The sequence below is a fragment of the Trachurus trachurus genome (genome assembly GCF_905171665.1).
Source record: "Trachurus trachurus genome assembly, chromosome: 13".
NCBI lineage: Eukaryota > Metazoa > Chordata > Actinopteri > Carangiformes > Carangidae > Trachurus > Trachurus trachurus.
The window spans coordinates 24,675,891-24,820,069 of NC_139892.1; the positions used below are offsets into that span (position 1 = coordinate 24,675,891).

A 144,179-nucleotide genomic window follows, 5' to 3' on the forward strand; every position below is an offset into this window, starting at 1 on the left:
TTCACTACAGGGACATGTGGATGAACAGATTGTATTTGGCCTTGAATGCAATCTGACGTGTCGCCATGGTCAGCTTTGTTAGTTTGAGGTATCTGTTGTTGACCGTCGTGTTTCCCGACAAGGACAGTGCAAACTTGCTGTGAACTCTCTGGAACATGAATGGAGACTGTTTTTTCAGTTGTTTGCTGGGAACGCTCACTGCCACCTCCTGGTTGAGCCTTTAATTTCTTTGCTAGCTTCTGCCTCAGTCTCATTTTGGCAGCTTTAGCTCGGCCTCTTTCTGATTTATCTTTGACCTTGTATTTGTTGGTTACTGGTTCATTTGGGACACTGTCTTGTTTTAGGCAATGCTTTTGTGAAGCGTTCACCATACTGTTGACTTGAGTGTTTGGCTCACTTGATATTTGCCCTGAATGTACAAGTGGCTCTGCGGGCTTGGTGAAGGCGGCATGACTCGATGTGGCAGTTGTAATTTGCTCTACCATGTTGTGAGACTGGTCAGTCACATGGCAAGCCCCCTCAGTGTTTGCTTCATTCGTAACAGGGGGAACACATGTGTAGTTTTGACTTGATTTGGTGATTTTCGCTTCTGTCTGTGCCTGGACTTTTTCACAATGTAGGTTCACTGCAGGTACACCTCTTACTACCTGTGTGCTGCCATGAGGCAGAGCTGCTGGCACACCAAATGCAAAACGTTGTCTGTCCTGTTCCTCTTTACTCTGTGAGCTGGTGTGGTTGGCAGAAAGAAGTTCAACAAGTGGACACTTAATTACCAACATTTCTGTGTGTAATTCCTTAAAAAAAAATTATTTCTCAAATCAACAAACTCAACTTACCCGGTTTCTGTGGGTTCCATGTGGTGATTAACAAGTTGATTAGGTCCTAGTCCTTGACTGGTTGCTGCTTCTTTTGTGGTCGCATTTTTTATATCTGTATTGAAGGGATGATTTTCATTTTGTTCTACCTTTTTTGACTGTCGAGCACCCATCCTTCTTATTCAGTTTTCCTGTGAAGTATGTTTTCTTATTAGCACATTTAAAGAACAAGTCTTACCATTAAAGGAACAACTCCACCAATTAACTAAATGATCCCACCAACTTTGGCCTATGGATCCAAAGCTTGATTATTCCTCTGTCTCAGATAGCTCGATGAACTGTAAAGACAGATACAATATATGAAAGGAGCCATTTTTATAATTTGCATAAGAATATGAAAGCACATAGACCAGTATGGTAGCAATAGCCTCAAACTCACATGAAAAAGCACAAGGGATTTCCTCTAAGCTGTCAACAAGGAGAATTAGCCTACATTCTGCACTAACTTCAAACACTCAGATCTGTTCTTATTAGGGCTGTCAAACGATTAATTTTTCTAATCGCGATTAATCGCATTTTTTCCATAGTTAACTCGCGATTAATCTCTATTAAAAATATTATATATGGCGCTTTGGACTTTCAACACTCCAAAGTGTTATAATCTCTAGACAAACAACTTTTAGACCAGACCTAGCAGGCCTACCTAATCATAACACATGATGCATGAAACTCACACAGAATTGAAACGAATTGCATCCAGTGGAAATTGCCGTTACTTTGCTACGCCTCTGCCTGGCCATGTGCATTTGTTGACAACAGAAGCCGTCAAAAAATCAATACATCGCCACGTGCATTTGTTGACAACAAAGCCGTCAAAAAATCAATGGATGGAGCTGTGGATATATGTTAGAATGTGTATATTTGTGTAGCAACCAACTTGAAGGTGGCTTACCGCCACCTACTGGACTGGAGGTCCCACACTCCAGTCCTCCAGTCCAGCAGACAGAGGACAAAATGGGCCGCGATTAACCGCGATTAAAAAATTTAATCGAGTTAATTTTTTTAATTAATCTAATCGCGATTAACGCGTTAACTCTGACAGCCCTAGTTCTTATCAATACAAATGTAATATTTTCTTGATTAGATTGTTGTGAATAGGCTAACTTTTTTTTCTTTTCATTTCAAAACGCGCACACTTACACAAGACTACAGGCTATGTGCAAGTCTGTTAGCGAGCAGTTAGTTCTAACCGTTTGCTGATAAATAGGCTAGGTATCGATTAGGCTTCATAATTAAGCCTCTAGATTGGGACGGAGTAGGCAAACAGGACATCTACCAACCTATATGGTGGACCAGGCAGTCTGCAGGGACGATGATGAACTCACTGGTCGTTGACATGAATTCAGATGATGTGTGAAGGTCGTTAAAACCGTTAACCGTTACCATGGCCGCCCCACGATATCAAAGTCGTCGATATTAGCTAAAGTGGTAACGTTAGCCTACTGTAGGCTAGTGACATCGTTTTTGTGGCTCTATGTCAAACTCTGATCTAAATAGCCTACTATTAATTGTTTTGTTTTGTTTCTGGTGCTTTACCAAAGCTAAGTTTTGTTCTGACAAGAAACATTGAATGAGGTGGCACAGAAATACTGTTAGAAAAATAATGAAGCCGCCATGTTTATTCTGTTTTTTTCATGGTAAAAAGACTGGCTCAACACCCCTGGCCTTACCTGTCAATTTGGACAACTTTTTAAATGTAATTTTATTTAGCCTATGTTGTCTTTTTTCTCTCTCTTTTTTTTTTTTTTTTTTTTACAATAATTTTGTAAAACAGGCGCACAAGAGCCATTCTAGCCTACTTGTGACTTCACTTGTACCTCAGGGCGCTGTCCAGTTGATCTTCTGATGTAGGCTACGTGCCGTTGAGTCGGAGGCTCGGAGCCATGAATGATGCTGACCTAGTCCGGGAAAACTTCATTTGAATTTGTCGCCTCCCCACTGTCGTGAGTGCAGGAAACCACGGAGCAGGGTCTGGACCTGGGTCTGGAGTTTCCCCGCCGGTGTCCGGTATGTAACCAACGTAACGTTACTGTGTTAGGGACTAAATAGGATACAGAGCGGCGTGACAATCACAAGAACAGCCTGATGACAGCATGTAACTTAGCCTAACTGCTGGAAGTAACGTTAACCCTACAAGACAGGTCTGTGTGCAGTGACACGTTGGAGACTAACATATAAACTTTTGCGCAGTTCGAATTTGATTGCCTATTTATCCTTGTCATTAATTAATCACTTAAATTTGATATGTTACTTTATACGACATTTAACCCTCTGCGCGCCTCGAAAACATCAGTAGCCGCACAGTTTGCTAACATGTGCACTGTATGCTAATTAGCCTAGTAGGCTGCACTCACTGTGGCTGCACTACAGTTCTGCAGTGACACTGGCTCTGATTTTGTTCACATAGGGCGGTGGCACTGGTTGTATATTTATAATAATTGATTTAGAATATTTAGAATATTCCCACTTCATTAAGTCATCCAGAAATAATGAAACACTGTCTATATCCAGCATATTCTCACTGTAGAACAAAACTATCGTGCGAAAGCAGTGCAACATCAGATCGGCTATTTTAGGATTTCAAACACTTAAAAAAGTAACATAAAACAACTCTTTAAAAACTCAGTTTACTAGTCGGAGACGGCGCAGTGTCTTTAAACGAAGAGGTGCTGCTGTCCATGGTGCTGAAACCTTTGTCACTGAAAGAAGGGAACACGCTGTTAGTACGTTATTGTACTAGTTTGGAAACATAAATACCAGCAAAGATGCAATGAGGGAACATACACGAGTTTTAATTTGCCTGTGTTTTAAAGTTTGCTCTGTAGATTTTTTTTTTTGGCGCCCGTGATAATCAAAGGATCAGCTGGAGGTCATTGAAGGTTTATCCAGCTTTTCATTTAGCCTACCACCCACTCATAATGATTTCACATCACCCAGTTTCACTGACAAACCCATATAGCCCACCTAGAGCCACGATGCTGTCAATGATTAGTGCGGATGTGTTGGCACAGGGCAGGTAGAGTGAGAAAGGGAATAAGCGAGGGAGTGATTTGGAGAGAGAGAGAGAGAGAGAGAGAGAGAGAGAGAGAGAGAGAGAGAGGGAGGGAGGGAGGGAGAGGGAGGATGCTGCCAGCGGAAAATGGCTGCTGCAACCTCAAGCCTATCCTGATACACCGAAACGACATCAAGGTGGAGAGAGAGAGCGAGAGCAAGAGAGAGAGGAAGAGAGAGAAAGATTAGGAAAATGAGAGCAGATGGAGAGAGAATGTGAGTGAGTCTGTGAGTGTTTCCTGAAAGGAGGATAAAAAGAGAGAGAGAGAGGAGACCCTGGGGTGGGCTGCTGCAAGCGGCGGGCAACACCGAGCCATGGAGGGCGAGTAAGTCCTTACATTTTCATTTTTAACATTGCAGATATATATTCAGCCATCCGCCAAAAAAAACGGATAGAAAGAACGCCACCGCCATCAATGTTACACCAATCCAGCATCATGCACTATTATCACAATCGCTGCTCTACAATTTAGCAGGCTGCCGAGAATAAAAACACCATTACGTAGTCTTGAATCAACAGCATACACCCCATTTCCGATATATCCATGCCAATATGTGATAAATGTTAAGCCACCTACATGTGGACCTGTGCTTTTTTAGACGACCGGCACACAAACACGCTCTTATATCAGAAATAACCGGGATAATTCAGTCAGAAGCTATGCAACAATTTCAGAACTAAATGCGTGGACAGCAATTGGTAAAAAAAAAACAGTCATGAAATCAGTCAATGTGTAAAATGTATGGGGGAAAAAGGCGAAATATGGCGAGTTTGGGACCAGCATCGCGTCATTCAAGATATGGCTACAGTAAAACGAGGGAGGGATGGAGGCGTTGTGATTTTTATCAACGTGTCTCGGGGTTTCATTATGATTTTTTAAAGCCAAACTTTATGAATGAAATGTGATTTTTTTCTCTCTCTCGCTCTCCCTCATCCTCACCCCTCCTCTCCTCCTTCCCTTTTCTAATCGGCCCCCTCCCCCCATCGCTCGTTTCCTCTCTATCCTCTCACCCACTCGTTCCTTTTTTCCTTCCTCATTTTTTTTTCACACGCGATTGCATTGTATTTAGGCCTGATACATTTTTTCCGGCGAAACATATAGATACGGTGCGGTGTCGAGTCCCGTCTTCCTTCATCCCATTCATAAAAAATATAACATAATATCGGGGTGTGTGTTAATGAGTGCGTGCAGCAGGGGCGGAATGGAGAAAAGGAGCGTCTGGGAAAAATAATTGCAACAATTAAAATTCGGTGTGATGTGAAAATAGCAGAAAGACGCGGCTGTGCATGTATTACATGCACATGTCGAACTGCGGTGCTGAATTATTCAGCCGATCGGCGAGGGCAGAGCTTATTTTTGCAAGAATGCCGGGGCCTTTGATGGCGAATGGGTGCGTTCATTGATACATCTATCTGGGAAACACTCATTCTTCCTCCCTCCTCCCATTTGGCCAGCCCCCCCCGGACCCCCCCCCCCTTTCCAGCGCACTGTCTTTCTGTCTTTCTTTCTTTCTTTCTTTCTTTCTTTCCATTTGCTCCATAGTCCCTTCATTATCACCGCATATAGCTGACAGCGAATCATCCCTGTTTTCATTCTGATATTCACCTACAGCAGCAGAAATGTTAGAATAAGAGAAACTCGGTTTATCCAATTATGTCATGTGTTTCTCGTCATCACGTGCCAATTATAATCACATTCAATAGCCACACACTGTTTGAAAAACTGCTCTTTTTTTGTTTGTTTTATTACTCTGTGATATGCATTCGAGCTGTTATGTTGCAATGCCAGTGGGACTCTGCAGGCCAAGCTGTCACTTTGTGTCCGCTTTGTGTGAATTTCATCATGTTATCTTAGTTCAACAAAGCTGAAATCAGTTGCCTTAGCACGCAGTCATCCCACTTACATTTGCTCTGCATTTTTTTGTATGGGGGCTGTGGAAGTTGATCCAGGCTTCTCCTTTCTCAGCTGGATGAACATGTGTGTATGTGTGTGTGTACGTGTGTGTGCCTATTTTTTTTGCGTGTATTTGAATGTGTGTCCGTGTATGTTTGTCATTGCCTTGTTTAATCAGCCTGGGCCTCTGCTCGCTCTCTCGACTTCCCTGACAGCGTGCGTGTTCGTGCAGTGGTGATGACACGTGATGACTCCAGTGGCGGTTGGGTGCCCCTTGGAGGTGGCGGCCTCAGTCATGTGGTCATATGTAAGGGGCGGACCCATGACGGCAGGGGGCGGAGAGAGTACATCATACGTGGAGAACGGCTGCGAGATCGAGCAGTGAGTGTGTGCGTGTGTGTTATGGTTGTCTTTTGGTGCCACGTTGTTCCTCAACACCACCTAAAGACTGTTAGATGCATGTTATGTCAGGGCTTTAAGCTTTAAGGAAGGGCCGTGTCTCGGCCGGTGGTGGACTAACCTGCTGCTTGCTTTGTTTGTGTCTTCAGCCGGTGCTGGAGTGTGCAGTGCAGAGGGGGCTGGTGTACAACAAGGTGAACCCCATCTTCCATCACTGGCGAGTAGAGGATCGAAAGTTTGGCCTTACGTTCCAGAGTCCTGCCGACGCCATCTCCTTTGAGAAAGGGCTGCAGGCTGTCATAGACAAGCTAGACAGAGGTAAAGACAACACCAGCCACAATCGCATTGAAGAATGGTTTTGTTAGTCACGTTGGTGTTAGGAAATGCCCAGAGAAGCCTAAATCCTCTTTTTTTTTACCGTGTCATCAAGGCTCTGACTCGCCCTCATCCTCCACACCAGAAGAGGCCGACACCGAGGACGATGGACAAGCTGTGAGTACCTGAGCTGAGTTTGTCATGTAGCATTTAATGTCTACAAGAGCTTGTTTATGCTCCAGCAGGCACCTCGGGGGAGTTATCGGTGGGTTTTCTTTTTGACTTTGTTGAATGACATGTGGCCTCTGCCAGTCCCATACAGGAAGTGAGTCGTCATCCAACAGCAGAAAGGAGATGCTTCCCAAACCCATCACCATAGTGACGAGTGAGTCGTCGTCTTCCTGCTTCGTGCGACCAGACGAGTTTAGTTTTGGATCCGGCCATGCTGTCACCACTCAAACACCTGCTCAGGTAGAACAACACCTTCTGGTTCTTCACTGTGATAACATGACACACTGTTGATTTAATATTCATTTGATTCTTTTCTGTACGTGTTCTTGTCATACTTCTGAGCTCCAATGATGAATACTAGAGTTCTTGGAATTTTTTCTGAGAACCACCACCATTGTGTGTGTTATTTCTACATCTCATGCACATTGTAAATTAATTATTAAGACATTTTTACTCAGAAAAACACAGATTTGGTAGATTTTCTTTGCTTCTGTCTCCACCTTGAACTCTCCAACTACAGCAGAGACGTATCTTTTAGTCAAATCTTAAAGACATCTCATCGATGAAACATTATAAAATGTGGGCTTCTTGATCACTTGTGCATCTAGGCTTTTTTTTAAGTATATTTTTTGGCATTTTTGCCTTTATTTGACAGCACATAATGAGATAGACAGGAAAGGGGGAGAGAGAGGGGGAATGACATGCAGGAAAGGTCTGCCTGACGCGGGATTCGAACCGCGGACGCCTGCGTTGAGGACTGTAGCCTCTACATGGGGTGGCCGCCTTAACCACTGCGCCACGCACCGCCCCTTGTGCATCTAGACTTATCCCAGAGATGAAAACCTTGTGTAAGAGCTGCCACAGTACACACTGTTCCTGACTCACCCTGTAATCCTATACCCTCTCCACAGATCCACACTAGGCCGGGACAGCACCAGCTCTCACAAATGACGGCTGTGTTGAATCCCCCAGCGCCCCCGCCCCCACCCCCTGCTCCACCTACTCCTCCTGTGGGTCCCCCGGCGTCGTCCCCTCTGTCCCCCCTCTCACCCACCATTTCTCTGCTGGAAGAGGGAGACCTTCGCAGCGTGGACCCTTGCAAAGACCTGTGGGGCTCTAGAGGTTATGAGGATTACCGAAGGGCGGGGGCCACCAGGACTATGGTCGGTGGGCTGACCGGGGGTGTGGTCGTCGGTGGCGGAGGGAGTCTGCAGGACAAGTCGGAGGTGTGCGTGGTTCGCTTTGAGAAGGAGCTGGCGGGAGTGGGGACGGCGGGCTGCGACGTGACAGTGAGCTTGGACAGCAAAGCTGCCCAGCGCCTGTCCTCGTCCTCGCCTACCTGCATGTCAATGCCCAACGCTGTGTCAGGCGTGTCCTCAGGTGCCGGCTCGCCCCAGGAGACGGGAAAAGGCTCGCCCTCTCCATGCTGCATCCACGCCTCACTGGCCACGCCTCGGTCGCGGACTCGTAAGAGAGGAGGAGGGGCCAGCAGCAGCGGCGACCCGGGGGCCATCTCCCCCGACGATGACAGCCCGTGTCCTCAGGCTTCGTCGTCGTGCTCATCTCGCTGCGTGTACTGCCGCTCTGTTTTCAGCGCTTCGGAGAACGGGCGGGGCCGCTGCAGAGATGCCCCAGACCCTGCCCTGCACTGCCTGCGCCAGTGGACCTGTGTGTGGTGCGCAGAGAGTCTGCTCTACCACTGCATGTCGGACTCTGAGGGAGAGTTTTGGGAGCCTTGCTCATGTGATGACTCAATGGGGGGCCACCCGCACCCCCTCTGCTGTGCCCGCTGGTTGGCCCTCCTGGCCCTCTCGCTCTTCGTGCCCTGCATGTGCTGCTACCTGCCTTTGCGCGCCTGCCTGCGGTGTGGGGAGAGGTGTGGCTGCTGTGGGGGAAAGCACAAGGCGGTCCGATGAGGCCAGGCCGGGGGGGGTGGGAGGGGTTCCCTGGACCAAGAGGGTTTGGGTGTAGAGAAGAGAGAGCATCTTTAAGAGACGCAGGAGCTGAAGCTTAGCAGGTGGAACAGTGCTCTCGGTCGACCCAGACCCCTGACGCGGCCCTCCGAAGCCCCACGGCCTTCCACTGCATTCCGCTCTTTGTCTTTTTAACCCGGGGCCTTCCTCACTGGTCCATGCCTGCTGAGGGTGCGCTGCACTCAGACCAGGCTCTGTGGGAGTCATCTGGAGCCTTCATAGTGGATTTACTGTGGGTTGGCTGATCTAGAGTTAACAGTCAGAAACTTTATCACGTGAAGAGTGGCAGAGGCAAACGATGATGTGTACACTGTTTCAAATGTCCGTTTTTTTGTTTTTTTTTGTTTTTTTATTTAGAAAGAAAAACACAAAAAACAAAAGATGTTTATATATATGATTGTAATAATTTTAATTGGTATATTTTATTAAATGTAAAACATATTGACAGAATCCCCCAGTGGCACACACTATCACGTATTCACAAACATGAGATCTTGGGGAGGTCATTTGTTTCATGTTGGCCTGTTTATCAGTCAGATGAACAGATGTCACCCTTTACCTCTAATTTTACCTCAGATGTTACACAAACCCTGGTCAAGAGGACAGGAGAGAGTTTGGAGAGCTGAGAAAAAGTGAATGCAGTCTTCAAAAAAAAAAAAAAAGTATTAGCATCTGAGACCACTGGAGTTGTCTTTTGGTTAAAGTAGTCGACCACAGTGAAGGAGAGGTTATCAAATGCAAAGGGACAATTATTGTTAAGGGAAGTTGCAATGACAACCACAAAGACTTAAAAGTCATAATGTGATTCATTATGGTCCTTCGTAACCAAACGCAAGATTATTTTTGTTTTCTGAAAGAAAAAAAAAACCAAGAATGTGTGTTGAACATTTAACACCCTCATTTTACACATTTCTTTCATATTTCCACATATTTCCAATATCAGTCATAGAAAACATCACATCCAACCACTGTACTTGTTGAATCAGTCAAAGGTGCTTACAAATGAGGCCTCTGAGCGAGTCTATTCTACCTAATGTACACAATGACCGGGCAGTCCCAACCCCAAAGAGAAACTAAACAGGACCGCATGCTAACTAATCCGTGGACAAGTCTAGGCCTTTGAAAGAGATGCCACCAAAAAATGAAGTGCAATGAACAATGTATTGAGAGAGTATTTTTGTACCAGTTGCTCACATTAGGGAAAATAAGGCAGAAACTGAGAAGTGTTGGAAGTAAATACTGTAGTGTGTTATTGTGTTCACTATTGAGCAGCAAAAAGAGGAACAGGAACACTAACTTGATTTCGAGTAGCAGCATGTAGCTCACATGTGTGACATAAAAACATGCGTGCTGAAGACTGTTGACCCTGTGATATGAAAAGAGACACATAATAGTTGAAAAAGATGAATAAGGAAGGTCTGTGTTTGGGAACAGCGGTGGGTGTGTTTGCTGAATGTTGCTTTAGGTATGAAGTTAAAAAGAAAAAGCTGCTATTTTATGTCCTGCCCTAAACCTTTTCAAACTTTCCTGCTGCCTTTTAGCGATCTATGACGTCGTGTGGCAGTGTCAGAAAACAATCCTTCAAATTCTTATCCCACCCAAGGTGTTGAGGATGCTAAACAGCATACATATAAGTTATAAGTTGGACTTAAAGATTAATTCACCCCAAGACATTTTTAAAAAATGCTTCTGGTGATGTACTTTGCATTTCTGTCTATTTTGCTGATAAGTGGTATATTTTTCTACTTCCAGAGAATTACTGGCCCACGGTTGACAAGAATAGATTAATCACAGCTTCAACTGATTTTCAATAGAATATTGTTGTTTTTTTCAACCTGATATATCAATACAAACACCAGTTTGCACTTTGCACTAGTGTTTAACAATCATGCTCGGTGGAAGACGTTATAGAACAAGTAGGAAATCGGTTTGCCTCTTGACCAAAATACAACAGCAGTCACAAGATCCCGAAGATTTTTGTTGTTGTTGTTGGCTGGAAAACCAAGGCTTTAATACTGCTGTGACCATTGTTACACATTGAACCGACCACTGAATGCAAGAAGATGCTGCCTGGTTTTCTCGAAAGCCCTTGAAAGAATTGTAAGTGATCATAAAGCAGGCTAAATGTTGATTTTGCAGGTCGAGTAAAAAGGGAAACTCTGCAAAATAAATGACAAAAAAAACTTTCACAAAATAACAAATGAAATGCACTGAGCATCACAGAATGATGATGATATCTTCAAAAGAGAATCTGTGGGGGAATTTCTCTTTTAAATCCAGAGGCATTCTCCTTTAAAATGAATGATAATACTTAGAGTCTGCTCTGTACAGGGAAACCAGTGTTGACGAGTTCTACTGTAATCTCATGTCTCAAATGAAGGATCATTGGTTGATTTTCTATTACGGCAGAATGAACCTTTCAGAAGCTTCGCCAGATTATTTACATTTTAGGTTTAGCCAAGAACTTTTATCCAAAGTGACTTAAAGCGAGTGAACAGGCAGTGGGGTTCAGCGTCAGGACACACGACTACTGGTGAACACAACCCTTGACCTCTCGGTTATGGGATGGACATCTTCACTACTTGGCCAGCCTGCCAACATTGTTGGCCCATGTATAAAAAAAAACAACAAGAAAAAACAAACAAAAATAAAAGACTTCCTGTCACAAAGACGGGAAACACAAACTCAGTCAGTCACTAGACTGCCATTCCTTGGTCCCACGTTAACCCTTTGTCCCACACAAACACACAAAATCTCCACAATCTGCAATGCATAGACCTGCACACACAGACACATGTTCACTCAATGGTGCAGACATACAGAACTAGTAAAGCCATTGCACACAGTTTGCTACTTCTGGTCCAGAAATGGTGTTAGAGTACAGTACTGACAGTCATGCGATCACAACTGCAGGCCCCATTCTTACATCTTAATAAATGTGCCTTTTGATTTGAGTAATCAATAACTTATGATTTCTAAGTAACTCTGTATTAAGTACTATTTTCTTTTTTGGTTATTGATTTCTGCCGATGTGCATATTTTCAAATGTACGTATTTATTAGTTTCAAAGTAATTAATGAGATATTACCTGTTTGTTTATTTATTTATTGAGATATTTATTCTGATTCTTTATTTTTTTGAGACAGGTTTTTATCTTCCGTGCTGTCTTACTTCTGACTTTGTGCCAATGTGCTGCTTTGAGGTGTTACATATCGTGGGTTTGTATCATTATTAAACCCTCACTCTATATTTTAAAATCAGTGTCCTCTTCTGTCTCAACTGTGCATGTCATTAACTCACTGTGCCTTTTCCCAAATCTGGTATAAAAGCATATCATTCCACAATGATGCCGGAGGAAAAACCTTTAAGTGTGCTGTTTGTACAACAAAGGTTTACGTCATTTTCAACATTTGGATAACACCATAATGTTTGGAGCAATTGTTGTGGGACAGTATGGATATCTCCTATTGGAGGAGAGCTATACAAAAGACTAGCAACCATAATGAATTAAAAGCACTTTAATTTAAAGTTATTCACGTACAAAAAGAGGGCACAGCGTCAAAACTGCTATGTAAAGACAATCAGTCCATCTCTGACAGAACAGACACAGACTGTGATGAGATGTTGTCCTTTAGGTGCTGCAGCTGGTTCATGGTCTGTCACCGGCCAGAGTGCATATGCTGTCTTTTATGTTTGAGAATCTCAGTGGAGGTGAGGTTCAAGTCTTCATTACAGACATCACAGTGATAAACTCTGGTAAGACTGGATGCTGACGATGAGCTTGCTTTCCCCTCTGCTGGCTCTGAAAACCACAACATATACCCACAATTAGTCTTACATTATTAATATCTTCAAGATTTATAGGCACCGAGTGTCCGTCAGTTCCTGAATATGTTAGTTTGTGCTTTTGTCTAACAAATTTAATACTAAAACCGACAAGATAATCAAAATAGAAAATAAGAATGATTTAAAATTCCTGACCTTCGTCCTCCTGCTGCTGTTCTCCTGCTGGCCTGCAGGAGGCCTCGTGCTGCATGCGCTCAAGTGGAGTCAGAGGCATGTAGAGGTCACAATTAGGACAGCTCCAGAAAGTGCGTAAACACTCGCTGTAGAGATCCCTCGAGTCCTGGAAATCACACAGGGAAACACAAAGATCAATGATGCTTATATTTTTAAGCACTTACACGAACACTCATCTGTTTTCACTTATGAATCCAAAAGAACACCTAGAACTACCTAACAACTGCTTTGTTAAAATATTTGGTGATGTTTATGATCATATGTTGTGTGTATGATGAGGTGACAAATTAACAATCCACAGTACAATTATCCTCAAGGACAACTTCCAGATCTCTGGAAACACATAAATCCCACCTATGGGCCATCTAATACCATCTAATAGCCAACATGTCTATTCTCCACCTGCTTGTATCTCTAATGCCTCTGTGGCACCTTTTCAGACACTCACAGCTAAGCAGTTGTAGGTGAAGGAGCTGGTGACACGGAGGCCTCCTTTAATGGGGTGCGGCTTGGCCTCAGCTCCTGGAAACAGTGGGTTCAGATCTGGAGCTTTGCTGTGAGACAGCTCAGACTCAGACTGAGGGCCGACGTACAGGTTCTGGGTCTGGAAAGCTGTGAGTCGCCGCAGGCTGTAACTGACCTGAGAGGGAAGATGAGAAGAAAACAGAGAGCACAGAAAGCGTATCGTTTATGATGAAACTGTAAAAAGGATGAATAAGAAACGAACACCACCACACACACGAGTAATACATATTCAACATTGTGTGTGTGAGTTACATCATATTGTAAGCTCCAGGTCAGCACTGCAGCAGTACCTCGGTGTAGAGCAGGAAGCGGACCAGACCGTCACTCAGCTTCTCCAAGGTTCTGCGCGACACCCCCTGGACAGCTGCTCCTCCTATTGTGCTCTTTCCCAGCTGGGCCAGCAGGAGGCGCTCCCACTCAGTCCTGAGACTAAGAGCTGTGGACAGCACCTTCAGGGCGCCCTCTGGCTCCCTCAGCTCCAGCTCCAGCCACCCGTCCACCACAAGACGCGTACAGTCAGCATTACTGTCCACAGAGTTCGCTACCAGCAGCAGAGCCTGGTGAGGAAAGGGAGACACACAGAGTTAATGCTTATACGTCATTGTGTGAGTTCTGAGGTAGGCCATGATAATATAAAGATGTGTCCCTCAATAATGATGGAACATTATGAGTAGTTTTGTGACATAATATTGAAGAATGAAGAAAATGGGTGAAGATTATACTTGAAAAAACATCAACAAAAAAATAAGACAAAGAAACAAATATCTATCAAAAATCTGATTATTTAAAAAAGAAAAGGTAAGCCATAGTTATCTATATCCATATTTTATACAGTTGACATTAAAATAGTTAAATAATTGATGAGAATATCTGGCTAAAATATACATATGATGTCAAAGCCATATGTGAAAAAAGAATTATTTTTTCTAACAAAACCCCAATAATACACTTCTACTACCACTACTAATAATAATGATATTAAGAAGATGAAATTATATGTTAGGTGGTAGAAATTACAATTAAAATAGAGTTAACTTGGTCCCAGTTTGCTGTACAGGAACCAGTGTATTGATGACTGAACAGCAGAACCTGTCCTGGAACATGTGGGTTTAACATAACTCTGTGTATATCAGGTGACTTCACAGAATGTTATCAGGATTAATCTAGGACTAATTAAGAAAAAAATGTGCAGTTTGTGGTGGGAACAGGAAGATCCCACATCTCGTACTAACTTGCAGTGCTGGAACCCGCACGCAGTTAGACAAGTATGGCTTGTTGGTCTCCAACAGAGTGACGAAGGCTAGCAGCTGGTGTCTGCTGCTGTCCTTTCGCTCAGACCCTGCAGGCAGGAAACAGAGAAAAAGAGGGAGAGACAGATGCGATATGATGAGAGACACACACAGTAGGAAGAGTGAGAGGAGGAAACACGTCAAGAAAACCAACAACAAAAAAAGACTCAACGTCAATGGATCATGAGGCAGAGCAACAGATGTTATTTAGTTATGTGGAGAATGTGGACTCCAAAACATGAAACCACTGCTGAGAGAAACGGTGGAGGCTGTCGTTCAAGTGCAGAGCGAACAGGTAGTACTTTAATGTTTACCACATAAAAATGAAATATTAAGAGAAATCTGAATGTTAAGATTATCTTAAACAAAAGTTGTTGATGTTGTTCAAACGTATCTTGATGGTTAATTTACAAAAACACTCTCTGGGTTTCTCTCCTAATGTGACTTAAAGGTGTGTTTTGTTCTCATGTACACTAAGTGACTCTGTGTCTTTGTACACAGCATGTACCTGTCTTGTCATGCTCAGCCTGCTGATGCTGTTCTCAACAAATTTTCCCAAGGGAAAAACTTGTTTTGTTTTTTTTGGTGTGTGTGCGTCATCCTAACTGTTTTACTTCTTTCCAGATGGGGCTTTCATTGTAGACTTTTGACTTTCACATCAAATCAACCACACCAGTGAAGAGAAACCGATAACACAGTAACAGTAGGTATATATATGTGTATAGATTTTACATGTGTTACTTTTAAAGGTTACGTTTGAGATGTTTACCCATTTCTCCGTTGTCATCCTCAGGCACATGTAAGACCTCTGGGTCACTGGCAAACACACTGGTTGGGTGGATGACCACTCCCTGCTTATTCTTTGTGTGAAACACCTGCAAAATGTGACATCACGAAGTGGAGGAAAATGTAAAAAAAAATTCTCATCAATATTTCAGTCACCACTTAAACAACGGTCAAACTGACACAAGCCCCCCTCCCCCCTTCTTTAACTTCTAGATGGAGTCAGGGGAGCTGACCTGCTCTGAGTCCTTGCGGGTGGCGTTGTGGTCATCGGGCAGTGCCAGCTGAGGGTAGAGGCCTCGGCAGAGCAGCAGCTTAAGCAAAGCCTGCTGGCGGGAGGGCAGGTCCTGACTGATGGTGACTGCCTCCTGCAGCGCTGACATGTTGTGACGCAACTTGAACTTGACCTCCTGTTGAAGACCAAACAGCACCACAGACAGTGTAACTACCTTAAACACGCACAAAGACACAGACATACCCGACTCTGTGAAAATAAACAGACTTGATTGATACCACCACATGTGTTGCACTTTCTATACGAGGATTAATACTGTGTGATATAATGTTGTCAGAAACCACACACCTCCCCTCTTGGTCAGTGGGAAGTGAGAGAGTATTTCTACTATTTTTAAAAAAAATGTATACTCTATAATGAAGATCGCCCTGTGATGAGCCAATGAGTAAAACTTCCATGTATTTGCTGGCTCTACCTCAGTCAGATCACATCCACAGCAAACAGTGAAGCAGCCAAATGGGCTAACTGGTTGGCAACAGAAAGAATACTCCGTGAACAATATGTCTGATTGGTTTAGAGCAAGGTGGCATGGTGGTACAGTGGTTACCACTGTTGTCGAGATGTCAAGATCATGGGTTTGATTCAGGGCCGGCTCTACGCAGGGGCAAGAGGGGGCAGTGCCCCCTCAAATAAATGTCTTGCCCCCTCAAATCCAAATTTCAGAAGTTGAGAAAGCACATTTTAATATACTCAAAAAATGTGTATATTACAAGTTGACAAAATTATCTGCAGTAGCAGTAGCTCTAAAATGTTCTGTTCTTTTTTTTTTTTTAGTATTCATAAGACTACCTTTCAGTTTTGTAAATCTTGACCATAGTAGACCCCCCCCCCACCCCCCCCTTCTCAGAGTACACCAGAATGCTTCACTCACATTTTAAAATCACAAAAAAATTTTCACCTTTTTCACCCCCTCTGGGTTTGCAATGCATCTTCAGGTATATGCACCCCTAACCCCCTATATAATGTGGCTCTTTGCATTACGACAGTAACAAATTTGGACTCTAAGACCCTGGTTGGCCACCCCGGCCCCTAGTTGGACAGGTCTGAAGGTAGAGGCCTGACAAAGTGCAATCCGGTTCTCCAGGTTGGGGTTGGACACATAGTCAACAACCCATTTCAATGAAGTTACTATAAGCACGGAGAAAAAAAGTGCTGGAGCATGGTGTGTTCACATGATGCCCCCTTCACATTTCTGACTGCCCCCTCATATATGCTGCCTAGAACCGGCCCTGGTTTGATTCCCATTTCCCAGGGCCTTTCTGTGTGGAGTTTGCTCCCTGTGCCTGAGTGGGTTCCTCTCCAGCTTCTTCCGACAGTCCAAATACGTGCACACTGGGCTGACTGGAGACTCTAAGTTGCCTGTAGGTGTGAATGTGTGTGTGTGTGTGTGTGTGTGTGTGTGTGTGTGTGTGTGTGTGTGTGTGTGTGTGTGTGTGTGTGTGTGTGTGTGTGTGTGTGTGTGTGTGTGTGTGTGTGTTGCTCGTCTCTATGTGTCAGCCCAGTGATAGACTGGTGACCTGTCCAGGGTGTACCTCACACTTTCCCTATGTCAGCTGGCTACACAGCAGTCATTGAAGTTGTAACCCTTCATATAGAATATATTAAAGCAGATATCAGTGGAATGTTTTTGTTAATATAAGTCCTAAATAGTCCTATTTTCCGTCAGCAATCACTTACATGAAGTATTTCAGCCTAAACACGAGTCTCTCCGTCACTCTGCTCTGCTGTAACCTGAGGAGAAAATTTTCCTTGTGGGATACAAGTGTTATCCAATGAGGAGAGAGAACGGCATGAAGGGCTGTGTGTGCAGCCAAGGGATGCGCGTGAATGTGGTGACGTAGCACGAGGACCAATTGATGCCTGACAAGGGCGGGGGCTGCTAACTCATGGTGCGTTCAAAGAAACTCGTACTTTGTGTTTTTCCTTCCTGTGAAGTCATACCAGTTCGATCTGGTACGAGTTCACGGGTCGGAAGTTACGAGTGGCCGTTATAGGGAACTTTCACAGACAACAGGATGGTAAAAACACGAGCTACGGGTTACCTGGAACGCTACCAAGTCGTAGTTGTGACTTGAAGCTGTAACTTACGGTTTCAAAAGCCTGCCTTGAACGCAGCATTAGCCGAAACGGCCGTGAAGCTGATATCTGCTTTAATAATTAATTTATGAGCGTTAATGTTGGAGTAATTAAAATTATTAAGTAGGTACGTAAGTTAACCTTTTTTTCCATGTTACACTGTGTGACTGAGTTCACCTGTAAATCCATGTTCTGTCCTGATCCCTCCTTGTCCTTCTTCTTTCTGCCCGTCTCCTCCGTGTCTGACCCTGAGGACAACTCTCCATCCTGGCCCTCCTCCAGCCTCAGGACTTTACGTCTGCTGCCCTCCTGCTGCTCGTGATCTCTCTTCAGCTGGTGCAGCTTCCTCCTCTCTGTCAGCCTCTCCCTGCGCTTCCCGCGGTCGCCATCGGAGGGAGCGCTGTGCTCTGATTCCAGCAGGCCGTGGCTTCTCAGCAGCTCCTGTCAACCACAGGGGAAGCTTGTTTTGGTAAATAACATTCACACATACAAAACTAGTCACAACTTTATTTTAAATGATGACCTGATGATGACGTGGCCTACCTTGAACTGTCTGCGTAGGTTGACCATCTCATATAGTCGCTGCTCCTCCAGGCCTCTCCTCCGGCACCACTTCCTTGAGCCCCCACCTCTCTCTCCCTTCACCTGTTAGTGAGACGTTATAAGTAAAGCTAGACGCATCGTTTGCTAGAGTGAGAAATAACAACGCAGTCACGTAATGATTCTGTCACTGACCTCCACCCAGGCGTTGAAGGTATTGAGCAGGGTAAAGGGGTCTCCGTGGTTGCTGTGCAGGGGCTGCCGGGCAGTGGCACAGTCTGGATTGTGCTGTGAGCTGCGGAGGAAAGGTGACTGAACGCTGAGGGCCGCGGCTACTGTCAACACGGGCTCCACAAGGTTAAATACAGAACCCAGTACCAGCATCTTCCCTATAGGAAACAAACAAACGGACCCTGAGTTCAACAGGAAGAGACTACGCCCTAAATTATACTATGATGCATTTTTTCATTAAATTCACTTCGTTTAATTGTTGTACGGTTGCGTAAAGAAAAAAAACTGTAAAGGAAACAAAAAAAAAAAATTGTTATGTGGTTTTGGTGAAAGGAATCTTACCTATGACCACGTCCACAGGCAGCTGTGACAGCAACTTCCCTATAGAGGTCAGTTCACCTACACTGTCTAGCGCCCCCTGCTCTTTTAGATAAGTAACAGCAGTCTGGATGCTAGCAGCTGGAGGTGGATCGATGAAGACAAAACACATTGGATCTCCAAGACACATGCTCTTCATCTGCAGGAATGAAAACAGCAGAAGTGAAACTAGTGTGTCACTCTGGAAGAATTGAAAACATTATGAAAATGAAGCGCTGTGCTGAAGACCTGGAGAATGAGGGAGTCCAGAGCCACTCTGTGGATTTCAGGCACAGGGTAAGGTGCGAAGGCGTCGTAGTCGGATTCGGCGTACAGGCGGTAACACACGCCTGGACCTGTGCGACCAGCTCGACCTTTCCTCTGCTCAGAACTGGCTCGGCTGATCCAGAACTCCTGCAGTCGTTGCATCTTGGCCTTCGGATCAAAACTCATTTCTTTGACCTTTCCTATAAAAGAGCACATCACAGAAAACAAGCCGGTTATACTGTTTCTTTGCTATTTACATTTTTTAAGACAAAGTTCACCTTGACAAATGTCATGTTTGAAACCTTTTGATGTAAAAGCTTTGTCAGATGCTGCTTTAAAGGATGAACCTTGGCGATGAACATACAACCAGTTCCATACCTGAGTCGACAACAAAGCGCACCCCATCAATTGTAACCGAGGTCTCGGCAATATTAGTGGAGATGATGCACTTTCTCACCCCAGGAGGAGCAATGTCAAATACCTGAGGAACAACATGGAAGCAGAGAGTGACAACAACGAACTAACGTATCAGGTTCAACCGTTACATCCAAACAAAAGCTGACTGTGCCTTATCCTGCTGGGCCAGTGAGAGCGTGCTGTGCAGCGGCAGGACTATCCAGCGACGTGTGTGCGTGGCGTAAATCTGACAGGCCTCCTGGATGGTGGAGATCTCCGCCACCCCGCTGAGGAAGAGGAGCAGGTCGCCGCGCTCCTCCGGGGGGTAGCGCTGATCGATGCCCTGCAGGATACGCAGGTACGGCCGGGGATCCAGTTTTTCGGAGCGTGACGGCTGCTCTTCGGGTGGAATGGGCTGATATATCACCTTCATACAGGAAACAGTTGGACAAACATGTTGGATTCTTAAACCTCTGCTCTGACATATATTTATGTTTGGAATATAATTTCCTAATTAGTGTGAATGCTGAAAGCATACTGCTTTTAGACCTTTAACACATTTTTTACATTTATCTTAAACAATTCAGGTATTTTTCCACTGTGTCATGTCATTCAGCCTCCTGCTTACACGTTCCACTTTTATCCTTCAGATATTGCTTCATGTATATTAGTAATGGTACAATAATATTCTTAAGCTCTCAGTTTTAAATATATTTGAGTAGACATCAACTTTTCAATTTCTTCATACTAATTTTCAACAATCCAAGTAATTTCCAATAATTTCATACAAAATCTGCCTCCTTCTTACATGTTCTACTTTTTGATCTATTTTCAGTCATTGCTTAAGGCTTAAGCTATGTTAGTACTGGTTCATCCATTTTCTTTACTGTCAAGTTTGCTGCAGATTTTAACTCTTCAAACTGTTCAACTGTTACACTTAAACATGCAGGATTTCAGCATTTTCTTCTACCTTTTTCAACATTATTACTGCTTTTAGTCCTTCCTATAAAACCATTCATCTCTCAGCTTACAAGTTATATGTTTCAGCTTTGGCATCAGCCTTTTCAACATTGATTTAGCAATTTCTTCAGCAATGGTGTTGGGCTTTCAGCATTCTCACGCATTTCTTCAGGAAATGCTCTTTCTAATTTGATGCTTAAGATTTGCATTGCAGGTGGCAAGTAATTGTAGTCAACCACTAAACTACAAAAACTACGTATATCCAACTGACAAATGATGAGTATTTTTTATGTCAGTATGTGATTTATTTAGCAGCAAGAATATTTTCATTTGAAAGAAAGACAAATGTTTTTGAATGTTTTTTTCCTTTGTGGATGCACGGATTGTGTATTTTAACGTGTCCTCTCCTCACCTGTATAGGAAACAGTCTGCCTGGAACCTGCAGCACAGGAGCGCTGCTGAAATAGTCAGAGAACAGTTTGATGTTGATGGTGGCGGACATGAGGATCAGACGCAGGTCCGGGCGTTCAGCCACCAGAGAGCGCAGGACCCCGAGAAGGAAGTCACAGTGGAGATGTCGCTCGTGGACCTCATCAACTATCACCACCTGGTACTGATCCAGCGTCCCGTCCTGCTGGATCTGTCGCAGCAGCAGCCCCTCCGTCAGGAACAGCAGCTTGGTGACTGCGGTCCGGGTGGTCTCAAAGCGGATTTGGTAACCCACCTGAAAATTAGGATTTTATCTTGTGAGCTCTGACAGTTTCTTTTTTTCAATGACTAAATCAGCAAATAGATCTTCATTTTCTATTACCTCAGGTTTAATTAATTTCTCTGATTAATTATTCAATGTAGAGTTAAGGAAACATCTTTAAATTTCTTACTTGGTTACTTAGTTAACATTCATTTACAAACACAAGAAACCCTTCGATATATAATGAAATTACCCAAACAATACTAAGCATTTCTTTACTGCATTTGTTTGTTGGACAATTGTTGGACCTGGAGTCTGTGAAATAAAGTTATGTTGGGACGAATAAAGGTTATATCTTATTTACAGCTGTAATAGCACGATGCCATCAAATATGTTCATTGTGACTGGAAACAATCAGTTGGCAAATGTGCATAATTTTTGTTCACTCAGTTAATCGACTCAACCAGTCAAATGCAGCTGGACTGGTGTTGGGCCTAGTATGTTTCTCTACTGACTAACTATTAAAGCACATGGGCCTCTGCCATGTTTTATCCCCCCCAAAATAAATGAAAAACAGGATGGATGACTTCTGTGTAGGGAGGTTATTTTAGGATGTGGTTGATGGTCCCACTCCCAGCACATTCAGACCCTGATCTGATCACACACCTTGGAGCCGTACTGATTGAGACTCTCGAAGCTGACCCTCTTTGCCAGGGATATACAGGCAATACGTCGAGGCTGAGTGCAGGCGATGTTGTTAAAGCCAGATGCCAGAAGATACTGAGGTACTTGAGTGGATTTCCCACAGCCCGTGTCCCCTGCCACCACGACCACGGAGTGCCTTCGCACCAGATCCACTATCCGGTCCCGGTACTGGAAGATGGGCAGGTTCTTCTGCTCCCGGCGAAGCTTGGCCAGTTTTCCAAAGCTCTGCCTCTGGCTGAAGTCCAGGAAGTGCAGCAGAGCAAGGCGGCAGTCGGAGACCTCCTCCCTCCCCGGTCCTGAGGGTCTCTGCCTGCTCCTGTGCTCCGATTTCCCCAGACGCTCCTCCACGTCCCTGGTGCACACGGACACGTTGATCCGGTAGCGCGCATCATACTCTTTGGGGAGGCCAAGGTCCACCTTTTTAGTCTTTGATCCGTGTTTCCCTTGGGTTTTGTCCTCTTCTCTCTGTCCGTCTCCCCCTGACCCAGACATGTCCCTCTTCGTCTTGAACCTCTGGAAGCGGTCAAAGAAAGCCCAGAACTCCCGGTGCTCCGCGCCGCCGGCCTGGATGTAGTCATGCTGCCGGAAAAAGATCTCGTCCAGCTGCGCTCGGCACTGCGGGCTGTCCCAGTCCCAGCTCCGGCTGGCTCTCCTCCCGTCGGCCTCCATGTTTATCTCTGTAAAACTCAACAGTATTCACATGTAAGTTAGCTACTCTCTGACAGAAACGTAAAGCGCCTGTCCTCTGTCTCTGACTGAGACCGGCCACACCAAAACCTCAATGTTGTATTTATGTGTGTGGGACAAACTGAACCCGAATCGTCGTCCTGAACACCAACTCAGACCACAGCTGGGACAATAACATGTTAGAACAAATCAACACAGCTGCAACCGCTGCGGAGACTGGCGGAACAATAATACAGTGGGACCGCTTCCGGTCCGTTCTTTAAATTATTCCGAGTAGAAACAGGTTCCCGTTCAAAAAAAACTTAACATGACCGCAGTGAAATAACCATAACCATGAACTGACAAATCACACTGAACGAGGTAACGTACAAAAATGGTGTCAGCAACGATACTCAACATCACTGTTAATCCAAAGGAAGAAAGTTTAACACAGCGGAGCGACCATGTGAAAATACAGTATCACAAACTAACACAATTGTCTGTTTTATGTATTGTATTACAATGTATTTTCTCTATCTCTGTCAGAAACAGGATTTATTTTTCTATGCACATGACTTTGGAAACAGAATAATTTTGCGTACAATGTTTGGCCTGGGAGTCATTGTCATGTAGTCCACCCTGTTGTATCCCTATGGAGACAGATATGTAAATACAAAATAAAAACAGCAAAATATAAATGTTGAACTAAAATATGAAAAGATCTGACATCCCATCATGGCTCTGTGTTGTAATTTCCATCATAGGCATGGTTCATCCCCCTCCAGTCTCTCAACAGTTTGGTCTATAATACTAAAAAGATAAGGGAATACTGTATATTGTAAACATTTCACTATCAGTGAAGAAACAGTTACCAATACAGCCTTACTTACATGTGGCAAAACACAGTAAAGCCATCCAAAATATGTAGCTGAAAAGCATGTCGAAATAGAAACACCAAGAACTGGAGGTTATATTAGAAATATTTTATTTAAAAACATCTGATATACACATTTACACAGCTTAGAGACAGTGGATGAAATAGTCATTGGGAATGATTCAATTCACACCTGATATTTTCCAGTTTTATGTTAAAAAGTAGTCAATATGTTAAAAAATGTCATCCATTATGAGTGTGGTAATGCTTTAAAAAGTGAACAATCACATCAGTAACTTTACAGAGATTCTTTCCAGGGCTAAAAAAAAAAAAAAAAAAAACTACAATAAAATGCATAAAATACCAAACCATGGGAGGTAGGATGGAATGAGCTTGCTGTCATTTTGTTTTGATTTTTTTTTTATTCAGAACATGGACAGCAAGAAAAAAATCGAGGGAAATTCAATATGATGGCTTCTGATAAACCAAAAGACGACAGAGTAGAGGGGTGCCTATTTCATATGTGCACATGACAATCACACCTAAACTCTCTTTGTGCAGCATAACAATGCCCTCTGTCAAAACATGCTAAACTAACGTCATTAAAAAAAACAAAAAAACACTCACACACACAGAAAAATACCACACTTATTTACATTTAAAAACATTTCATCAATCCTGCAGTGGACATAAAATGTGGAGAGATTGCTCTTCAAGCAGACAGTGCATTTTCCACCGACTCGGAGTCGAGGCCACTGCATCGACTGGAAAGTCAGATGCTGTTTTCCTGAACCAATAGTCCAGACCATGCTACTTCTCATCACCACACGCTCATGTCCATACCTTTGGTCGCGTTTGACCATTTCACAGTGATCTAAACTCCTGTCTTCTCTTTGATCCAGCCACGGTATTTGGTGACTGTTGTGTAGATGCCAGGTCTGTTTCTGCGGGCGCAGCCATCACCCCAACTGACCACTCCTGCCAGAAACATACGAGTGCCAGTTGGAAAGGACAGAGGCCCACCTGAGTCACCCTACAACACAAACACACAAAGATTTAACCACAGATGTTGGCATCTTGGTACTACAAAACTCAACATTTCCCACTTAGTCTTGTTTTTTTTTTTTTTTTTTTCATGGCAGAGCCACATAGTAAACTGGAATCATTGATAACAGCTGAATTTTTCTTTTTGTATCCTGTTATTTCATAGGAAAAAAAAAACAAAAAACAAAAGGTCTTTTATTACCTGACAAGCATCGACTCCTCCGCTCAGCACCCCCGCACACATCATCCGAGATGTGATCTGCCCCGACATCAGATCATTGCACACAGAGCGGTTTATGATTCGAACCTGGGCCTTTTGGAGCGCAGTTGAACCGAATCCTGAATCACACATACACACCGTCATGTTTATGTTTCTGTCAAAATCTCATGTTATTGACATGAGGCTTTAACAGTCATTAAGCTTCCAATACTGACATGACAATTGATTACAGAAAAGGTTTTGGTGCATTTTTATCAGACACATCATATTAGCAATCTATCAAAACATCATCATCAAAGAAAACACAAAATCGGCTTGATTTCACAATAAATAATAATGTTTAGAACGGTTTCACAAAGCAGTGTCTACAATATTTTAGGTAATTTTCCAATGTTCTTTGTTTAGATATTAAACTTTAAATGATTGTAATTGACCTCCAGAAAGTAAATGTAGTATGTCTGGTCTGGCCTATCAGCAGTCACTACTGCTACTAGAATTATTATGACATACTGATAAAAAAACAACAACCCACAAATGTATTTGATTTTTTCAGAATTAGTTGCTACAGGTTTTTCAAAAAATGAGAAGTAAAATGTTTAAGATTTATCAGGACTCACCTCCTTCTCGGGTGGCACCCCATCCTGTAATCCACACAGTGTTACCAGTTGGAAAGTCATGCTGCGGCGATGGCAGGCAGATGGGCCTGATGAAGTCGGTGTAGGTGACAGGACTGTCCAGCTCCATCAGGGCAATGTCATTATCAAAGGTGTATGAATTATAGTTAGGGTGAGATATGATCTGTTTCAGGTTCCTCTTCACCGAATTTCCAGTCGCCCCCTGAATGTGAAGGCCAAGGTAAGCTTCCCAAACGCTGGGCTGGGAGTACCTGAGGATGCACACAACAACATCAGATCAAAGTTCATTCTTAAACTTGGGTAACCATTAACCGACATATGAGGTGTAAACATCACACTTGTGAATACAGTTTGAGACCTGGTGGTTCAGACTGCAGCCAATGTTCAAAACCATCTTTATAAGGCAAATTTAAACAGAATATGATATAAAAGTCTTGCTGTGAAACAATTGCAGAGAAGATTCAAGAATATTAGCACACAGAAAAAAAACACCCTAATCCACCAGGATGTGATTTCCAAGGGTTCGGCCATATGACCAAACATAAATTGTGTTTAAAGTGACAGAAGACATACTACAAACTGTAAGTGTTTCATGTGTCGTTCAATTACACACACAGACACACACAGTGTTGTCATTAAAAACAGGTTTCACTTTGCATGTGACAAAATGTTTCCGGAAGCTTTAAAGGCCAACAGCTAATCTGCTGACGGTATTGTTTCGTCCTAATGATTCAAATAAGTCACAAAATATTTTTTGCCACTCAGCATTTTTGATAGATTTTAGTTCAGCTTCACTGTTTGTTTTTACACCAAAATAACTGGGCAGCATTAAATTAACATTTTATGTTGTGTTCATATAAACTCCATATCTAACTATATTTATGGATTTTCAAGGCCTTGATCGGAGAGACAGTAGTTGAGTTAACCTTTATTTGTCTGAAGACAGCTCTAAAATAACATGGGCAGGAAGAAAATACATAGGCAGAGGACTTTAACGTCACTTTGCTGTTGCACTCATTTTTTAACACCTCTGCATTAGAGCATCTGTTAAATATCTTGAATCCCCTGAATGGTCTTGAAATATTAACTACTAGGCATCGAAAAATTAGGTGAACAACAAATAGTACATCTGTGGAACAGGAAAGAAAACATGAAGCATGAAAAATAAGATGCTACCTCGTCTTGGCGTCATCTTGCACACAGTGGGCAGCAGTGACCAGCCAGCGTTGACTGATGATGGATGCTCCGCACACATGACTGTGGCCTTTGATATGGAGGCTGACCTGCCAGGGGAACTCCCCTTCTTCTGCATCCTGGCCGCCCACAATACGTGATGTCTTGAACATACTCCTCCCACAGTCTGAAAAAATACACAATCAATCAATCAATCACACACAGGGCTGCAGCTTGTCGCGGCTTGTTGCAGATTCTGAGGTGGGTGAAGGTTCACAAACATTGTTCTGTGTTGCAAGCTGAACAATGCAGATGAAGGTTATGATTAACTCCTCATATCTGACTTCCTGCACCCGCTGAGATTTTTGTTTTTTACACATACCGCAGTTCTCCTCATCAGAGCCGTCGTCACAGTCCTCTGTGCCGTCACATTCTGGGTTCACTTTACTGATGCACTTGTTGTTTTTACATCTGTACGTCAGGTCAGTGCAGGTCACACCAGCGGCTGTAGGGACTGAGGGAGACAACAATCAAACACCCTGTGTGAGAACTCGTTTTAACATTGTTTGTCATAATGTGTTTGGTGAAGAGATTCATGTGGAGTTGTGGTTGTCTCAACCTCAATCTAATAAACTCTGCTTTTAGCCTGTTGTTGTTGTTTTTTTTGTTTTTTTTTTACATCTTTACCTGTTGAATACCATTAGTAGCTTGCATTAGCTTTTTTTCCCCAACCCAAACTATTTTTTAACTGATGCAAAAAAACCTATTATGTCTGTGAGTTTGGCCACTTTTAAAAAATTGTGACATTACTTTACATAAAATTGAGTTGAATTGTTCATCTCTCACAGCAAAGTCTTCTACTTGCTTAAAAAAATATGGTTTTCCTTAAAAATGAAGAGCAGAGTCTGTGGCGTTTTTACCTCTTGCACAGTTGAGCTCATCGGAGCCATCCCCACAGTCGTCCTTGCCATCGCAGCGTTTCTTCTCCGAAACACATTTGTCGTTCTTACATTTGAATTCTCCTGCTTTGCAGCCACCTTTAAGAGAAAAGAAACATGTGTGAGAAATGACTGAGAGCTTTTTAGTGCTTTAGTGACACTGACATACATCGTCCATCAGTGTCTCACCGCAGTTCTGCTCATCTGTGCCGTCTCCACAATCGTCTATGCCATCGCATCTCCAGAAATTGGGCTTACACAGTCCGTTTTTACAGGCGACATGATCTTTTTTGCACTCTGCAGGAAAACACAGTAAAAATGATCGCATATATACACTCATATTGTGTCCTGATGAGATAGATAGATCGATATACAGTATATAGAGAGATAGATAGACTTAGCATATACAAGGGATTTAGATTTAGAATTATGCCCCAGCCAACCAGTAAAGTGACAGGAGATATGGTCCCAGTCTAGGTCCCTGGATTGCAGTATTTTGATGCTGTAACCCAGGGTAATCTGAATATTTACAAAATGATAACGTGAGAGTGAAGAGTGAAGTTGAACTTTAACTGATCACTTCATCTTTGTATCCTTACAGACACTTGTGTTATGCTACAGGATGTTTAGTGTATGAATTTGTGGGTAATTGCCAAAAAAAGTGTTTTGAGGGTTCACTGTGACCTTAAACTTTGACTAACATATGACTTACTGCCGACATGGTCGCATAAAAAAGCAGTAAAAAGCAGTAGTCTGAGTATAATCTGAAATTATAGTACTTACTGCACTTTAACTCATCACTCATGTCTCCACAGTCGTTCCAGCCATCACACCGGAGCTCTGACTTAATGCAGCGCTGATTGTTGCACATGAACTGGTTTGGACAAGCTGTGGATGACAGGGTCAATGTGAGCTACATACTGCTGGTGTTAAGAAACAATAATAATGACATTGTCTGGTAGAGACCGGGTCACTTACGGTTTTTGGAATCAATGGTCTCAAACTCTGCCTCAAAGCCTCGGTCCACATAGGAGGCATCGGAGAAAAACACCACATTCATTTCGTTGTTGTTGCTGGTTACGGTCAGTGTTCCGTCGGGATGGTCTCCACACAGTCTGAGGATGAAACACACCAGCAGTGACTTGTCTACTCTATAATGAAATCCAGACATTTGAATGTGTGGAAGAGTGACTCACTTCTTTCCATTGACCTCAACGTAGTCTTTACGGCAGCTGCTACTGCTCCCCTGCCCGGGCTCGGACACAAGGAACTTCTTGAACGTCAACTTCACAGCCTTACCAGAAGCGACCTTTATGATCCATAGAGACGAGTGAAAATGAAACATGTTGACATCTGACCTTCTGAGGAGCAACACAGAACAGACACCTGTACGAAGCGAGTGAAAACAGCCGACATCTCACCTCAATCGACCACTGACACGACATGCTAGGAGGATAGAAATTTGGGAAGTTGGGTGATGAGAAAGTGCCTTTTGCCCCTTTCAGCTGGCCTCCACATGTTGTACCTGACAGGTGAAAGCATTTGGAAAAATATTAGACATTTATGCAGAAGGTTTGTAAAAAAACAAAACAAAAAACACAAGGCTCAGTCACAGATACTAGTTCTTACCTTTACTTCCACGTTTGACTTGTGATACTTTTGCTCTAAAACCTGGGTAGTTCTTCTTCTCATTTGTGGCCATTGTCACCAGCATGACATTGCCAGAGGACAGAAAGGTCAGATGTTCACTGGGTGAATAGTAGCCACACATCCTGTAAAAAGAAAAAACACAGCCAACATGAATCTTCTATATGCTAGTCTGTTCCCTGATGGATACATGATGTTAATATGGACCTGTGTGTGATGGTTATGATTCACATTTAGATTGTTTAGGTTTTTTGTCTAAATACTAGTTCCTTTGACATAGACTGACTTTAATCAAAGACTAAAGGACAAACAAAAAAGATAATACTGCCCTGCATCAATTTGTTTTGTCTGACCAGCAGAGGGCCTTACACACAAGCTAAAGTCTTCTCCAGGCAAACCTAAGAGTAAGCAGCACTCTATGAAAAGGAGAGCAAAGCGGGCAGAGTGGGTTAAAACTGTAACCAGCCAAGGCAAAGGGCAAACTCACTCTTCCATGACACGGCTCTCGATCGCCACAAGGGAGTCGTAGATCTTGACAAAATCATTCTTGCAGTCCTGCTCCAGATTCATGGTATCAAAGTCAAGCTTGATGACATAGCTTGGGTCTGCCCTCAGCTGCCACTGGATGAAGGTGTTGGAAGGATAAGGGCTGTTAGGGAAGCCGGGTGACTGGATCTGCTGTACGTTGTCCGTCTTTGTATGTTCGGAAAACTTCAAAAATCCTGACAAACAAAGAGTGACATCCAGTTTTAGTTCACACATCTGCAGTAAGCCACTTATCTGAAGACAATTAAAATCATGAGGTTTTTACATACTGATTCTGATGTCAACACACAACTGAATAGTGAAACCCTGAACCCTTAATATGCTTAAACCATATTAATGATAAGCACAGTGATGCTTTGACAAAATACAAAAAAAGAGAAATATTTACATGCATTTCATTCTACAAAAAAACACTTTGCATGCCCAAATATGAGCAGATATCATGTTTATACAGAAAAATATCCAATTACATCCAACCAAGATCATTTCATTTTCAGGTAACTATGTTTTTGGTACGTGTCCCGAGTTGACCAGTGACACACAATTATCATTCTCAAGAAAATGTTCCAAACCTCATGTTCAATGTGTTCAAGGTGACATTATCTTCACTGTTGTCTATGCATCTAAATGAAAAAGTAACTCTGGTAAAACAAAAGATACAGACTTACTGCTGAATGATGGTGAAACCAGACGGGCATCCAGTGCTGTGGGGTGATTAACAACAACAAGAACAAAGACATCATTAAGATGACAAAAAAAACAAGAGAGTCCACAGTTGAACAAACTTTGACAACTGAGTCAACCGTATGATGGATATAGCCTAAATCTCTAATGACAGTCTTGGCTCTACCTGAAGACACCACATCTGAGAGGACCAGAGAGCTGCTGGGTCTGTGAAGGTTGCGCTGCTCTTTGTCCACTAGCCTGTCCATTGAGGACATGGCGTTGTCTACAGCCGCCTCTTGGCCTGCAGGGACTTTGAACTCAGACAGGTAGTAGGCGATGACACTGCCTTCACTGGGAGCAATGAGACAAAAAACAGTATTTAAACAAACTGTGATAACATGTCAATATATCAAAAGGATCAGACAGACATATGTGTAACAAGTTAAATACGGTATATTGATTATTGGTAAGTAATAGACGAATCAGCCACAACATTAAAACGGGTTAGGTGCTGTCAACATTTTGGTTGGTTGTGTGTATGAACAGTAGCGTCCAAAAGTCTGAGACCAGTTTCTCCTGTGGGAAATCACTGTTGCACAAATTAACACATTGTGAGGTGTGTACACATACATATGGTCTTATTATTTCAAGATTTTCTGTATTTAGTAGCTATTAATACAGCTACAATAATTCAGTCTTTCTTGTTTGTCTGGTTTGTCTGGTCAGCCTTTTATTTCAGGTACACATGACTGTCTGTTTCAGTTACACATCTTTCCAAAGCATTGCTCTATATACTTTAACTTGCCCTTTGGCCTTACGTTACAGACTGTTCACAAATGAACTGAAACACTGCAGGTTATAAGCATAGTCCATCTGGGCTTGGACACACAGACTGGCAATCCTAGTAACAGAAATTATTTTAAAAAAGTGGGTGGGTTTTAAATTGCATTAGTTATTGGATCTGCATATAGCCGCACCTAGAGCAGTCACTTGTTCCTTAACCCGTGGCTTCGTTTTCCTCCAAATGTAGTTATAATTAGATGTATGTGTTGGTGAGATCTGCTGCACGCACACCGGCAGACATACAAACAGGACTGGCAGCATGAAACATGACACTCTTGGTGGAGGTAATAATAAAGGAGTACATTAAGCCAATTATACATGACTTTTAGACTTACCTGAAAGCTTGAACTGTAGAACCAACATAGTATTTTGCCAGCTGTGGACTCTTGGAATAGATGGCTTTAAGCTGAAAGAGACAGTACCACAACCACAACACAGCATGAATGAAAAACAAACTGTCTGTCTTAACAAATAAAACAAAATGAGTCAAATTTTCTGAGGACGTGGTGGAGGAGTGGATGCCTGTCTTACCTGTGAGGTCACCTGCTTGGCCAGCGCCTTGAATTCAGAGCTGTTGGATTTCTCATAGGCCTCTTCAAACACCTGGTTGGTGATCCGCATGGAGCCGCTGTACATCCTCTTGACGCGCACATCTTTACGAACTGTAGGATGTAGGATCACACAGATAATTTAGTTCCTTCTGTTTTCACAACTGTGAGTGCAGTAGTCTTCAACAGCTCTGGCTTTCAATTATAGTTTCCCTTTGTCACTAAAATGTGTTTTAAGCTGTGATGTTTTAAGTCCCTGTGTTTGAGATGGACCTTCAGTCTCTTTCACATATTTGAATGTGCAAATAAATGAAGAGCAGAGAGGTGCACTAAAAAAAAAAAAAAAAAAATCTAACTTGCCCACAAACATTACTTGGCTGCGTGATTAAATGTTTTGGTTGTTTTATGAGAGGGAACTTAAAAAAGACATGAATGACATGACATGAATTCTTTCTTTTGATTTACATATTGTACCTCCACTTCAGAGGTCAGGTTTGTTTAACTGTTTTTTGTTAACAAGATATTTTGATTTCAATGAAAATATGATGACAAACCCACTCAGGAGTTTTATTTTGATATGTCTGACACCAGAAGCTGATTTGAAAAACAAAACAAAAAACGTATTTTAAGAAACAAATTCAGAAGATATGATTGTATTGTATTAGGATTTTGTAAATAATTTCTTATACATGAAAGTAATTAATTGAATGAACAACAATAAACAAAGAACATAGGAAATGAATTCACAGTTAGCCCATGACAACACTCTGGTGTATATATCTTATATTTGCATTTTTTGATCTCTGTTGGTTCAAGTTCCCTTTGCTCAGTTTCATGTCATGTTATATTGGTTCCTTCTGGGCATAACAACCACAAAAATGGTTTTGGTGTTTGCCACTGTTTTTCTATTTTGAGCTTGTAATGTATGTCAAGATTTTCAAACACTGGTTCCTTCATTGGCATTAGCCACCTTTGTAGTCGCGTTTATCAGATAATGGCTTCAAAGTATATGTTTTTTTTTCTTTAAGCATTGGTTATTTAGTCTGTATTATGTTTGTGCATACATTTACATTAGTGAACTAAAGGCAGGGCTACTTACAGTGGAAATGCCAGACCAGCAGTCCGGTCATCAGTGCAACAACAGCAGCAAAGATCACCACCCCGATCACAGCCCCAACTTTTCTTGTAGTCTTGCTCTTCTCAAGCTTTTTGTTATCCGACGCTGGCAGGAACTGGACCGAGGTGTCCCAGTCTTTGTCCTGGAAGACCAACAAGGAAGGATCAGAACATAAAACTACATCGGCACAGATATCATTTCACAGGGAGGGGAATCATCTGTTTCACTTTGTGGACATAAAACTGCAAATGGTTTGGGCCAAGGACGGCCCTTCACTGTCACTTGACAGGATGGAAACACTGAAGTTTCTAGACCTGAGCAGATACTCCACTATAGATAGGTGACAGCAGCAGGTAGCAAGTAGATACTTGTGTATGTAGGAATGTCCCAGCCCATGGTCACCTATAGAGTCAGTCAGCCTGTGCAGTTTCCTATCACTGGTTCAAAAGTAACTTTTTAAGGCAAAAAAATCAAAATAAATGTGGTCATAAAAAGAGTGGAGTGGAGTTTCAGCTTCTGTTAATGTTAATGAAATAACAAGGGAACATCAAACATGAGTCACAGCTCTGTGGTTACCTTTAAGAAGTGAGACAGAGGGGGGGAGGGTGTAAAAGGTTTCACCACGTAAAATCCTGCCAAACCTGCTGGGAGCAAACTACTCACATATCTGAAGTGGAGTACCGGTTTCTGATAGCTCACTGCACTATTGAGGAAAACTATAAAGGCTGGAAAATTGAACCACTTCATCAGCCATCAAAAGATATAACCATGAAAGTTCTGGGCTGGTTCAAAACATTTCAAAAATACTCCAATAGCCTTGATTTTGTGCCTGTTTTTAACTTAAATTACAAATAATAAAAGTGCTTAATTGAAGATTATCTGCTGTGCAACACTATGGCTCCATTAAGTGCTTTATAAACCGGGCAACGTCTTCCTTTCAACCTGTTTAAATGTGATTATTCACAATGAATTACAAGAATGACTCACACAGCACCTGTTAGGGCACGGCAACAACCGCAGCATGGAAATGTACATACAACACAACAACTTGTTATTTAACAGTGTGTTTCACAATGAGTTCACATTTAAATTCTTGTTTTGAAGCTAATTGCAGACAGAGGCTGCGGAAATAACAAATGCCCTTCCAACTGTCCCATGTTCAGCTCTGACTTCTTTATGTCTGATGACGTCACTGCATGAGGTACTTTGTAATTCAGTAGGTATAAATTCAGTAGACTTGGATTCTAAATTTAGAAACAAAGAAAATATGTCATAATACAACATTTACATATAAATCATTTAAATCAACCCTTCAAATGAATAAATATAAATAATAACATGAAATTTCTTAAGTCTCCATGTTACAATTACTGTAGGGCATCATAACAGAAACAACTTCTGTCGTCCACACAAAAAAACCTTTAATAATCAAATGACATTCCCCAAAACACCCACTTATGTCCATCACGCTTATTATATAACAGGAAAGAAAATCTTGATCTACATCCTGAAATGTTGATTTGTTTGAGATGGTCATGTTGTGACCCAGCCTCACTGTCCTGCTTAGCACAGCACAGTTGCAATTATTTTTCACCTTGTAGATCTCATTATTATGATCATAATTATATGTACTGTGAATATATAGAGTACTAAATGGATGTTAGTCAACATGACAGAAGGACCCAGGTGAACAAGTCACAACGGGGCGGAGGGACCTGGAGGAATTCAAACCAGAGCTCAGTGACAGTTGCTTGCTTTCTGACCTTCACCGTCTTCTAGAAACACACTTCAAACCTCAGTTTTGAAAATCGTTTCATGCACTTTGGCGGTTGGCAGGTTTTTCTAGCCTGCCTCATACTGAAGCTAGGAAGATTCCACCGCACATGCTTTGACTGGCTTGTCATAGTTAGGCCTCTTTGTTTGTAGGATATCTGGAAGGAGACTGCAAAGTTACACCACAGGCCAAAGAACATGAGAACCCATGATTTTATCAAAAGAGTTCCTTTGATTTACTTGTGCATTACTGCTCTTACATGAAAGAGACACAGTCTGACATATCGTACAAGTGCCTACTGCCATGTGCACCACGGCCCCCCAGTAATGAGAGATCATTCCTCCTCTGATGAGGTTTCTACTCTCAAAAACTCAAGAGGCAACACCTTTGGCGACTTCATGACGTGTATGACATGTTAAAAAGCTCACCCAAAGACAATCACATTAAAATGCTGACACAACCTCTAATCTGCACAGAACCAGATGCTTGGCAAAGACTATGAAGAAGTTTTTTGTGACCTGAACTTATCAACTCTGACTCTGGGGCAGCAGTTTTGGTTCACCACTCACACCTGACTCACAGATAGGCAGTGTTATTTAGGTCAACACACACACACACGCACACATGCACGCATGCTCTCACACACACAACCATTTGCATGCAAACACAATTATAAAGGCTTATTCAACATTTAGCAGGTTGGTGTCTTACCGAGTTAGGGGTGTATCTCAGTCCACTGTCCATGTAGTCCATCAGGGCTCTCCACCAGGACCAAACTACTGAAGTTAAAACCTAAAACTACCACAAACTCCTGCTCTCCCTCCTCTCTCACCCTGCTCCTCTCTCTCTCTCTCTCTCTCTCTCTCTCTCTCTCTGACCTCTTGTAGGTTAGGTCCCTCCACGGGCTGTTTACCGAGGTGAACCTGCAGGCCTGGTCGCCAGGAGCCGATACCTGAGCTGGTCGACGAGTTCAACCTGCTGCTGCCAGGAAAATCTATAGGTCCTCAAGACACTGGTTCAAACTTTAGATTATATGTCCTTTAGAGTTGTTGTGAAGTTTGAAATAAGCCTCCTCCCTGGCAGAGGTGATCACAAATGAAGACGTCCTCTGTCCGTGTGACCACAGCCGGTGGACAATGAAGACTAAACAGCAGGGTAAAAAATTACCCTTTTCCGGGAGCTGCAGGTATCTGAGGGCGTGTCTCCGCCCCGTTGATACCTGGAGGACTTCCTGTTTATCCGCCAAGGAGCACAGCAGCAGTTTTTTCTTAATGTCTACCAATGGAAAACGATTCGGGGAAAGTCCTAGAGTGCATTAAAAGTTTCATAAATTCGTGTTTTACATCGACAGTGTGAGAAGGCTACAGTTAGGCTACATCTTGAAGCAGATGAAGACAACATTTCAGCGCTGACGGACCATAAATTTGTTGTGACATTGTTTGAAAGTGTTATTGTTGAATTAGAAAAATAAAAATAAAAAGATGTTTTTTTTCTCTCTTGGTCAGGTTGATGAACTATTGATGAAGTAAGTGTTTTGCACAGCCTATTTTTAGTATCAGTCATGCGGCCCGGGTTCAGTTGTGCTTTGTAATAACGATGACTCATTTCTTCTGAATCACTTCCATATCTCTTTACATCACGGTGAGCCATAGGTTTCTGTTTGAGAAGATGGCATCTCATCTCACAAGGAGAGGAAATCCCAGTCTGTGTGAATGGCATGAATCAATATTTCCGATCAGGAAGTAAAATCAGAAACTTTTAATTATCAACCCGCTCAACATCGGCGGATAGGATTAAATTTATCCTAGCCTGAATACAGAAAAACACGCACATCTTTAAAATTGATTAAATTAGATAGGCCTAATTAAATTATAGACAACATTAGATAAATGAATTATTTTGAAAAGTGGTCAATGATTTTTAAATAAGATAAAATTCACTCATATATCATACCTAGGATATACTGTATATTAGCATATTCATTTGCCTTCTTTTCATGCTTTTTTTTAATATTTAAATTTTATTGCATTTTTTTTTACTAATCTCTGCTCATAATAGAAAGAAATGCCCCTTAAAGCAAATTTTTTGTTTTGTTTTTTATCTTACTTTTTTGTTTACCAGGATCATTTCAAAGTTAAGTTGTTTTTATGTTTTTTTTATGTTATGTGTGTTTGTTTGTTTTTTAATTTAGGAAACACAGAGCTGACATTGAGATATTTCAATCCCAAGTATCTCAGACCCTCCTCATGAGAGCGGATTGACTGACCATATCTCCAGAATGAACTTCCACCAGCAACTTTGAACAGTTTGCAGCCTTTTTTAATGACATGGTTCAAACTTGCTTTTCAAATCAGAGCAATTGCTTATATCACTTTCTGTCAGGTTTTGGTCCCATAACAGCACTGAGACAATGTAGTTATAAAGGTGATCAATGACATTCACCTGAACATCGACAAGGATAGAAGACTATACGGACTCTTTACATCCACCCTTTAATGGTTCAAGTCATATCATAAGCTTCCAAAGCTGTCTGTCTGTGTCTCTTCATCCATCCATCCATCCATCAAAAAAGACCAAAGATCCATATGGAAGTTGTGAGTTTATTGATGTGTATCCCCCCTGTAACCATGAATCTGTTTCAATTGGTGTCAAACATTTTTTTAAAAATCACTAATATGCATATATTATATTAGTTCCCAGTCCCCTCCCACAATCAAGCAGGCAGTTACAAGATTGAAGCCGTTTGGGTGCATAGTGAGACAGTCACATACAGAGATACTGTCACAGGAAGAGAAAAAATAGAAAACAAGAAAACAAACTTAAAAATATATATCATATCATTTTATATAAGAACAATGCACACCACAGGTAATCCTCCGGAAAAAAGCCATGATTGCAACATCAACTATACAGGCATACAAAGACAATACTAAGAGAGAGAGAGAAGAGGACTCTAGGATTCAGTTTACTTGTTTGTGTCAATCTCTACCTATAAATATACACAAGTTAGCTTTTTCTCAGAAAACCAGCTCTCCAAGCCTTGTCTTTCTATGTGTCTCTGTCTGCCTGCACAGCCCTCCAGCTCCTGGTTGTCCTCTGGTGGCTCTGATCCAGGGCCAGCCCAAGCTTGCTGGGTACCCAAATCCCCAAATTAGCTTTACCGCCAACCAAAATTCAGTTCAGAAAATTTTTATCACCTACAGAACCCCTAAGTCAGCACATTTTGACGTCATTTTGGGGCCTCTGGGCGGCCCTGTTTTGATCAATCACACTGTTCTACGCTTTATGACCAGCAAAGCTAACAGCTGTTCCAATAATGTGAGTACATTATCCCCAAATTTATTTTCAGAAACAGTTCTGGCATGTGGTTTTTGCTTCAGATAACGTATACAAAAGAATAAACAACACACCCCCCTTTAAAAAAAAAAGTTTGCGGCATGTCACCGCCCACTGTCACAATGTATGTGACACTGCATGCAAACCAAAGCCACATGGGAGCCTGTCAGATACATAGTATGGAAAAAAAGCTTCCAAAATACATTCAACTATGTAACACACGTCAATAGGCATTACTCTATTGATTTATGGTTTCCCTAATAATGAAAGGTTGTGTTTGTATGTGTGTAGGAGGGGATATGTTATCACATTCACTAAGTAAGGGTTCAGAGTAGGTTCTGTGTGATGTGTTTGAGCTGGGGGCCTGTGCACACCTTCACCTTCCCCGTCTCTTTCTGACAGTGTGCCTGCAAACACAACTCATGACCACCAAGCTAAGAACCCTAAACAAACTCATAACCTCTTCCCTGGGAAAAAAAGGTGGAATAAAAACATCTACTCTTATATATATTTAAACTGTATATGTATATTCTCTCTGTCATCATAACAAAGAACAGAAAGTAAATAATTCATGATTTCATTTTTTTCTCATTTGTTGTTTCACTATACATTTTTAATTGGTACAAAGAACCTTCATATACAAGCAATCTATTGAGAGGAAAAATAACAAAATAAAACACCAATTCTTTTTGAGAAAAACCATCAGAAACTGCTTGGATGACACTTTGTATGATGGGAAAACTCAAGTGTAGTGTCTGGTATATGCCGGTTTGACGATGGCTACTCAAAAACGTTTTAAGTTTGCTTGATTTGCCTTTCACTTTCAAAAAAATAAAGAAAATGTCTGAAGAAATGTTATACATCTTGATCTGAGATAGCTGTATTGATAATTACAGAGAAATCTGCAGAATAACATTTTCTGAAATGCAAAAAATGGCAGATACATCACCATTTCAAAAGAAACATGATCAAAAAGAGCTCTATAATACAATAGTAGCAGTAGTAGAAGTAGTAGCATTATTTAAGGATTGTTTTGAACAAACCAGTAAATGGAGTTTGGATGTATGCAAATAATTGTAACAATAGCGTCATGTGTTATTGGTCAGTAGTATGTTCCCCCTAGGTTGCCGTCCTCCACTGCTCCCCCTTCAGGCTCTGGTTAGATCTGCATCTGCTCCAGGTATTTGTAGGTGGGGTTTTCATAGCCGTGGTTCTGCATCTTGCTGAGGTGACGTTCCTCTGGTGTCAACATGGGGTCGACCTGTGGGACAGACACATGGCAGTCATGATGGCTGACCTTGACAAGGGCAGAATACACTGCTGTGTGTGTCACATAAAAATGCTACAGACAATAATCTAATTTCCCCTGCATTTATTCATGCTTTATTAACTTAAAGCATGATAATTTTATGTAAATATGACCCTTGGGGTAAGATAGATAATATTTCTTTGAGAGTAGCTATACAGACTCTGTCCAGATCTCCACACTGTGCTGCATAACAACAGGTGGCTTACCTCAACGATGCCATGACTGATGGTGCCGTATTGCCTCTTCCTCAAAAGCACCAGGCTGATCACAATCACAGTTGCTATGGCTACCGCGATCACCAGCAGACCAATCAGTGCACTGCTGCCGAAGCTGAAATCCTCTCCCAGGGGGCGGTAGGACTCCTAACAGGTAGGATGGGAGAGAGGAAGACAGAGAAAGCAACAGTGAGGAGACCATATATGCAAATAGAGCTCACCCTTTAAACAGTAAGTGGCACAATAACTCTGATTTAACATAGGCTACTAATGAAAAAACTGTCTACTATACTTGTCACATCAGTCAAGTAGTTTCCTTATTCTGAATAGACACTGAGATTGTGGCTAATAGCTGTAGTATGACCATTTCAAATAAATCTTCTGTGCCTCTACTTTCAAAGGGAAATTCCAGCATTTGTCAACCTGGATCTTTATTTCCCATTATGTTCAATGTGCTGATAATATTTACCTTTTAAGATGAGGAAACTTCTTGTGTTTTCTGATACAATGCATACAATGTGCACACGAGCTAAAGAGAGATCCTGATATTGGTGTAAATAACGCCTGTCAGCATTCGGCAGAGAAAGACAAACTCTGAACTTCATTTCAGCGGCTACAAGGAGTTTCCAAGGTACAACTATCTGTGTTTACTTCACAATAATTTCTGTTAATGTGAAAGCTTTTGGAAAGTTGTAGCACTTCTCCTGATCATTATTGGTCTTGCTGGAATTAGTGTTTTTTGAAACATCAGCAGAGGTGCTGAGGAAATTGTTATGTTATTTTGATCAGTAACAGCACAAATAATAATTTCCCTTTGAAATAATGAAACACACATTCATTAACCTGCAAAAATAAGAGTAGCCACTCATTCATGGCACCTGACACTGGATCGTTCTGTTCTACAGATAAACTGCATTTTGATTTTAATTCTACCAAGCAGGGATAACTGAAGAAGATTTCACCCCTTATTTTAATGTTGTAAAACTACAGTGAAGCAGGGACACCTTCCCTTTTGGCAAAGGATCTGTAAGAAACGGTTGACTGGTGAATCGTGTGTAAACATGCATGAAATGTGTCTTTGTGAAAGAATGTGTTATATCCCGTGCCAGTTCTGTATCTATAAACACAAACACTGTCACCTACGCTCATCTGCAGAATGTATTCTGGCACATATGACACAAACCGATCATACTGTATGTAAGACATGTAGCCACCGGGGGCTCTTTTTTTTTACTGCTCATTCTCACACAAAACTGAGCATCACTCAGTTTGTGTGGATTTACATTCATCATATGAACTGAGATTTTCACTGTGTACATTCAGATACATTCACATAACAAACATGCGCCCATGCAGAAATAACCAAACCATATTAGCCTGAACAAAAAACTTTACAAAAAAAGAGAGGGGGTTAGGGGTGTGTTCCAATGCTGTCTTTTTTTTTAAAATTTACTTTAACTTATTTATATATTTTTTGCATTTATCAGCTACAGATCCGGTTCTTTGCACTCCCACACTCCCTCCTTCTTTCATCTTCTCCCCACTGCTGATAACTACAGTTCCCCAGAGAGCCCTGTGGAGGGTGCCGCTATACTCACCAGCTCATCATCATGCATAACGCTGACTCTCTCTGCACTGTAAACCACTTCTTTAACATCCAGAGACTCATCAATCACCTGTCAACACAGACAGGGGAGCCCAGGTTACACTCACCACAGTGTGTGTTTGAGATAGATTGATAGATAGAGAATAAGAGTGATAGGCAGGTGGAGAGCGAGAGGGTGTGAATGTGCAGCGAAGTAAACTGTAAGGATTATCTGTGTTTGGGTGATAATACACTCTGACTGGAAGGAGAGAGGGAGGGGATTGCAGGCATCAACAACAGACTCTCTTATAGGCACACAGTTAGCATGTCTTCCTAAACAGACTGTCAGCCACTCATTACTGAGCGCTCTAATCTGAAGAAGAAGAAGAAGAAGAAGAGGAAGAAGAAGAAGCGCTGTGAGTGGAAGTGGGTGTGTTCAAGAGGCAGAAACAAAATCTGCTGTTTATGGAGACAGAGCAGTCCAGAGTCTGTTTCTCATTTGAAAAAAAAAGAAAGAAATCAGACAGACAATTTAAGGCGTTGGCACAGTTTGTTATTTTTAACCTCTGATTGCTCCGTCTTAGAAAAAAATAGCATTTCCAAAAAGAAAAAGAAGAACATGCATTCAAAAACTTGCATAACTCATATACACATACACAAATGTGCAGCTTTGCTTTGCTGGTGTTGGATTAGCATGCGAAACACGGCACACACTCAGCAGCCAAGCATCGTTTGGAAAATCCGTGAGGAAGAATGGGTGCATCTAGCAAAGAAAAGTAGCATGCGATGACTGCAGAACAAAGTGCGGGGTTGATCTGAATGAAGGTTGGTTGGCAGAGGCCAAAGAGAGACACGCAAATAGCCAAGTGTGAATTAGCAGTAACTATGACAACACAATTACTGGAATAATATGAGTCGTTAAAAGCTGAACTCAAGAGAGCTATGTGAAAGCACTGCCGTTTGCATTCACTAATTTCAATCATCGGCACAACCACCTCGGCCTGAGGTTGTGGTAATGAAATTGGGAGTGTCAGGACAGTCGTCTGCAGCAGAATACAGGAATACAATTTCACATCTTGGAGTCCTCATTTTCTCTGGTGGTTTTGCTTTAACAATGCTGCTCTCAGTTCACATGTTGAGCAAGTTAGAAAGTTTCCAAATGCGTCCAGGCACAAACAGGAAAAAAAAAGAAAAAAACTCATGACAAAGCTCTTACCACATTGTTGCTGATCTTGGGTTTGCTGTTGATGATTCTCTCCTCGGCACCTATCAGACCGTCCAAACCAGACATGGCGGAGCCTGCAGGAGGCGAAGGAGCACGGTAAATATCAGCCGAGCAGCACAAACCAACCGATAAAACCAACAAACTAACACACAAACACACAAACAAACAAACAGGAGTGGTGGTATTGATGGTGGACAGCTGCACATAGAAATCCAGCTCTTCCCCTGACAACTGTCACCTCAGTCTCCTTAGTGCCCTGGTGACAACAAAGCCCTTTCTTCCATTCAGCACAGTGTGAGCAGTGTGAAGCCAACATGACAGTGACCTTACATCTTCCACAAAGGCCCTCTCAAAGTGCTGTTTTGCATAGCTGATAGATTTCTCTGTAAACAATCAGTCACGTGCACTGACTTATTAAACGAATCCTCCTTTTAAACAAGCGTGAGTCATCCTGACATTTTATATCACTCACTTATCCCTCATTTCATGGTCAACAGTGTGCATTGCGGCGGCTCCTCATCTACAAAATCCTTGACAGTCCCTCGAGATTTTAAACAGATGATCATTTTTTTTCATAAAACCCCGTGGGTTTCAGTAAGTGGCTGCGCCCGAATCTGGGCCAGAGTGTCAAATATGCATGTTAGACTGATGGTTTTGAAATAGGCATAGGATCTATTAATACACACACACCAGATATGCCATGAATAAATCAGGAGCTGAGAGGAGAAAGAGCGAGTGAGGCAGTGAGGGCACGGTCCTGAACAATGTACAGCAGAGTCTGGTGTCGGCTTATTGTCTGCTGCCGCTGCTGCTAGTCGGCCTGGGCCAAACGCTTGAGATTAGTACAACTGCTTTAGGATTAACCGAGGAACAATGATGTGTTTACAAGCCTCACTTAGCAGAAGTGACGTTAGAAACTCTGGCAGGTTATGAGATGGTACTGCACGGTACACATAATGTTGTAGTCAGCCACTATGGGAGTGACCTCGATACGAACAATGCGACCTCTCATCCGCATGGACTCGAAGAAAGTGCTGAGACAAGTAATGTAATAATCGACGAGTCAACCACCAGAAAATAAATTTGAATATTCGAGTCATTTATCAAGCTAATATGTGCATGGTCAGTGCCGGAAATGTCAGAGGTTCATGCTCATTTTCTCTCTGTTTTTCAAAACTATACATTATTATTATTTTATTTTTTGGGGGGTAGTATGGAAAGAAATTGTTTTACTCTTTCATTGCAGATTACTGTAATAATACAATGATCAATCTGTCATCAAATATTCTTTGGCTGCAGGTCAAACTGGAAAAACACACAAATCAACAACAGACACAAACAAAGCTCTGTGGCAAAAAGAGCAGAGAGAGGTGACACATTCATATTCAAAAAAAGTCAGTATACATATAATCTAGATTCAACACACGGTGTCTCTCTTGATTCACTGAATTAATATCACAAGGTTAGGCCCGGATCAGACAAAAAAAGGTGACGTAACCACGTCCCTGTCTCAGGTCTTGTCGGACAAATTGAGCCAATTTAAACTGGGCTGTGGGTCAGCAGCCGCAGCACTGAGCCTCAGACAGGGCCGGTAAATCACACAGGTCCTATCAGGAAGGGGGCGACTGATGAGTGGAATGAGTGAGTGTGTGTGTGTGTGTGTGTGTGTGTGTGTGGGGGGGGGGGGGGGGGGGGATAATTAAGCAGGGTGCTTTGTCAAATGCACTGAGGACAGGATGGCAGCGAGCACACGACTGAAGAGTCTCTGAGAAGGGAGCTGGCTGTGACCTATCTCTACAAGGTTTGGAAGCTACTGACTCTGCTATCCAGCATGAGGTGATAATCCTAGTAAGATGAAAAGCACAAGAGCAACTGAGACCCCACCACACTGATCATGTGAGTCATCCAAAAAAAAAAGTAGAAAAATGAACCACCAGATGGCTTCTGATAAAACAGAAAGGGAGGGAGAGAGAGAGAGAGACGATCCCAATCTGCACCAAAGGGAAAGGAAAAAGGAGAACAGTGGAACAAAACAGGAGATGGGAATGGCTTGGGAAATGAGGGGAGGGGGAGGGACAGGAAAACAAGATGCAACAGAGGCACCAACCTTTCTTGAAGGCACGTGGGGAGTCTGATAGATCGCCTTGGCATTAGAAATGAGCAACAGAAAAAAAAGAAAAACAGAAAAGGGGAAGGAAAGAAGAGAGAAAACTGAAGTGAGAAGAGAAAGGCAGGATTATCAAGCTGTGTTAATTGATTAGGAAAAGAGTCCAGCAGGGAAGAGTCCGAAAATAAATTTGAGAGATAACCAAACTGAAAAAAATAAAATAAATAAATAACGGAGCCATTTCAAAACTGGCTAGCTCTATCTGAGCCCTCTGGGGTGTTGGCGTGTGTATTAAATGTTCCTTGGGGATTTACTCATAATTTCTTCCATCTCACTGGAGACGCTCCATCCATCACTTTTTTTTCTCTCCTTGAGAATTCAGTCTTTTGTTTGGCATAAATGTGACAAAGACGAAAACCGTAACTGCTCATTTTCCCCCATAAGCTTCTGGCTCCAACTCAGCAACAAAGCCTGAGGCTTTGTGCATTTATCTGAACTTCTCTAGCTCTGCGTTGAAGGGGAGGCCACGGGGAACTGTGCAGGCACAGATAAGTCCAGAGCAATGGCTCCACAGCACATTTTCATTGGCACAAAACACATTGTAAACCTATTCTTCCTTGCTGTGCAACAGTTCTGGTGCGCGTTGTCACCAATGTCCTTCACAGAGACTTATGTGTATGGCTTTTTGCTCTCGACACAACCACAGCGCTGCTCATGATGCTGCTTGTGACTGTGTCCGAGGCTGGAGCTGCTCACCCTCTGGCTCTGAACGGGACCCGAGGGATGTGACCTGGATGGGCCGGTAGGGTTTTCCCTCAGACACTGGGACCTCCACACTCTCCTCCGACGACACGGTGACGTCTGGCTGTGACTCAGAGATGGACGACAGGAACTGGTCCATGTCGGCTTTCTGCTCCTGCAGCAGCTCGTCTGTGCAAAAGGCAAACGAAAGAATATGAGACACATGCTAACACCAGTCAACTTGGGACATGGCAGCAATCTGCAAAATGAGAGTTTCACCAATTATTGTTAACATTTTTTTCCCCCAACAGTCAGAAAGCTGCTGCTGCTGTGAGAGAGAACGAGACGCCCGTTCCCATTTCTGCTAACTACCAATTAGTATTTTTCTGAGAGCTATTTTCCATGTAAATCTGCACATCTCCCAACAGGATGCTGCATGGTGAGAGCTGTGACCCAGTTCTGTCACTGAAGCCACTCCACTTTAATCTGTGCTGCAACACCAAACTATGGTTCATTTAACGAAGCAAAGGAAACAAAAGAAAATATAAAAATAATGAAAAAGTGCTGGACATTGCCCGTGTTCAATTGTGCCACTGGAAATGAATACATCCCTGTCATCTTCAGATCTAACTGTGAAAATAAGAGCTGGTGAGACCCTTAAAAAGACAGTAATAGCTGTATTAAATTCCCCTCCACAAATTCATACTGAGAAAAAAGACAAACGTTTCTCTCTTTCTCTGATAATTGCTACACTGGTCTCCTCATATATTTGTGCTTCCCTTCGCACAAATAGAAGATATAAGAGAAAATATCACTCAGGGCCACAGGAAATGTGATGTATTTGCTTTATCTGTCTGGCACATGTGCAAATTCCATCACTGTTTTCGTTTCACTTCACTCACACCAGTGAGGTCACACTGTCCTCCCTCCTCCCGAACTGCCCGCAGGGTTTGAGACTGAACACGACTCACCAATTTCATCCTGAATCTCGTCGGCCACATAAGGTACTTTGTAGAGCAGAGATAAACTCTGGTTCATCCTCTCCTCGATCACACGCAGGTGGGTCATCACCTGTTGTGGGGAAAAAAACAAAATGGGGAGTCATGTTTCCAAAGTCCAAAGTGAAACCAGTCCTCTGTATGGAGGTGATGTGTTTTATTCCCAAGATCCTGGATAATTTGTAACAGATGATAAAATATTAAACATTATCATTTGCACCCAATGTAGAACTGTAGCTAATGATTATTGCTAGTTTTGATCAAACTTTGAATTTCATTTAAAATGCTTGTCATAAAATCCCAATGTGTTCTCCTCCAATTGTGTCTGATGTAAGATGACATTTAAAAAAAAAAAAAATACTTAAAATGATAATTCATTTATTCATTCAAATTGTTGTCAAATCATTTTATGGCATATGACAAATCCATTGCTAATCCACAAACAACAAAGTGAATTGCAAACTTAGAATCAAATGCTCATCCCAATATAATGGATGTAAATGCACCAGAAAATATTTGCTTATTATCCCAGGTAATCCCCGTGTAACTTGCTCTTGAGTTCATTGTCACTGGTGAGGTTACAAGTTCTGTCACCTAATAGCATCACAGATTACAGTCTGTTTGCAGGATGGCACACTGAGGTTGTGTTATGCTGGGAAAACATGGCGGTGCAAGGTGATAATACATATGAGAAGATTATGATTTATTGTCAGAAATGAGTGTTAGCAGGAGGAGAGGCATCAGTCCCAGCTGGAAGAAAACAAACAAAGGCAAGAAAAAGGGAAAAACATCAAGAGGACAACAACAACCCAACAGGCAAAGAGGCAGAACATGATGAAGAGCAGATGTTTTAGCTTGGTGACCATTCACTCTACAATGCTACAGCGCAAAATAGTCACAACCACAAATCTGATTATTCATTACGACCCAGAAATAAACATTAAATTTAATGATCAAATATATACTTGACAAATTAACTAGCCCAGTATGTAAGTGTACTGAACTAAAACAGTTGTTCATCTCCCCAAATTTTGAACACCACTGTCACAAAAATAGCAAGTTTTCATCAGATGAATTCACTCAGACTCACTCACAGTCAGACAACTTGCGGGCATAAAACAAGTTGTTGCACGTTATGTTCAAATCAGCGTTGAAGCTCTGAGCAGACTTGACAGGATCTGCTGCCTGTCAGTCCCACTGATCGCCAAAACAACAACTTCCATTAATTGAATAGATAGAAATTATTCTCAACCTCCCCCCCAAAAACTCACTTCCATGTTTTTTGTTTTTTTTTATATTTAGAGAGGAGAAATATTTCCACATTTCTGCTGCCAAAGTGGTTGGCAGAGTATGAATACCTACCAGCCACTGACAGGGCTGACCTTGGCAGGTAACTGGTGTTTATTTCCCTCTATGATGATTGACTGTTTCAATCTAACAACACATGGCTGCAGTGCAGCAGAGTCAGCAACAGATGGCAATAATGCACCTTTCCCCATTAAAGGCACACTGCAGCCTGTGTGGCACCTTCCTGTGCACGCCTGACAAACAATGCTTATAATCAAGATTACATGTCACGGTGTTGATATTGTACGTTTGATGCACCTCACAGCCTACAGCTAAGCTACACGGGTGAGGCATTTGTAATAAAGAGAATAACCTTTATCCTAGACAGTCACATAACACAGTTATATAAAGCACAGCAATGCTGCTATTTACAAAGGATTGTTTTGTAATGCACTTCTAAGTCCCACATTAAATCCACAAACAACTAAAAAAAAATGCAGATTTGAAACTGCTGCAGCGTTGGCCGAGTGAAGAGATAAACAAGGACTGAACCTGACAAATGAACACAGTGAGAACACAACAATACAGATTTACTCCTCATGACTAAGACACAGCACCCCCCCCCCCCCCCCACCACCACACACACACACACACACACACACACACACACACACACACACACACACACACACACACACACACACACACACACACACACACACACACACACACACACACACACACACACACACACACACACACACACACACACACTCCTCACTGTGTTGTTTGATCCAACTGCTGTGTTTTCTGTAATGGTGGAGAACAGCTATAAATGGTGTCGAAGGGCACTGACACACACAAGCGAGTACATCTAACAGGGGAGCTTCCAACCAAATCCCCGCGCGGTGGCTCAGAGTCCAGCATTACACAAGACCTGCGTAATGTTAATCTTCGGCTGAGGCTTAAGTGAATGAAACACCCGCCCTCCCTCCCTCCCTCCCTCCCTCCCTCCCTCCCTCAGTCAGACGAGCCTACTCACTCCTCTTGGGCTTCAACTCAGAGAGACACAAACTCTTTCTACCTCCTACATACTTAGAATCAGGACAGAGAGGCCGAGACATCATTATCCCTCCCCTGTCGGAGCAGGAATAGGAGAAGTGTGAGATTTTGGAGTGGCTCGGCATGAGGTTTCAGATTCACTGACACAGCCTCCAATACTGTACGTCTTTATTGTGAAAACTAGCCCAGGAGGGAGGGACCAACTAATAGACCAACTAACGACCGATGCAGACCTGAAGGTCCACATGGCTGATAAATTATCAAAATCTGAGATGAGTCATTCTTCACAGAAATGTTGTTACATTGGCAGGTTGCAGATTTCTCCTTCATTTAGATCCCTGTACAATAACACTTTTGGAGTTCATGACAGTTCATTGGACCATTCATTTGGGTAGGTGTTGGTGAAATCATCTTGACCGGAAGGAAAAAAAAAACACAAACCTGTGACTTCATCTGAGCGGCCTTTTCAGGATCCACAGCCAGGACGTGCTGGTAGTGTCGGATGGTGTGCTGGCGGTCCTTGTTCTCGGCACGGACGTAGCGCCTCAGGGCTTGCAGGATGCGGTGGGGCTGAGGGGCGACACAGAACAGTAACAAGAACGATGATAAGTAGTGTTGGTGTGATAAAACACAGCCTCATGAGCATTTCTGTGCAATTCTGACTCTCAGGTGGACCCTGCTTGGCTACATGTGACACGACAGCTATTTTTATCCTCTGAAGTCTGAATCTCAACCAGGTTTTGTTTATAGTTATCAATCCAAAGATTTTTTGGAAGCGATCGTTCTCGTTCTCATCCCCTTTAAATGTTTTCATTCAAAAGATTCACGTTTCATCAGATTCTCGTTAATTTGAAAATGACGAAACACAAGCAGATCCACTTAGTTTAGAGCCTGTCATTGACATGAGCCTGTTTTGTGCTGCTGAAGATGAAAGGCAACATGGAAACAACTCTTTCACTCTTCATATTGATGAGTGAGCAGGGGGGCGCTGCTGTCAAATATGGCTACAAAACCCTCACTGCATATGACACGATATGAAGTCTTCTGTCTGCAGCACTTATTTGAAACAGCAAAGATAACGATGATGATCCAATAACTAATTCTGGAGGTAGAAAAGAAGCACAAATTACAGCAAACAACTCAGGCAACATTATTAGTTATTACAGTCGACATGAGTTCAAAATAAAAACATTTGATTTACTCCTTTTTGGGGAGCAGGTCCAACACTAGTGGTGTGAGAGAAGCCCAGCACCTTGCAGCAGACTACCAAACTGTGCTGGCTAAAGGATCAAAAGACTATTAGATAAAAGGAAAAAAAAGAAAAGAAAACACCACACAGGGATTATAGCTCAAGGTTCAAATGTGATTGACTTTGTGCTCACGGATTTTTGTGTACGTGTGTGTGTGTGTGTGTGTGTGTGTGTGTGTGTGTGTGTGTGTGTGTGTGTGTGTGTTTTTCTGGCTGCAGTAATCCATTCTCCTCATGATGAATTGCAAGTTGGCAGAGGGTCTTTTGACAGGATATGAGATTAGCCACAGGCCATAAGTAGTGTGAGGCAGAGCGTGGTCTGGTCTGACCAATGTGCATGTGTGTGTGTGAATGTGTTAGCGCATCGACTGAGGGGGCAAAAAGCAATAGACAGATGGAGAGGTAAAGAGAGGATAAAAGATGCTCTCAGAGCCGGTGTGTGGTGTTCACCCTGGGGGGGTCGGCCTGCAGGGCGGCCAGGTAGTTCTCCAGGGCCAGACGGCGTCGGTCATTCAGCATGGCCTCCACCCGGGCAAGGTGAGTCTCCACCAGCTGCTGCTTCTCACTGGCTGCCTCCTCCTCCAGGGACTCCACCATGGCTTGGAAGTGCTACAAACAAAATCATACATACACATGAATGCCGTATGTACATCCACCTGTAAGAGTGTGACTTAACGGGGCTCTTTCAGCTCCCGCTCTCAGCCCTGTGTCTCTCTCAGTCCTGTCAGGGGAGTAAGGGACTCATTTAGAAGTCTCCCCATTCAGAATGTGCCCTAATTTAGCCTCAGAGCGATAAAGATAGAGCAGCCAGGGAAAAGAGATCTTTAATGGCACAGGGAGAGAGAGGGGCCCCGTGCCGGTAAGCCGTCACATCTCACCCAAACAAAGGGGACAAAGGGGGTGGGCTCCCAGGGGGCCGGATCAGTGTCTTACCTGGATCAGTGTCTGCCTCTCAGCCTTGGGCAGGTTCTTCGCCTGGCGATCAGCCTCTTCCCATTCCTTTCTTACCTGGAATGAGTGAGACGCAGACAGGGAAGAAAATGAAAGGTTGTTAATAAAACAAGACGTTTACAGGTTTGACCCGTTTGTAAATGCTAATGAAGGGGTGGGGGTGGCAGCAAATCCTGTTTTTGCACAAAGCCAATAAACTCTTAAAATATGACCTTTATCCTTGACATATAATATTCCTGCATTCAAATTTGAAAGTACTTTTGACTAAATTTAGTGAGGTAGCCAACTTGCACATTTTACACTTATAAAAATGTGACTTTGAGTTGTTAAAAATAAAATAACATTCTCCCATTTTATTGCAAAATGTGATGCAACTATCTATCTATCTGGATTTTGGAAGATCATCTTTGTTCCAGGAATGAAGCCTTTCGTTTTTTTCACCACTTCAGGTAACCGTAAAGGTCGAATTTCAGGAGGAGCAGTGAAAGTCCCACTTATTTCCTCCTTCATTAGGTGGACAACATGGCGTCTGGATTCCACCTGGTAACTCACCCTCTCCATGCGATTGCGGTGCCTGATCTCCAGCTGCTCCTTGGCCCTCTGGAAGCGACTGTGCTCCTTGTCGTCGGCGGGGGTCTCGAAGTAGATGTCCACATCATCGGTGGGCTGAGGGGTCGGGGGCACGGCTGCAAATGGAGAGAGGCAGGTGGTGAGCTGACAGGACTGCAAACTGACAAGCAGGAAGACAGACAGGCACGGAGACGCAGACAGACTGACAGACAGACAGGCTGATCCAGGCGAACACAGGTAGGCAGAAAGACAAAGATAAGACGGTCGACTGGGCACAGAGAGAGAGAGAGGAAGAGCTGAAAGTGGAATGCAGATTGAAGTTGGACAAAAATCCTCACAGAAGCACTTCTTTCATTGTCGTTCTTCCACCCTCAGTAACTCTGATAAATTTAAGGGAATCTGACAGTCTTTCCTTTTGAATTCCTTTAATCTTCCCGTCGGCTTTCTGCTGACAGGTCGTGTCTCCAACACTAATGGAAATATCTCCGTGTGTGACGGCTGGGTCATCTGGGGCGAGGCCAGAGGGCTCCGTTCTGGACTCCTTGCTGTACAGTCACGCAGGACTCACTCCCTGCATTGCAGCAGCTCGCAAAAACAATAATGCTCCAGGCTTACAAACAGGAAGAGACCCCATCGTTTCACCGCACCATAAGAGAAATGACGCACAGACTAATGGATGAACACATATTTCCTTCTCTGAACTTTGCTGCTGCAGCCACTAAAATTATTTTACTTTTTGAGATGCAAGAGAAAAACATCCAATTTGTCATGGCAATAAACTGTGACTGAACTGATGAAGAAAAAAAAAAGGTGCTTGCTGACATGTGCTGGTGGGGCTCTGGCTGAGATAGTGGCAGTGCTCTGTGAGCAGACAGACAGATGGACAGGTTGTTGACAGGCAGACGGACAGAGACATGAACAAATGGCAGGAGGGAACACTGGCAGGCAAACAAAGAGGACAGCAAACTCCACAAAGTGTGTCTGAAGTGAGCGGCGCATGCTAATGAAGACAAGAAATAAAAGAAAGCAGTCGAGTGAAACTGGAGGGCTTGTTTTGATTTTGTATGTTTTTACGTCAAATTAAATTTTTCTTAATTAAAAAAATGACTTACAAGGAAGTGACAGTGACTGTTGTGAGAGTAGGGCTCAGCATTTTACTGTTTTGGAAGCTATACAATTATAATAATAATAATAATAATAATAATAATAATAATAATAATAAAAAAAACCAGATTTCTTAATTGTTCAATTGAAAATTATGAGTTATTTAGAACATCCAATTAAAGATTAAATTAAACAAAACTATGAACTGTAGCAGGTTTTCAGTGTCAGTTTTCTGTATTTGATTTTCCAGTATTTGTGGCACCAAAAAAGTCTGAAATGTACAAACTGCTCTGTCTCTGCAGGTTCAGACAGTGTCCAATATTTTGTTAAAGTAATTTAGTAAAGCACAACTACCGAACTAGAGTGTGCTGCAAATTTAAACATCAAGCTCTAAGATCTATGTCACTATGACAAAGAGCCGGCCTACTGTTGAAGAAGCAGATGCTAAGTTACATTTCACACAGAGGTACAGAGCTGAATCTATTAAAAAATAACTAATTCAACTATTCATAGGAAATTAGCCAGCAACAACTGCCATACATTGTTTAAAATGTCATCTTCAGTGTGAAGCGTTGGTATTTAAATAATTGTAAATCAAATATCTCTACTGACAAACTGACAAAACAAGCAATTAAGGAAACCGTGGCTTTTTCAATATTTCCTGTCATTTAGATTTGAGGTTTAGATTTAGTCAAAACAATTCATTCAATAACTGAAGCAGTTTAATAATGAAAATTATCATTCAATTAACAATCCTAGCTGTAGCCCTTGTGAATTTCAGTGGAATAATAAAACAAAAGGAGAATGGTGTTGAATGAGCTCAGTTGTTGTGATTGTTGAGGCGGAGGCGATATGGCAACAACAGCTGTAGTGTTACGATGTGTGAAAGCTGAGGACTGCACCACATGTGTTGCGCTCACATGTCAGATTACACCTATGTTATCCTACAAAGAGTCTGCAGCAAAGACACAAACAGAGAGAGAGAGAGAGAGGGGGGTGTTGTCAAACCGGCCTCTGTCACATGTGACTTACTCAGGCGCTTGCACACAGCCATGCAGTACTCCTCTGAGTCGAAATTGTTGCGGTTGCCGGCACAGCCCCCGTATATGAAGCGCACGCACTTCCCCTGGCTCATGTCGAAGTGCCAGCGGGGCATGGAGGCACGGCAGGGGCCGGTCTCGGCCTCCAGGGTGCACACCGCTGCCAGGGGACAGCTCGTTAGATCATCTGGCCACTAGGGGCAGCACTTTGTTCCAGTCTCAATTACAAACTCTCAAAATCTAAACACTGCTACATCTAAAAACAGGATTAAACAAAAACAGTCAAAATGTTGGAGCAACCCCCTTTTTTGTATGCGATGAGCAGGATTTAGGATTTAGCAGCTACAAATAAGGAAGGATGATTTGTCTTTGTGCACCGATAACACACGACAGTAGCCTACATCACAGTGTCTGCAGTGAGATGGAGAAGAGGGTAAATGCTGATACACACACTTACCTAAGTACAGCTTGGCTGAGATTTAAGCATAACTGACTCTTGTTTCATACGTTAAAAAGGTCTGTTTATATTTGAATGGAGGCAAGATGCCAATAAAGGAGAGAGAGAGGGAGAGAGAGAGAGAAAGAGAGATAAAATGGAGGATTGTACATTCAAATCTATAACAACTCATTACAAACCTTTTACTTCCTGCAGAGTCTTGTCTTCATCTTGACTGTCTAACATTTTGCTGCTCTCTCTCTTCTCTTCCTCGTCTTCCTTATCAGCTTCCTCATCCTCATAGACATAGTGGTACTCCTCCTCATCTTCCTCCTCCTCATCCTCGTCCTCGTCCAGAGGCTCCTCTTTTTGTGTGGGCTGCTCGTCAGCTCGTGTTTCACTGGGGAGGGAGGGGGAGATGATTGAGTGAAGGGGTGGAAGCCAGGAAGGGAGGGGGTGATTTATCAAACAAGGCAGAGCAGCTGCCATAGGTCAATGTCACATCGCTTTAATTCATCCAGATGGCCGGTAATACCTGCCCTTCACCAGGGAGTGGATATTACGCTGATGACCAACACAACCGAACGCACACACACACACACACACGCAGGCACAGACCTCGCTGCCCACTCCATCTCACAACTGCTCACCTGTCCTCCACTGCATCCTCCTCATCCAGGTCAGCCTCGTCAATCTCCTCATCCTCTATCTCCTCCTCCTCGTCGTCGTCGTCCTGGGAGGGCAGGGCAGGTGGGGCGGACTCCCCGATGCGAGAGGCGGGGCAGCACACATACTCTGTGCCATGGAACTTGTCGATGCCACAGGGCAGCAGCATGCCGTAGCTGTGCAGCACCATTGAGCTCTTGGCACAGGCCTGACGGGGCAGAGGAGGAGGAGGGGCACTGGTCAAATCTACCTCTCATTACAACCTCTGCTTTGATTCCTGTTTAACCACTGTTCATCGAGGCAAAGTTAAAGCACTGCAGCATCACTGTGTGAGCTGTGGTGGAAGTTTAATTTATTCAGTTTATATTGTTGACATGCTGCACTCAGGAGTTTTGTTTTTCATAGATTAAAAAAAAAAAAAAAACATTCCCAAGAGTTATCAGAACGAGGAAATGTGTTTAATCCGGTTTCCCCCTCGTGATTTCTTGCTTCCTGAAATCCAAAAGCTGTTGTGTTTTCACTCATCATAGGTTTACAGTAAATAGTGTCCTCTTGTCCCCCCAGTTTTAAAGCAATTTAAATTAGCAATTCAAATAAGCAATTTAACGGATCTCAATTAAAATGTGTTAATTTCTTTATCTATTTAAAAACCCATGTCTCAATGGGTTTGACCAGCTGGCCCAGTGCTCATTGCTGCAACGGATACCCAGTGCTCCAGAAACCAGTGACGTACACACAGCCAGCCTTGGGTGAGCCGCACTAATCAAAGGGGTCTTGCAAGATGTTAAGTCAGAAGAAATCCCTGTTTTTAATCCAGTGTTTGTGTTTTTCATTCTGCGCCCGTGGATATGTACATCACTGATTCTTGAGAGTCGGGTCAAAACACGTTCTGAAAAACTTTTTTTGAAAATGTACACTATATTGATTAGAGTTATATATTCATGTAGATAAAGATCTGTTCTATTTAACCATGTAAAGGTGCAGGCTGGAGGTTAGAAAACATTTTTAACAAATTCACATGTTTACCTTAAGGACTTGATTTGTGTCAACTCCGTCAGACACACTAAAAGTATATAATTATATAATTATAATAGCCTGTCAAGAATCTTATGTTCTGATGTATGTTTTAATAGTGTTTAGTTACTCTGATATGCAATAAAAATTTAGATATAAACTTAAGGTTTAATTTCACACTGTTATGAATAAACAGATTTTAAAAAATTAGCATTTTCAAACTTTATCTTTTATTTTGCCACTATAGAAAAAAATCCTAAAGTGAATAAAACACAAGAGGATGTAGATCTGATGATCCTTTACTACTTAAACAACAAAAACTGAAGAAAGAATTATTTGTTTCCCCAAAAACTTACAAAAACATGTATCTGACGGTGCTGATGAAGATCTGACGGAGCTGACGGAGTTGACAAAATTGTATTTGCATTTCTGATCAATGAGCAAAAGCTTTTTTAAACAGATGGAAGTGACACTAAATTAAGAAATAGCAATCCCTTGTCTTACTGAACATATTTGTAATTCAACTATAATAAACAAAACTGTAAATACACCATTTCAAACTATAACAAATTGCACTTCTTCATTTTGTACTCCGAAGCCCTTCTATAATGTCACATTATCTAGAATTTGATTGGAAGATGTGTCTGTTTTGGACAAATCTGCCACAGATAACACTGTACTGCATATATTACACTAATGACAGTGGAACGGCAGGGTTTTGCACACTGTCCGAGTCAAAGAGACTGGATGCTGTGGCATTCTGGACACAGATCCTATGGATCATGTCTTAAAATATATCAAGACAAAATTACCACAGGTGCACTTTTGGTATGATGGTCCAAGTAAACTGATTTGAAAAAGCAACATTGAACTTATTCCCCGCTCTATAAGAAGTGTGTATATTTTCAATAGTGAAAACTACACACTGTACCTTTAAATTTTTACATCAATCAATAAATCAAACATGTAGATAAGTGCTATATATAACAGATGTGCTGGAAAGTCATCCAATAATAAGCAGATAGAAAAGAGAAGAAAATTATTCAATAAGCAGACCACAGTCTGGCCGTGTTCTACAAATCATAAGTATATTGTAAAATAATGTAATTGCATGCTATATACCTACATTAATGTGCAGATAAACCCCTAAAATAACATTCTATTCCTTTACTATGTTTGAAAATTGTATAATATTAGCACATTAAAGCAGTTATTGGTGGATTTGTCAACTCCGTCAGCTTACATGTCAACTCCGTCAGACAGAAAACCTGACGGAGTTGACTCTGACGGAGTTGACGAAATGGCATGTTTTTTTCCTTCTGCAGAAAAAAGCCCTGCAGCTAGCTAGCTAGTTTTTTGGCTATTGCTAGCTGTCTCCATAATCTCAATAAAATACTTGCATTGAGTCCACTATGGTTTAAAAAAAGTATCATAAGGGAGAGATGGTGTTGACATGCTCCGGCTGGGACCATAGGAAAATTGACATTGTTCATCTAAAATATCAAAAAATGTCAACTTGACCAGACCATGTGTGGTATTGATGCATTCACCACAGCCAGGAGAATGAAAAGGGATCCTCAGGGAATAGCTGGCCATGCTATTGCCTGATTTAATGAGGTTTATGAAAAAATCTGACGGAGTTGACGGAAACAGAGGACACAACTTTGATGGGCAGATTTCTGTGGAAAATACTTTTAGATGTTCATGGCATGCATTGTTTTATACATTTATAACCCTTATCTTTGATTTGATATAAATGTTTTCACAATTGTAGAGGTTTTTAAAGTTTTTGGGGGCTGGTGAATATTGTGACCCATTGCTGAGGACAAGATAAATAACATGGGCCGTCTGACCACTGGTCATATAATTAAACAAATATCCCCCAAAAAAGGAATTATCTATGCTAAAACATAACATCAGTATTCACAATTCATCTAGATCTAACTTTGTGAGTTTGTCAATCATTATTAATTTCTTTATTTTTTATATAAATAAGACTTTTCTATGTGGGACATGTTTTGTCCCGACTCTCAAGAATCAGTGACATAATGAATCAAAAGCATTTTCATAATATTTAAATGTTGCTCATTTATCATGTGCACTCAAGGTTCTGCAGCTTTATTCATCCTTTACTGCACCAGTCATGGCAGGTGTGCACTAGCTACCTGTTCTCAGAGATGGTACCAGTCTTCACTTTGTTGTAGCACGGCGCTAATCGCTCGCTGTCACCTGCATTGGTAACAGATTTGTCCACCAACAGAACACAAACACACTGATTTTTAAGCTAGTTCCCACACCGAGTACAGTGATTAATGGGCCACACTTCCAAAGAAAGTCATGTAGTCCTTTAACTGACGTGCTATTTTTCAACAATGCTGTGCTTCATATAGCAGCTCGGAGGTACTGAGTACAACTTCAGTTTAACTGATGGCTGCTGAGTAACTCCACTGGAGCAGCTGAGGATTAGCTGCCCTGCCTAAGAACCTCTCAGTGGCAGTCTGTAAGGGAGGGAAGGGGATTGTTCTTAAATCATTTTTCTCTTCTCTTCATCCTTGAGATTTATCACCGCTTGGTTGTTACAAATTTGCCATCAACTGCAGTCGGTTGTTTGCACCTCTGGATATCACACCATCTGAGGCTGCGGATGCATTTGTAACACATGTCGGGGGAGAGTAAAGAGTCAGGAAGCATGAGGCACAGAGTGACACCAACAGAAACTTGACAGGCTCAGTGAGCTGCTGCTCTTACTGTCATGGTCAGGAGTGGCCCCCAAGGGCCGGCTCTGGAGCTGCCTAGGGGGGATTAGTTGCATTACAGCCACAACACTAATCTGATTAGGAGCTGAAATGTGAGTGCTCCCAGTCAGCCTGTGATCAGAGGGCCTCAGAGCCTCACGGAGACAGGGGGAAAGTAAGAGTGTGACCGTACAAAAAGCAGCAGGAATTCAAAATCTGGTTATTTTGGCCACTGAAAGTTAAAATGGTGTTTCATACTTAATACTTCCTACAGGACTTTTCTTTTCCATTGCTCTGCTATCTCTCAGATACAGCCTCCCACCGCTTCCTGTGAAGTAATTCCTTCCTTACCTCTTTAGCCACTCCATGCCACTGCTGATGGCTGACGCACATGTCCATGCGCTCCTTGTGGAAGAACTTGCACTTCTCTGGGACCAAAAGCACGTCACTCACGAACTCGCCCACTGTAACAAATCACATGGACGAATATGCCTGTTAGTCACAGCAACAATTAAATAAATATTTAAAAAATCACTCCCCTGCCTGATCACTTGTCTACAACACTGCCAGTGTCCGAAACAATAGATTGCCTACTGGGACTAAAAAAGGAATAGCAGATGAGAGGAATGAAAAAAAGCCAAGATTCAATAATTCATAGCTGACTGGTCTTTTAAAATTCACTGCAATTTCATTACAGTAATATATCAGGAAGGGCATTTGACACTTGAACATCTGTCCATGCACCTGAATTCATGAGGGATTTGTCTCCTCTCTCAGCCAACATCTGTCAATCTGCAGTCAAAATGGCAGTGGAGAAAATTTGAGTTTCGCAATGTGACATTTTCATAGCAGTGCAGGCTCTTCCTGCCAGTCAATGATATCATTTGCTTGATGAATTCAATTTGAATATATTTTATTCATATAATGAGCTGACAGAAGGCAGAATGGGAGAAATAAAAGACTTGAAAGGCATCTCGTGGAAATTCCTGTGAATAGTTTCAGGTTGAAAACAATGTGCGCGCAAGCATATGGTGCAGGGGTCATAAGAAAGATTAAAAAGGACATCGACTGCTGGTGGGCTGGCAGTGTGACACCGCCTGAGGTAGAAATGCTGCCACGAGAAACAGATGGAAAGCCAGGCAGAAGGAGAGAAAGGAAACGAGAGGGGTGGGATGAATAGAAGGTTTAGGGCAAAGTCCAGGCTGAGATCAGTGTGGCTGAGGAGTGGGTGGATTGAAAACACACAAATGAGGGTCTGGAGGTTTCACGACAAGGGCTGGGAGCTGTCCTATAACTGCTCATTTAGCGGTCTGCCGTGACCTCGGCCTGAGGCAGAGCTGCTGGAGCACTCTGTGCGAGCCAAGCCAGGCAGGCCGGCAGAGGGTGAAAAAGCAGTGTTTTGGAAAATGAGAGGGTAGGATAGGAAGAGGAGAGAGCTGGAAATAGCCGAGGACTCAGCAGCTGCTTCTCATCTCCGCCCAGGAGGTACAGTGACACCCCCACACAAAACCCCCCTTAACCCTCTATACCCTCATTCTCCTGCCTCTCTGTCTCTTACCCACTGGGGAGTACCTACAGTATGTAGATTTTACTCAAGCACTGGACTTAGACACAGTTTTCCATGTTATTGTTAGTTCTGAAATCGTCAATTGGTTTGTCGGTTAATGCAAAAATTGTTCAACAGTTCTGATCATCAGTTAATTAATGTGGTTGTGGCTCAACTTGGTTGCAGCTTGTTTTAATGGCATTTTAAAGACTCAACACTTAGGTCATTCTTATTCTACTACTTCTAATTCTGTGCATTTTAAAGGGTAATGTTTGATTTTTCCTGGTAAATTAACATTTTAAGAGGCATGTTTAAGATATGATCACCTTATAAAACGTGATGCATTGTTATAGCCTGTCTAAATGATCCACAGAATATCAAAAGCAGTCAAAAGCAGTAGAAAAATAGCATTCCTAAAGTGGCCACTCTGCATATAATGAGAACTATGTTTTAGTGGAATTTGCTGATAGTTAGTCTACATTTTACTTTGACGCGAGTACATTTTTAATGAGTGTCCTTTGCTGACTTTGCAGTCATTTTACATTGTTTAATTGCTGCTTTTGCTCGACTAAAATGATCTGAATATGTCTCTCCTTTTAACTTTGCTGTCTCATAACAACCAGAGGAACAGACTGAGGGAGGAGAGGGAGGGAGTTCAATGAAAAGCATCATAACTCCCAGTCACTCTCTGCTCCGGATCCTGCAACACCGGATGCAAGCTGATTCATTCGCTCACACACCCCCTCTTAATTTCATCTCTCTTTCTGTCTCACTCTCTCACAGGTTGCTTTGGCTGTGAGGTGAGGTGGGTTTATAGCAGACGCTGTACGAAGTCACACTGCAGTGCGTGATGGATGGTGGTGTTTGGAGAGCAGCTGTGCTCTTGCAAGCACTCTCCTGCTCTGTGTGTTCCCGAGTGCGTGTAGCTGTGCAAGTGTGTGTGAGAGCGCGCACTCCTCTCTTTTTCTCTGACCTCCTCTCTACCTACTCCATTCTTCTGCCTTTTCTTTAACCTTCCATCTATCAGACACCCACGCTAACACCCTCCATGCAGTCCCTCGGCTGGCTGCACTAGTGGTGTCTGGGGAGTGTGAAGGTAAGAATACACTCAATGCACCAGTGATACCTCCTGTACAGGGAGGTGGTGAATTCAATTAAGCGCCAACCCCAGATCTCCTCATCGACAACACGGCTATTGTGTTTCAAGGGCTTTCCACAGGAAGTCTGCTGTAATGACATTTAATGTCATCAGCATGAGATCTAAAAATGCAAATAACACTTTTAGTGCACTTAATGAGTCAATCTGCAATATACTGGTCCACTTAATTATAAGATTCACTATCATGCATTGGAGAAGAGTTCGAGTTAATATGCATTATGGTTTTCTGTGATTATAACCATTCACAATATTGAGATTTGTATCAATGACAAACATTAAAGATGTAAAAACAAACCTGTAGATTATATATGATAGCCCTGTAGCATTATAATGTTAATACCTTACATTGGCTTGTTGTCTAGTGTTTGTTCTTATCAGGTGCCAGACTTGTGCTTTGATTTTTGGCACTGTGGAAAGCCTTTTGTTTACATTTGCATCACAGATTGTGCCTTTAAAGCGGAGGAAATCTGATTCGCCATCATGAAAGGATGACATGGAGCAAACATGACTGAAACCAGGAGGGAGGTAGCTGGAGGTTGGCATTACATACTGGCAAAAACATTTGCATTTAACTTCTGAGTTAAACAAGAACATACAAACAAACGGTTTTCATTTGAAGCAAATGGTTTCAATTTTCCAGAAAAACAAAAAACAAAACCTAACCCTTCACCAACACTGTGTCACTTAACTCTGACTAACCTTTCTCTGTTGTTGTATTCATCATGATACAGTCACGTAATGTTATAACTGTGAAGGAATGTAGTCACACTTTTTGTCCACAACACTGTTTCAAAGTTGAGGCTCATTTCAAAACCTCCTCAGTCTTAAAGAAGTGGGAACAGTGAGGTGTGGTCCTATGAGACATGCCTGAGTTCGTATCCATTATCAGCTCCTTCACAATCACAAGACTCCCTGCCCCTGCGACGATATCAGGAAGTCGTCATGGTGTGCCCTACCCCTTTGTTAAATCAACAGGCTTAGTCAACAGGAAAGTAAAGCATGTGTCACGTCTTTAAATGTTACTTATTAGGTCCCACTTCTCACTACATCACGAGATTGAAATACTTTGCTCATGAAAACCTACAAAACAGAAAGCAGTTCAAAGGTCAAAATGAGCCTCAGTTTGCCTGAAATAAATATGATCATTGAAGAGTACTGTGCTGCTGAGAGCTATACCAACAGGCACAGACATTAAAGAGCTTCTACAGACAGAACAGACAAATATCCTCATAAATCTTGTTTGACCAAGGTTCAGCAGCTGCCTGTCGTCACAGCAAAACTTTTCCTTCATGCAAGAAACACTGTGTACAAGACGGTCCCAGTCAAACCAACAGCCCAGTCACACATCAGCCACCGACCGTTCCCACCATTCCAAGGGTAATAATAATAAAAAAGTCTCCTAAATAATCCTCTGCTGTTTTACAAAGACATCATGCTGCAGGGATTAGAGTGCAGTGGAACAAAAATCACATTCATTTGTGGAGCCATTGTTTGGGGACAGGAAACATGGAGGGATTGTGGCTCTGTGTCTGAGACTATGTATATCGAGAGATAGGATACAGCACAGCTCAGTCTCTCTCTCTTTTTTTTTTTACACTGAGCTCCTTCCTTAGTCCTTGCATTATTCATATAAACCTATTAACTTGACAAGGGTGCTGGTCTGGCCTTTTTAATCATATCCTTCAAGCTATAGCCCACCTCCCTTTGGTCGGCTTCCTTTTCGTTTTTTGATTCTGCTATAATTAATATACACTGATGATGAGTATAAGGCCGAACCTCTGATGTCCGTTTCACTGGAACACTACGTGAAAATCACAAATGATGAATTATTCAGCAGCGCTTGTCACTTCACTTGATATGACAGTGCGGCCTGACAAGTCCTGGACTGGCGGGGTGAGGCGCGGTGAGGTGAGGTGAGGTGAGGTGGCTGAGGCATGCTGTGGCTTGTAGCATATGATCAGAGCCCTCCAATTAAGCCACTAACATGCTCCATTACATAATTAAGCAGAAACCCTCTCAATAGCATCCTCCTTGCCAGCACCTTATGTTTATCTCTCCTTCTCCATCTGTCTCTGCTCCCTCTATTCAGGCTCCTCATTTGCAGCCCAGCGGAGCAACAGAGAAGGCCTTTGTAATTTGATGGGGCAAGAGTGTGCAGACCTTTAACAATAATGACAAAAATGTGCAAAAACAAGCAATCAAGCTATTTAATTACTCCAGAAGAGGTAATGGGATTCTTTTAATCAAATGGCAGTCAGGGCACGGTTGCTGAATCATAATGAGAGGGTCTTAGGTTGTTGATTAATGCAACAGACGGGAGGACAGGGGCTATCAGGTGTGGTGTGATGCAAGATGAGAGCAAACCAAGGAGAAATTTGGAGAGCGATTCTGTCCATGAACCTGTCTCATCTGTATTCCCGTCTCAGCCGCCGAGGGGCCACTCCAGTTGTGGTGTTTGCCATCCCATGAATTTCCCAAAAGCCTCCTCTCTGCGTTTGCCAAAAATGCTCTTGAATGGTAGCCCATTTCACAGTCCAGTGCAACTGCTAATGGCTTTTTCATCTCTGAGAGCGGCACAACTCAATCAGCAAGAGGCTTTCGGACAGAGGAAGGGTGCTGGCTGGAAAATGTTTGCAGCAGAGAGTTGGATATTTTTTCCTGCCTGACATCGCTGGACAAGCACAGGGAGAAGTCTTGTTTCAGGACTCCATTTCTCCGTTGCTGCAATACTCAGAGGCAGCGGGAGTGTTGTGTTGTTTTTGTAAGTCGACTCGGCAGGTACAGAGGCATGTGGCCTGCAAAGTGTGAGGCTCCATCTGACATTTAATAAAGCAGAATGTAGCCATGTTGCCACTGCTGATTACAGTGATGCTACAGGAGACAGAGGAGGGAAAGAGGTGTGTATGATGGCACGGCTGGATGGAGAAATGGAGAGTAATAAAGCAGGCCTCCTCCTCCTCGCAGACCTCCCTCTCACTGACCCTGTGTGTCTGTGTGAGTTTATGGCCACTGTCTGAGGGGGAAAATAAGATTGTGCTTTATTGCTCAACAAGCCTCCCAAGCAATAATAGCTTTTCTCCCCGATCTATCCGTTCTGAGAGACATTAGCTCCCATCCAGCCTGGACCTGCTCAATCTGCAGCTCAAGGCCTGGATTAGTCAACTGAATAAGACTCCAATATTGCTCCATGTCACCTCTGCCTATGGCTCAGATGCATCATAATCTCCCCTTTCTCTGTATTATAAGAAGCACTAATACAGAAGAGGGGTAGGCAGCAGGGGAGCCCTGATATGAGGGGCTATTTACAATCTCCTGTGTAATTTGTCCAGGCCGGTGAAATACTCATTAGTGCGAAAGCTTACCTAAGCATTTGTAAGGCACCACAATGTGGGCGTGGCCTTTGCACACCTTCTTCTCCTTCTTGCACCAGTTCTCAATACGAATAGGCTGGTTGGCTTCCACCACGTTTGTGATTTGGAGCTCGGGATACATCTGTTGGAAAAAGAAACAGAGGGAAACATGAGAGGGGAATAGGTATGTGTTTGTGTGTGCGTGTGCAGGAGAGAGAAGGTGGATCTTCAATGGGATCCTTAAATCCATGCTGCTTTATTCTCTCTAGATGCCATCTGCTCAACCGTGAAAGAGTATGAATTTACACTTTCTTCAAATGCCATTAAAATGTCATCAATAAATGCAACTGAAGCTTGTGGAGACGGCTGCTCGAGAATGTACAACCCTGCTTTTTCTGTGGACAGCCGCATAATAAACCACGACAGCCCCCCTGGGTTAGGAGATACAGTAAATAAGAGCAAGGGTATCCATGTTGTGGAAAACATGTCTTTAACCGTAAAAAAAGAAAATGAGAGAGGGTGTGCTAATTGACATGCCACCGGCAATACAGAAAATGATCTTTCAGCAACAGCTCGATAGCCAGTGATAAATCAAAGTGAAATGAAAACTGACTTTTTGCACCTGAGTGGCTAGTTCTACCCTGCATAACACAGACATATTCATTGATGAACGTCCACATATTTCTTTTTTTGTCTACTAATGTAATATAATTTTAATTACTCTGATATCCTGAAAAGGGAGATAATTGAAATTTACAAGCATCATCTTACATCTTTGTTACATGTGTTGTGAAGATACTGAACTAAAACACCCTTTTTCTTTGATCAGTCAAAGTAATGAAATCTGACATTGTATCGCATTAAATTTACTGTAAAGTTACTTTTAAAGGAGCAGTGCAACATTTTGAGAAAAAGTGCTCATTTGCTTTTCCTCCCTTAAGTTTGATGAGAACATAATGTCCATTAAACATTAATCTAGCCAGCAGTTTAGTTTAGCTCAAGCACAAAGACTGAAGTCAGAGTCAAACAGTGAAACTGTTCTGCTAAAAAACATCACTAAATTAGATTTACAACATTTCCTGTGCAATGGCTCTGATTTGAAGAGACTTACATCATTATACATCATTATATACATAATAAGCTTGAAATGTAGCGAGCTCTTGACTGGAGCAATGAGACTGGATATAGAAAGCAAATTATAGTGAGTGTGCCAGTCTTAAGTTCATATCTAAGACTCAATAGCATACTATCGAGTTATGATCATTTGAAAAAAAAAAAAAAACATGTTCAAATGTACCCAAACACACTCATTTCGAAGCTCACATCACTACATGTCCCAGAAATTTGTTTTCATCAGTTGCGTGTGTGTGGTTTCAACGCTGCCATGGATCTTTTATGAACCCTATCTAAACCCTATATATATCATATCATACGTATAATAGATCCATGTGGTGTCATTACTTTACCCAATTTCCAGGTCACGTAAACCTGAGCAATTGAATATTAAAATCAAATGCGGTCCTTTGGCCTGTTTTTCGATTTCATTATTTTGATCTGAGCCTTAAATTGAAAGTATTTAAGAAAAGGCCTTATTCATATAATCAAAAACAAATAACAGAATAACCAGTCACTTTTTAATTTCTTGATTTTTGATTGTCAACTGAACATGGAAAGAACGTATGATACTGTGGTATTGATAAGATGGAGATTAGACATGTGTGTGTGTGTTTGTGTTTCAGCAACTCACCTCCTGGCAGTACTGCAACACACCCTCTTTGGTTCCTACACAGCTCTTAGTTCCAGATGGGTCGGGTTCCCAGCGGCCAGTCTGAATATTGATGTGCATGTTGAGCTTTCCGCAGAACATCGCCACCTGTGGCTCGGCCACGGCAAACCCTGTGCCTGCGTTGGCTGCTAGCGCCTGGAGAGACAGGAGGGAGAGGGAGAGAGAAATGGGGGTCAATGCAGTCAATCATTACAGAGCCCATAAAAGCTGGGGGAGTTTTCTGGCTGACAACTTGAGACACTGTCTGCTGCACACTCACTCTTCTCATAAACACCATTATGAAGCAGACACAGGAGCTTGATACTGTCGAGTCTGATCACACAGAGCCGGTTCTGCTCACGTACTGCAATGGATAACTATGCACGACGTGATGGAGCAACATCAGTACTGCCTGTCAACACTTGGCTGCTACTGCAAGCCAATGCTGCAGTGCTGAGAGAGCAGAGGGGCTCAGACAGGAGACAAATTAAATGCACCTCGGGAATGTTTGGCTAGGTTGATGGTTAAACAAGTAGGGGTTTGATTGGATTTGTGCACAGAGTTTTTTTTTTTTTTTTTGCTCTGATGCCCATTGAGTGACTGAGAGGCTGCACACAGAGCAGGAGAGAAGAAAAAGCTGCAGTCCGTCGTCATGCCTCACAAACCAGGACATTCCTAGTTCAGGGCAGAGCTTTGCTCATTCAGACCTCTTGGGACTAAACTCTCTCCACAAAGAGTGGATCATTTACTCTTCAAGGTAAACACTGATGGTTTCTGAGCCACAAATCACCTCAGACGCATAGGAAGACAGCGTTTGTTAAAAATATTTCTGCGACTTCCTCCCAGAGTTTCCTATCGTTGTTTACCTCTTAAGCCTTTGAACGAGAGGGGAAACGTGCTATCTCTCCCCCCCCGATGTTCGTCCTATCATCATTTACTGAACTCAGCCAGCAGGAAGCAGGAACACCCAATCTGCCCATCCTTCACTCCAAATAGCTAAACACCACTCTGTGTGGAAAATGGACATCAACTGTCCAAAGCTACCATGTAATCAGCTTTCACATGATTGCCTTTGCAATGCGTCGGTGTGGTGCTAGCATCGTTCAGCTCATCAGCTCCTCACTGGGATGATAAATCACAGCCTGCTAACAGTCGCCTGATGCTGGTGGGGGCGGGGTGGGGGGGTGTCACTGCACGGGGAAGCTCTAATGAATTAGTGAGGCGATGTGGCTCTGCATGCCAAACTATCCAGAAACACACACCAGGGAGCCTCAAGAGAGGAAGCAGCATGGAACTTATCCCCTCTTGATTGTCATAAAGTCATCAGGCTCAGTAAACAGGCTTCAGCCCCAGAGAGAGAGAGAGAGAGAGAGAGAGGGAGAGATCAAGGGATTGAGTGAGGACTACTTGGACGCAAATGCCCGGCTGTTTGTTGGCTTCTCAGCCTCGAGGAGACACGAGCGGGTGGCGTCCTCTGCAGCGCCGAGCCAAGGAGAAAACAGCTGAAGAGGGAGTAACAGCGTGTTAGACAAAGCCCTCCGTCTAATTCTGCGCAGGCTCTCAGGCTGATAATAGGTGCAGAACAGAGTAGAGCGAGGACAAAACAAGTGCTGTGTAATCATCAGTTGGCTGTGGCGTGTGATGAACCAGAGCTGAGTCTACACACACACACACACACACACACACACACACACACACACACTGAATATAGCACCAGGCAGCCACATAGCTGCACAATCGCACTTGGTGCCCATGTGTAATCATAAAACACACACAAATAACACGCAGGCACATGTCCACATCCACGCAGGCGAAGTGAACGCACGCCGGACTGTCTTGATTTAGACCTGGAGGCACAACAGCCTCAGATTCAGCCTCATTTCCTCCTCCTTCCTCCATCTCCATGTCTTTTGTCCCACTCCTCTCCTCCCTCCCTCTCTCTCTCTCTCTCTCTCTCTCTCTGCAGCACCACGGGCTTGTTTGCTCTCCTCCCTCTCATTCCTTTGTCAGATTGGCTTGGGGTGTATGAGAGGCAGAGAGTTGGGGAGGAAATGAGAGATGGTGAGAAAACACGTTAGGGAGGAAGACAAGGGAGACAGTGACAGCCTGACCACAACTAAACGGCGCGGCAGCTGAAAAACAAGTGTCGGGGCCTGTCCCAGCATCCCTTTGACTCCTCTAGAGTGATAAAGTGTCAGTGTGGCTTTATAACTCTCCAAGCCAGACAATGGCAGTGGAGTCAGTAGTTAATAGCACTGCCTTAAATCTGCAGTCACATGCCTGTTCAGCAAGAGCAGCTCTGGGCCAGACTTGTACAAAGAGAAGAATGATGGAGGGCAGCAGAGAGCATGAGAAGTGACACGTACTGTATAGACAGACAGAGAAAGAGAGAGAGCAGGTGGGAAGATGAAGACTTTTATCTCATCTCTGCTCTAATCAGTTATGTTGGCTGAAGCAGAAGGACGACTGGCCTTGAGAAACCAGACTCAACAGCCTGTTCTGTTGTCTGTGACACACTGACACACACACACACAATACTATTAGACAAACAGTCAGTGTGGCTCTTGAGCTGGTCTTTCGTCTATCTTCCTGCTGACAGAGTTTTTCCCTGGTCGTGACTCAGCAACGACTGGAAAGTTTATTTCACCAGTCACAATCTTTTATGTCATCAATACAAATCTATTCCGTTGGTCATTGCGAAATTGAGTCTGAAATGAAATAAGACGAAACAGAAGTAAATCTTTGACTCAGCACAAAGCGACGTATGAATAAACCCGCAGGCTATGGGTTAACTGTGGGTCACACCAGTTTTGGCCCCACTTTTTTTTTTTTAAACTGTGACTTGATGTAACTGAACGTCTCCTCAAAGGTCACCTGAAATAACCTGACAGTAACTTGCTTCTGCCGTTTCTGTCGTTGTTTCCACATGAAACAGAGGTTGAGGCCAGGACTTCATGCAAGGAGTGACTTCATTTAAAGTTCAAACATAGTTGAAACAAAGACTGCAGAATTGGCACCGACAGCGGCCTTTAAGGATCACTTGTCTTCTATTTTCGTTGCCTGATCTTGTTCTTAATGCAGAAAGGTGCAGATGAATTGATGACCCAGGGGCACACAAACACACAGACACACACTTAGACTCATGTTACAGCTAGTCTTTATTCAGCTTGGCAGGGAGCAAATATTTTGAGAGGCTATAAGAAAAGACAAGGAGGAGAAAAAAATTGTATCTTCCAGATACCTGTGCTAATAAAAACAACTTTAATTTCTTTAATCCAGTGATCACTCACTCACCACGTGGATCTAAATTCTACTAAATGGTCTTATATTTCCAAATCATTTGCTATCAAATTCAACCTTCTGGTTCTTTCTGATAAACTTGTGCGTCAAATGTAGCAATAACACACAAAACCACACCTGCTGACAGTCAGGGACAAATTGGGGGAGGCCCGAAACTGGGCTGTCTAACCATTAAATTGTTGGCAGGAATAATTTTTAATAATAGGCCTATTTGTAGAAATAAATGTAATATTTGAGTTATAGAAAAACATTTTTTCTTTTTTTTTTCTTCCTAATTGTCCTTGAACAAGTGGTCAAGAACATTCCCATTTCAGAGTTGATTTGTCTCGCTTCTGTAGTAAAACATCAGAATGTCTGGTCAGCACAAGTGTGCAACAAAGAAAAGAGAAGAGAAGAAGAGAAGAGGAAAATAGAGGCTTGAGGGATTTTATGAACAAATATTCAAAAAAACAAAAGGTGATGATTATTTCTGTCGGCTGGCCTGCACACAAACACAGAGTTACTGGAAAAATACGCTGCCACACCTAACGAGTGGAAGTCATCGAGCATCCATCTAATTACTGACTCACTGTGAGATGTTATATCATGTGTAAGTGTGAAAACACTGGCTGCTGTGCGGAGGCTTAGCGAGTCAGAGGAAGAGACAAAAGAGGGAGGGAGTGGAAGTTGGGAAAAGGGAGAGGCAGGAACGGAGGGGAGCTCCAGCAAAAAAAAAAAAAGGGTAAATAGACAACTGCAGCAGGAAACGTGTGTTGTTTGGCTCATGTCCCGGCTTGACATATTATTATTCTCCAATGAACGCAGACTGTAATGCTATAAAGAAACGGTGTGAAGCGGCGTGAGCGCAGGAGACAGGCTTGCCACCGTGGAAGCCTGTCAAAAGCTGTGTGGGCTGAGGATCATTTAGCTCGATTTCACTCTTCGCAAACGCACACCAGCCTGTCACTGCTTTCCCAGTCTGACTCTAGCACACAAACATGTTTTATTAGCCTGTTCTCTGTGTGTCGAGCCAAGTTTCACATAAAACAAGCAAAGACATGACAGCGCTTGTTGTGAAATAACGCATGGAACATCACATGCACGCACGAGCACTTGTTTTTACCCTTGAAACGGAAGAATATGAGTCTGGTTCTCTAATGAGCAACACACACACACACACACACACACACACACACACACACACACACACACACACACACACACACACACACACACACACACACACACACACACACACACACACACACACACACACACACACACACACACACACACACACACACACACACACACACACACACACTACCCATTACCCGGCAACAAAGCAGAAGAACAATGTTATTTTGAGTTCCAACATTTCCTATCTAACTTACATCACACTGTCATGTCCTGATGTACACCACTGAAAGCCTACATACATTTATCTAAAAATAATAACGGTGGGTGTGTGTAATGTTTTTTCAGGATCATTACCTGGAGACTTTTCACTTATTGTGGGTGATTGACAGTCAAAATGAAAGCATTCACATTAAAATGCTGGGCTTAGATGCAATGACAAAATGATTAATCAGAGACAATTGCACAAAAGCAAATTTAGGTTTCACAATCACTGTGATAGGCTATTCTTCGGCTCAGGCAATTTCCGAGTCTGTAAAAGCCGATCTTTTCTTTAATGTTTCTGTTTGAGAATAAAAGGCAGAAAATAGTTTCCTTCAGCATTGTGAAAAGAAGCAAAAATGAACTCAGATATATTCATCAATGCTGATTGTATGCAGACACCAGCAAGAATAACAGAAAAGGGAATGTGCAACAAAAGAATATAATAGGCTACTGGCTTGATTTTACAAAAAAAGGAGAAGAAAAAAACCCAGGTAGTATTCCTTAATGAGGTTTTAGAGAAACCCTCCTGGACGTGCATGGGTCAGTTAATACATGACCTTCCACACAGCATCTGGACAGGATCCAAAGAAGCTAATCCGATCTGTGTGTGTTTGTGTGTGTTTGTGTGTGTAAGCGTTTGAGGATGTGTGTGGTCTCAGGTCAAACACTTGGGGCAGCGTGAACAGAGTGTGAGCTCGGGGACACACACCGAGAGGACAGTGAGAAAGGGGGAAATGAATAAATGAGGGCCATACTATTCAAAACAGCGGGGTCTGAGAGTCAGCGATGACCCCCCAGTACAAACACAGAGATGAAAACTTTGATGCAGTCAAAACAAACGGCCGTGCACAAACTCCCTCTGTGAGCAGACAGCAGACAGCCTAATGAACAAGTTATGAACAAGTTAGGTGTTGGTGGCTGGCTGACATTTCTGACAGACATATTTTCTGGTAAACTGCCTGTGTTGCATTCAGGAGCAGACACACTGCAATCAGCTCCAGTGTCAACAGGTCTATAAACCTCATAGGCCTCACAGAGCGGCGGCAACAAGTCTAATTTTGGCAGAGGTATGGTGAAGCCATCCCCAAAGTCTAGCCCTTATAAAAGCAGCTCCAGACTGAGGCACCGATCAGGACTCGTGGGTTCCCAGAATGCTTAGTGTCCATGTGACTCTGTGGAGAAATGCCTGGCATCGTTAATCCACCTAATCCTTCCCTGTGGTGACTTAACTACTTAAACAAGATAGGCAGTGGTGAGAAAGGCGCATACACATGTACAGGAATACCTAATGTATGTACAATATATAGGGACATTAAATCAACACTGATATTTCTCTTTGCATGTAGTAAAAAGTGTTGATGTGTTTGGGACCAGGGTTCTCTGCAATGTCTGCGTTGCTAATGAGTGAAGCAGAGCAATTAAAGCAGCTTTATTTCTTTATTAGCTTCTACTACAGCTTTTACAGCTCTTGGTATAGCATGAACTTGTTACCAGCTGCAACGACGAAGCTGTTGCTGTTTTCATCTCTTGAGTCTGTGTTTGTGTGTCATTACGGCTAAATATGGTCCTGGAGACAGCTAGCGCAAACCACCACGGAGATGGTTTTAGCACTGGCAGGCGTTTACATATCTGGAGAGCTTTTGTCACCGTGACAGCGACACAACTGTGCTAGAGGCAGTCAGGAAGCTTTACATGTGATTTCTACGATAGGTGTGGTCCAACCCAAGAAAACACCCCCATGTTTTTGGGTGTCGTAGCTGTTGTGATCCCATCAACAGTTCAGTTTATTGTATCTTGAGCTGGTTGGTGCTGTAGCAATCAAATCTGTTGGTAGGATTATATAAGCAAGGGTTTTAACTCATTGCGTAATGATAACTTTGCCATGTTCAGAGATTTCCAGCCCGACTCAACACTTCCATGGATACGTTCACAGACGATGGTAAAAAGGCGACATTTTCAAACACTTCAAGAAGATCTTGCGATGTGATCACACCATCTGCACTGCCTGTCGACATATTGACGTTCAGACCCACGAGTGCTCTGTAGTCATTACTGCTAATGATCCATCCACATGTGGACGGATCATTACTGTGAGTCCACTGTGGTACAGGAGGATGTTTTGCAGCCTGCAGGCTAATATTAGCTCTAAAGAGAAGGAGAAAGAGACAGACTTTGGTGTACCGTGTCTCACATGAAAAAAGAGTTTAGAGAGCATCTTCAGTTGGGACATTAAATCTGTTTTTTTGGTTTGTTTGTTGCTGCCACTGAATAGACATGAGTAGTTTCACATCACTGGTACTTCATGGTGATTGAGACACAGGCTGGAATCAATAAAACATAAAACATAATATTCCTTTCACACCATAAGTTGATGATGAGCCATTAATAAGCTCTGGTCAATCATTGGAACGACGATCACAACCTGTGGATGTTTTCATGAGCTGATCGTGTTAGAGCTAATAAATATGTTATGGGAATCAAAGTTGGCATTGCTTATGTTATTTATGCACCTGAAATATCCAAGGCTGAAAGAACTCAATGACTCGACAACAGCTGATTGATCAATTGATTGTAAAAAATAGTTGGCAATTGTGTCTGCTGGTCAATTGACTAATTGTCCAATCGCTTCAGTACAGTTAATTAGAGACTGAATACCAGCACCAGAGAAGAAAAACCAAGGGGTCACATTACTAAGTCTCCTACATGTCAGATAATATCTCCTCTCACATCACTGTACGGACATTATATCAATACAGGAAGTGTTTATGTTGAATCTATAGTCTTTATCAATAAACTGTTTGAAATGAGACTTTTATATTTCTGTTAATTACAGGTCATCACAGGCATTGACCTGCTCATTGATGGGGCTCAATACAAGTCCTTAAATACTTACTGCCGCTTTAACTATCCATCAAACCACCAAATGGGGTCGTATGAGATGGGTGTGAATCTCTTGGTGATGAAGCCCACAGGAGGATCAGGGCCTGAGCCACTGACACCATCATTACACAAGCAGCAGCTCACCAGCAACAGATAACAGATGAGAGGGGGAGGACATTTAGCAACAGAGGGACAGTGACATTTTCCTACTGACCAAGCACCTCCCACCCTTTAAACGGGCAGACAGTAAAAACAGAATAATAAAAGGGGGAGAAAACGGTGTCAGGTTCTCTGACTCTGAATCAAAAGGGCACCCCCCTCACTGCAATGCAAATGAGCTCCTCTGTCTGAGTGAAACGGCCTTTTGTCTTTACCATTTGAAGTGTCTCGAGACTACTCTGGAGTTGCCCTATGAGTCATCGCTCCAAGCCCACTGTGTTAAAAATGCTCCCACAGTTTTGGAAACAGGCTGTCCAGTCAGTGCCGGTGTCTTCTCCTCCAAAGACGACAACATAAAGTTGTGAGATTTACACTTCCGACTAAATTCTGCGAGGCTCTTCCTCTTAAAGAAGAAACACCACTCACTTCTCACTTCCTCAAATGCCCATGGGGAACTTCTCCTTAAAAGGGCAAGTGATGAAGAAAAGTCACTTCTTGTAAATAGTCATTTGCTTTGTTCTCCTTAAGTATTGAGAAACACTTTTCTTGGAAAAAACTAAATCAGATTTGTTCACACTGATAGATTCACTCAGAACAATTTACTGTATTTGTCCAAGGAAACCATGAGATGAATGTTTGTGTTTGTGCCTGGTGTTTGAGGTGTCAGCAAGATGCTCCACAGAGAGCTGAATATTATGTTTCTGTCCAGTATCGGTTCACCTCGGAGAGGCTCATTAACCTTCCATCGTTCTCTCCCAGACAGGACCGTGCAAGACCGAAAGATCTGCTGTTCTCTCTGCCCTGAAGAGTCACAGGGGAAGTGAAAAAACACAGTCACCACACACCCATCGCCCACCGCAGAGGAGGACGATGGCATGGCCATGACACGCCGGTACCAGTAAGCCTATTTGTAATCCTTTCAGCCCAACCTGTGCTTGATTGAACACGTCGTCCTAATGTTAATGAGACTTTGTGGAGCAGCTCCAAAACCTGTGAAAACCCTGGAAATGCCATTGACGCAGTCAGTCAAGGAAATTATTCAGCAGGGAAACGGAGCTGATAGAGCTATGAGAGTTCAAAGTGATGAGGGATCTGAGGGAGATTTAGGGAGACAATGTCTACCTGTTTGACTCCTCATACCTGTTGACTGCTTGATTACTGCTTCTAGATTAGCCTGTTACCTTTTCAATGACTCATCTTTATTTGACTTTGGTCTCAACTGTGAACACAGATGTATTTGACTAGATCTTGCTGCCTGCATTCCTGAACAGGTTTCCTATTAAGACAATAAACTGAGACCTAATGAGCTTAATGGGCTGCCTGATGTTGTCAGTCCAACGTAGTGCAAAATGAGGATGAAACCTGAGTGCAGAGTTCTCCTGTGCTTTTTTCCTTCAGGAAATTCTTGGTTGCATATTAACCACAAAGTAAATTTCATCCTCTTTCGAGATAATTATTTACTGGTGTTAATATTCTACATGTCCCACCTTCAAAGTGAACCTCACTAACAGTTTCCAAGGAAAGCTGTGATTGAGCTACAACTTGATCTCACAGAGCGTGGCCCGAATGTCGCCATGCTCAGTGAAGGGAGGTGAACAGTAGCGAGACACGTCCGTAATTAAGCTCCAGCTTGAAGATGAGCAGCAGCTCGCTGGTTGCACACTAACATTTGTGGTGATTGAGTAGCGCAGGTCTGTCTGTGTGTCAGGGGGAGATAACATGGCCTCTCTCCAGCTTACAGCAAACGGACGTGAATGACGACTTGTTCAAATGGCCCGTCACTATGGAAACCTTCTACAAAAGCATCCCAGCTATTCACACAGAGGAACATTGAGGCTGCAGAAGAAAGAGAGAGGCAGAGGGGAAAAGAGAGAGGAAGAGGGGGAAAGAGGGGAAAGAGGGAGGGAGAGAGGGAGAGTGAGGGAGAGGGAAGGGAAGAGGCAAAGGCAAAAGAGAGAGGCAGATTGAAGAAGTGGAGCAGGGGAGAGCGAGGAGGAGGAGGGAGAAGAAAGCTGGGAGATAGAGCATCAGAGGCTCACAGCCACAAAGAGAGAAGACAGGAAGGAGAAAAAAGAAAGGAAGAGCAGGAGGGATTGCAGAAAGAGGATAAAATAATGGAGAAAGAGGGAATGAGGCCACAGTTGTGAGAGACTGGCATATGAGACAGAGTGTGGCAGTGGGGGAGAGGAGATGGGAGGCGTAGTGGCGAAGGCTGTGTGAATGGCACAGAGGACGACACTCACAACAACAGCTATACTCTGGCCTGTTGGGTGCGTTCAGCAACACTGTGTCCTTGTGTGCAAACACGTAAATGACCCTCAGCTCCATACGCTTGCATGTTTCCCCCCGATACACATGCACATAGTAGGCATACAGCACACAAAGACACGTCTGTGCTCGGTGCCCTCTTCAGCAAACAAAACCCTGCCCATTACCACAGCAGTGTGCATCGGTGTGTTCAGAAATGTCGCTTCACATCACGAGGAGACACTGCTACACCTGCCCAGTAGGTAGTTAGCGGTTAGTCACTGCAGGTTAGTGCCATGCAGAGATTGGGTGAAAGTTCACGTGCACACACGTAAACAATGTGGAGACACTTGTGGCAGTTTCATGAGAGGAGGTTTAGGGGTGAGAGACAATGGGAAGTAGGGTTATAGTACAAGCAGGTCCAAGGCCTGGTGTACTCTTAGAGTTTTAATGTAACTTTTCCACATTAAAATGTCTAAAATAACTATGTCACAATTTTTTTATTGTGTTGTGTACTTAGATTGTCCCAAATGTTTCCAACAGCTCTCAAACCCAGAGAGATTTGTTTATTTTTTATTTATCCGTAAAACTCATTGAGATTTAAAAACCTCTTTTACAAGAGTGACCTGGCTAAGAAAGCAGTGCACAAAACAACACCACATAGAATTATACGAACGGTATAAACATTTATAAATTACAAATTATAGAGGGTAAGCACAAGAATCAATGGATCTTCGTTCTCAATCCTTTAAAACTGTCTGAATTCCCCCAAGCCAATGAGTTTGTTGATTGTAGTCAGCCAGTGGTTTCTTTTATTTGGTGTCTGTCAGTCATGTATATATGCATGTGTTGGCGTTGAGGTTGCCTCCTTTTATCCGCTTCTAAGCCACATTTTAAAGATTTTAAACATTTTTTACACCTTGGTTGTTTTAAACTATATTCTAACCAGATGAAGGAGTTTAGTCATCAGGCGCCTGGATCTGAAGTTATCAGAGAAAAACTGAGCAAAAGTTTGGCAGCTGAGCTCCCGGCTGCTGGAGACGTCTTGTGTCCGCTGAACGGTGTTGACGAATCACAGATTTTTTTTTAACATGAAACTGGTTTATTCAGTGTTTCTACCAGTTCTCATCATCTGATCTGTTTGATTTAGAGAGAAGGAAGAAGGAGACCTCTGTGGATGATTCAACTCCTGGTAAAAACCTGAACCACCGACAATGAAGGAATACAAACCGGCAGTAGCTCTGGGAAATGCTGGGACCGACAACTCCCATGATCCCTGGCTATTACCCGACATCAACCAACACTGTCTCTTGACATTGTTTTGATTGAGGTTGAGAGGTCACACTGTGTGTTAAAAAGGAATAAATAACCTTACTTTAGTTGGACTCTTCAAACACCTTCACCTCTGACGTTCTGATCTTGAAATGTGTTACGAAGTGAAATGAATGTGAAATCTGAATCAGAACATGAGCACAGAGGCCAGAGAGATCTGCACTAGAAACTTGATTGAAAATGTTTCCACTTGAGAAAATACTGTTTCCCTTAATTGTTTGATTTCATGCAGGAACAGAACTGAAAAGATCTGAGCGGACTCAAGAGAAACTCCAGTTGCTTGTGTTTGATAACTTGAATTAGATGATATTCACGTCCATATTGCGAATGAATACTGCCTGTTATGCCTGAATTTACTACTATAATGCTGGTTGGAAGGTGAAGACTGAGGACATTAAATCAGACTCTTAAAAAGTGTAGCTGCGAGACGAGGTGACACAAGGTAAAGAGTCTCGTTGATGTCAGTTTCAAGTGTCTGAAGCACATGTTAACAAAGAGAAAAAAGGGCATTTGTCTGACTCATGTTTGCGATTCAAAGTCTTGCTTGCCTTTAGAAAACATCTCAGAAAATAATCTATGGGTGTATAAACTACAGCCGAGAGTTCAGGTGGCAATAACACGACCAAATGCACTCAAAGACTTCCGAGTGTCTAAGAAGAATCTCATGTCACCCTCTCACTGCTCAATCATATCCTCTCTCTCTCTCCTTTGCTTTCTATAAATTGTATGAATTTCCATCAGAAGAAAATGAATCATATTACTTGTCACCTTAGCTGCTATTTTCTTTTTTTCTTCTCCTTGCTTGTCTCTCTTACACAAATATTGAAAATCAAGAGTAGCCTATTGTTAGGGTGCCGTCACTCTACCTCTGCACTTCTGAACGCAGGCTGTACGTAATCGTGCATTTTAAGTGGCAGTGGACAAGAGTAAACTAAAAGCCTGCCGTGTAAATAAAAATGTAGAGACACTAGGACAAGAGAAGAGAAAACACTGTTAATTAGAGCAGAGGACTTTCTCCCCTCCCTGTGGCACACTGCCTTTTCATCGGGGAGAAGGTGTGTCTGATCTATTTATAAGCGGCTCCAGTTGGTGAACCTGTGGTCTTCCAGACCTTCCCTCTCCAATGTTGAGAGAGAGAGCGAAACAAACACTAGAAAACATGAGGATTACATCTCTTTGGTTAAGTGATATCATGCAGCCAAATTTCATTTTAGGAGATTTTGTAAATGAGAGCTCAGAGGGGGTTTTAAGGCAAAGTAGATATAACAAAATTATTTTAAATGAGAAATTCTGTCAGAAGACTGATTAAACAGGTAATAATGTGTTCGCCTGGCATTTCATTTATTTTCACAGTCAAATTAGGGATTTGAAGAAGTTCTGATGTGCTATCACTGCAGGTTCACACTGCGTGTATCCTGGTCTTGTTGTGGGAAAACCTGGTAAATGTTTGGCACAAGTCCAACAACTGCAACAGCCGGGAGGAGAGCTACTGTGTTCACCTAATGACTCCACACTAACACCTGGCGTCAACAACTGCAATGGTTGGAAGCATCTGAAACAAACTTTTTGAAACGCTGCTGCCATTTGTATTTGAAAACTTCAGGAGTTGGGTTTTAGGGTAGGTCCTAAAACCAGCATTGTGTGTCAAAAACAATCTGTGATGTGTGAGTCGAAGAAGCAGACCTTCCTTTTCTGCTTTACGCCGCTGGAGTTTTAAAACTAGAACAGGTCCAGCCGTGTTTCCAGACCCCTCTGCATGAGTAGCTCGAAGACCATTTTGTTGTTTTTTGGATGAGTTAATGATCCAGACTCAAACTGCCGCTCTCTGATTGGATCTTACCAGCCTCGACCACCAGGGGTTAAAGCAGCACAAACAACATATTAGAGTTAGAGTTACTGACCTTACTGTCTTTGCTAGCAGTTAACTAATCAATCATGGAGAAGACAATCTATCTCAAACAGTTCACATCAGCATGTGCATGACCAGTGTATGCAACTGTCACACTATTCTCTACCCACTGACACAGTGTTGTCAGTACTGTGTGGTCTCACCATCTCCCCCTCAGCTGTTCACCTGCAACTTCACACACACACACACACACACACACACACACACACACACACACACACACACACACACACACACACACACACACACACACACACACACACACACACACACACACACACGCCTGTGGACATGCACTGAGCACCTGACGGCCAACATCAGGACGTCTGCTGCACCTTGTCTTTCATGATTCTTTTATTCCTTGGGCAGGTGCTGCCAGTGAAGCAAGAAGAGCAGGGCAGAGCAGGGGGAGTACGAGGGGGACTGGAGAGCCATTTTCCCCTGCGGCCCCGCTTGACACAGATTTCAGGCTGTATGCATCTCTCTGGAATTTTACTCCTCCCCATCCAGCTCTCTCTGCATCCCCATCACACACAGCCCTGAGGGTCGTGCACAGCCTTCATAACGTTGCATTTGGGTTTGCCTTACCTGGGTAGATTAGGTAAAGGCTACATACAGAGCAGATTGGTTTTTCTGGCTGGCTGTGCAGCAGGAGGAAGGAGAAAGGACATGAGATGACGGGGCAAGAGGAGGCAAGGGAGCAAATTTGTTTAGAATCTGTTCGGGGTGTACTATTCACAGGGTACGCTGCCAAATTTAGGAGGAGACACGTCAAGTCATAGCGAGGGCTTGACTAGAGCTTCCTCGTTAGTCCAATCACTGTCAAGAGATGTCGGGAAAGAGGCAGGGAGAGCGGGAACAAAGATGGGCTGAAGCAGAGAGGCAGGACAGAGGAGTGTGACTGTTAGCCAATAGGAGAATGAGGAGGCCTACACTGCCTGCTCAATAATTATCCATCATGAAAAACTGTTCCCCCGCATGTTTCCCTGTATGAGTTGTCACAACAGCTTTGAAAAGAGAAGTAAAACTAGATGCAAGGGTCTGTAAATGATTGACCGCTCCTTAAAGGGATAGTTCAACATTTTGGCAAATTGGCCCATTGCCATAATCACTATTAATAGTCATAGCAGTAGGTTCGTTACCTTTAATTGTCGGTGTAAGCTATTTTTAGAACGGAGGAGCGGAGCGTCAGGCTGCTCAGGGCTACGCTATGGAGGCTAAGGGAATTTCTTGGTTTTCCTCATCAAACTCATCAAATACACAACCCAACAACTCCAAAAGGCTGTGGTGGACAAGTTGTGAGCTGCACAATCACCACGCTATGAGATAATAATGGAACGTTACGAGACGGAGCTGTTTTAGAGGTAAATTCATGCAAAACCGCTGATGCGCGTTGCGTTCAGGGACAGTTTTTCAGCAAGCAGACTCTGTATTTACCCTGTATTTACCTCGAAAACGGCTCCGTTTCGTAACGTTCCATTATTATCTCATAGCGTGGTGATTGTGCAGGTCACAACTTGTCCACCACAGCGTTTTGGAGTTGTTGGGTTGTGTATTTGATGAGTTTGATGAGGAAAACCAAGAAATTCCATTAGCCTCCATAGCGTAGCCCTGAGCAGCCTGACGCTCCGCTCCTCCGTTCTAAAAATAGCTTACACCGACAATTAAAGGTAACGAACCTACTGCTATGACTATAGCTATTATGGCAATGGGCCAATTTGCCAAAATGTTGAACTATCCCTTTAACAGGTGTAATTCCGAAGTGAACAAACTAATTTTAAGCTTCTGTTGTTCTAAGACGCAAAAGACGAAACAAAACGAGCGAAAAAAGACAAAAAACTCCTTCGTGTGAGGTGTGTGCTGTTGCTCGAAGAGAAGGTTGGCATTCACATTAAAGTCAGTCAACAGAGAAATAACTGATAAGTGTGTGCTGCGGCGATAAAGAGATAATTACACCGAGGGTTTCACCCACAGCTTGTTGTTTAGTTGCTAGGCTACACAGGTGCTTGATTGCATAAATAAGGCGGTGAAGTGTAAAAACAATTTCTTGTAGGAAGACGATTATTGCTTTTCATTTAATGACTCAAGGACTGCGATTATCGAGGTCCACTTTCTGGCGAGTTTTTTTTTTTTTTTTTTGCATTCGCAGCAGCCTCTCAGCTGCGCGGCGTACTGATGATAGGTCTGAGCATTGAGCCTGCCTCTTTTACAGAGCTCCTGTCAGTAAAATCAGCCATTCTTCCCTCCTGACCACTAAAAGCTCTCTGCATGAGCAACCCCCTTCACTCCTCCATCTCCCTCCTTTCATTTCTATTCACTTTGAGCACTCTGGATAACTCATGTGGGCACACATCTCCTCTTGCTTCGACTATCTCTTTGCCCCCCCCCCCCCCCACCCTACCCCACCCTCACCTCTCAGAGCCATGTGAGCTGGCGACCCTCTCAGCCCTCTCTATCCGGGCTTATGGCCCACGTGGCCTAGAGCGGATTACATTCTTGACATCACTATGCCAGATGTTTATGACAAAAATAAACAGAACTAGCCCCGCTGCTAAGTCAAACAATGCATTTAGCCTAACCTGACATCTCATTTCCTACAGTATTTCTGCTTGAGCAGGTTCTTCTGTTGCAACAGGAGGGGTTTGATTTTGCCTATAATGATCTCCCCTGTTTCTCTTGTCTCCTATGTCTCTTGTCTTGAATTGGAGTAAGCGCTGCTGTCTTCAGGACCTTGTTCAGGAGGCTAAACTGACTAGCTTTCTTCGTTGCCTTCACTTCATTGCTCCTCCCTCGACATGGTTGCGTTTTTTCTGTTCTTTCTCCTGCAGCTCTCTCCAGTGAGCGTGTACAGAGATCAAATAGCCGATAAGCCGCCCACTGTAACATACACATTAGCATGATTAAATTGGCCGTTGCCTGTCCATTTATTAAAAGCCTCTCTATGCCGGGTGGGAGGTCTATCTAGCTGGGGAGTGGTGCAGGAGCTGTAGCCTACCTATTGCTGGGTCTACGTAGTGTGTATCGTTGCTGTGGCGTGTGTCTAAGCCTGACATCACCCAGGTGGAGGAGTTAATGAGGGCTGCAGGGGTATTTCTGACACAGTGCCGGGCTTTCTGTGAGGGATTTCAGGTGATGTGATGGAGACGGAGCCTGCTGAGGAGCGATAGCTAGGCGGGAAAAAAGTCTGCGGTGGCTCTGGCAGTGGCTACACGGGAGATTTAGGGCTTAGGTGATTGTTAGCCGGAGCTCAGTTTGTTTTGAACTATGGGCCTGTGTTTTCCACGGGCTGCTTTATGTGGACGCTGACTATTTCCTCACTTTGTACTGCACTCTCAGCAGTTTAAAAGAGGAGGATTAGACACAGGAGTGTGCCTCTCTCCTCTGCCGGAGAGCACAGCCGCCTAATCTCTCGGCTGAGGAGAGGGGATTTGGGAGAAATGACCTGTGCTCACTTCACTTTCTCCTCCTCTCACACCCTGCAAGTTGACTGAAAACACTATATGCCGCATCCTTCCTTCCTTCCTTCCCTCCCTCCTTCCTTCCGTCACTCCCGCTCCTGCTTTTTTTTTTTCCTATGCCGGATGACTCTGGGCTCATCAGCATGCAGCACTGCGCTGCTGCTCCTCAGGACCAGGCAGGCTGGCAGACAGGCAGGCAGACTTGTCAATAAAGGAGCCACAGTAACAGGGCAGCTTGCTGAGGCCTCCAGCCCTGTCACTGACGTCTCTCTCAGCTGCCCGGACTCCCTCGTTTAATGAGCACGTAATTGTTGAGCAAGCAAAAAAGAAACAGGGGAACTGAGGAGGGAAGAACAGCCATGAGGTGAAAGGTGTAATAGAGAGATAGTGGAGTGAGAGGGGAAGGAGGTGAGGGAGGCACAAGGACAAATTGTTCCAGTGAACAAAGTAAGACATAAAGCAGCCAATTTGTCCTGAAATGCGCGATGTAGTACAGTGAGCGAAGAGAGAGAGGGGCGGGGAGGGAGAACACAGCGTCTAGATCAGAGGGACAGTGAGGGGGGAATGCTGTTCAGTGGGAACTGACATTGAGAGCGTGCGGGGGGAAAGCAGTTTCAAGGACAACATGGAAATATCACATTCGGTCGCTACTAGGCAGCCATGAGTTGTGGAGGAGCCAGAGAAACTGCAGGGGCAAGAACCAGATCAAGGACATGGCGGTGATGTGTCCAAAATATCCAACAACATGACATGACAGCAGGAGAGGGACGCACTGTGAGGGAATTCAGAGGGAGATGAAGAAGAAGAGACAGGTTTTTGACCTTATCAGTGTTGACATGAAACCAGGAGTCTGACTTTGATTCCATCGCTAATTTAAAACATTCTTGGATTTGGTTCAACAAATTCACAGCAATAACATCAAGCGATGCATAAATAATAAATGTTGCACCATTAGTCAAAAAAAAAGATACGTTGGAAAAAATATAGTAGGCTATAATAGTCAAATAATTACTGGGCAAAAAAGTGTTCGGTTTCTCAAATGTGATGCAATAAAGATCCCAGTAAGATTCAGTGTGAGACAGATAAATCCCTCTCATACAGTATAAACCCTGTGGAGGTGAGGTTTCATCCCCCTTCCTCCAAAAAAAAAAAGGTAGGGAACATATTGAATCTTTAAAAATGAAATATTAAAATCATTTTTCATCACCATCTTACGAGGTTGTATTAAAACTTTCACTTGTAGTGACGACACAGAGGCGGCAGCTAAGAGCGACTCCGGTCCCTGCGAGCGGTGCCACTCTCCCATGACCACCCAAGCTGATTTTAAATGAATCTGTGCCCTGATTGCAAAGCTCCCCGCTCCTCTTGCTCTCCCGCAGACGCCGAGCACTGGAGCAGAGACACAACCCACATGTCTGCATTAGCTACGACGCTCCGGGCAATGCAAGGGAGGCCATCTTTACTACTGCAAAAATGATGGATGTGATGTAGATGTGCTTATCTGTCATTAAGCCCTCTGCTCTGCCCTCCCTCAGCCTCCCTGCAGAGGGAGGGGTGGGGTGGGGGTGATTTCAATCAGACTAGTAGTGAGGAATATAACTCTGGTGAGACATGCTGAGGCCAGTGGCTAATCAGTCACTTCTCTGTGTAGAAAACAGACTTCACAGCAAGAGCATCCCTCTCTGGGCCGGTCTTCTGTTATTTGCTTTTTTGTCAACCGTCCGACCTTGTTCCCTCCCACCTCCTGTGCCTTGTCCAAAAATTGTACAACCCAATTCGTACCCCTCTGTGGGATCCTGCCACTTCTCTGGGATGAGATCCCAAATCCAAACCGGCGTGATGACGGAGACTATGAGACAAATCCCTCGCATGACTGGGCCGCAATGTCTGCCTATCAGCTCCCAGCACCTCAATAATAGCGCAGTGACGCTAAATGGGCTCCTGAAACATAAGGACGGGATGTGATGAACACTGAGGGGAGGGGCCGGAGGGTAGGTGGGGAATGGAGGGGGTGGAGTCCGGTAAAGGCGGCTAGCTGCTCAGAAGGCTCTATAATTAGCTGCAGAAGATCAAATGACTTTTAATGGGTTTGTCTGAAAACAGCAGACTATTTCAGATTTGCGCTTGGAGCTATATTCATATCTCATCAAACTAATGGAATTCTCTGGAGTGCTTGATTGGTTTTTATCTCAGATCAAAATGGCTGATAGAGGTGCACGGCTGCAGCATTCATGAACTGCAGAGTGGAATGAAAAAAAAAGAGCCTTTCCGGAAACTTATTATGTAAAATGGAGATGGTTGTAACAAAATATATAAATACAAAATTACACATGATGTCCACTGACATGTCATGTGAGAGCACTCAGAATTCATTACTCTTGATGCACATTGTTGCTCTAAGAGTCATTTCCCATGGATGTTTTGGTGAGAATGGGCTTATAATTACTTCTTGTGACAGATAATGGAAACATCTACTGGTCATTAGTTAGAGAATTAATAAAGAGGATCCTACAAGGATAATATCAGGGTCATAGCTCAGCTGCCTGATCTAGGTGGAAGCAGGTCTGGCACAGAATGCTAAATATGCTGCCTACATCTAGGACCCAAGTGCTCAGTAACACACATACACAATATCACTGTAGAGACACAGTTGTGGAACGGCCCAGTGTAGAAACACTCAGCTGATTCATCTATGCATTAAGCAACTAAAAAATATATTATTTTTTTAAACTGACTAACCTGTTCAGTTCAAATCAGTTATTAAGGGAAAATGCTAGACATTTACATTTACTTCAAATATAGTGACCTGAAGCAGTCATCTTGGGCTCTAAGGTGAAGTGATAAGCACGTTTCTCTGTTTAGTGAGTTGAGAGATAATTGGAAAAACAAATCAGCAATTCAATAGGCGCTGTGTCCAGGGTGTACTCTGACTGGGATTGGCTGCAGCTCCAGCCTGTGTGGTTATTGTTTATGCGTAAAAAAAAAAAAAAAAAAAAACTGTATTGCTGAAAACCTGAGTACAGTCATTGCAGGGGAAATAAAGGGAAGTTGAGCCTGAGGCAGAACAAGGAGCTGCTGCTGCACATGCTCTCTGTCTCACTCTGTTTGTGTGTCTACGAGTGTCCCTTGGTTTCCTGCTAGCATTCAAGCTACATTAATTCGCACCACTCCCGTCATCTGGAGTTTTCTATTTTTCGACTGAGGAAATATGACCGACCAACTCCAGCCCAGTTCTAACTCTCATTTACGTTTTGCCTCCTCCTTAAATTATACAGTACACAAACCCTACTTCTTTTTTTATTGCCTCTGTGAGGGCAGGGAGGGGATGTGCAGGTTTTAGCTCTTCATCATGCATGAACACCTCTCATTGAATTAATTACAGTGGAACTCAAGGGAAATTTTACTCTGATTTCTGTTTTGGGGGAACAATAAAAAAAAAAGAAAATCAGTCCTGCCTCAGAAGGCCATGGTGGATTGCTAGCTCCTCTTTCTCACTCTTCCATAGGTGAAATCTTCCTCTTCTGTTCTGTCTGTGTCCCAAGTGGACCATCCTACAGGGCTGCTGTTTGTCCTTGGTCACCTTCTCCTTGAGAAAGTGCTGTATCAGACAGGCTGCTAACAGGGCCGTCACACAGCTCCAGTACCAGCGGCAGCGGAGGCAGCAGCACAGGCCTCTCTCTGGGGGTATATAGTTACACTGCACTGCTTCTATCTTTTACCATTCTGACATTTTCATTTCCCCCTCACTCTCCTGAGGAAAAAAAAAGATAAACTTTTAAAAAAGGGAAAGAAAAAAGAAACAGGATAGTGTCCATGTTTCCAGTCTGGATGATACCATTACCATTAGAGGCACAGGGGGGGGGGCGGTGTAACAGCAGCAGAGATGTGCAGGAAGCTCGGTAAGCAGGAAGACGGACAGGGAGGGAGCTGGAACTAGCATGCTTTGTTTTCCCTGGCAGTCGATGGAGTATTTGAGCAGCGTTGCTCAGCAAAACAGAGCACTATTGCAGCAAGGCAGCCTGCCAGTCATCCAGCCAGCTCATCAAGGCAACAGCACCAACCTCCTCCCACATTCTCCTTCGACTATAAACCCCGTGGCACTCAAGAGTTCATACCTGGGTACGCAGATAAGGTAAGAGAAGAGCCTGATCCAACAGGACTTCTCCAATCACCACAGAACAACAAAGAAACAGAGAAACGCTGTAGCCGTGACCGTCCTCAATCACGTCCTCAAGTATTCAGATCAGGATGGCAACACTTCAAGCGGTGGCGTTCCAGCGTGGTGCTGCACACACGCACATCCACGGTAAAATAAAGACGGAGACATATGATGCACAAAGAGACACCAAATATACACACAAAGACAGACAGACAGGCCAGCCCACACACTCCAGCTCACACACAGAAAGAGACAAAGAAACAAACGAACAAAGCGCTAAGAAAAGACATCAATTATAACTGAAGTTCCGAAAACTGGGTCTGATTTGAATGCTCTTGTTCGACACGAGAGACAAAATTCAGTTGAAGATTGCAAGCACAGACAGAAAAAAAAGCCTTTGAGTAATTTATGCTCTTATACTTTCTGGTGCAGTTGAGCATGCAAACAGTGGGGAAACAACGTTAACTAGCTCATTGATTCGAAGCTGTCTGCCTCCATTTTATTCCACTTGGGCCAAAACACATAAAAAGGAGAAATCCGTGCACAAGTCGACATGACTCACTTATCTCCTAAAATCCCAAGTACACACCTGAATGAGACACAGAGGCGGTGGCTGACATCTTTTTTCACATATGGACAGACAGGGGGGCTGAGGAGGAGACAGGCGAGGCCATAGGCGGAGGCACAAGTGCACTATAACTCATGGATAGCACACCGGATATTTTATTCATGCGAAGAAAAACCCAAGCAGCAAGAGTGACTCACTGAGCTACTGGGATGGACACAGACACACACACACACAGACTGAGCAGGAGGGGGGGTGACAGGGTTTAACCCACCTCCTTTGACTGCCTGCTCATTCTCAAACAGAAAATACATTAAAAAATAAACGTCTGAAATGGCAAGGCTCCTTTCAAAGGGATTAAAGGGGATGTTTTTGTCTACTGAACTTGCCAGAGTGTAGTCACTCTCTCCCCGCTATCACAGGAAGAGAGCTGCTCGCAGCACAATACAGCGAGCCGTTTGCACTTCAGGCTATGCATTCCTGAGCACTCTGGCATATAAACTGACAAAAGGAATTCTCATGCAGCCACGCCGAGCCAGACTATTGTGGGGAAAAAACAACAACATACAGACTCAGGTGTAGTGGCGTTCACCTTGGCTGCGCATCTGCGAGGAGGATTGCGGAGGCTACGTGGATTTGGCCTTTGTACGGGCAGGAGGCCCTGATGCAACTTAAGCTATGTGCAGTCATGAGTGAGACCATTTGAACCCGCTCGCTCCGCTCCGTGCCAAGTTCCCGCTACCCAGGATCTTCTCCTCAGCGAGAAAAACGGACTAAATATGTGATGAGCTGAGCTGTGAGGGGATTCGGCTGCACAGACAGACACATACACACACACACACAGACATACGCCTACATGGACGCACAAACGCCACATTTCCAAGTTGGTGAAAAAAAGGAGGCAACTCCCTTCACTTTGGGGGTAGTTAGAGCACACGCAGGGCCTGAGAGACAAAGCCTGGCATCTTGAGAACAAGTCTCGCCTGATGAGGCCTCTCTATTTAAATCCCCGGGATGAGCTGAGAGTGTGTCTGTCGATGGAATCGCTCCAGGAGACACGAACACAGGCTCGAAAGGGAGAAACAACCGAGGCGGCGAGAGAGAGAGAGGGGGAAGATGGAGAGACAGACAGAGACTCAGAACTGTGGATGGAGTGAGTGGCAGGAAGGTATGTTTGAGGAAATGAAAGGGCAGAATAAAGGCTTAGATTCAATCAGACATCGCTTCCTACTGTTAGTCATAGAGCACAGATCAGACCGCGAATGAGCGCCACTGATACTCCACACAGGTGAGTCACTGTTCTGTGACACTTTGAAGGTTTGCTTCTGCAGGGTGTGGAGAGGAGGGTTGTGACTGAGTGAGTGGGCGAGAGGGGGAGTGAGCCGAGTGTGTGTTTATGTGTGTGTGTGAGCAGACAGTGAAGGGTAGGGCTCTGGGATTAGTACCTCTCCCTTTGCAGATCTATAAGCACCCAGTGTTTCTTGTCACTAAGAGGATTCTCAGGGATACAGGGCTGTCCCAACAATTGAAAGCAAGGTTTTAGGCACTAATCTACGAATTCAAGGGCGAGCGAGGCTGATTCTCAGCTGATGGAGCACATGCTGCTGCCTTCATCTTGATTGACACGGCAGAACGTGGAGGTCAAAGAGGCAATCTTCACAGCTTAGAGGGAGAGAGAGAAGAAGCAGCCTAGAGAAAGGCTTGAAATGTGCGCAGCCACCGCCCTCAATGATTTGCATTGAGAGATCATTATCAAATGCAAGTGCGACTGATTGTTGTTTTGGGTTTTTTTTTTTCTTTTTCCCAGGCTTTTGCTCTCGTCTCTGCTGGCTATCCTGATCACCTCTGTGTGGTGACACCACCCCGGGTTGTACCAGCTATTCAGGGGACACACAAAAGGCCCTCATTGCAAATCATTCAGCCCTTGCTAACGGACGGCTTCACAGCACCCGCCCCAACAATCACAGCCAACTGGGGGCATTCATTCACGAGCAATTGTTCATTATCAGCCCATATCCAGAGCAAATACACACATGGAAGGTAACAGCAGCGCACTTTAATATCAATGCTTGCCCACAAGCAACCACACAGAGTTTGGATCATGAGAGGAAAATTGCTTTTGCAAGAGGACTGTAACCAAAGAGCAATAAGCCCAGCACCACAGTCGTTTTTTGGGGGGAGGACGTTATACTGAAGTTTTATTTTGTTAGTTTTTTTTACTTTTGTTACTCCTTCTTCTCCCTGTGCATGAGTATCCAGCTTTACTGAACTTCTGAGGATTGGATCAGCTTGTCCTTTCCTCTAAGGGCCACTCTGGCTTCGTACACTTTTGCAAACAGACACTATGAAACCAACCACGCGCATTAACGCTGATTTTCAAGCGAGTCCTCCTCCCCACAAGCTCAATCTTGCCTTAAATCTCAACATGTGCTGATATTTCATGCTGGAGGCCAACTGGAAGGAAAACACCCCCCGTTTTCAGATTTTTCACGACAGGCCCAAAAAATCTGATGTTGTGTTGTGTAACGCTGTCACAGCTGTGATCATCTCCTGCTTTCTTAAATCAGCAGAGAATAAAATGTACCAAATGCATTAACTGTTCCAGATAGTTGGTATTCCATTAATCCAGTGGGAGCCATATCAGCAAATGCCTCAGAGTGATGCAATTCTCTGGGCAAACCTGCTGTGTGGTTCTGGCCTATGTGTGCTATTTCTTTCTTTTCTTTGTTTTTTAAAAAACAAAATAGGAGTTGGAACAGAGAAGAATGAAAAAACCTGTTTTGACGCCACTGCAGACTGTAAACCCTACGACACACAGATGCTCAGATGAGGAAGGGGTGTGGTGGTGGTGGTGAGCACAGCTGAAGAAACAAAAGCTCACAATCTGCCATTCTCGCAGGTATCTGGCAAAACAAAACTGTTTGAACAGCTGAGGTAGCCGGCCAATCCCAAACTGGAGGGAACTGCGAGACAAGAGGGCCACTCTTGCGTCTGATGACACCTCCGCATTCACAATATGCAAAGAGATGACGAACAATGGAGGGTGACACGTGGGAAGAGAGGGAATAAACCACCCCTGACCAACGCTGAGCGTCCCCCTGCAGAGCTCCCGTCTCACTGGACCGCTCATACCTCGTAAATTCAAGCTCAAGGTCCAGGGGGGTGGGGGAGAAGTGAGTGCAGTCAGCATGTCAGCACAGCAATATCCATCCTTGCTGTGTGTCCACAAGCTCATCAAGCAGGGCCCAGTCTGCACACACCGACAAATAACAACAACATCAGTCAACGTTTTTTCGGCCGTCCAGGCCTGACGCAGTTCAAAAACAATGAGTTACGCAAGAAAGGGCAACAAAGCTTTTGTGTCTGTGCACATACAGTATGTGTTTGACAAAGGGTGAGGTATTATGTGATTATGTGTATATATCAAACTCAGAAGTTACCCGTTGTTGTTGGTCTTTTTTCTCTCTGTCGCTTTCCACGTCTCCCTCTGTCTCTCCATCTCTTTCTTTCCCTCTTTTCTCTCTTTCTAAAATCCCATCACTGCCTTTGCACAGGCAAGTAGCAAATGTGCCGTTGCAGATGTGCTGCTTTGTGTCACATCATTGAAACCTTTCCGGCCACATTGCCTGCCTTGTGCAGACAGACACCACCTTCTCATGAGATGAAAATTCATGATGGGCTCGTCAATGTGTTTTCCAAAGTAATTATTCCACAGTAATTATATCCAATTGATGCTAAAATCACATTTTCCTCCTAAGATACTGAATCTGACGCATGTGAAATCAAATCTCGAGAGAAGCCTGTTTCTTCACTTACATATCCGGTGTATTTATACACCGGATATGTAAGTGTAAGTGTAAGTATATCTCACAAAGCAGTTCCAATATGAAGCAGGCCCCTCGGAGTCTCAGTGTTGTATACACTCCAATCAGCTTGCCGCAGCTTGAGCAGCTAGGGGCAAATACATTGATCACAGACTTTGGCCGGTGGGATGAACACAAATAGGAAAGAGATTTAGGATTTATGATTTCGTTTGCATAGTTTCTTTAGAGACTCAGAGATGAGTACAATTGAAGACCAGAAACAGGAAGTAGAAAAGTAAAAGTTATAGATTGCATTATACCAGGCAGGCTGTTGTTTGTGATATAAAAAATATAAACAGTGCTGACCAGATGCCCAACACAGAATCAACTGTGCCAGATCAGGGGGGACAGTCAGATCCAAAATGAGAGAGAAATCTACAGTCCAGGAGAGACCAGATGTCCCTAACAGGCCAGAGCAGGTTACTAGCCAAAACACCATCAAGCAAATGACTATACATCAAGTCAGCCTCACACACACACACACACACACACACACACACACACACACACACACACACACACACACACACACACACACACACACACACACACACACACACACACACACACACACACACACACACACACACACACACACACACACACACAGTCATTTGAATCAGTGCCACTGTAGTCGGCCCTCACACAGGAAGCATCAGTCATCAAAAGGGCTCAAATTGAAAAGGAATAGCCTAATTATTTATACTCACTGGATTACTTTTTTGTGTTTTTTGAGATGTTTTTGCTGCTTACACAAACACATCCTGAATATAATATTCCTGCATGTAAACACACAACATACCAGCATCCATAGCTTCATGTTTATAACCAAACAGGTGTGCGTACATACACACAAACCCGCACCACATGCTAACTATAGTTTTATATTCAATGTGATATGTGTTTTTTACAAGCCAAAACCGCTGATCCATGTCCACTCAGCTTCCTGTAGGGGGGGGAATCATCCCCACACCCACCTACCTATGTCATATAGCAACTGATGCTTTGAGGAATCATGCATCATGAAATCTCTTTGTGGAGCTGGTTTTCCAGGCTAGGCTATCATCACTCCAAGTGTTCATTTGGAAGTAAAGAGTGCAAGTGGCCATGTTATATGCACATTGTGTTTTACTGCAAATATAAAATGCCATATCAAACAAAGAAAAAAAGCCTCGTCCCCCAGGACAGCTATTGATTAAACCACAGGATTCCTCGCATGCGACTCAAGAGTTAGGACACACGGCGGCCGGCCACTGTACATTTCTCAATTTAATCTGGGTGACTGATCAAGAAAATTCATTGATTTCACCCATTAATCATCTCAGGAGAGTCTGTGCAATATCGACCAGCACGTCTGTGTGGTGAAGAGGGCTGACTGAGGAGGCAATCATTGCAGAGGGGACAGGTCTTTGTAGAGAGAGAGAGGGAAAGCAGCAGCATAGATTTTGTTGGGGAACATAACCATTAGTTCCTTCCGCACAATGCCAGCCAATACTGCCTCAAAATGGCTGAGTTTTTTTTTTTTTTTTGTCGCAAATGGGAGAGAGAGAGAGAAACATTCCCTGATAATCACTTTGCGCTGCACACAACAGTGCCAGGAGGAGATGTCTTGTTAAAATGTTTTGTCATGGCTGCTTCAACAGTGAGCAGGAATACTTGTGTTTACCCTCTGAGGGGGCGGAGGGGAGGGGAGGGGAGGGTGGTGGTGGTGGTGGCGTTGGCTGTTTGCTCTGAAAATGGGTGCATTGTCGTCCGATGACACAACGCACATGTCTGATACTGCAGGCATCACTGTCCCGGGGACAATTACCGGTGATCCGGCAGGAAAATAGGACATCAGGTAGGTGCAGGAGTGTCTGCACGTGCACGGAGGGTGTGTTGGTACAGGAGGACCTACATTTGGCCTATTAGGATCTAACAAATACTCCTGTGTGTTGTGTGTCTCCCGGTGGCTCTAATTGTGACAAACCTGTCAGAAAAAGACAGACTGAGGACAGTGGTCTGTCTGCTGTCCTACACAGAGAGAGAGAGAGAGAGAGAGAGAGAGAGAGCCACCCTGATGACACAGGGAAAACTGGAATCTAAATACATATAGGTAAATGACCCCCCTCCTCTATGGTAATACACACACATGATGGACACAATCATTAAGCACACCATACTGTCTGTGATCCATTGCAGAGGTCCTGTGTGTCCCCCAGAGGCCTGACAAAGCGCCAGTTGTCTTTCATTTGATCTCTGCAGAAAAAAGCCTGCTGTAATCTTGTTACAGCACCTTCCAGACCCACATTGTTCAAGTCACACCAACAAACTGCAATCAGTGCTCAAGAGCCAAGTGGGGAAAAAAATAACCTGAAGACAAGCTCATTAATATTTAAACTGAACAGATATGATATCACTCCTCATTATTCTCTCTAAACTATGTGGGGAGGGGAAACAATTACAAGTAGCCTAGTTGGTACAAACACCTCGATTAGAAAGAGAAATAATCAATTCCGTTACTTGTGTTTGAATCTTTGTTTTTTTTCTGAGGAAAGTCATCAGAGCTCAATCAGTGTTTCACAATCACATCACGCGAGATAAAATAGTGCGTTGGTTTGAGGATCAACAGAGCTTGGCTGTAAATGGCTCATGTGAAAAGAGGACACATATAAGGCCGAAAAGATTGGCTTTTTCCTAAGCAGACCCCCGCTGCTTTTTGGTCCTGGTCACAGCGACCTGACAGTCAATAAATCAGGAAACATTTCAGATTACATACCTCGATATAGCCGGCCAGCGTTGGAACCACGATGCCCAAAATAAGGACAGATATCGCTGGGACTGAACCCATCTTCCAAGATCTCCGGTTGAGCTACTGTAAATAACTTATATCCTATGTGCTATATGTGAGGTGAGGTGACGTCCGGGAGAATGACGAGCAAACCAAAGTCCTGGGAATAATCTGATATTCTATCCCGGAGAGCGGGACGAGTCCTGCTCCGCTTGTTTTGTTACCCGAGCTCGACAGAAAATGTTAGAGGGGGGACTGAGTGTCGGTCTCTCTCCTCTGGAAATGTGGACTGTGTCTGTGGCGCGACGGCTCTGCCTCTGCTGCCTCCTCCCTCCCTGTCCTGATCCATCTGAGTCACAGAGCAGCTCGCTGCGCCACCAGGCGGCCAGACACCCACCCTGACTGGACCATAGGACTGGACACAGCAGCTGCAGCAGCAGCACAGTCACCATGACATCTGTGTTTTGAGCTGCGCTCTGGAAGAGATTGAAAATAATAATAATAATAATAATTATTATTATTATTTATTTTTTTTACTGTCCATTATATCATGATGACCATAGGCAAAGGCTTTACTTGAAGATGATCCGGATTTGGTTTTTAATGTCTGATGACTTGAGTATTTATTTAGGCTACAGAAAAGGTAGTCCTGCTAGCAAAGTTCATCCTAAAGGCCTAGCAGGAGTAGGCTATATTATATGTGTGAAGTACTCAAATACTATCACTGTCTGACTTGTATGTATGCACGACACGTATCCATACAGTATGGAAGCATATTTAGAAGCACCAATCCCTGTTTGCCTGTTTTGTTTGTTGCAGGGCTCCTGTAGCCTATGTAGGCTACTCATGTTTTAAGTGTCTAGCCCATGAGAGCTGGGCACCTTTGGTGTATGTTTGAAAATAAAAACTAACTCACAACTGCAGTGGTGGACGGACAACATATTACTCAAGGCACCCACTAGTCCTCTCTAATCACCACATTTCTGCAGCAAATGTGCAGCTTTTTAATTTCATTTTATTGAGTCAGAAAGTATGTTTGTACATACAAAAAATGTGTCTCCCCACAAACCAACAACAATGTCCCATGGACATAGTGCAAATCAAGGGCAACAAAGCTGAGCAAAGATATAAACATAGGCTAAGTCTATTATGTAGCTACAGTCCAGTGGGGATAGGACAGTGAAAGCTGCAACAATGGGCCGGTCATTCAGTGGGGAGGCAGGCAAGGGGCATTTAGTGCTGAGATAAATACGAAGTGTGTGGTGGTGGTGGCCATGTACAGCCCGCTTGTATTCATATTTAAGAAATGATGGATGATATTGTGTAGGGCCTACATGTTATTGCACAATGTGAGTTGGAAGCTAACTGCTCTGTTCATGAGAGGGATGACATGGGAGGAAACTGTTGTTGCATCTGGATTTTTAGGCGTACTCCTGCAGCACCTTCCAAAGGACACAAGTTGGGACAGGTTGTGTCCCGGGTGTGATGTGTCTGCAACGATGCTTCCTGGCTGCTCGTTTCCTGATTCTGAAACTGGTCCTGGTTGGTGTGCGGTTTGGCACCAGGGATCTTTCCTGCAGTCCTGACTGATACACCAGCCATGTGAAGGATGGAGCAGACTGAAGTGTGGAACCGGGTCAGCAGTTCCTGAGGCAGGTTGGACTTCCTGAGCTAGTGCAGGAAGTACATCCTCTGCCTTTTTTGATGACTGAGCTGGCTGCACTGAGTCAAGTAACATACCATCCTGTATAGGCCCATATATTTTCTCCCTCTCTCTCTCTCTGTCATAATTCTATACCAAATTGATCCTTAAATACCTCAGTAAAAAAGGTCTCTGTAAATTGAACCTAAACAAATGTGGTTTGATCAGCAGTGGTGTGATGTCCGCAGTTTTAACTGTAAGGGTGCATTATAGAGACTTCCATGTTAAATGTCCTGTTTTAATTTCTGTGCACATTTTTTCTTATGAATTTTCTAGATCAGGCCTCAAACTGTTTGAGAGGTAAAAAGAACTGTTGACCCGTTAATTCATTACTCACAAACCATGGCAAGTTTATAAACACACACATCAGTCAGGTTACCCCAAATAAGTATAAGACAAGTGCTCTGTTGGCAGCTGGTGGTACTTTAGCCTAGAGTGGATAACAGGGCTGAAGAGAGTCATTTATTATCACTTCATTTTTAATTAAATTGTATTTTAAAAGGAGATAAAAAACAAAACAAACAAAAAAACAAAACAAAACAAATGGGGATAAAAGTTACTTATTGATTTATTTATTTTTCATTTATTAGTTTTGGTAGCCTACCACTTTCCCCTGTCGAGTCATGAGTGTTTACTAGTGGCCACACTGAGGACTGCAACATAAATTTGTTAAATGAACATCAGAGCAGTCAGACAGCAAACTCTTACTTTCTACTTTGCACTCAGAAAAATGACAGAGCAGGCAACCTTTGTCTTGCAAGTGGGCCCATGCAGACTGCAACTATTGTTGGCATGGAAGATTCTCCTGAATGGACCATGAGCAAATATTTGTTGGCCCTAATGTCTTTCAGTTTCACTATTAGCAGGCCCCTATAAACCAACCAGGGCCGAAATGATTCAGTGATTGGTATTGTTGACTGACAGATCAACTTGTCCACTGTTCAATGGACAGAAAATATGACTGTTCCCTACTGGTCAGGAAATCAAAGACTGGATAAGCTTAAACCTTTTAGATTATAATGAAAATAAAACTGGTGTTTAGAACCAGTGGTGCCAGTGATGTCTTTATGGACCCGGGTCCGTATAAAATCCACAGTCACCAACCTTAGTGTAATGATGGACAATGATTTTAAACTGGATAACCAGATACATTCTGTGACTAAATTCAGTTTTTATCATTTGAAATGTTTATCTAAAATCAAATTATTTTTTATTACTTAAGGACACTGTATGTTGACTTTCACTCTCACAGTAGAGTGCTGCTGTTTATCTAGCCTATTAACAGGAACCCAATAAAGAAGAACACTTGCACACATTTTAACCTCACTCTCTTCCATTTCAGAGAGATGTTTAAGATTTTAGTATTTGTTTCAAAATCTTTTAATGGTTTTGCTCCCCAGTAGCTACTGCCTCTTGCTATCTGAGGTTACTGATTCTTGTCAATAAAAACTATGTGCTTTTGTTGTTATATGTCGGCCTAGCTATTGGAAACGCTATTGTTTTAATGTATTTTTATGGTTTTATACTGTTTTTACAAGAAATAATTATGTTTATTCACTTTGCATCTTTGTTTGTAAAATGTGTGTATTGGGTTGGATTTGTACATTTTATCTAGGTAATGATAATTAGAAAAGGGCTGTTAGTGATCTCGTTTGCCTATCCTATTTATTTCATGCTGATATAGCAAAAAAGGCCTTTCAATTTCAATTCTAATAGCATAGCCTACTTTAACCAATGTTTGTGTGCTGATAATGTGACAAAAATAGTCTAATGTAAAAATATTTACAAAAAATGAACTAGAACAAAATTTGTTCTAGTTCATTTTTTGCATAGCCTATTTAATATGCACAGTCAAAAACAGACTAGAGAAATCCTGGGGCTTTAAGGCCCCTGAGGTTATTCGTGTTGCCCATTTTTTCATGTTGGTAATCCAGTTTTGACTGCAGGGCTGTTTCTATGTAAAATGTTCATTTATTAGCCTATGGTTCTTTGAATGGGATGATAACAAAGTAGCCTATTGTAATACTTGATGACTGATTAACAAATTATCTGTAGCCTACGCTACATGATTAATCATAGCCTATCTCTGAAGAATATTCAATAGTATTAAAATCTATATCATCCTGGTGGTTTTGAACGAGCAGATCGTTGCTGTTCATCTCTACGGTCACTGGAGGGCGGCAAATGCTCTTCATTCAACCCTGTTCAAACCACAGTGGTAGCAAAGACACCACCACTTCAACAAAAAAAAAAAAAAAACATTTTGTAATATGATGGTGGGGAAATGTTTAATCACCACTTTAGTAAGCTTCAACTTAAAATATCAACGAAAGGTAACGTTAGAAGAAGAAAAAAAATCGCATACACACACGCGTAATCCATTGGTCGAGTTTGATGTTTTATTTTTCTGATTGGTTGCAACAGCGATTAAAACTAATAACCAAGTCATAACCGCGACTTCGTGATACCATTATTAACTGTTCAAGCACACAGATATAAATTTCACCAGTGTTAATAAACTGTTTCGTGGATATATTTTAAAATATCTTATGTCGCTTTCGCTTCACAATAAATAACCACCAATCCGAGGCCACGCTCCTGCGTGTTGCTAGGCAGTTTATGTTAATATATGTAATGCAGCCATCTCTGCAGCTACCATTCTGAGGTAAGAACAACTTGTACGTTTTCCACAAAATGTAAGAAAACTAGGGACTGCTTCACGATCGGTTCTGTAGCTCGTCTACTCTGGAGTCTTTCTGTTAATATAAATGAAAAGTACGGGCTGTTTTCACGCATTGGCACCGATAGGAAAATTATTTTTTTTCGTTGGGTCTCTTCGGATGTGGTTGTTGTTGTTAGTCCCACCCAAAATGGAGCCCGTTCTTCCTAGTTCATAGTAGACTGGAAGGGCTGGGCTCAACTAGAATTGGGGGACGGGTGGGTCAATCCAAATAAGTCGGGCCTTTGTCGTTTCTAAACCACTTCTGTCATAATCCACAGACTGTGGTCCGCGTCCTGGGGCCTAACAACTTATGTCTGTCTGTATGGTCGGTTTTACAGTGCGACTATATGGCCGTAGTGCTAATGTTGCGGTGCAGTAAATGCCCGGGTTTCTACGGCGCTGCTTTTTGTGGTATGGTCCGGTTGGGACTGAGAACCTGCGGGGTTAAAATAGGGGGGAATTGAATTTAATATTGATTGTTCGAGCTAGATTTCTGAATGAGTTCACGGAGACCCGACTTTCCGCCGTGACTTTTGTAGCGACATGTGGTTGTATTTATCGTTTTCCTTGCGGCCTCACGAGCAAACGGTGACCGCGTTTTCCTTGGTACCCCCGCTGAGAGTCCTGTGTGACCGCTCTGTGTGCACGAAGTGACATGCTGCCTTATTTTGGTGTTCAAGCCCAGACAGCAGCAAGGGCAAAACCCTGTCTGGAGACCCCGACTCTCTCTCTCTCTGTCAGATGGCACATTGGGTTTAATTCAGTGCCACTTAGCTCAGAGATGGTTTCTGTAGTGCTGCAGTGTTGCAGCTAAACTGCTCCCCCCCCTATACCAGTCTGGCATATGATGGCTTTGATAAAGCTGTGACAGTAAGATCCATCATCCACACAGATTACAATTTTTTTTTCATTTTACACTAGATTCCATACAAATCTGTGACCCAACCAGCAAATTAAAATCATGTATTAATATCTTTACTATTACATTTCTATATTATCATTTGTATGTGTGTGTGTATATATATATATTATTACAAACACAAATCACTGATGTCCTCTTGTGTATTACAGGCGTCCCTGCTGTCTCAATAGTGAAGGGACAGGTGACGTGGTTGGCGACAGGCCTGCCACTGAGCTGCCATGGAGACCAAGCAGGAACCCTCCGCTGTGTGGAGTCAGACTGCCAACAGTGATTCAGGAAACGCTACGCAGGTCTGAGCAGCTCCTGAAAAGCTATACTAGAGCCACAGACTGTATGAAAAAGGATGCAGTGGGTTTGATTAATCAGAAGACTGGCGAAGCGTCTCAGAAAATGTCTATAAACACACCCCAGACCAGAAATCCCACCCCTGCCCAGAGACTCTACTCCTATACCCCTAAAATTCACACCATTCAATTTCATAGCGTTCGTTAAAAAGTGGAATTTTGTAATGTAAAACAATTAAAAAAAGGACAGTTCAACTAACCATCTTTAGTTCAGCTATGCGAAGGTTTTAGGCACTCTTGAGATTCTTTATCATCATCATCATCATCATCATCATCATCATCATCATCATCATCATCATCATCATCATCATCATCATCAGTACCATCAAGTCAGCATTAGTAACAAGCATAAGTACCTAAACTCAGACATACAGCCAGAGTAAAGAAGAGCTATCCTCATTGACAAGAAGAACATGCACCCACACAGCCCTGATGTCAATCATGAAGTCAGTCTGGGATACATGAGAAGACAGAAAACATAGAGACAGAGAAGAAATGCTGCAAGTTCAAACTGTGTTGCAGGTTTACTGAGGAGAACAAGTGCAGTTTTTAAAGGCAAAGCATAGTCACAGAAAATGATTGACTAATTTTTTTTGTTTACTGCACATTTTTATTAAGCTGTTATTGATAAAATTGAAGTATTCCTGGACTTTGCTTGTCAGTGCTTACGCCTTTTGCACTGTACATTAGGGAGACATTTTGAAAAGTTAATGGCGGCTTAGTCACAGCCAGACAGTGTAATAACATTACAGGTGGTTCAAAGCCTTTGTTTGTTGCAGGTGCATTTTGAAGGCAATACAGTGGCCCAGATAGTGTACAGTGGAGAGCAAGCTGACCGGGGACAGCAGCAGGTGGTCTATACAGCGGACGGGAACTCCTATGCCTCAGTAGAGTCTGCAGAGCACACACTGGTCTACATACACCCTGCAGATGGCACTCAGGTAAGAAGGGCTCTCAAAATTAAATGCGTGTTGATGACATTTATCACAAAAGCATCATGGACGTCGTCGTACAGTGTTGAAACTAGGTATGAAATTAACAATATGGACATTTTTTCTTTCAGACTGTGTTTGCTGATCAGCCACAGGTGGCTTACATTCAACAGGATGGTACGACTCAGCAGGTAGGTTCATCAGGCGCTGTCATGTTGCTAGCTCACTGTCCAACATTACTATTTTTTTTTTTTTTTTTTTTTACAAAAACATAAAGCAACTGAATTTCTTTTGTAGGTCACAGTTTTGCTGCCCAGCGGACAGAACATGAACGCTGCCAATCTGCATGTTCTCAGTAATGTAGCGGAGACTCCACAGGCCATCCTGGAGCCAGTGTCCCAGGTGAGAACACGCTGTTTGTCTGCACACCTAGTTCCCTCTCCAAACGGTTCAGTTGGGGCTGTGACAGCAACATTACACTGAGATATTTGCAGTCAGATGTATTTGCATATGAACTGTTTGATATTGAAAAAGAATGTCCTGAAGAAGCACAGGTTAATATACGTATGTCTTGAGATTTTGATGTCGGTATCCATTCTTCAGTATAGCATGCTATGTTCATGTTTCTTGACTTAACAAGCAAAAACTTTTTTTTTACAGACACACAAGATAATAAATAAACAGTATCTAGTATAAAATACCTAGATTTTTACCTTCCTTTGCTGCATAGTTACATGTAAAAAGGGTAAATATGAGGAAGAGTGTGCCAGTGTTTTCCCACAGTATTAGAACAGCTGAGTGAGTACTAACTCTCTGAAATGATCAAACACAGGAGCAGCTGTCGGTGTCCAATTCACTCACTTCCATGGCGGACATTGCGGACCCCCCCACCAGTCCCCTCGGGACCACGGACTCCACAGATGATACAGATGAAGATGAGGATGAAGACTCTGAGATGGATGACTGGGAGCCTCGTCAGCCTCAATCATTTAACCCTCATAGCCTGTGTGAGTGACATCCCCCCTGCAGCTGTAACATGCTTGTCTGTCTGTCTGTCTCTGTCAGGACTGTCTGTCACTCATGTAGAGCGGAGAGGAGAAGGTAGTGAGCACACCACTAACATAGCACATGACAGATACTGCGGCTAAAGATACAATAATGGCACAAAGTAGGGCATAAGAAACAACCACAGAGTGAAATCAAGAATTGATTTGAGGTGGAAGTACAGAAGTAAATGTGATTTTTTATTTTATTTTTCAGGAACATTTCTTCCAAGTGCCTTTCATGGATTCTGTTTAAAAAGCTGCACAGCATTAGTATTTGTTACGAAGCTGTTCCATTGCTCTAGATTAGTTAGACCACGTTATGTTTTTATAGGTTTTGGTGGTTATCACAAACTAACTTATACCTCCCCTGGCCACTCAGGGTGCGAGGAGTGTAATAGTTCCAACACCTCAGTCTGTCTGAAACACGGTCCTCTGCACCCCATCCCCAACCGGCCGGTGATGTCCAAGGCTCGGGCCAGTCTGCCGCTGGTGCTTTACATCGATCGCTTCCTGGGCGGGGTGTTCTCCAAGAGACGCATCCCAAAGCGCACACAGTTTGGTCCTGTTGAGGGACCCCTGGTTCCTCAGAGTGAACTACAGAATCATTACATCCATCTGAAAGTAAGTCAGAGCTCTGCATGACTCATTTATGTTTATGTTGCTCCATCATTTGTTCTGTGTTTAGCTGCATTGGATATGTTAATGTTAGGTTACACCATCTCATTTTACCTGGAACATTGTGGTTGTTTCCCACTTTGCTAAATATTAGGCTGTGTATAATTAAGGGTTGCTACATGGACACATGAAGTTATGACATACAATTTCAAAATATAATAAAACAAATATAAATAGAATCTGATTTACTTAATGTTTTGTTTTTTACTTGTAATGAAGCAATTGCAGTTTTCCCTCGCAGTGTTGTGTCCTAGCAAAGAAACAAAGAAGAAATATGTTTTTGTGAATGTTTTAATAGGTGAAGAAAGTGTGAGGTAAATGAAAGTCGAGGAAGCTGAGCTGGTTGCACTCTTCATATCTAATTATTCTTTTGCTTGTTGTTGTAGCTCTGTCTGCTGGATACAGAGAAAGATGGTGAGAAGTCTAATGACATGTGGTTGGACCTGTCTGATGAGGACAGCTGTAACTGGATGATGTTTGTGAGGCCCGCTCAGAACCACCTGGAGCAGAACCTGGTGGCCTATCAGTACGGCTCTGAGATATTTTACACAACCATCAAGAACATCCAGCCTAAACAAGAGCTCAAGGTGAGTCTTGAGTAGTTTATTGAATGTGTTGTGCTGCATATACACTTTACAGCCTACTCACTGTACTATTTGCTCTTTGACATTGGACCCTCCCAACACCACCATCACCACTGTTTCAGTTTCTCCAAGCATTTTGAAAATTAAGGACCAGATATTTTAGTGGACAAAAACCAGAGCTAAAAGAAGAGTGAATCAATTCCAAATTACATGTGAATATGCTTTTGTAGTTATTTTGATATAATTTCCATCTGCAGGTGTGGTATGCAGCGTCATATGCAGAATTTGTAAATCAAAAGATCCACGATGTGACAGAAGAAGAAAGAAAAGGTGAGTTTCAGCACATTCCACCAGAACATCCACTCAGCCTGTTATAACATATTTGTAGCAGCGCTTTCCCCTGCTCCTCATTTTCTGTGTTTTCCTTAGTGCTGCGGGAGCAAGAGAAGAACTGGCCTTGTTATGAGTGTAACCGCCGCTTTGTGAGCTCTGAGCAACTGCAGCAACACCTCAACATGCATGACGACAAGTTGAACTCTCTAACAAGGTAAAACATTTTTCATCAGGGGCGTCACTTAGCTCACTGGTTTAAGCATGCGCCCCCTATACAGAGGCTTTAGTCCTTGTTGCAGCCGGCCCCGGTTCAAATCCCCTGGTGTGCCCTTGGCTACATGTCATCCCCCCTCTCTCTGCCTCCCCATTTCCTGTCTGTCTCCTGTCAATGTCCTGTCAATTAAAGGCAAAAAGATCCCCCCCTCTTCCTAAAAAGAAAAAAGAAAAAAGAAAAACGTCTTTCAGCACCTCTTTCTATATTTTGGCTTTGATTTCTAGTGCAATAAGAGGTCGTATGAGGCCTTCAGCCTGTCTTTACTCTCCTCAGATCCAGAGGCCGGGGCCGTGGAAGAGGTAGGAAGAGATTTGGTACAGGAAGAAGACCGGGGAGGCCACCGAAATTTATACGTCTGGAACCACCTGTTGACGCTGGGGGGGACAAGACAACAGTAAGAGACACATTATCATTAATTTGTAAAGTAAGCAATAATGAAAACAAAAAGTATGAAGTACTATAAAAAATATTATTGAGGTTTGTCAGAAATATTGTATCAGAATAAATGAGCGAAGATTTAAAGTGCACCTCTGCTAATTGACAATTGCATCTACATTTTATTTTCAAATGTGCAACTGGAAAACTTGAACCTGTAAAAACCTTTAATAACAAATGTCCAATCTCCTTTGAAATCAGGAGATGCTGGAACTGACAGAGAAGCAGCCAGAGCAGGAAGAGCGAGTGGAGGCAGCTCAGAATGGCCTGAAGGTGGTGGAGATGGAGATGGAGATGGAGATGGAGCCAGAGGCGGAGGCGGACGCGGACACTGCGGCCGAGGTGGAGACAGAGCTCATACCTCCTGCAGGAGAACCGGCCCCAGAGTCCGTCACACCACCTTCCAACACGGACCCACCACCGGCTCCACTGAAGGAGGACCCGGCTCAGACCAGCCAATCAGACGCTCATCTCACATCTCAGGACATGCGCCGTGCCAAGAGGATACGGGTAAGAAGGGAGACAGCGTCTTCAGTGCTTTATATTCAGTCTGTTTTTTGTTTTAGCTGTGATTGGCTTTACAGTGGTGTGTCTCTCTCCCTCAATCCGTGCTTCCCTCAAAGATGGATGTGCAGGTAGGTGAGACCTGGAGGAGGTCAGAGAAACACAAGTTCAATGATTCCTGTCGTCCTTTTCCATGGTGTAAACGTTCATGCCACATTTCAGGATGTGCCTCCTCCTGCACTCTCCATTGCATCATCTGCCTCCACCCAATGTCCCAGCAGATCAATGTCAAAGAACGACAGTGGGCTCTTCTGTGAGTAGTTTCCCTCTGTCTCTCTTTTCTACCCCAGAACGCAGCACTGCAGCACCTTTTCATCAGGAAGAGTTTCCGTCCTTTTAAGTGCACCCACTGTGGGAAGGCCTTCCGGGACAAAGACAAGCTGGATCAGCACCTGCGGGTCCACGGCCGGGACGCCTACACCTTTTCCTGCCACATTTGCAGCAAGAGTTTCGTGAGTGACTCTGCCCTGGAGGACCATCTGTTGGTCCACACGGAGAACCGCTCCTACTCCTGTCTCTTATGCCCAGAACACTTTGAAAGACTAGACATGCTCAAAGACCACGTAGGGGTGCATGCGGTGGACGGCTGCTTCACCTGTCCCTCCTGCAAGAAGACCTTCAGCGACTTCATCCAGGTTAGTGCTGATGGTCACCAGTAAGGTTTGTTAGATGTGGGGAAGTGAATTTTCAATCTTTTTAGATGCTTAAAAAAACAACTTTATATCACAACCTAGTTATATGGCTGCACCACACGCATGTGCAATTCTTTCGTACTATCTGCTTACAAACATGGTGTTTTGACACAGCTGAGTTCACCAGATAAAGTTGTTCTCATTTACGTGTTTTTTGTTGCTGTTGTCTGACACAGAACAAGTATGAAATGGTTACTGAATCGTGGCCCATTAACACTATATGTTAACTTTAAGTCCATTTCCAGATTGATGCTCAGCTGCTAAAATTCAGATTTTTTTCTTAACTGCAGTGTTGTCTGATAAACTCACCAAACACATCAGTTAAAGACAAAGACTCTGCTGTGAATTCAGCCGTATTGACATGTAAAACTATCACTCAGAGAGAAACTCAAATGTTCAGTGAGTCCTATGTTTAGTTATTCCTCTGCTTCCTTTAGTAATAACGATACATATAAGGAAGGTAGTTAATTTTCCTGATTGGAGGTGAGGCTCATTGTAGTGGAAGTGCTCCTCCACTTCCCTGCTGTTCCTGAGCAGCCAGGAAACCAGAGTAGATGGATGACTACCTGAAACTAGAGGTATAGCTTTAAGTCCACATAATCTATACTCATTCCAGGTATCTTAAAGTCTGCAAATCCAGTAGCAAATGTCTTTAGTTGGCAACACTGCACAGGCTGCAAACAGTTCCTTTTGAAATTGAAGCGGTTGTTCTTTCAATCTTTTGAGAAGGTGGTGAAACAACAACTCAGCATTGTGGCTTTCGACTGACCAGAGATGGAAATAGAGTCAGTGAGCCGGTCATTATACTGATTTTGCAGTTGTGATCCAAACAGACTACAATGTGTTCTTCTCCTCAGGTGAAGAAGCATATACGCTGCTTCCATTCAGAGAAGATTTTCCAGTGCCCAGACTGTGAAAAGGCCTTCTGCCGACCGGACAAGCTGCGTTTGCACATGTTACGCCACTCTGACCGCAAAGACTTCTTGTGCTCAACATGCGGCAAACAATTCAAGGTAAGATGATCAGGGTTTGAAAGATAACAGTTTGTAGATTACAGATCCGTGAGGCCTTGTGTGACTGTTCTTTTTCCTGTGACATAAAGAGGAAAGATAAACTGCGGGAGCACATGCAGCGCATGCACAATCCTGACAGAGAAGCCAAGAAGGCTGACCGGATCCACCGCTCCAAAACACTCAAACTGAAGGTGCCCACCACTGACTTCGAGAGCTTCATGTTCAAATGCAGAGTGTGCATGATGGGATTCAGACGCAGAGGAATGCTGGTGAGCAGCAACTCACAGAAAGCTCTCTTTGTTGATATTTTTATTCCAGTGTTTTTTTTTTACAGCGTTATTCCTCTGGTTACAGGTTAATCATTTGTCCAAGCGTCATCCCGAGATGCGTATTGATGACGTGCCTGAGCTAACGCTGCCAATTATCAAGCCCAACAGGGACTACTTCTGCCAGTACTGTGATAAGGTTTGTTTTTTCCCCATCCAGTTATATCAAACAGTTAGTTTTGGACAGCTTCTTTTATTTTTTAAGATGTACCTGATGCTAACGTCTGCCTTACCTTTAAGTCTGAGATGCATCAGAGGAGACGGTTTGATACTGATCAGTCTTTTGAATGAACTGGATTCTGTGCAGGTGTATAAGAGTGCCAGTAAGAGGAAAGCCCACATCCTGAAGAACCACCCTGGGGCTGAGTTGCCTCCCAGCATCCGTAAGCTGCGTCCAGCTGGTCCCGGTGAACCCGACCCCATGCTGAGCACACACACCCAGCTGACTGGCACCATCGCCACTGCACCCGTCTGCTGCCCGCACTGTGCCAAACAGTACAGCAGCAAGGTTTGTATTACAGCTTCAGGTTGAGGTTAATTCATTTGACCTATTTTGTAATTAATTTATCCAGAGATCACTGTGTTTAAAGTAATTCACCCTCCTGTGTCGTGTCTCCTATAATTTAGCATGCATGAATAATTTTCAAAGTGTTTGTGTTGCAGACTAAGATGGTGCAGCACATCAGGAAGAAGCATCCAGAGTTTGCCCAACTCGCCAACACCATCCAGGCTCCTTTGACAACAGCAGTAATCAGCAGTGCTCCTGCAGTCATCAGTGCAGATGCAGCCACAACTGAGGCTGTGGTGGTAAGAAAGAGTCAAAAACAATACATGTTAAGCATAAAAAGTGATGAGTAACTTCTGCTCAAGAGACGTCTTGCCCTGAAAACTCATATAAAGAAAAAAAACTGTGATTGTAAAAACAAATTGTGACGGAGCAAATAAATGTCAATGCTACTGAAAACTGGACTCGTGGCAGCAGAAGCAAACAAGAAAGACAGAAAGAAAGAAGGAATTAAAAAACAAAGTTCAAGTATTACACACCACATGTTTGTAACTATATGATTCGTTGTCTCCACAGACCACAGATCTGCTCACTCAGGCCATGACGGAGCTTTCTCAAACACTGACGACGGATTACAGAACAGCACAGGGAGACTACCAGAGGATTCAGTACATCCCTGTCTCTCAGGCTGGAGGCAGCCTGTCCCAGCCGCAGCACATCCAGCTGCAGGTGGTGCAGGTGGCTCCGGTAAGATCCAGAGTCTGACCGAGGACCGAGACTTGTATTTGCATTCAGAGAGTATCTCAACAAGGTTATACATCACAATAGCAGCTCTACACTGTGATAGAGTGTCTTGATATGAATAGAAGTCCAGCCAGGGAGGACAGTTGTTTTGTTCTGATCAGTCTGAACCTGTCACATTCAGTTGTTGTATCTACCTCTCAAAACTACTGGTCAAAGGATACAGACCACCTAGAGATGGTGAGATGGTTTTTAGGTTTGTAGGGAGAACTGAAGGAGATCAGCAGCCACCACAATTATTCTTAAAATTTAGTCTAGAAAATCATAGTGGTGGTTACAGACAGTGGAAGAAGTAGAAAGTGGAAGTAGAAGTATGCACTTTGTCTTCACAGTAAATCAACTGCATTTATTGAAAGCATCATGTGGTGGACTGAGGTTAATTTAAGATGTAGTAACATGTTGTCTCTGTATTTCACAGGCTTCCTCACCGCATTCACAGCACCCCACAGTAGATGTTAGCCAGCTGCACGACCCTCATGGCTACAGCCAGCACTCCATCCAGGTACAACACATCCAGGTCAGCGAGCCCCCAGGCTCTGGACAAGCTGCCACCCAGGTGAGTCCTTATTGTTCAGGGACTAGGTTGATGATTAATATATAAAACACATATTTATGATATTTAAACAACTGTCTCTTTTCCCTCTTTTAGTTAACTGGACAACCTCTTAGCCCCACCTCTCAGCAGGCTAATCAGGAGCTGAGCCCTGCCCAGTTGACCCCCGTTACCCCCGCCCAGAGCCACACCCTTCAACCCAGCAGCACCCAGCAGTCACAGGGGACTGTCCAGCATGCTTACATACCTGGGAACTGGAATTACAGAAGTTACCGTGAGTGCCACACCATGACTTGATTGCTCCGTTTGTCTGTTTGTTTGCAAATTGGGTTTTAAGATGTGAACTTCTTATTTCTCCAGCATCTGAGATCCAGATGATGGCTCTACCTCACACTCAGTATGTGATAGCTGAGGCCAGCACACCTGTATCTGGAGTCAACAGTAACCAGGTGAAAACGGTGAGAAGATGATGCCTGATACCTGGTAGTTGAAAATTACATGTGTTTTTTAAGTTTACTTTTTTTGCTCTAAGGGCGAAGGTTTACATTGCAGCTGAGCACATATCACACATATCTGGATCACATGAATATACAGTGTGAGAATAAGACCCTGAATGTTGCACTGAAGCTCTATTTAAACACATCAGCGTTCATCACATTCCTGTTACAATGAAGCACCAACATATGGGGCTGGAAAACTAAGCTCACATGGAAGTGTCAAAAAGCAGTTATTCTCATGACCACGAGAGTCTGGCTCCAAATACGAAACAACCTCAACAGACTCCTGTGTTAAAATGTCCAACTAAGGGCCCATTCACGTGGAGCGTCTTTTGCGCGAGCGTTTCCATTGTTTTCAATGTAACCGCGCGTCTTGCGCGCGCAAAATCCGAAGCGACGCCGCCGCGCACGCGGTGCGACGCGCCTTTTTTTCCGTGCGCGTCCGAGGCGCACCGAGATGAAAATATCTCAACTTTTTCGAATGCCGCACGCGCACCGCGTGTCATGTGATCAGAATCAGCTGCACGGACCTGCTTCACCAGCAGCAACAAGCAGCCCGGCTCTCAGTGCTTGCTGCTTTCAGCAGCTCCCTCTCCCCCTCCCACTCTATAGCTGCCGTAGCAGCAGTGTGATACCAGTACATTTAACCGCATTTTTAACTTTTATTAGACACAAGGTAGGGAGTTCACGTCTCGCCTGCCTCCCTCCTCTCCACATGGCGGTGAGTCCTCCGTTCAAACTGACAGACAGATCGAGCAGTGAAGCTGCTGAGAGGGATTCACGGTGCTTGAAATCTGATCAGCTCTGTGTTTACTCAATTCCTGGTTAAATGACAGAAGCACACGTACAAATGTGACAGGTTCTTTTGGTTGCTTAGTAACGGCAGACGCGACCATAGACGCGAGTTCAGAAGCGCTTTGAAAAACGCATGCAAAACGCTCCAGCTGGCGTTTTGCACGCGTTTTCAGGCGCTCCATGTGAATGGGGCCTAACTACAGCAGAAATGAACAAGTTTACATCCTGGTACAAAATGGTTTTGTTCTCCTCTTTCATAGCAACTGTATGGGCATGAACTTTTTATACCAGAGACCTGTTTACATCTTATTAAGGCTCAAAGTCATGCAAAATTGAGGGCATGTTGTTTTGACTGACAAATGGATACTGTATGTTTAACCCAAACTGATATACACCAAAATCTTGGCTCCCTCTCTTTTTGCCAATTTTTGAATCCACTGGGAGTTCAGTGGAAGGAGGCCATGGCAAAGTGGTGGTGATAACGCAGCTCACTCTGAGCTTCAAAACCTCTGGCTGAGTTCACACAGGCTACGTCTTTATTTTCAGTCTTTTATTCCAACAAACAGATTGATCAGGTTGATCTGAACTTAATCTGTACTTAATACTTTCTCTTATTGCCACACAAAGGTGAATGTAGCTTTTTATACCTTCACATCTGTAATCTGTCCTCTTACTGATGAGTGAGGCTGAATAAAAACACATGAAAGGCTTGCAACAATCTTGAAATAATTGTTGTCTGCATACAGTTTTGTAGCCAGATGTTACATTCTAGATAATAATAGATAAATCGTCATAAATTCTGAATTGACCACATGAATGGTGCGTGTTTAAATAGAGACCTTCTCTTCCTTGTCCTGCAGACACACTACGTGATCTCTGAGGGTCAGACTGAGCTGGAGGCGAAACAGACTGCTCCTCAGAGCACAACCCAAACCCACACTGAAAATCTGGAGCAGCAACCGACCAATCAGCAAGCCACCACACAGTACATCATTACTACAACGACCAATGGCAGCGGCACTAGTGAGATTCACATTACAAAACCCTGAACTGTACAATGACGAATGAAGACTTCATCCTGCATGTAGACCTCAGAAGCTTGTGCGCACATGAATGAATAAATACGTGGATGGAAGGAAACTCTGGGACATAGAGAAATAAAATGGAGGAACAGATGACCAGCACAGTTTTATGTGTCTGTAAGTTAGCAGAGAGCAAAATGCAAAGTTTGAACAGAAAACGTAAAATGAAAAACTTGAATCACTTGTGAGCACGAAGTGAAGGTATCGTTTCTCTCAGCACCATTTTCACTGGAACTACTGAAACTGTGAGGAACATTACATGAGATACAAGGTTCCCGTGAGCATGAAAGTTTAAAAGGGATCTTCTCAAGGTCAGAAAAAGGTGGAAATGTTTTGTTGCTCAGCCCTTACACAGATTTGGGTGCCCATTTTACATATTTGTAAAGTTACAGACATTTCTTGAAGTATAGTATTTGTAAATGAAACTCTGGAAAGAAACACAGAACTGAAAACTATGGGAAAGTACTGTATAAAACAATCTTGCAAAAAGGTTACTATGTTTTTGTCCAGTGTAAGTACCCCACACACCCTCTGTTGTGTTGTATGATTGCAGATCGTTGAAGATATCTGATGTCATTTTCTCCATGAATTGATCCGCTTGAAATGTCTCAGACATCCATTTTTATTCACATGCTGGATTGTTCAGGTTTTACCAAAAAAGGTTTTTCCCCTCTCTGTCATTGTTACAACCACAACATCTGTGTTTTTATAGTAAAAGTTTTAAAAGCAATCATAATCGGTTCTACTCTTCTGAGATTTGCTGATTGTTAACAATTGAATGTGGTTTCACAAGTTCATGTGGAGTTTTTCATGTATATAATTGAGCTTTTTAAACGTGACAACCATTTTATTTGTAATATAAAAGTTGCTCATCACAGATTAAGTGGCACCAGGGGACTGCACATCATGCTGAAAGCTTGTGCTTCTAGGTGTGGTTTAAATTGCTGTGTTACACCCTTTGCCTACACTCATCTGTCACGTGTGTAGCAAGGTGAGAGGTTGGAGGTTAGGTTAAAAAATAAGATCATTAGGGGGTGAGATGTTGGTCTTCAAATTAGTTTTTTCCTTGACATTTGTCGGCCTGACATGAAAAAGTTCAGGTTTTCCTCAAAAAATATTTTCTTTTATATCCAGAACCAGTAAACTGATGGTCAGCTCTTCCTGTGGTGCAATGATTTGGAAGTTCAAAACCATTTAGTCTCAGTGAACCAATAAAATATTTACTGAAAGCATCTCAGAGATTTGCAGCTGAGCAGTGTCGGAGCTCAACTTGACAGTGTTAATCAGGAATATGGGATTATTTCATTGCGTTTATCTGCATTGACCTACAAAAAAAACGTCAGTCAGCATGTCTCTTACTTCTCTCACATATGAGTGAGAATGAAGAATGTAATTCAGTTGTGAGGGTTCAAACCTTATGATAGTGATCACACAAACTGATCGACTCACAAGCAAGGAACTTGGCTTATCTGTGTTACGGCCATCAAAATGCTGTTACTATGCACATAATCTATAATGAACAGAAAATGGACTTGTACAATGTAAAATATAGAAGGAATGTTATGAGATCATGAACAGTGATCATGTCCTATTATAATTATTTATAATATTATATATTATATTCTTTTATATCTGCATATGTTTTTTTTCTAATCACTTCATTATGAATGTGAACAAATGGTGAACGAATAATTTCAGGGTTTCCTGGTGTATATGGTTTTGGTTTTTCAGGATGTTATCCTTGTTCTCACTGCTAGATGGCAACATGACCTCAGAAAACAGAAACAAGCAGTTAGAAAGCATACACCAAACCTTATTAATTATGTTTTACTAATTACAAATACTACTGTATTTAAACAGGTTTACCTCCATTTAAAAAAACCTCTCCCTCTAGATAATTAAACACTGTTGATGTGATGCAGAGGAAACAAAATCATTGGTGGAGGTGTTGCAGTTGCCTCCGTTGTACCTGGGTGGAGCAGGGCTTGTCCAACAAAACAATTGCAATGAGTTTGTTCAACACATTCCTGCATGGGTGGAATGTGGAAAAGTGTGGGAAAAAAACCTCTACGACATGCATAAAACAAATCTTTCCGTAGAACCGGTTCAACAAGTTTGTCATGTCACAAAAGTAATAACATATTGAGCAAGGAAATGTTGTTCATCTAACTGCTCTGTTGCAGTTTCAGACAGCATGTCTCAGAGTTGCTCCGATGCCTCGGCTGACAGTCATCCACACGAAAGGTCAGGGGGGAGTGGGACAGGGAGAGAGGGTGGGCCAGCACTGTAAATGGATGGCGGAAGTAAAAGAGGATGGAAAGGGAGAACCTGCAGAGTGGAGACGAAAAATGCTGAGGTAGGTAGACCTGTGTGTGTCATTTCAACAATTGGCCTTTCACTGGAAATCAGCTTTTTGAGTGGCAGCCGGTCTCTTATTACCTGCTGCCACATGGGAGGGTCTGCGTGAAATGATGGTCTGAGTGCATCTCTCTGCCCAGACTGTTGAAAGTAAATGTTTTTCTGCTTCATTAGGCAGATATCTGTCATCATTTGTGATAGCTGACAGACACGTTTAACTGCTCAGAATTACATGAGTTAACAGGCCTGAGGCGACTGCCAATTATTCAGTTCTGTTTGGGGGATTAACCATTGATTCCTCTAATGGATCAGACAGCTGGTCCATCTTAATAAATCTGTTACGATCTCATGACCTGCAAGTGGCTGGACTGTTTCCTGTTTTATTTTGAAATTACTTCCCTTTTGCATCTGTCGTAGATTCCTGTCTTCCCGTTGCATGTGATTTTCTGCCCTGGCCTGTTTAGCATCCTGTCTTCCCCTCACTAAAGTATTTCCAATAAGGTTTAATTCCCATCAGTATCATTTGTTGTGATCCTTTATGGTGCAATTTGGGTTTTGGAAAAGAAAACCCTGGAGATAACAAAAAGGTGGCGCTGAGGATGGTAACTGTCCAAAAGGTTACAGCATTTTGGTGTAGTGGTCATTGCTAGTAATAGTGAGGCAATTATTAACACCTCTGATTTCCAGATTGTCTTCACGCCAGCATCCAGTCTGCTTTCCATCAGCCTGCTCCAGAGTCGGCTAACCATCAAACAGTCCTACTCCAGTGGGCTTTGCCTCTGGCCTTCTAGCCTCCAGCTTGATTCCCAGTTGGCAAGTCACAGGACCACAAGTTCACACCCAGCTTCCAAACCTGCCTCCAGGTGGGCGAGCTCCCTGGCTGCTACCCCCCAGTCTGCACCCAAGTGACTTAGTTGACAGCTTTATACTGTACAGCCTTCATCAAACCCTGTTAACGCCCAATCTTACTGTCAGGTGAACAACTCTTGGCCTACAGCACACATGGTGGTGAGCCTGGGGATCATCCGCCGGCAGCCAACTCCATTAGCCTCTCCCACTCTCCTGCCAGTCTCTCAGTCAGCTCGCCTCCAGCATGCTAACCTTCAGCCTGCACTCTGGCTAAGAACACGGTCTCTAACCAATATTGAAGTTGGATAGCCTCCAGTCTCCACCCAAGTTGATTAGCAGGTTCCTGCTCCTTAGCCAGTAGCCAAGTGACCCAGAGCCGGTCAGCTGAGACCTAAGCCAGAAACGATCTGTTGCTGCATCGAGGGTCCTCCTGGTTCGCAGTCAGTGGTCCGGTTGTCGGCTGTCCGCAGCTCCAGATCTCCTGACAACAATCCCTGCTGACACACTATCAGGCCTCCCACATCTCTCCAATGTTCAGCCTGATCCCCAGCTGCTCAGTTTTTTGCCCTGCTTTTGACCAGCACTTGAATCTTCTAGTGCTGTCTGTCTCTCCAGACCTCCTGTGTCTCTTTGTTGACCTCCAGAGCGGTCTTGGCTTGGGGTGGTCTCACATACACTATATGACCTCCAAGTCGTTCTCCAGCTCAGCTTCATGAGGGCACCTCACCAGATGCCCTTCTGTTCTGCCTCTTGAGGGATCCTGAGGGCCACTTCCTGTCTGCAAGCTGCCATCTCCCCAGACCCATGCCGGCCTTGTGTCTGCCTGTGACCTCTTCTGTTCTTGCATTTGTTCCCTAGAGCTTTGCTTGTTGCAACCTTGTTGGAGTTACTGTTCATATTCCTGTTTTGTTCCTATTTATGTTCTTGTTTGTGTTTCTAATTTTTTAATCAGTCAGTTTTCTGTTTGTTTCTCCTCATTATCCTTACAGTTCAAGTCAAACACCAGCTGACGGTCGGCCATGTCACACAGTTTGGTCCCAGGCTCTACAGACACTGCGACCCTGGAGAGGTTGGTGTAGTTTTGCTCCAGTAGGTGTAGTGTGGTTACTCTGCCAGGTGGAGGCGCCGCTGCACCCCTATGTGTTATTGGTAGACCTGTGCTGGAGGTTCCTGTTGGTGTGTTTACTGTGGATGGCTCTGAGAGCCTGTGTTTATGCCCTGAAGTACTGCCTGCAGCCAAGCCCGGACCAGGTGAGTGCAGCTGCATGAACCTGATCTCGCTTGACCCTGTTGGTGCATTTGTTTGTGTAATGTTTATTTACTGCCTTTGTTTCAATTCAAGGTGGAGCCATTACAGAAGATACAGCAGGATGTTGTGAGTGAAAACAGGAATGGCCAGTGTCCCTGGTGAGACATTATTATTTTCACACACATTCATTAGATTTAAAGATTTGATCCCATCTTCCCCTCACCAGTCAAAAAATGCCGAAGACAGATTTGTACCTGCATACATCAGGCATTTCTTTGCCTCAAGTAAACCTTAATTTCCCAGAATTAAACAGCCAGAGATGTATACATATTATTTCTGATCTATTTTGGGAAACAGAATTAATTTCAATGCACCCAAAAGAAGCACAAGAGTCCTAATCATTACACCCATTTTCTTTCAAGACTATACCAGCATATCTTTAGTTGTTGATAGCACCTTTGGATTATTATTATTATTTTTTTTATCTTGCCAGTTAGGGAACCTACTGCTTTTTATAAATGATATTTTAACACTTCTGAAAATGACAGAAATAAAAGTCCACATAAAATACACAATTACTTTATTCTCCACATTTTTTCAGGGTGCCCCTGTCAAGGAGCCCGGGCCTCCACCTTTCTCTGGGCCTTGCCCTGGCCAACAGCCTCCTGCTGTGTGTGCTCCAGGAGCCCCTGCTAGACCCTGGTGTTCCTCACATCCAGTCTCTCCTCTCCAGGCTGGAGGTAAGAGGGAGGAAACCACCTTCAGAGAGCAAAATGCCCTCTCTCTTACACAAAGCAGCCTCCAGCAATTCTTCTCATCTCCTGTGTTCTCAGCTGCTCTATGCATGTAGATCAGTGCGAAGTCTGTTGGTGATATTACAGAGATCAGACATGGCACTGAGGAATACACAGATATTCTAGCCTTGGGCAAGACACTCCATCACTGAGCTGCTGTTATCTGCACTCTGAATTAACCAGACTGCCGGAGGAGAGAGGCTTTTAATTCTGACTTTCCTGTGTCCTTCCAGTGTCAAATGGTCTTCCAGTCGGTTGGGCTGACATTTTCCTCTGTGCTGAAGTAACTTTATCTATTGACTGGATTGCCTTGACACGTCTTTTTGTTTACTTAATTCTAGCACCACCAGTTGTACAACACTGTCATCCATGACATGACATGACATCTTAATGATTCGTATAAGGTGTAACTGTCTGTGAGTAATAGCATACTTACAAATGTGCTGGACTATCCTGGACTGAGGTCACTGCACCATCTTTTGGCAATAACCTCAGGCCAAAATGTAACTTTGTCTTAATTTAACAAGAACACTCTGTCCGATTCCTTATTCTGGTGTTTGTGTCAGGGTTTAGCTCCATGTTTGGGTTTCTGTTTTCTTTTATTTGATTGTTGCAAAAATGTATTTTGGAAATGTCAGCTGTAGAATCAATATTGTTTTTCTTTTTTGGCATTTTAAACTGTATGAAAATATGTTTGGGTGGCTGTAATAATAAGCAATAATAATATATAAGTATATTCCTGCACTGTCTTTTATTCATCAGTTTGGTTGATGAAGTATTTTGCTGTATACATTCTGCAGAAATAAAGTTAGTTTTTTTTTTTTTTCTGTAGTCAGTGTCTCACACACTTGAGAAGACTGACCCTGGATCAGAGGTAACACTGGAGGAGGAGGACCACGACTCCACACTGACAGACAAAGTGAAGCTCATCTGCACCTATCTACTGCAGAGGTGAGGCTCAATATCTAGTGAACATGCCGTCTACTTCTTTTACTTTAGTTGAGCTAGATTAACAACCTTCACCCTTCTGATAGGATGAGGTTGCTGCGTACTCTCGTCCAGGTGCAGGGGGATTTTGAGGCGAGAGTGAAGGACATCCTGGAGGGCCTGGATGGCCTCTGGGCTCAGCTGGAGGAGTTACACACCGGGGTCACGCTAACCAAAGAGGAGGGTCGAGGCCATGGAGACTTGGCCATAGCCCATACAGACGCAGAGGTATGAAGGTCTGTCTGCATATCTCTGGTATAGTGATATTATAGTGCTGGATTTCTTCTGTTATATATTTCACTTTACTACTTTTAAAACTTTTTGTGAAATGTTTTTGTCAAGTTTGATTCCAAAACAATGAATCTTGGTGATGTAACATTTACATTAGCCTTGTCACTCTCATTGGATTTAATAGTTTTATGTGTTTGGCAAAGAATTTGTTTTCAGTCCTGGGCCACTACAGGAACAGACTTCAGGGCTGCCAGACTTGTCTGAAGGACAGCACACAATTACTGCAGGTAAAAGTTTTCCTTATGCCATACAAATCCACCTGATACTTCCTGCTGTCTTCACTCAGGGGTCACCTTGTCTCTGTTTCACAGGAGTTAACCTGGAGTCACACTCATATAAGCCACAGTATGAGCAGCAGCAGTGAGTCAGTCTGGCCAGAGCTGTTGCTTCAGTCCAACATTGAGCAGGTATCCTAAATTATGCCCCTTAGACAAACAGCCAAACGCTGTTCATAGATTTAGAAACACAGCAGGACTAAAAAACTGTCTCTCTTCTCACAGTTTGACAAGGTCCAGGAGAGTTTCCTCTCTCTTGAACAACAGACTTCTACATTCAAGGCCCACCTGGAGGGACTTACAGTGGAGAATCCGGAAAGACATGCAAGCCCCCCTGCTCATGTTAATGGATCCAGTTCATGCTCAGTCTCTCTACACACTTCCCCACATCTCCAGAGTAGAAGCACGAGTGCTTTATCACTGGAGAACTGTAACTCGACCTCTGCATCAACGTCTGCTTCCTCAGTGGATGAAGATGCTGAAACAGACACTCCTCTCTCACTGTGTGAGAGGTCGGCTTTGCAGTTGTCCTCCACTTTTGGGCGTCTACATAAATCTGGAAGGAGGAAATAATTTTTTATTAGTCAAATGACTATAATAAGACTGCAAGCCAATAATAAACCAATTTTTGTAAATGGCTGAACAACACAGGTTTGTTAAAACCCCAACACTAATGGACTGCAGCATTAGTAATGCATGTAATGATTGTAAAGAATGAAGTGGGTGCATTATGAGATTAGCATATTTTTTAATTTATTTGATTTAACAGACTTGGTGGTTGTAAAAGTATGAATGAATGTTGATTCGCCATGATATGTGATATAATCAAGAAAGGATTATTGGAAAAAATATCTACATACTGCAAACAACAGTCCTGTTTATACACACAAAAATGGCTTCTTTCCTCATATTCAGTTTTTCCTAATAAACTTGACACTTTTCCTTCCATTTCAAAGTGACAGGCAAATGGTAATAAAATTACAAAAAACTGTTAATTTAAAATCATAATTGAACAAAAAAAAAGCACAAATTGAATACATTAAATACCATATCTGTTTTATGAACTTTTGAATTAAGACTCACTTTTTTATTAGCTCTCCAACATAGGCTTTCTGATGATCAAGATATTTTCAATAACTGATCATTTGCCAATACACAATACTGAGTGGGCTGTGTATTGCTTTGTGGTTACACTAATCTAATAATTTTTTTCCACTTATTGAAAGATAACCAGGCATGATTTCCCTCTTAAGTCAAAGAACATTTGAAACACAAGGGGGCACACTTCCACCAGTTTTTACAGGCACAAGTAGAAGCGTCTCACAGCACCCATTAATCATATTAGACAACAACTCCTTAAATATACATTCAACTGAGATCTGCATGATGAACCCAGACCCTCACTCAGCTTCATAGATGGAAAGAGAAAGAGAAAGAGAGAGAACAGGCTCCTCAAACACATTCACTTTAACCTCAACTTGTGTCTAGAGACGCACACTGTGTCTGAAGAGTTTCATTCTGTGCTTTTGTATCCTATATTCAGTCACTGATGATTAATCTCATTAACTATTTTTTAATTGTAACTACTTCATGATGTAGCCTAATACTGGATAGCTGATGTTGATTTTTTTATATTATTATTCAGGTTGTATTGATAATTTATCAAAAGTATGTTCCAGCTGTGTGATGATCTATGAGGTGTGTTCCTCATGTGTAAGAGGAATGAGAAACCTTTTTTTATTTTACAATAACATAACAATTTCTCATTCAATTGCTCTTTATCAGACCAAGCAGCCAAAATGACTTGAGCAGGGATTTCAGGTTGAGTGCAGAAGGAGGGGGCGCCTGGGTGGGGGTTGGAGTAGAAGGGGGCAATGGAGGTCAGAGCCGGAAGTGTTTCTGTTATTACTAAAAACTGAGCAGCCCTCTAGACCTTTTTGAAAGACATGAATGTCTTTGATCCAAAATTCAATTACCCTGCAGCTCCACACTGGAGGCAGCAGTTTTCCCGAACCAGATTCTTGACTTTCCTGGCCTGACCAGACTGGATTACTGATGAGAATCAATTCATTCCTGGCTGCTGTTAAGTGCTAATTGTTGGGAGCCCGTACAGTATGCATAACGTAGATGTCATTTGACCATGGTCTTGCCTACCATCTGCCAGATCCTGCATCTGTCCGATTCCCTCACACTGGGGGCAGAGATTGGAAGAGGTGGGGCCGACCACTGGGAGATCAGGGATGAAAGGAATGCAAGCTGAATGCTGCAGGATCTGAGCTGTCACAACACCAAAGACACAAACACACCATGTCTGGATGGATAGTGGGACATAAAGACTGTGGGAGGAGAGATGTTGTGTGTTGGGTTATTTGAAAGTGAGTGACAAGAGTTGTACATACAAAAAAATCTGTTATGACATACCACATGAATATGCAACATTTTCCACGAATCAGTCATGAATACACAGAACATAACAGTCTTGGATGCTTGCTTACAATAACAATGACCACACCGACATAGAGGTCCAACAGTCAAACGACAGCAAAAAAAACTCTGAGTTGATTTATGGAGCGACTAAATAAATTGATAGAAGGAGGAGGGATAATGCTATTAGAGGTGAATGAAAAACAGAGCTTAAAATACAAAACAAGCTCTGCTTTATGAGAGAGTGGGGAACGTCCCGGTCCTGTCCAGATGAACTCATGTCTCACATTGTTGGCATGTGATGTCATGGTCAGCAGAGGGATGGTGTCTGGCAGAGCAGAGGGCACCAGATATCTGTTCACTGAGAATGTAAGAGTGAGCGAATGAAATTACCACAGGCTTTGTTTAGTTACACTAAAAAGTTGATGACCAGCTTCCTCACAGTCCATTCCAGTCCTGGAGCAGAGGCTGTTTCAAAGCTAGCTCAAGTGTGTGTTGTTTCAGAAAATATGGTTCATGGCAGAGGTCAATCCCTTGCCTTATCCTGACAATTACTCAAGATCAGGTTTCACTGGCGTACACATAGCACACATTTGTGCTGATCCCTCCTCTGATGGCACTGCAAGACACCATACAGTAGTATGGACAGCTGCTATCCAATATAAGCAAACTGAAGACCTTGTCACAGAACTTAAATAAGTTAAATGAATTAGTCCTGTTCCTTTGGGAATTTACATATGTTTACTACACACAGTGTGTCAATTAAAACATCAAAACAGTGCAAAACAAAAAACAAAACAAAACAAAACAAAACAAAACAAAACAAAACAAAACAAAACAAAACAAAACAAAACAAAACAAAACATATGATAACACAATAAATGGTGCATAGGAAGTTAGCATGTGGACAGCCACCAAATAGCCACCAAAGAAAAGCAAGAACTTAGCAGGGTTTAGATATGAAGAATGATAATAGATGGTTACACAGTGTGTGTGAATGTGTGTATGTGTGGCTGGTGGGAGTCTGCTGTTAACCTTTTAACTTAATGGCAGTGACATTTTGCAGGTTAATAAATGGCAACAGCCTCAACAAAAGGCTGTGTGTCTTCATTCACTGATCTGAAGCACAACTATGTTGTACATTAATAGTAAAGTAATCCTCATTGTCCCAAAAACCACAATCCTCAACATCCGCAAAACGAAATGTCAAATACTTTTTTTTTGTTTTGTTGCTACGCTTGACTTGTGTTAAAATCTGTCTTTAAATATTTATCTGACCTGTGAGTTCAACTTGAGAAAAAAAGCAAAGCCCTCATGGTGAATCACAAACCACATGCATGGCTGCTATTAAAGTGCTGGACACAGATAACGGAGGGCCATGCCACTTTTCACCAGAGGCTGTTGGAAACAGAACGGACAGCTGCACATTGAGACAAAACATCAAAACACCGGCCACAGATGTACGCAATTAGCAACATGGTAGACATTTGGGGAGCAAAGGTCCATAAACTCGCAACTTATTATGGTTGATCTAACATGGCTGGAGGGAGGCCTAAACTCAACAACATTATTCAACCCCATATCCAGGGTTTAAATTCAGTGACGGCTGAGATGCACCAATAAACATTTAGTATTAGCTTTCTGATACTGAATATTATCTCAAACAATTAATGCATGTGTGTGTGCGCGCCCACATGCACTGTGTACATGTGTGCACTTTCTTACAAACAGGCCGGGGGGGAGGGACGGACCGCCACGCCACCTAATGACTGGGAACATTAGGAAATGCTAAGCTTCCTGTTTGTGTAAACATTTTCTTACTCTGTTTTCCAAGAGAGTGGAGTAGAATAATCAAGCCTGACCCCTCTGCCCTCCTGTTTCCTACTGATCACATGGAGGCTGCTCACCTTCTGTGTCGACACACTGCTGACCAGAGGCAAGAACCTGCCTCGTCCTACTGCTGGCTGGTGGGAGAGGTTAGTGAGGAACGGGTGGATTTTTCCAGAGGTCATGAGCAACCGCCACTGATATCAATAGGTAACAGATGTGGGAGCAGTTTTAAATCGGCACAGTCAACTCCATGCAAAGACAAAAATACATTTCACAGTCTTGCAAACTACATTTCAAGTAGCATCCATTAATTGATAAGGCAGGAGTTGCGAAATATGAAAAATAAGTTACATTAGATTTGAAGGAAAAGAACACACCATGAGTTATTCGTGATAAAATCTGACTATTCCAGATGTAGCTGTCTACCACTTTGAAATATTGCATTATAAATCTTTCAGCCCAGTATTTTTCCTAGCTTTTTGGAATGATACCCTTAAAATCTTAGTATCCATTGCATCACTTCTTTTATCTTTCATGTATTTTATTTTTATTTTTATCTGTGTTGCCAAAGAGACAGACAGTTTGATTTCTTAGTATTCCTCCCTCTGAAATAGTTCTGAAGCATCTGCAACCAGATGCTGTGGCTCTCTGCTCTGGATTTCTTGTTGACACCTTCACATTAAGATCAAGCCAATGTTGAGGTCTGGGGAAACGTGGCACCATCTCTACAATAAAGTTTACTTCAAGAAAGGTGCCGTCAGCTGATTGGAACGGGTGCAAACAGGCCAACATTTTTGTCAGACTATCTAAGATGCTTTAAGTGGAGGTAAAACCAAAAAAAAAGAGCCCCTCATATATTGGTAACAATTACTCTTTGCACAGTCCTGTATGAGAAAAGCCAGCCAGGGGAATAGTCTGCAAACTGTGATAGATGTTTTTCAGCCAATGCTATGTGCGCAAGCCAACTTGTAATAAAGATCATTTATGATACGTCCTCGCTCCTCTCCTCCCCTTATCATTCGTTCCCTTCACCCTTCGAAACTGGAGCTCATCTTTTGGCTCCTCGGCATGAGGCACCGATGTGTGAGGCAGCTTTCTGAGGAAAGGCTAAACAAACAGGCTGGCCCAGGCACAAAGAGTCCGCCACTCAGAGACATGTGGCAGCAAAACCCTCTCAATCCATGTCCCCACCCCCCCCCCCCACCACCAGCCACAACTCTGAACCTCTCACACTCCCACCGGAGCCACACAAACCCTTCCACATACCCCGAGTGTAGAGCCAAGAGAAGGAAAGATGGAGGAGGAGGGGGAGCAAATTCTGATTCCTATTCACTGAATGTCACCACCTCACAAAGGGGACCGCATGACACTGCCACTAAATCAGAGTTAATGGACTCCTTTCTCAGTCCTGCGAACATGACAGGGGGCGTGTGTGTGAGAGTAAGGGGGTGTGGGAGAGGGACGGGGGCTGGTGAGGGTGCCTGTTTGCCCCATTGAGGGGGCACATGGGCCAATGAGCCTTGTGTGATATAGTGAGAGCAGATTGGCAAGAAGTGTGTTTTCCAGAAGCATTAACAGCTCAGTGGAAAGTCCGGAGTCTCATTCAACACTTATTTGTTTTAAGGAGTCCATAATTCACACGATATACTGACTTTGTGTTTCTCTAAATCGTTAGTGATTTAAAAAAGGTGAGTGTTAATCATATCCTCTGTTTGACTGTTCTGTCACTACTCTTTCAGCACAGCTGATTTGTGTGTTAGAAGCAAAACAACAAAACATCAATCACTGGCCTCTTTAACAGTAAGTACAACGCAACACAAACCATCTTGGTGCGCAGGCAATCAATCAAACCGCTGAGCTGAAGTTATGGGGAACACCATCCACCGGGCTTGTGGGGCGATTGTTGATTTGCATGTGAACACTTACATCACAATGAGGAGCCAGACTGGGGGACAGCAATTTTGGAGCCGTATGTTATCTTCCCTACAGGGCTGAACCTAATACAAGCAACCCCTCCCTCCCTGCAACATTGCACCCCATCCCACGCACAAAGAGCGCAGGCCACAGTGGAGATGAGTGAAGATGGCATCGGTGTCACTTTGGCAGGCATTCACAACCCCCCCACCTCCCCCCTGCCTCCGCCTGCACAGAGGAGATGCATAGAGACAGAGGCTCAGAGACACGGAGCCCCAGGTACCGACCTCATTAACAGATAAAAGCAACCTTTCCCCGTGACCCCTGACCCCAGAGGTTGCCATGGAGCCTTCCAGTCGAGGCGTAGATGCTGCACGCTGGGATCGCTCCCAGCGGGGCAGAGTGAATATGGGCTGCTGTAAGAATTATCAAGACACCCCACTACAACCACCACCACACACACACACACACACACAAAACAACCCCTTCCTCTCTCATACACAAATCCATATTCGTCCACTTCACGCGCCTCTGAACTGACTTCTTGAAGTCGTGCTGGAGCTCATGTGCTTCTCTCTCTCTCTCTCTCTCTCTCTCTCTCTCTCTCTCTCTCTCTCTCTCTCTCTCTCTCTCTCGCTTCCTGCTTTGTTTCTGGTCAGTTGTGTTAATACCAGTCAAACAGTTAAGCTCATTACATCCCGGAGTTCACCTTTGATGTGCAAAGAGGAAAAAGTGTGATAGTTTACATAAGGACGAGATGAAAAGACTAGCCACTGCCTCTTTTCTCTGCTTGTTTCTACTCAGCACACTGGCCATGTATGGTTGTTTTTTTTTTAGCCTGAACGTGTACATTCATTGTGCTGCATTACTGATGCTGTTTGCTCAATGCAAGTGAATGGGAAAGTGGTCTCATACTTTTGGACAGCACTGTATTTAGTCTTAAAACTAAACTAAAAATATTTTTAAGAATTCCAGCATTATAGCATTAAGTTATTTTATCGTACATGTTGTTTTCTTTTATGATGAACACATTACACACTGTTTTAAAATGTGCTACATGTATAAAAGGTTGATATTCTTATATTTATTGTATAAATATTAGACAATCTTGGGTTTTGGTCTCACACTTTATATGTAAAACCTATGGTAGAAAGTGTATCAGTATGTTCCAGGGTGTGTGTCAATGCATATGCATGTGTGTGTGTGTGTGTTTGTGTGTGCATGTGCGCGTGTGCATGAGTGGTTGCTCGAGAATGAGGGGGGAGGGGGTTATATCTTGGTCATGCTGACTGAGTTTTATAAGCTGTGGCTAACCCCGCTCCCCACAGCTGACTGAATATTAAATAAACAGAGCCAAGTGGCTGAATTCAGTGGAGTGAGTGCTCAGGCTGGAGAAGCACTACTTCACCACTGCGGGGGCTCCCCCACGGGGCCCCCACATCAGCCTGTCTTATTCTTGGCAGCTGCAGAGAAGAGAGGCAGACTATGGGGTGGGTGGGTTTATGGGGTGTGTTTGGGGTAGTGTACAAGGGAGAGGAAGGAGGAGTCACTGAGAAGAGGAGGAGGGAGGTGGGGTGGTGGTGGAAGGGAAAGTTGGAAGGAGTAAGGAAGGAGGGATGTGGGTGAAAGAAAAATGGGGGCTGGTGTTTGCTGTGGGATAAAAATCCCAACCAGCATAAGAAGAAAACTGAGAGTTGCGCCGTCACTTGCTAATTTTTCTTGTGGTTTTGAGAGAGTGGATATGGAGTCTTTTCCTCCCTCTGCCTGCCTGTCTGCGTCACAGGGTGAAAGTAAGGCAGTGTGTCAGCTTCAGTCTGTCAGCCATGAACAAACCTCTTGCCACAGACACAGTCGGCCTTCTCGCTTAAATCCCAAACTCCTGCTCATATGGACACTTTTCTGAGCTGATGTTTTATATTTTTGGATGCATCCCAACAATGTTCTTGGTATCACCTCATGATTGTTTCAAATATATTGTATACAAAAAAACTGTTTTTATGAGTCTCAAATGATCTCTCTGTGTTGTTTTTGTTTATTCATGGATTTTTATTTATTTTATTAATATTTTTTAATTAGAATCAGACAAAGCAAGAAAGCGTAACTGAACACATGACTGGTGGACAGTATCATGGCACACCTGATGGAAAACAGGGATTATTATTAATTACACCTGTATAGCATGAAGTAGAGAAAACCATGAATCATCAAATTAGAGGGGGCCGCATTCCAATTAGCTGCGCCAGTTTCAGCTGGTATTGTGCAGAATGACTCAGTGTTACACACACAGGGCCACTGAATAATAGAGTTATTGTTAATGTTATTAACACCTATGCTTATTAAACTGTAAGAAGTTTAAGTGTCTGTTCTGAACAAGGCTCATTATGGCCCAGTCAACCTGCCACAGGTGTTCAAACTATGATGAATGCCTCATGTTTTAAACATAGTATCAGGACTTTCTATTCTATGCCCATCAAAAGTGGAATAACTTACAGAACTTTGTGAAACTTGATCACCTTATTTCTCTAGATAGCTTTCAGAACTTACTATCAACACTGTTCTGCAGTCTGTATGTAATTGTGGACTATGATTTTGATTGTATTGTATATATTTGTGTTGTTTTGTAATCAGGGCGCCATTGGAAAAGATAGCTCGCTCTTATTGTCCTTCCCTGAATAAATAAAGGTGAAAGAAAAGAATGTACAGAATTTATTTTTACTTTGTGTGTTTTAATATTAGTCTCTGAAATTTATCAGTGTCATGGAGCATTTTGCATACGTAAACATACTCTATTACTGAAGACAAATCATCACTGTCACTCCCTGAGCTGCACTGTGAACACACTTAGTTGCATTTTCTCCACAGGGTCAAGTCAAGATTCACACACACACACACACACACACACACACACACACACACACACACACACACACACACACACACACACACACACACACACACACACACACACACACACACGCACACACACACACACACGCACACACACATGCACACTACACATGCACACGCACACTACACACACTACACACAAGCAATGCACACTGTCTTGTCTGAAACCATCCTCCCACTCCACTTCCCAAACTCCACTGTCTCACACCCTTGAGAGTTTCCTGTCTAGTGTTTTTCTCCATTTCAGAATTACTACTGTAAAAGAAGATCAGTGGCTCAACCCCTAGATTGCCCCTCCACCACCATCAACACACACACACACACACACACACACACACACACACACACACACACACACACACACACACACACACACACACACACACACACACACACACACACACACACACACACACACACAGTGCCGGGAATCGGCCTTTGGGAACTCAAAACCGCCCATTCCAGACTGTGAGTTCACCGGTCCCAGACAGTGAATAAAAAGCATTTGATATCAAGCTCCTGCTTGATTTATAAGGCGCTCCCACATGAACACTATCAAGTCACAGTGAGCATCTGGGCAGGTCATGGGAGCCATTTTGGATGGAGTGAATCCACAGGACTCCAGCCTCCCACACCCTGCTCTATAAACACAGCTGTCAGTCTCGTGTCTCCTGTCATTGCCAGCTCCTGTGTTTTATTCTCTCCTCTTTCTCAGTGCAGTTTGAGCTGCAGGGCAGGCACAGAGCTCCCAGTCAGCACACTGCATGTTGTTGGTGGATGTGGGAGAGTTTAGCATACTTGCTGACCGAACTGATTGCACAACAGAGTAATATTTTGGGATGCCTCCCTGTGTTTACAGAGCCAGGACCGTACACTGCTGCAAACCGCTGGCCATCCCTAATGACTCGCACCAAAAACCAGCAAAGCACATAGTGAGAGTTCAGCTAATTGAAGCCAGTGTCTGTTTTCCGATGAATTGTTGTCCTCTTCATATCCCTCCCTGAGCGTCCTCCCACACAGTGCTTCAGACCTCCCACAGAAGACTACAAACATACATTCACATGCACTTGCAGGCACACACACTTTCACATACACATTCAGCAGGCAGGTAGGGACTGTAGCCAGGGAAATGCTGTTTCATCTTGACCCCAGGAAAGCAGAGGCACGAGTGCAGCTCATTGGTTTTCAAAGGGTGAATGAAAAAGGAAACAGAAAGATTGCGAGTGATAGACAAAGAGAGTAAGAGCTTTGTGTGCGCTGTGAAGGAAGAAGGAGAAGGAAGGAAACAGCGAGAGGTAGAAGGGAAACGCTTGCTGAAAAATCTCAGTGGACTCCCCTCTGCTTCCCTCTCCTGCAGCCCCATGCAGGTCGGCGTTCCCCCTCGCTCTCCTTGTGTGGTCCGGAGCTCCAAGTCATTCCCAAACAATCGGCATTAATCCAGGGAGCGAGGGGCCTGGAGCAGAGCGCTGCCAGACAGCCAGAGGACCCTCACCCTGGCCTGTACTGATGCACGCTACACTACACCCACTGTACACACAGACACACACACTAATAGACTCAAGCAGCCTTTAATCAGAGTAGTGGTGTGTTGTATTGTGCAATGTGGTACAGCAGACTCTGACTTAGCATGAGCAACAAAACACGGCACACCACATCACAGACATCTGTAAATGTATCAGACTCAGACTCACACAGAATAAAGAAGTGCTTTATTACGTAGTATCATGGCAGAACTGACTGGTTTGCAGCTTAAGTCGCCTTTTCTGCCACCCAGAGTCTAAAGTCTGGACTACGGTCAAGTTCAAGGGAAGTCTCACACTCCTGGCTTGCCTATCATATTTGCATGCACCCAGTTTTCAGTACAGTGAGGCATTGTTGCTGACATTTTTTTTGCTACATCTAAAAATAAAGTACTTGAAATAATCTCTATATTTTTTTGTGAAACCTGTCAGATCATCTAATTGTGAGTGGCTTTTACCCCATCAGACATTGTTGTGCACTGTTACCTAAAATAATAATTGTAGCTGCCAAGGTATAAAAGGGGATTAAGTTTACAACTTTGTATATAAAATATGATTCATATATAAACACTGTAATTACTTTATTTTCATATGTCTTCTTTTTTTCTGTCAACACCTCCAGTCTTCACAGGTGCACTCACCCAGTTTCTGTTCAACATCATCCTTTCCAGTTCCCACAACTCTCTTTTGGCACCTTAAAATCAACCCAGGGTTTTTAAGGTTGGTTGTGCACTTAGCCTCCGTGAAGAGCTCACATTGACCAGAACCTGCACCACTCCCATCCCACCCCCTCCCCCCTCATGTGCAGGCCCAAGCATCTGGAGTTGGCCGGCACCGTGTGTTGCAGCCTGGAATGTATATTCCTGGCAGTGCTCAGGGTAAATTGCTGTAATCAGCCATTACTCTAATTCAGTCATTTACCTGACTTTACACATTCATCACTTTCATATAATTCTAGGCACACGGATGATGAATTGGAGTGTTTGTGCCCCCCCCACCCCATCCCACCCCATCCCACCCTGCTGTAACAGCCCAGAAAAAATGTCTCGCCAGGGGACTAACTGGTCTCCCCCTTCAGCCTCTTACAGCCTAATCACCAGCTCTAACCAGCCATTGGTCAGTCTGTTCAGACACCCTCACAACACGTCCGGTACCCCAACCGCATCCCACCACGCTCCCCAGCACTCAGACCAGAAGGTGGGTGTCTGCTGCCGGCAGGTTGGCTGGAAGGAGCTGTGGTGAGGAACCAGGTCACCAGCTCCCTTACGGCCATTACTGTAATTATAGTTGGCGTTGTTAATTGTTTTTTGTTGGGCCTAATGAGGTGGTGGGGTGTAGTGCAATTAGGGAGGATGAAAAAGGTGGAGGGAGGTGAGGGAGGTTTGGGTGAGACAGGAGGTGAGTGGGGAAGCCAGAGTGGAGGGAAGGAGGGGAGAGAGGGCGATGGAGTGCGGGATTGAATTGTCAGTCCGGGTTATGATTAGGAGGCACAGACGCGACCATGTGAGAAATGAATTTCATGCCTGTTGATTCTGCGATTTCTCCTGGAATGTGGGGGTTCACTGCAGAGCTTCTCAGACGGAGGACTAACGCAGCTCTTTGTGCTCTGACATACAGAGATAGAGGAGTGAAAGGCGGAGGAGGGAAAGAGTGTAAACAAGGACTCATCACGTGAAAGAAGTTTGTGCTTTAATCACCTCCTTGAATATCTGTCTTGAACTGGCTATAAGGTTTAAAAATGTGCAACAATCATTTAATATTATAATTTGCCTAGATTGGTTTATTTGGTCCTTTCAATGATTTATCTCTAAATTATTCGAAGTATTAGGAGGTTATAAAGCACATTGCAATTGATATAGGCCTACAATCAAATGCAATATAGGCAACATTATACTTATTGCTTTACTTTAAGTTTGACACCAAGTGTGCGGAGCAGTACTGTCTCAAAGAAGCTGACAGAGTGTAACCCCTCAGAAAAGCAGATGTGTATTGTTGGACCCCAATGGGAGGAGAAGTTACACTATGAGCCTGACAATTAATCAGGCAACGTCAAACAAATATACCCCTGTTGTTGCAGGGATGTGTCAGTTTGGATTAAAGGGCTGAGTCTGAGGAAAAGGCAAGGAGCATTATGTATCTCTCACTGTGGGAACAGCAGAGCCCTATGTACCCTTCTCTCCCTTTAGACTACCTACGTGAGCACATGTTTTCCATCCCTGTTTGGAGTGTCAGCAAGTTGTGTGACACAAGGAGAAAGCAGGGTGTCTGCAATGGGAGGGTGTATGTATAGAGATGGTCTGCCAGGCGCTGTTTACTCTGGCTAGTTGTGGAAACCAACTGCCAACCTGCTGTCTCACCAGCAGCTTCCCACCCTGCGTTACTCCTCCACCCTGCTCCCTCTCCCGGGCCAAGGTTGAACGCACACTGCAGGATTTCTTGGATCAGATGAGCAGCAGAGATGCTGGCCAAGTGGACTCCTCATCCTGAGAGTACACGCTTCAAAGTCCATTTTATTTGCCCCAGAATTGAGCAATTATTGTTTTTCAGTATTAAAAGAAAATAAAACATCAAAAACCATCCAAATAAGTTCAGTTCAACATGGTTCAGTGAAAGAAATTAAGAGTTAAAGTTACAGTTACTTCTAATTACACAGAATTTCCCGTTATAGCACGTGTTGGTGTTGGAATAAATGATGCTTGTAATTATTTGTCCTGACCAGAGGAACCAGAGCGCAGAGGCTGGAATTAAAAGTGAAGGGTGAGAACGCGTTGGTGGAACTTGATGACATGATTTTCCTCGTCTTTTTCTGCAGCTGCTCTAAAAAAGAAAGAAAGAAAGAAAGTTAGCAGAAACACTCACAGAGCTGCCCCAGTGGCTGACCTGGAGTGCCTGCAACCGTAGTGGCATATTAGCTCAGTTAGAAGTGGGCTGTTTTGGAGCCACAGTTTTACATGGACATGTAGTCTACATGGGGTCAGAAGACTTCAAAAAAGTTCTCAGTTCCAATTGTCCATGTGTTGGTGGTAAATGAGTTTCTGTTCACTGGAGCTAACAGGCTAACAACATGGGGGAAGACTAGCGTTTTCACCACCTTCCAACCACAAAAATAATGACTTTTTATTGACCTAAATTAATAAAGAACAAAATTTATTTTAACTCCATGATAAAGTATTTCTTATTATTTGGTGCATTATGTGTTGGTTTTCACTGGCCACTGCTAGCTTAAAGCAACCCTCTGGTGGTCTGACTGTGCAGTGGGTTCCTAAACAGTGAGGTAGTGCACATGCTGTAATAGGGTGTCAGTGAGACACAGTGTTGTGTCTGTCCACAGGGGACATCGCATCATGGAAAACCAAGTTAAGCACAGTGCAGAGCAGGACATTGCGTAAAGTTTTCAGCAGCCTTGTCGGAAACTAGTCAACAAACTCCCTTTTAAGCGTTTGACGCGCCCTCGGCCCTGTCTGCACCTCGCAGTGTGTGGGAACACACAGGTGCAGATCACAGTTGGTGTGTGTACATGCATGTTTGTCTGAGCGTGCGGCCACGCACAGGGCCCTGTTTGTACCTCTCCTGCTGGGTTTGTTAATGAAGGAGTCTAATTGGATTTTTGGGGTTGGTGTGGGGCCGTTCAGAAGAGGGCGGGGCCGGTCAAAACTCCCTGAAGAGAGAGCAGATGAGGGGTGCAAACCTGCAGGCTGGAGTACCACTGTGCCATTTTCTCTAGTCTGTCTTCCCAAGGTGGGGGATTATTGTCAGTATGAGCCGGGAGGCTTTCATGTGTTCAGCTTGTTAAGATAAAGGGTAGGTCAGGCAAGGTAATACAAATTCTGCTTTGAATGCAAATGTTAAAGGGATAATCTAGTGTAGGTCAGCTGTTGCTATTCAAACCACAACACTGAGAACGTCCATGAACTTGTGAGAGCCTTTCTCCAGGGTAAATCTTTGTATGCTGCAAGAGTGCTCGTAAATATGGCAAATTGTGTTTTTATGACATCAAACTTATGAAACACTTGCAAGTGTGACTAAATCCAACCACAGATGAAATTTAACCTTACTCTGCTGTTCATTCACTGAGTTGTTGACTGCCATGCCTTTTCCTGTTCAATGAACAGACTGAATAAAAAAATGGAGGTTGTGCCTCTCAGATATACTTCGACAATGGTAAAGAGAAGAGGGAGGTGCTGCAGATTTTTTTCTGCCAACAAAAGCAGTGAAAACAGAGGGAGGCATGCAGTGAGGGTGAATACAGGTTCACTGTCCCTCTCACTACTTCCCACACTCCCTTGTTCCCTCTCCCTTCGCTGGGCCATTGTCCACTGTCCCCCGACCTCCCCGTCTTCCGGCTGGGATTGGAGTAGTTCTCGATGGCCACAAACAGGATTAGGGGCAGCCATGGCTCCAGTCATTCTCTGTGGATTTGGGAGTGTTACTGCAGCTTGGCTGGTCTGTAGTACTTTAATTACCCTGCCACCAGGGGGCCTCAGAGCGGCCCAGCGGGTAACAAGCTGCGAGCGGGGGAAAAGCTTCTATCTTTACATGGGAATAATCCGCGAGTCGCTCTCATCAGGTCAAGTTGTGCTAAACACTGACAACCACTTTTAACCCTAACTGCTAAGCTTTAGTGTTTATAAATATTAAGAAGAAAAATATATTTTAAACCAGTTGCAGTCTTTGTTTTAAAAGTAAAAACACATTTTAAAGGCACTCTTTATGCCAGTAACCTAAATTTATTACACAACTTTGGCATTGCTCACTCCATAAACACACTGCTGCAATATGGCTCAGCTGCCAAGTTTAGCTATAGGCTGTAATTATTTTAAAAGGGCTGCAGACTTGTCATTGCATGACAGCCAACCAATTCAGTCATATCAGTTTACATCACAGTTACATTTACATTTATAACATGTCAAACACACTTACATGGTGAGCATCAGGTCTGTGTGAGATGTGATCAAAATATTGTTCTTACTGTTCCAAAAAATATGCAATTTTAAATTTAAACAAAGGAAATAAAAAAGTTAGTTGAAAAACAATGTTATTGTTTATCTCTATGTGACAAGGTGAGGGAGGGGCTTGTTGCTAAAGAGGCAACATGTCTTTGTTTACTTATAGGCTACATTAGTTTTTTCTGATCCTTGTATGGTGTGATCAAACCTGCTGCGCCTGCTAATGATTGACAGACTTCAGACTTCTCACCTCCACAGCTGTAAACATGACTGATTTTATGCCATTCTCTTTATGAAATGAGACTGGGAGAAACTATACGATTTTCCTGTGTATTCTAAGGTGTAATCTCATTAAAGTGGTACTTATGACAATATTTTGTATATAACAGACACAAAACAGCCTGAGGTAAAATGACGGAGAGTGGAATGAGAAATGTGATGCAGACTTAAAATGCCAACATCTGGACCTGGCTTAATGTCACTGTTTGTTATGTGTGAGAGTGTATTTGCAAGACTGTGTGCATGTGTGTGTGTGTGTGTGTGCGATGGCAGATACAGTGAGTGTGTGTGCTTGTGAGAGAGCAGGGTGTACAGAGAAGGAGGCAGAGCACGGGCACAGACAAAGGTAAGTCTGTGTGCCCCTTCCACTGACGACCTGTGGAAAATTCCCCGTCTGTGCTGTGCCAAGATGCCTGGCCCTGCGAGGTGGGACTCAGGAGGAATGTGAGAGGCAGACGTGACCAGGAGTGCCAGCATTCAGCTAAGGCCAGAGAGGGTGAGAGGGGGCATGTCCAAAAGGCTTGGTCAGTATAAATTCACTAACTTCTTTTTTTCTGGTGTTGTGATGTTATACTGTAGTTTTTATCTTCTAACATAAATGTGCAGTTGCTCAACTTATAAAGGTAGAAAACATGCATGTAGTGTGGAAAAAAAAGAGACAACACACAATTCTTTATTCACTCTGCGTGTAAAGTGCAGCCCAGTAGCGTCACACTCAATGCTGCCAGTGGGTGCTGGGAACACTACTGTATTACATAAGTTTGTGCTCCCACAGAAAACACTAGGCTACTTCAGTCCAGTACAGTATGGAAACATTTGTGCTGGATCACAGTTAAGCGTTGGCAGGCAAAGATTTGTGACCTGAATTTAAGTGAAATGAACAATTAAACTTTCACGGCTCCTACCAAGTGTCGAGCCTGATGAAGAGCTGAGCTGGCTGCTGGTTACACAAACTGTTCCCTTAATGGTCCATTTGGTGTGTTTGTCTAACACAGAGCAGTGTGTTAAATCTCATCTTTCTTGCTTGATATAAATCATTTCAGTTACAGTTACATGTCTTTGAAATGGCTGAAACACTTGCCATTACATGGTCTTGTCGTCAGTGGTAGAGTACTTGTCTTGCCCTTCTACATAAACCCACCTTTTTGCGCTCGTTCACACATAGCTCAAAACCTCCGATCACTTCTCTTTCACTCTGGCCTTATTTAAGCCAGCTGTCCTTGGGCACTTCACCTGCCTGGGCCCCAAGGTGTCAATCCAGACCAGGTGTCCCTTTCTACCCATCACCTCTCTACAGGCAGGAAGTTGCCAAAGTATCCCATCCCACCTGTATTGGAGGCCTGCAATTGCTCCAGCCTCCGTCCTCCCCACCTCCGACAGCTGGAAGATACGCTACAGTGACTGAACCTCCAGCAATGGAACTGCTTAAATGTGCAACTTTGCTAATGAGCGTGAGTTATTGCTGCAGATGGACATTAACAATGAATTATGAGCAATTATTGGAGCGATGGGGTGGCATGGTGATTAGAGAGTCTGTCTCTCAAGCAGAAAGACCCGAGTTCAATCATGTTTGACGGCAAGATCCCTTGGGGTGTGATTCTGTAGCTGATTTGGTGCTTTCATGGCCTTGTGATGATGAGGTGAGCACAGTGATGAGATTTTTCTTTTTCTTCTATATCAGAATGTGTTAGTATTACTCATACATTCCTTCATGGCCCTCTAAGAGGTACGGTATATCTTTCCCAGAGAATCATTTCTATAGCATAGTGATATCCACTGTGTTTTAATGGGTGCAGAGAGGAAATTGTCCCGTCTGCCATGCCTCCGTGGATCCTGACAGAGGCTCCACTAGGGCTACTGAGCCCCCTTCAATCAGACCCAGGAGCTGCAAGGACCCTTGCATCTGGTCCTGCTTAGGGCAGCCCCCAGCCTCTCCTGAATAACGTAACAATCATTTGCTTTTGCTCCAGTTTTCTACCACAGCGAAGCTGCAGAGGGGCGCTAAGACAAACTGCTGGGTGTGCTCCTCTGCCGTGCAACCAAAGCATGCGTGAAAACAGTCAGGGTTTGGAGGAAACACATGCGCAAATATATAAATAAACACACATATGGAGACTCACATACACAATAGAGAGAGAAAAAGGTCAGCTCTGCATTGCCCCCACCCTTGTAGACATTCCTGGAGCACCTGCACTCACTTAATATTTTGGCAGGGGTGGAAAAAAAAGCTTCTCTGCTCAGCGCCTGTCATGTTTGTTCACTGAAGGAAACAAGTTTGGTTTTAATTAAAGCCCCTGCCAAAAGCTGAGGTAATTGCCACTCTGTATGTCTTGCTTTCTTTTTAAAATGTCTTTTCTCTGTTGTTGCTTCATATACTTTTAAACAGAACTGAATGGAGCCCATGTTTGTGTAAAAAAAAAGGAAGAAAAGAAAAGAAAAAACAGCATTTGTCAGAGCATGCGTTCAGTGCGGTCAACGGGTGCATCCATGCTTAAAAGACAAAAAAAACAGAGGAGGTGAGTTGTCATTAGTTACACATAACATACAGTGTGTTATGGGGAACATAATCATTTGGGATAATTGCTGTGTTCATGCAAAAACCCAGCCTCCTTCTGTCTAATTGTCTGTCTCTCTGGCTGCCTCTGGCCCAGAACAAGGTTTTGTCCTCGAGGCGTCCGGGGTTCCACTCTTACTTTTGCCTCCCCACCACCACACTGCCCCTGAAGCCCACACCCCCTGCTCTTCCCTCCACCTGTAACCCAGCTGTGGCCTTGTGCAGCTCATGAAAATTCCCACCAAATTATTCTGACAAAACACCAACATCTGCTACAGCGAGGCACACCCCTCATTACGCACACATGCACACATACATGCAAACGCTCATTTACATATAAAAGGTCAACTCTCAGTAGAGTCTTTGGTGCGTACACACACATGTTGATGTTCCTATGGAGGCCAAGAGGGACCAACTCTCTGAAACCTAATTAAACAGAAGTAAAGAAAACATCTGTATATAACATGTATTATACACAAAATTCACACTTTTCGCAAAGAACAATGCTGCAGAAACCACAATCAACATGACTTTTTCCAGTGACTTCAAACTGAAAAACATATTGGTTATGAATTAAACATTAAGGAGCATGGGTGTGAGCCAATATCTTCATTGATATTGGAAACTTATAACCTGAATATTAGAATATGAAACTAAAATAAACCTGTCATCTTGTCAGTTCAGTTACGACTCCATTCTTTCCGTCCCCTGGAAAAACTTTTGTGCTTTGATTCACTGCCCATGTTTTGTCACATTTCCGTATTTGTGCTTCTAATTGATGTGCCAAATATTTATTTCCTTCATCTGCTTGCATTGTGTTTATTTTCTTGTGATTTTTGTAAGATGCAGTACGCTGAACACTACTGGCCACTGTTTATGCACAGTTTCTCACACATGAATGTGAGGATGGATGTTAAACACATACAATGACAGTACCATTCTTCATCCTGCTGCTCTGCTGTGTGTCATCACACCATGTTTAAGCGGTCGCGATGCTAAGACTGAGAGGGTGCGCCTGAGACAGGAAGACATTTTTGATTTGTCTGCCTGTCAATAAATGGATGAGAATCAGGGATGTAGTTTCTCCCAGGTTTTGCTCGATGGGGCCTCAAATGACTTGAGCACATGCTGAGCCTTTCAGAGGGGCTTTTATTTTGATTTGCACCAGCAGGGGATGGAATGGAGCCTGCTTGGTCTCTCTCCATCCCAGCCCCTGTGGACCCATCAGAGCCATGCTCCAGTCCAGAGATGAGACGCCATGGCGCTGATTTACTATTCAGAGGTTATTCATCGCCTGTGGATAGAAAGACAATTGAATTATGTTGTTGGAACAGCCAGGCCTGGGCCAGAGCAGTTCAGGATGGATGATCTGCGTGAACCGAGACAGAGTGACAAGAGAGAAATGCAGATAGAAAGAAATGTCTGATCTCTCTGATTGCTCCAGGCAACTTCCTGCTTCTCTGATCGGTTCTGGCGATGAAAAACAGAGAGAGGAGTGCTGTTTGCAGTCAAGGTCACTGGTATTCCTCAAAGCTCCAGGTCAAAAGTGTGAGATTGGAGCTTTGAGAACATAATTGAACTCAGGTGGATGGACACCATTAAGAAATGCAATTGTTAATAGTAGCCTACCACTAAAACCTACAGAAGAGCATTAGGGTCAACAACAGAGTTTTTTTTTTTTTTTTTTTTAGATTCTGTGAAAAGAAAAAAAAAACTAAAACTCTTGTTGTTGACCCTAATGCTCTTCTGTAAAAACCACATAGTTTGAGTGTCCAGTATGAGTATTCACATGGAACATATCTATATACTGTATGTACAGTATAACTTCCCTGCTGCTGTGTCCACTCCTCATGGCTCAGATGCTGCATCACAAGTATGAAATACAAAGTGAAAGCAAAGCAATGATTGTTTGAATGGCTTAAAAAGTTTCTATTGGCTTTTCAACAATGTTTATTTCTTGATCTTCAATGGAATTTAATGTGGCTCCTGTAAATCAAAGCTGACAACAGCTGTCCTCCACCAAAGACCAAGCTGCAAACTTTTATAAATCCAACTCTCTCAAACATGAAATCATTCTTGTGTGGTCCTAAATAAAACACAAGACATAATACAAATGAATATTTCTAACCAAAATGACAAAAGTGGCATAAAAACACATTGATTCTAACACGGGTCATTTTTGACCCACTTATGGAAGAGTGTAGGGTCCAGTCACTCATGCATTAAAAGCATTGCATGGTTGATATTTGTAATGATATCCCTTTTTTCCCCACACATGAGATGCTGTTGCAAAAAGGAAGGGCCCTCTATTTAGACCTACAATGCTCCTAATGCAAACACTGTGAGCGCTGAGCTTCTTCTCTAATGATCATCATGTCATAACTTTATGAGGTCCAAATTATATGCAGTTGTTTCTGTAATAATATCAAATTATGTTTAAGTTTTCAGCTGTCAGGTCAGAAAACACATGGTTCCACAGCAGTAAAATTGTTTCTGGGATGTTTTACTTCCTTCCCCTCCATGACATCATGCTTTTAATGTTGACCTGCCATCAGTGCAGCAAAACTGCAACCATACGGTGATGGAGTGGCCCATGTTCTCTGCCACTTGTGGAAGATCCAACTCTCAGTCATGTCTCAGGTGAAACAAACCACAGGAGATGCTCAAAGTGCTCTCCAGGCTCTGGGGCCACATTCTGTGCGTTTCCTATTAAACTGCTTTTTAATCACTGAGGCAGAAATGTCTATGGCAGACGCACTGAGGTGTTGGCAGGACATACGTTGTTTTTGAAGGACGAGGATGTTTTACCCATTTCCCATCACCCATGTGGAATCATTGATATTAAATTGAAAATACACATTGGATTCCGGACACGGACACACGCACACACGCACACACGCGCACACACACACACACACACACACACACACACACACACACACACACACACACACACACACACACACACACACACACACACACACACACACACACACACACAGATTGCACACATTCAAAAACATCAACAAGTGGAAAAAACATTCAACAGGACAAATCTCTGTATCCAGAAGTTGAGGCTGTTGGGTGGCCTTTGCTCAGAGGGTGGCCCACCGTGGCATGTTATGAATGTTGATTGTGTACAGTATGAGTATCAATTGTAACACCCCCTCCTCTGTTCGCCAAAGTGAACATAGCTCCCTGCGTCCCTCGCCTCCCAGGACACAGAAGGTGAGCTGGACCCTGGCCCAGATAAATGCACCGTCCGTTCCAGCTGGGGTTGTGTCAGGATCTCCCGGGCGGCGGGGACAGGCCTGTCTTTGTCCAACGGGAGCTGCGTGTGGTTCAGTATCTTAAGAGAGTCATAATCACATTGGTGATCGGGGTGTTAACTGGCCCCCACAGCTGTCAGAAAGCAATGCACCCTGGGAATGCATGACGAAGGAATCGCTGGTCTTTGGCGTGCGGGTTGCGCAACGTGTTAATCTCCAGACACACACAGCATGCATATATATCTATTCAACTCTGCGAGGGCAATATGGGCGGACACCTCATTTCTTGTCCAAACATACCAACAGCTATGGCAACACATCAGCAGCTTCACCATGTGTAATTTAATTGCCTTATGAAAAGCATCTGTCTGGTACATTGTGTCAAAGCATTGTGAGCATTGTTGTGATATATCTCTGAACAAATTCCAAACCACAGCAAATTACTAGAATCAAAAATAAACATAACAACATGAAACAACAATAATTTCAGAAAAGAAAAGAAAAAAAAACTCACAAAGCATCATCTGCTTCAAATCAACCCGGAAACATTCCCTGCTTGCTGAAGAGACATTTGGAGGCCTTTTGATGCATGAAGGGTGACCCAAAAATAGCCTGGTGGTTAGGCAAGGGGATCTATAGGGCATTGCAGGGAACCCCGTTCATGACCCACGCTCAAGTACCTCCCGTCCAGGGGCTGATTCATGAGCAGGGGTCAGTCCTTCAGAGTATATATCAGGTTCTCAGTTTGTTGCTTTTAGCAGCTGTTATTGCATTTAAGAGAGTGAGCTGCCTCCACTGAAGCACAGGCATGAGTAAAGGGAGGGGGAGGGGGAGGGGGGGGTTGCCCTCAAGGGCCCCAGTGTAGAGGCAGGAGCAAGGAGGTGGGACCCCGGCTCGAGATGACGCTACGGTTGTACGACCAGGCCCAGGCAGGGATGTGGTAACACCAGACCATGCCAGGCCGTCTCCAGGCTGGCAGGCGAGGCAGCACAGGCTAGGTGGTCCAGCCTTGTTTACCCCCTCAGCCGCACGCACAGGCTTGTTTAAACAAAGTGGGTGCCTTCATAAGCCTCCCCTCGGCCTGTGGACGTCATCAGGCAGACGCGTGTTGATGTGGCCTTTCCCTGGAGCGCCCTGGACTGCGTACTTGAGATCGAAAGAGAGAGAGAGAGAGAGACAGAGAGAGGGGGGGGGGGGGGGGGGGGGGGGGTAGGGAGGGAGAGAGGGTGCCAGCTGCAGGACTCAGACCACAGCAGCCCTCTCCCAGTTGTTTGACCAGATAACTGTGGGCCAAAAAGATGGTGGAACAGCATCAAAATCTTGGCTCCTTGGCAGGCCTGATTAACATTTTGGTCCTAAAACCAAATCCTGCAGCCAACGATTCAACATTCTTCTACTCCACAGTGCTGCCAGCTCTCTCTGTGATCGGTGTATACTCACTCCATCACCTGTTGCCTGCTGCTTACAGGTGATCCTCACTGAAGCACTGCTTTTAATGTACATATAACGAAAGGAATATCTCATGGCAAGGAAGGATCATATCATCCTGGGTGGTTTAATATGGTGCATCAAACCAACAAAAACTAAAACCTATAGGTCCCAATATTGTAAGGAAGGAACACATGGCTTTAGAAATCGATTTTGCATCTTTCATCTTGAGCTTTTCCATGGAGCTCCAGTAACAAGAGATCAGCAAACAACTCAGAAAAGAGGCTCTGAGACTCACTTCTGATTGTTTCCTGAGTGATTGAATAAAAATGTGGCAGATTTCAAACACTGAGAGAAACCAAAACCTGCAAGGCTGGACCGTGGGTCTGTGTGGGACAGGGTTAGGGTGTGGCCATAGACTGTAAAGTGTGGCGTAGAACTATTGTGACATCACAAAGTTACAGAAATTCTGACAGCTTGCGGCACATATCTGAATACAGCTCATACCCTGGAGGCCTCTGAGGTGTCCTGAGTTGAATAACAGCAGCAGCAGTGGTAGAGCGGGTCGTCCAATGATCAGAGGGTTGGCAGTTCGAATCCCACTCTGTCCTGGTTGCTGCCGTAGTGTCCTTGGGCAAGACCTACCCACCTTGCTCCTGATGGGCCGTGGCTAGCACCTTGCATGGCAGCTTCTGTCATCAGTGTGTGAATGTGTGTGTGAATGGGTGAATGCGATGTATGATGTACTGTAAAGCGCTTTGGGTATCGTTACAGCTATTGTAAAAGCACTATATAAATACAGACCATTTACCATTTTACCATAAAACTGACTAGAGAGTGAAGGAGGAGGAGAGGAAAGCAATCAATCAATGTTACGGGAAAACATTTGAAAACCTATAGAATTTAAGTGAAATGAAACAAATTCACATTCTACTTAAACCAAAGAGAAACACAGGAAGGAACGGGCTTGAAGGTACTGGTATGTATCTCCTGACTAATGCTCTAATCAGAGGAGCCATATGACATCGGCCTTATCTCCTGAAAACAATGCTGTGGTCTGGCCATGCTGAAGCCTTTATACTGAGGAATTTTAACTACCGAAAATCACCGTATGGCGCACCACTGTCACTGATACCAGGCCACATCCATATCAGTCAAGAGCAGTTGAACGAGTCATTAGTAACTGCCACAAAGGCCACTTGGCTGCTCGCTTTATCATTAATCAAAGCACTGTGCCCCTTAATGTCAACCAACGGAGTATAACAAGCAGCACTATCTGAATGCTTTGATCAAGTGTCTGCCTGTTCTCTCGCTGCTGGCTTCGGGTTGCCTGGGTGGCCTCGTGTTGTAGGCCCGGCCTGGTCCGTGGGGACAAGATTTAGAAAAGGTGGCTATCTCAGATGTCCTCCCCTCCTCCATACGGCTCTCCTGCGTCCCCACTGCTTCTCCAGCACATGAAAGCTAACAGAGGGCACGCTAGCCTGATCCCAGGCGCTGACATGAATTTTTTATCAATGGCTGGTGCCTCTGAAGGGGCTTTTCCAACACCGCTCCTCTTGCCAACCGTCCCCGCCCCTGATGGCAACCCCCCCACCACTCCTCCCCTTTCCTCTCAGTCTAAAGCTTGGGCAACTCCAAATGTCAATGATGTTAGTTTAGCCATTGTACACGGCTGGCCGCATCTGAATGGGTGACTTGTCCCCAGGCCAGCCCCCTACAATTGCCTCCTTTCTAACTCTGACTTGTTCTCAGCATTTTCCCCCCTCCATGAAGAGAGGGCTCTCTTTCTGGCTCTCTCAGCTCTTTGGCTCTGCTGAGAATCCTGGAGCAGAAGAGAGGGAGCAGCAGAACGAGAGAGAAGGCCAACACAGAGACAGAGAGAGAGAGAGTGTGAAGGAAGGATGGAGGTTGGGGGGTCAGTGGGGAGGTGGACCGTGACAGAGCAGTAAGCGGTTTTATAACCAGAATTGTTACAGTGCGCTCTGCCAATAATTACCAGCATAGAGGAACGGCGGTAAATCTGGCTTTCACAGGCCGGCTAAGCTTGTTAGTGTGCTTAATCGGACAGGGGAAGAGTGTGTTGTTGTGCTGAAAGCTTTGGGGACTGAGAAAATGTGCACCCGCTTCCCAAATGAAGAGTGACGAGAGGAGACGTGGTGGGGAGGTGGCTGAGGGACTAAAAAAAAGGCATACATATATGGTGAATCTACAGATGGGATGGGTTGAAATTCCTCATCTGTGAGAGAGAGAGCTTGGTAAGAATGAACTGACACTGAACTAAAGGGCAAGCAGGGTTAAAAAAGCAGGGAGGAAGGTTGGAGCCCTTATTTGGGCTCCATATGTTTTAGGAGGTGAGCTTTACTCCAGCTGATGTGATCAGCGGAGACCAGGGTTGTTTTTAAGTCTTCTGGGGCAAGTCCAAGTCGAGTCTCAAGTCAGCGAGACAAGTTCAAGCTAAGAGACCAAATGTGAAGCCTCTGGTCCAGTCCAGTCCAGTCCAGTCCAGTCAGATGCCATTCACACAGGTTTCTGAAGAACAACAATTACTGTAATATGTTTTGAAATGTTGATATTTCCTTTCAGAGTTGTGTAAATGTTTTGAAGCCCTTTACATGCAGCATAAGCCTAATCATCGAAGCTGTGGGGTTGTAGAGGTAATCAAGCATCATCTAAGCCTCGCACTGTTTTCAGACAGATATCAGAACAAGCCTCAATTAGCCAATTTACTAATCGTGCAGGTATTACCTGTAAGATCAACGAAAGTTAAAAACCTGTGTGTATCCCTGTGTGGTGGCACAGAATATGTGAGGAGCTTCTGTGGTTTCTGCTATGTATCTCCAATCTCTCTTACTTTTCTTCATCTCTATATCATAATGTGTATGAAGCAGATTTACTGTATTAAGCCCAAGTGCAAATTATTCTCTCAAGGCCCGACATTTAAACTTCTGCAGATGTGTCACCTCAGTCTGTGCGCACCCTCATCACTCTCTCCGAGCCTGACTCCAGTCTCAAGTCTTCCTCCCGTCAACACCCCCATGCCACCCTATACCATCAAGCCTCTCATCACCATTTGCTTCACTGCGCACTGAAATAATTGTTAATGTTAAATGTGCTCCCTCATTTCCCATGTGGTAGCCTACTGAAGTTTTTTTTTTTTTTTTACTACTTTAAAAGAAAAACAATATGAATGTGATATTTTCTTGAACAGCTGTTAGCTGAGTCTGTTCCAGCAGAGGACACATGCTGATTCACACACATGCACACACACACAAAAAACAACTTACCCCCACTTTTTCTCACTGAGGTTTTTATAGACTCTGAACATCTGGATAAGGAAAGAAGGAAGAGGGGTGAAGAGGAGAGTCACATGCTGTCACTGACTTTCTTCTAAAGAAATTAGGTCATTGGTTTGGCTTTAATTATTGTAATTAACTTTTCATTTTATGAGTAATGAATCTTATTTTTTGTTTA

General features: G+C 43.4%; 5 protein-coding genes across 6 annotated transcripts; 2 read left to right on the plus strand and 3 right to left on the minus strand.

Annotated features, from left to right (window-relative positions):
- Positions 1-6,826: 6,826 nt before the first annotated feature.
- Positions 6,827-8,682, plus strand: spred3 (sprouty related EVH1 domain containing 3; the record flags this gene model as incomplete). The annotated part of the gene is made up of 2 exons (XM_083985409.1): positions 6,827-7,006; positions 7,678-8,682. 2 exons carry the CDS (start codon positions 6,827-6,829, stop codon positions 8,680-8,682), a joined length of 1,185 nt encoding a protein of 394 aa, XP_083841535.1.
- A 3,686-nt stretch (positions 8,683-12,368) lies between these two features.
- dhx34 (DEAH (Asp-Glu-Ala-His) box polypeptide 34) lies at positions 12,369-22,738 on the minus strand. Its single transcript, XM_083984292.1, has 16 exons — positions 21,836-22,738; positions 20,891-21,202; positions 19,691-19,945; positions 19,501-19,603; positions 19,105-19,322; positions 18,841-19,015; positions 18,463-18,656; positions 18,271-18,372; positions 17,905-18,168; positions 15,593-15,766; positions 15,343-15,448; positions 14,517-14,623; positions 13,575-13,841; positions 13,208-13,399; positions 12,721-12,865; positions 12,369-12,541 (listed from the first exon to the last, which is right to left on the minus strand). Exons 1-16 carry the CDS (start codon positions 22,541-22,543, stop codon positions 12,399-12,401), a joined length of 3,465 nt encoding a protein of 1,154 aa, XP_083840418.1. The 5' UTR covers positions 22,544-22,738; the 3' UTR covers positions 12,369-12,398.
- Positions 22,739-24,288: 1,550 nt separating this feature from the next.
- st14a (ST14 transmembrane serine protease matriptase a) lies at positions 24,289-35,318 on the minus strand (the record flags this gene model as incomplete). Its single annotated transcript, XM_083984579.1, has 19 exons — positions 24,289-24,447; positions 24,661-24,797; positions 25,296-25,564; positions 26,490-26,673; positions 26,869-27,000; positions 27,407-27,523; positions 27,614-27,721; positions 28,208-28,312; positions 28,403-28,539; positions 28,621-28,733; positions 28,846-28,949; positions 29,054-29,196; positions 29,559-29,793; positions 30,286-30,321; positions 30,468-30,634; positions 31,462-31,532; positions 31,658-31,788; positions 32,774-32,933; positions 35,277-35,318. The coding sequence occupies 19 exons, from the start codon at positions 35,316-35,318 to the stop codon at positions 24,289-24,291; spliced, it is 2,550 nt and encodes an 849-aa protein (XP_083840705.1).
- A 1,829-nt stretch (positions 35,319-37,147) lies between these two features.
- On the minus strand, positions 37,148-94,352 carry aplp2 (amyloid beta (A4) precursor-like protein 2). Of its 2 annotated transcripts, XM_083985492.1 has the most exons (17): positions 94,026-94,350; positions 65,998-66,171; positions 64,263-64,392; positions 58,547-58,659; positions 54,431-54,654; positions 53,981-54,180; positions 53,337-53,504; positions 51,183-51,316; positions 50,613-50,687; positions 50,130-50,288; positions 48,872-49,000; positions 46,055-46,154; positions 45,099-45,272; positions 42,227-42,309; positions 41,024-41,101; positions 39,417-39,572; positions 37,148-39,162 (listed from the first exon to the last, which is right to left on the minus strand). In XM_083985492.1, the coding sequence occupies exons 1-17, from the start codon at positions 94,095-94,097 to the stop codon at positions 39,061-39,063; spliced, it is 2,271 nt and encodes a 756-aa protein (XP_083841618.1). In that variant the 5' UTR covers positions 94,098-94,350; the 3' UTR covers positions 37,148-39,060. The 2 variants fall into 2 exon arrangements, with proteins under 2 accessions (XP_083841618.1, XP_083841619.1); XM_083985493.1 differs by lacking the exon at positions 53,337-53,504 and having other exon boundaries at positions 94,026-94,352.
- Positions 94,353-98,376: 4,024 nt separating this feature from the next.
- On the plus strand, positions 98,377-111,570 carry prdm10 (PR domain containing 10). Its single transcript, XM_083984630.1, has 23 exons — positions 98,377-98,404; positions 99,533-99,673; positions 100,507-100,668; positions 100,791-100,850; positions 100,957-101,061; positions 101,492-101,666; positions 102,085-102,326; positions 102,767-102,967; positions 103,222-103,294; positions 103,394-103,511; positions 103,845-103,965; positions 104,208-104,516; positions 104,861-105,205; positions 106,120-106,275; positions 106,365-106,544; positions 106,630-106,740; positions 106,909-107,109; positions 107,265-107,408; positions 107,683-107,853; positions 108,326-108,463; positions 108,557-108,734; positions 108,821-108,918; positions 110,613-111,570. The coding sequence occupies exons 2-23, from the start codon at positions 99,602-99,604 to the stop codon at positions 110,799-110,801; spliced, it is 3,549 nt and encodes a 1,182-aa protein (XP_083840756.1). The 5' UTR covers positions 98,377-98,404; positions 99,533-99,601; the 3' UTR covers positions 110,802-111,570.
- The last annotated feature ends 32,609 nt before the right edge of the window (positions 111,571-144,179 follow it).

Coding starts and splice junctions, on each gene's coding strand:
- dhx34 (XM_083984292.1), bottom strand. CDS start 22,543: ATGGAGGCCGACGGGAGGAGAGCCAGCCGGAGCTGGGACTGGGACAGC. Junction 19,016..19,104: donor TGGACTCCCTCATTCTCCAG/GTCTTCAGCACA, acceptor TCATTCCTGCAG/ATGAAGAGCATGTGTCTTGG. Junction 13,842..14,516: donor TGCGGGTTCCAGCACTGCAA/GTTAGTACGAGA, acceptor TTTCCTCACCAG/GCTCTGCTGCTGGTAGCGAA.
- aplp2 (XM_083985492.1), bottom strand. CDS start 94,097: ATGGGTTCAGTCCCAGCGATATCTGTCCTTATTTTGGGCATCGTGGTT. Junction 58,660..64,262: donor GGTGCCTTACAAATGCTTAG/GTAAGCTTTCGC, acceptor GATTTGTTACAG/TGGGCGAGTTCGTGAGTGAC. Junction 50,688..51,182: donor ACCGCAATCGCATGGAGAGG/GTGAGTTACCAG, acceptor CACTCATTCCAG/GTAAGAAAGGAATGGGAAGA.
- prdm10 (XM_083984630.1), top strand. CDS start 99,602: ATGGAGACCAAGCAGGAACCCTCCGCTGTGTGGAGTCAGACTGCCAAC. Junction 100,851..100,956: donor AGGATGGTACGACTCAGCAG/GTAGGTTCATCA, acceptor TTTCTTTTGTAG/GTCACAGTTTTGCTGCCCAG. Junction 106,545..106,629: donor TCAGACGCAGAGGAATGCTG/GTGAGCAGCAAC, acceptor CTCTGGTTACAG/GTTAATCATTTGTCCAAGCG.